At 39.3% G+C, this 142,888-nt stretch overlaps 10 protein-coding genes, 3 long non-coding RNA genes and 2 pseudogenes across 18 annotated transcripts; 9 read left to right on the forward strand and 6 right to left on the reverse strand.

Annotated features, from left to right (window-relative positions):
• Positions 1–6,479: 6,479 nt before the first annotated feature.
• LOC116935411 lies at positions 6,480–7,633 on the reverse strand. Its single transcript, XM_032942721.2, has one exon. It carries the CDS (start codon positions 7,577–7,579, stop codon positions 6,494–6,496), a length of 1,086 nt encoding a protein of 361 aa, XP_032798612.2. The 5' UTR covers positions 7,580–7,633; the 3' UTR covers positions 6,480–6,493.
• A 5,936-nt stretch (positions 7,634–13,569) lies between these two features.
• Positions 13,570–15,795, forward strand: LOC116933213. The gene is made up of 5 exons (XR_004399950.2): positions 13,570–14,454; positions 14,526–14,789; positions 14,843–15,067; positions 15,132–15,288; positions 15,342–15,795. It is a non-coding gene; the product is annotated as an uncharacterized LOC116933213 (long non-coding RNA).
• An 11,703-nt stretch (positions 15,796–27,498) lies between these two features.
• LOC116933217 lies at positions 27,499–28,632 on the reverse strand (annotated as a pseudogene).
• A 993-nt stretch (positions 28,633–29,625) lies between these two features.
• LOC123475754 lies at positions 29,626–30,658 on the reverse strand. Of its 2 annotated transcripts, none has more exons than XM_045178784.1 (4): positions 30,568–30,658; positions 30,356–30,488; positions 30,188–30,276; positions 29,626–30,123 (listed from the first exon to the last, which is right to left on the reverse strand). In XM_045178784.1, exons 2-4 carry the CDS (start codon positions 30,435–30,437, stop codon positions 29,761–29,763), a joined length of 534 nt encoding a protein of 177 aa, XP_045034719.1. In that variant the 5' UTR covers positions 30,438–30,488; positions 30,568–30,658; the 3' UTR covers positions 29,626–29,760. The 2 variants fall into 2 exon arrangements, with proteins under 2 accessions (XP_045034719.1, XP_045034718.1); XM_045178783.1 differs by having other exon boundaries at positions 30,188–30,294.
• A 24,913-nt stretch (positions 30,659–55,571) lies between these two features.
• Positions 55,572–56,288, forward strand: LOC123475748. Its single transcript, XM_045178776.1, has 2 exons — positions 55,572–56,055; positions 56,129–56,288. Exons 1-2 carry the CDS (start codon positions 55,817–55,819, stop codon positions 56,286–56,288), a joined length of 399 nt encoding a protein of 132 aa, XP_045034711.1. The 5' UTR covers positions 55,572–55,816.
• Positions 56,289–58,028: 1,740 nt separating this feature from the next.
• Positions 58,029–59,710, reverse strand: LOC123475652 (salivary glue protein Sgs-3-like; the record flags this gene model as incomplete). Its single annotated transcript, XM_045178648.1, is given in 3 exon segments — positions 58,029–58,072; positions 58,075–58,726; positions 59,114–59,710. Coding segments are annotated over 3 exon segments (1,293 nt in total), but the record flags the coding sequence as incomplete, so codon positions are not given.
• Positions 59,711–69,435: 9,725 nt separating this feature from the next.
• On the reverse strand, positions 69,436–71,135 carry LOC116936258. The gene is made up of 6 exons (XR_004401651.2): positions 70,195–71,135; positions 70,074–70,135; positions 69,926–70,014; positions 69,782–69,866; positions 69,635–69,720; positions 69,436–69,555 (listed from the first exon to the last, which is right to left on the reverse strand). It is a non-coding gene; the product is annotated as an uncharacterized LOC116936258 (long non-coding RNA).
• Positions 71,136–71,202: 67 nt separating this feature from the next.
• Positions 71,203–72,395, forward strand: LOC116936260. 2 transcript variants are annotated; one of them, XR_006651248.1, is made up of 3 exons: positions 71,203–71,270; positions 71,328–72,035; positions 72,099–72,395. It is a non-coding gene; the product is annotated as an uncharacterized LOC116936260 (long non-coding RNA). The 2 variants fall into 2 exon arrangements; XR_004401657.2 differs by having other exon boundaries at positions 71,207–72,035; positions 72,099–72,236; positions 72,307–72,366.
• Positions 72,396–73,276: 881 nt separating this feature from the next.
• Positions 73,277–74,220, forward strand: LOC116936257. The gene has a single exon (XM_032943408.2). It carries the CDS (start codon positions 73,342–73,344, stop codon positions 73,960–73,962), a length of 621 nt encoding a protein of 206 aa, XP_032799299.1. The 5' UTR covers positions 73,277–73,341; the 3' UTR covers positions 73,963–74,220.
• LOC116936256 lies at positions 74,053–75,228 on the forward strand. The gene is made up of 3 exons (XM_032943407.2): positions 74,053–74,235; positions 74,311–74,694; positions 74,753–75,228. Exons 1-3 carry the CDS (start codon positions 74,053–74,055, stop codon positions 75,212–75,214), a joined length of 1,029 nt encoding a protein of 342 aa, XP_032799298.2. The 3' UTR covers positions 75,215–75,228.
• A 3,728-nt stretch (positions 75,229–78,956) lies between these two features.
• Positions 78,957–80,451, forward strand: LOC116936255. Its single transcript, XM_045178927.1, has 2 exons — positions 78,957–79,058; positions 79,584–80,451. The coding sequence occupies exon 2, from the start codon at positions 79,662–79,664 to the stop codon at positions 80,403–80,405; it is 744 nt and encodes a 247-aa protein (XP_045034862.1). The 5' UTR covers positions 78,957–79,058; positions 79,584–79,661; the 3' UTR covers positions 80,406–80,451.
• A 16,328-nt stretch (positions 80,452–96,779) lies between these two features.
• On the forward strand, positions 96,780–98,573 carry LOC123475888. 4 transcript variants are annotated; one of them, XM_045179095.1, is made up of 5 exons: positions 97,284–97,713; positions 97,772–97,940; positions 98,000–98,100; positions 98,159–98,263; positions 98,338–98,573. In XM_045179095.1, the coding sequence occupies exons 2-5, from the start codon at positions 97,793–97,795 to the stop codon at positions 98,338–98,340; spliced, it is 357 nt and encodes a 118-aa protein (XP_045035030.1). In that variant the 5' UTR covers positions 97,284–97,713; positions 97,772–97,792; the 3' UTR covers positions 98,341–98,573. The 4 variants fall into 4 exon arrangements, 2 of the variants coding, with proteins under 2 accessions (XP_045035030.1, XP_045035029.1); XM_045179094.1 differs by having other exon boundaries at positions 98,159–98,573; XR_006651432.1 differs by lacking the exons at positions 97,284–97,713; positions 97,772–97,940 and adding an exon at positions 96,780–96,833 and having other exon boundaries at positions 98,159–98,573.
• A 2,241-nt stretch (positions 98,574–100,814) lies between these two features.
• On the reverse strand, positions 100,815–102,364 carry LOC123475653 (annotated as a pseudogene).
• A 2,411-nt stretch (positions 102,365–104,775) lies between these two features.
• Positions 104,776–105,792, forward strand: LOC123475654. The gene has a single exon (XM_045178649.1). It carries the CDS (start codon positions 104,776–104,778, stop codon positions 105,790–105,792), a length of 1,017 nt encoding a protein of 338 aa, XP_045034584.1.
• A 556-nt stretch (positions 105,793–106,348) lies between these two features.
• Positions 106,349–108,637, forward strand: LOC123475655. The gene has a single exon (XM_045178650.1). The coding sequence runs from the start codon at positions 106,349–106,351 to the stop codon at positions 108,635–108,637; it is 2,289 nt and encodes a 762-aa protein (XP_045034585.1).
• Positions 108,638–142,888: the final 34,251 nt, after the last annotated feature.

The following is a 142,888-nucleotide window of genomic DNA, read 5'->3' on the forward strand; positions in this document are numbered from 1 at the left end:
ATTTTCTATGAAAAATTCTATATAATTTTTTGTACCTGTAACATTTTTTTCTTTTGTTTTGGCATAATATAATTCAGAAATGTGATACAAATCAATTTATTTATATGTTGCATTTAGTTTATTTTATTTCAAATCACAAATTTAGTTACAATACTTATTACCATTCGTGAAATACAGCTGAATTTACTTTTAAAAAACAACAACATCTCGAAATGTTGGTCAGTCAATTTCAAGCGCTTAGGTGAATAAATAAGACCACCCTGACTGAAGAGCCTCTCAACTGCTGCGGAAGAAGGAAGAGTGATGTTATAACACCTGGAAATATTGATATAAGATATCATTATTTGACTATATTCTATATTACTTATTTGACTTTATACTATCTTTAGTATGTTATTTATTGCACTACAAATTACACTATTTATTAGACTTGACTTATATGACCCAATTTACTAGATACTATATGAAACATTTGACTAGATACTACATGACTTATTTGACTAGATACTATATTACTTATTTGACTAGATACTACATGACTTATTTGACTAGATATTACATTACGTTTTTGACTAGATATTACTAGTAACTTACTTGTAAATGACTTTCATTGTGGAGTACTCCTCCAACTGTTCTAAATTACTAAAAAATTTTAAATATTATTAAACTTCATCCTCAGTTTGTTGTTTGTTTAATTTCTTCGTTATAGAAGAGAAGTAGTCCCTCTTTACTCGTTTGGGTGGACTAGGATCAGAACGAGATGACGATGTCCCATCGCTGCTTTCCTCTGGGCTAAAAAACACATTTCAATGTTAATTAGTTTCTCATTATATTTATCTTAAATGACTGGGACGACTTACGAATCTGACATCTCCATGACGCCCTGTAAGTGTTGGTATTCACACTCAAGCAACGATTTTGTGCGCCTTATATCATCCTCACTCTCCAGCCACGACAGCTTGAACATGGGATTCGAAATTGTAGCCAATCGCAGCTCGTTATCTGAGAACATTTTCTCAAACCTAAGAAAGTATAAATAGTTATTACAATGAACAACTATATAAAAATAAACAGAATACAGATAGTTGATGGCATCCAACAGACTGGTGATGAGAGGCTGACAGTAAATAATTGACGAATCATCTTTGAGTAGTTTTAAATTAGTTTTTAAAACGGAAAGAGTGGGCAATAAGAAAACCCATTCCCACATTTTTTTCAGCTTGAAGTATGTTTAGCGCCTCTGCCAGAGATTTCATTACGGAGATAGATTCTTTCAGATATTGTTCTTCATTTGGAGTAATAGGGTTTATGCCGAATTCTTCAAATAATTTTTTCATCCCACGGGCTTTTTTTTCAGAAGTCGAACGAAACAGCAGATAGCTGAGTATTCTGAGTTCCAACGGGTGTCGTTTTTAAAAACTAGGTGATTAAAAATAGTATCGGAATTCAACGAACCTGAATTTTGCTTATTCCAAATTTTTTGAAGTTTTTCCATGGAACTCATCCGTAGTTTCTGAAACGTAAAATCTTGAATTTTCTGCACGTCGACTTTGGAAACCAGGCTTAAAAGGTGACAAGCGCAGCACCGGTGAACTGGCAAGGTAACATTCTCAGTAAACAGTGCACATGTGTTTAACTCAGGGTCATCCAGGATTTCTCTTATTTCGAAGTAGACCATCTCCTCGACGTCAGATTCAATACCGAGATATGCGTCTTCTTCTTCTTGTATCATAGAATCATAGTCCGGAAGTGTGGAAGTAGCACCTTTTTCCCTGAAGCACTTAATGAAATTCGAACCATTATCAGTTGTTGCACCGCGTAACTTATCCTTCACTTCGAACTCCTCATGCACGGATTCCATAGTTTTGCACAAAACGTCAAATGTATGACGTCAAACAATACGCGGAGTTGCAAGGCATGCACTTTTTCTCTTCAAGCTCTCACTGCTCTACCAGTGTATAGTTTCCCCGAGATAAGACCTCCTCCTGCAAGTCCAAGCATCAACAGTTGTAGCTGCATCGGTGGAACGCGACAATGCAGCTTTCAGTCGGAGTTTCCTCTCTTCATATTGTCACGGGTAGAATTGTTTGTGGCAATAAACACTTGTTGATGCGATCAGCCCAAAGCCAAAGTTACATAAATGTTGGCCTCACGACACAAGGCGCAAACATATAGATATAGGTCCCTTTCACCATTGGACTACTCTAAATAATACTAACACTACTTCCAATGGTGCCCTAATGGACTAACACATAGATAGTTTAACCGAAAACACTAGTAAACGCAAACCAAGAAGCATGAGTTGTTTACCAGACAACGTACAGACGCGAACTAACTAGCTCTAGATTAATAAGACCACGCTAGAAAAAGCCATCTAGCGGTCATTTATAAAAACAACTACACAATACTACATAAAAAGACATACGTCACAATATCGCCACCTAAAAAAAAAAAGGATCGTCCTCGATCATACAATTAATCATACAAGCAAACAATCAAAAAATCATTATGAAGAAAAACGCACAGGAGCCCGTATTTTGTTTCTTGATCTTAACCTGTGTGAACCAATTACATCATTAACATTATCGACATTTTTGGAACAATTCTCTTCAGTTCTTGGAGCTCGAAGTATACTTCTTGGACGTGATGCCGTCTCTGTACCTGTAATAGAAGAGTTCGAAACAACCAAATTCTTTCCTCTGTCCCCGTCGGAACAAGAGGAATGCTCATCACCCTTAAAGGTGGTACACTCATCACCCTCAAAGGTGGTACTCTCATCACCCTCAAAGGTGGTACTCTCATCACTTCCGTTTCTACCAAAACGCGAAGCGGAACTCTCATCACCACCATCTCTGCTGAGATGCGAGGCGGTACACTCATCACTTTGGTCTCTGCCAAGACGCGAAGAAAACTCACTTACACTTCTATTCTGGCAGGAACTAGAAGTGTTCACACGAGAGGTGTTCACATTAACACGGAGACGGAAAGGTTTTAAATGGGAAACATGAACACAATCTGTTGTCTTCTTTCTTCCATATAGTAGTTGAACAATATAGTCAAGATCGCTCACTTGACGCACTATTTTGTATGGACCGAAATATCGATGAAGTAATTTAGTCGCACGTCCTTTCTTTTTAATAGGACGATACACTAACACTAAGTCTCCAACGGCAAAAGATGCATCACGACGACGATGATCAAATCGTTTCTTCTGACGACTTTGAACATGAAATAGACGCTTCTTCACAGCTTCGCGTATAACATTAAGCTGAGTTGCTAACTGACGCACTCGATCGCTTGGATCAGTATCACTACACTCAGAATTGGGATTATTGCCTAACGCAACATCAATCGGTAAAACAGCTTCTCGACCGTACAAAAGAAAAAAAAGGAGTGACTCCCGTCGATTCTTGTTTACTCGTATTATAAGCAAACGTAACGAAATCAACATAATCATCCCAATCATTGTGACAAGAGTTTACATACATTGACAACATTTCCGCAAATGTATGATTGTAGCGTTCTACCAAACCATTACATTGTGGATGATACGCAGCAGTAACCAAATGATTAGTCTGCATAGCTTTAAAAAGTTCTTCAGAAAAAGAGGAGGTTAAACAATTTCCCCTATCGGATATCAGAAAAAATGGCGCACCATGTTGTAATACAACACGTTTTACAAAAAAATCGACCAATTCTTTTGACGAAGCAGAAGGAACAGCTTTACAAATGGCTCATTTGGTCAGATAATCCACAGCAACTATCGAATACCGATTTCCCGAGGTAGTTTGAGGAAAAGGTCCAACAAGATCAATGCCAACCTTCTCAAAAGGTTGCTGCACTTGAATGGGACGCAATAAACCAGCAGGTCGCTCCTGAGACCGCTTCTTAGACTGACATTCACCACAAGAAAGAACAAAACGAATAATGTCACGTCGCATCTTAGGCCAAAAATATCGTTGCTTAATCTTATACAAAGTTCGAGTGACACCTAAGTGTCCAGCAGTAGCATCATCATGACAGGCATGTAAAACTTGATCTACAAACAATTGAGGGAGACACAGTTGATAAAAAAGTCTCCCATGTTGAATCCAACGACGAAATAAAATTCCGTTTTTTAATTCAAATTGCCTAACAAGCTGCCGTATACGTCGAGAAGACGTCCCTTCCGTAATGCCAGCAAGAATACCTCTCCACCATTCCGACTGATGCTGTGCCAAGATAATGTCTTCATTTTCACACCAGTTAGAAGAGTGAACAACCAAGACTGGCATGTCCTCAAGTTCTGTAGGAGGATCTATCGGAGCACGAGACAAACCATCCGCATCCAAATGTAAACGACCACTTCGATAAACAATTTCTATATCCAGATCCTGCAATTGAAGACTCCACCGCGCCAACCTACCCACTAAATCATTTTTCTTTAAAAGCCAGCAAAGAGAATGATGATCCGTCACCACTTTTATCTTAAGTCCCCAAATGAACATCCGGAACTTCTGAACCGCCCAAACGAGAGCGAGGCATTCCTTTTCGGTCACAGAATAATTGATTTCGGCCTTACTCAATAAGCGACTTGCATACGCCAACACATGTTCCTTCCCATCCTGATGCTGACTCAAAACAGCACCCACACCAAAACCGCTAGCATCGCAATGAATCTCCATTGGAAGATTATACTTGGGATGAGCCAGCACAGGAGGGTTTGTTAACGCAGTCTTTAAAGATTCAAAGCTGCGTTGATGTTCTTCTGTCCAGATAAAACGACTACTTTTCTTAGTCAAATTTGAGAGAGGACGGGCCAAAACAGCGAATCCTTGAACGAATTTCCTATAATAGGAACATAGGCCTAAAAAGCTTTGAAGCTCCCTGACATTCCGCGGTATAGGAAAATCCTGAACAGCAGAGACTTTTGCGGGATCTGGCGATAAACCCGAAGCACTCACAATGTATCCAAGCACTTTAAGCGACTGCTCTAAAAAGGAGCATTTGGACAACTTCAACTTGAGTCCCGCCTTCAAAATTCGTTGTAAAACAGCCTCAAGACGAAACAAATGCTGTGAAACCGTAGAAGAAAAAATAACAATGTCGTCTAAATAGACCAGACAAGAATTCCATTTAAGACCAGCCAAAACCACATCCATCGTCCGCTGGAAAGTGGCAGGAGCATTGGTTAGCCCAAAAGGCATCACCTTGAACTGATATAAACCATCAGCCGTAATAAAAGCAGTTTTGACTCTATCTTCCTGATTCATCTCAATTTGCCAATATCCTGCCTGCATATCCAGAATCGAGAAATACTGCGACCCCTCCAGACGGCTAAGGGCATCGTCAATCCTGGGTAGCGGATAAACATCCTTGACAGTAACCGCATTCAACTTACGATAATCTACACAAAAGCGCCACCCTCCATCCTTTTTCTTGATTAAAACAACAGGTGCAGCCCACGGACTGTTTGACGGCTCAGCAACCCCATCCCTAATCATATCTTGAACCTGATCCTGAATTAAATCACGCTCGCGCCAAGCACTGCCATATGGGGGTTGGTGAACAGGCAGATGGAATCCCGTGCTAATTTGATGTTGAAACACATTGGATCGACCCAGATCACTTGGTGTTCGAGCAAAACAAGACGAAAAACGCATTAAGAGAGATACAACCTGCTCACAATCCTCAGCATTCAAATCTTTACTGACTCGATCGGCAAAATTTAGAGACGTTAGATCAGAGTCATTGAAAGTCTGAACAGGAAGGTCATCAATAACCTCTTGAACAGGAAAAACCTTCCCGAGAACCATACCCACGGAAACAAATTGAGAAGAAGCAGAAAAATTCGTTACAGGAAAAGAATGTGGTTCTTTACAAGACACACTAGTAGGAAGTAAAATACGACCCATTGATAGGCCTTTATCAACAAACACCTTTGAGGACGGTTCAATAAGTAAAAACGGCTCTTCAATTTCCTTCCCACCTGAACATCTTATATCCGTAGCCAAGGTAATCAAGGAGTAGGCTGGAATGGAATGAGATTCCCGACAAACAATCCACCCATAGTCATCTTTTCTTTCTTCGACAACATCGAACCCATTTACCGCAAATGAACCTATTCCATCGTCATCATATCGAACTGAGAATGATTTGATCTCTGCGAGAGAATCATTACCCAATAAGAGAGAAAAACCATTAAGGGGAACAATGGCTGCCGTCACCCAGATTAAACATTTATCAAGGAAAAGTTTGAATTTAACTGCCCCTTTTGGATAAATTCGTGTGCCATCCACTAGAATTAAACGAGGACCTTCCCAAATCCAATGATTTTCCAGTAAACCCAATTCCTGACAAAATTCTGGCGAAATCAAAGTTGCTCCCGCCCCTGTATCAATAACAGCTTTTACAGTTTTCCCAAAACAGGTCACCTCTTTCAAAACTACATTCTTTGACGTCGGATGGGGAAGATGCAAGACCTCGGTGATGGATTCCCCTTCAATCACCGCATTCAGTTTGATGAGCGAGACGAAGTGCCTGAATTATTCCCATTAGCTTGATTTGAAGAGGAGCCCCCCGAAAAACCCGCATTCGATAAACCCTGCCTTGAACTACTCTCAAGCCTAGAAGGGCACTGACGTGAAATATGACCAACCTGCCCACAAATAAAACACGCAAGTGGTGGACGCGTTGAATTAGACCTACAGGCACGAGCAATATGGCCTGGGTGGCCACAAGAATTACAAATGGGGCGACCATCAGCCGTCCTTTTCATAACCCGATTGCCCAATCCGACACCATCATTCCGAACACCCACCCCGACATTCTTCCTGCTAGCTTTAAGTTCTGACCGGATGGTTTCTTTAATGGTGGAGGTGAAAGAGGTTAAGGTAGAAGCCACATCTTCCTTAATCTCTTTTCTCAATAACGCAATCGAAGTGTTCAACTCCTCCTTCGTAACAAACCCAGCAGAGGGAGGATTCAAGATGGTAGTCTGCATTACTGGGGTAGACAAAGAATCATTCAAAGCTCGATTGGCCATGGCAATTGTCTGACAATGAACTTGAATCCGAGCAAAAAGTTGATCAACGGTAAATGGCTGCGTTAGATCAGGCATCACCTTTTCCATAAGAGAAGAACTTAATCCACGCAAAATATGCTGAACTCTCTCTTGTTCAGGCATATCTGCATTAATTTTTGAACAAAGATGAACAACATCATAACAATAAGTCATGACGGGTTCACCAGGGCCTTGCCTTCGGGCACGAAGCTGCGAATTTAGTTCCATTTCGTAGTTTTGATGACGAAATGCCCTCAAAACTCGATCACTAAGAGCGGGAAAAGTGTCAGGTCGTGGATTCAAACTAGAAAACCACCTCTCAGCAACTCCTTCTAAACATAGGGGCAACTGTCGTAGTTGCTGATTCCCATCCCACAAATTGAAATCGCTAACCCGTTGAAATTGACGCAACCACTCAACTACATCTTCATGAGGCTCTCCACGAAAGATCGGTGGATCACGCGCTCGCAAGCGAGGAGCCTGTTCATTTACGACTACAGCAACCGAAGGACCCTCTCGACCTAACCGACGAGCCATGATTCAAAAGAAAAAATCAAAATAAAAGATTCGCTAAAGAATCACAACAAGAAGCCACTATCACAAGTCAAGTGGAAAAAGGACTATAAAATCAAAAATCGGTAAGGCAAACCCTACCTAACCCACAACAAAATCTTACCCACTAAGAGGGGAACCCAAATATCGGAACCAATACTTTTATAAGCTGAGTATTACAGCACTGACCGACGGAGGCTATGATCCTCACCTAAATTTAAAAGGTAATTGGTTAGGGGACGCAACTTTCGAGCTCTCGAGTCTTGGCTAAAGAGTGATATCCAACCACTCAAATGATAACGGGTAGTAATCCAATTAAAGACCCGAAAGCAATCAAATCTTCGAGTCAAATCTAGACTGGAAGGATAAAAAGAGAGAATTAATTGTTCACTAGCAAGATGATAAAAATAGAGATGCCCAAACACGAAGTCGATTCATCCACAATTCGATAATAAAATTCCACAATCCGTTCAAAATTTCCTAATTGACAAATAAAAGAGAAGAAACAGATTAACTTGTCTACAAACAACGATGAAACGATACTTGACCAGTAGCGTCACCAAAGGAAACAAGATGGCGGCAATGGGAACAATAAAAAATGGCGACGACGCTAACACACGAAAACGTTTTGGATCACTAACACAAATGGACACTGCGTTCTCACAAATCAAAATTCACTTTGAAAAATTCACCATCAACAAGTGTAGCCAATACCCTGCATCTCCACCAAATTGTCACGGGTAGAATTGTTTGTGGCAATAAACACTTGTTGATGCGATAAGCCCAAAGCCAAAGTTACATAAATGTTGGCCTCACGACACAAGGCGCAAACATATAGGTCCCTTTCACCATTGGACTACTCTAAATAATACTAACACTACTTCCAATGGTGCCCTAATGGACTAAAACATAGATAGTTTAACCGAAAACACTAGTAAACGCAAACCGAGAAGCATGAGTTGTTTACCAGACAACGTACAGACGCGAACTAACTAGCTCTAGATTAATAAGACCACGCTAGAAAAAGCCATCTAGCGGTCATTTATAAAAACAACTACACAATACTACATAAAAAGACATACGTCACAATATTTAGTTTGCAGCATGTTTGTGAAGGAGGTTCTTCCACACAATTGCAAATGTGGTGCTAAACTTGAAACCAGTGTTTTCAAACCAGCCTTTTCGACAACATGCATAGGCAAAACGTCCACGATCAGAAAAAAGTCAGGGAAAGGCTTACCTCTGAATTGTTACCTTTCCCCCACCCCGACTTTTTTATCAATTTTTCCGTTTTCCATATTTTCTCGCGACATGAAAACTTATTGGAAACCATGGCAACCATTTGAAGCTGTGTGATTTCGACGGACGCAAAATATTCCCGAAACAAAGGAGAAGATTTTGCCCATATACAGACCGCTTGGCAAAATCTTACTGAAAAAGACGCTTATCGTAAAAAATTAGCGAATGACAAAAAGACTTCAATTATGCTTTGAAGCTAACGGCTGGTGGAAGAAATATTAAACATATTTCATTTGTCAGTTTGTTTAAATTAAATAAATCCTCTTTAAAAAAAATTTTTTTTAAATGTTTTCTTATATCTATTTTCTAAATGCTATAATTTTATCCGTCTTTTAAAATCGTCTGTAACCAATCTGTTCACAATAAACAAGAGTGTTTCCTTTTCCGATTTTTTTAGTAATCAATGGAAACGTTAGCAAAAAAAATCATTTGACCCATACTGTTGTAAATATAATACCCGGATGCAAAAAAAAAATCACACCCATACGCACCATTGAACTGCATTGTGTTTAGAAGGATTGGTCGGGCAATTGAGTCCACATTCACAATCACTGGGCGGATTATGAATGCTGTTTCATAGCATTCATGAGCAAAAATTTGAAATTGTACCAAAATTGGATTAGTATATGGATATATAAATATCGTTTAAACTTGGGTTTCTGACTTTGGGGTACTATTGGCATTTCGCTATCGAACAAGAGAAAAAATTTGAAATTGTACCAACATCGGATTTGTACATGGATATATATATCGTTTAAACTTGGGATTCTGACTTTGGGGTACTATTGGCATTTCGATATCGAACAAGAGCAAAATTTTGAAATTCTACTAACATTGGATTAGTAGATAGATATATATATAGTTTGAACTTGGGTTTTTGACTTTGGGGTACTATTGGCATTTCGATATCGAACAGCAGCTAAAATTTGGAATTGTATTGACATTGGATAAATATTGATTATATTGGATAAATATTGAAAAATACATATGTGTATATGTACATATGTATATATGTATATGAATATGTATATATATATGTATATATGTATATGTATATACACTACCCACACAAAGTTTGGAAACACGACGAGTTTTTCCGCGCTTTTAACACGGCGGCTTACGGGCCAAAGTGTCTGCCTTTTTTACGCGATAACTCACGTTTGAGTTATTGCAAAGCAAATCCAAAAAAATCCTCTTGTTGAGGAAAGAATTTCCTTTCACCATGAATTTTTTGAAATGTTTGTGAATAGAAGTTTAGCCCCAAAGTCATAGGTATAAAGTTTGGAAACATCGGCGCGCTCGCCATATGTTTCCATGCTAAAGTGTATGTTACTGAAAAATTTATTAAAAATTCCAATTTACGAATTTTTACTTGAAACTTTTACAAACGGTAGACGACATAGTCGTCTACATTTTGACAAAGTTTCAATTTTTTTTGATGAAAGGCTAATTTTGCCGATTTTTAAAATAAACAATGCCGATCAATCTTTCGTGGCGAGGGGACGAAATCCTAGCCCGGGGGAAGAATGGAAGGGAAAAGCAAAAGGGGAAGAAAGGGGGAACAGAATTTCCGACGTACGTTTTATTTAAAAAATCGGCCAAACTCAGCCTTTCTTAAAAAAAAATTTAAACTTTGTCAAAATGTAGACGACTATGTCGTCTACCGTTTGTAAAAGTTTCAAGTAAAAATTCGTAAATTGGAATTTTTGATAATTTTTTCAGTAACATACACTTTAGCATGGAAACATATGGCGAGCGCGCCGATGTTTCCAAACTTTATACCTATGACTTTGGGGCTAAACTTCTATTCACAAACATTTCAAAAAATTCATGGTGAAAGGAAATTCTTTCCTCAACAAGAGGATTTTTTTGGATTTGCTTTGCGATAACTCAAACGTGAGTTATCGCGTAAAAAAGGCAGACACTTTGGCCCGTAAGCCGCCGTGTTAAAAGCGCGGAAACACTCGTCGTGTTTCCAAACTTTGTGTGGGTACTGTATGTACATATGTGAACCGACCTAAAATCAACATCGGATGAAGAAAACAGTATGGTCAGTATTGTTTCCTACCCGGGTGTGCTTTTTAAATTTGTTATTTTTAATTACATTTTTGTTGTAGTTTTGAAATGTTTGGTCTAAATTAACGATTAAACATGAAAATGAAATGATTGTTGTGTAAATTAGGATCTATAAACAGTAAAAATAATAGAACTGTAACCACGTACTAAATTTAAACTAACTTTCGTTTTCTCTGGGAAATTTTTAACCAAATTCCGGGATTACTGCGGAAAACATATTACTTGATATGCATAGAAATAGCTAAGTGGATAAAGCGTCTGAAAGATGAAGTTGTTGAACAGTGGTATAGAGTTCAAATCATGCAAATCTGGCTAGGTTTGTCTTTACTTTATATTACGATGAATAAAGCTATTTTTTTGTTTTAGGCTACTATTTAATTTTTGATGTTGGAATGATGAATGTTGGTCCAATGTTGTTTTGCGCCATTATTGGCTGCATATCGAAATCGCACATTGGCCCGGGTCATTTCCAACTTGAGTCGCCAAACCTTGTCCATTTCTGTTATGCCACTACTGATAAAATTATTTCGGAACTTGAGTCGCCAAACCTTGTCCATTTCTGTTATGCCAATATTGATAAATTAATCCCGGATCAACACTGCTTGCCGATGTTCTACCAAAATACATGTGTAATACATGCAACATGCGCCACCAGTGGTCGAAAAATACAGCTATAGTCGTTCTACTATAATAAGTTTTCTATAGAAAGGAAAAAAAAAATTGGGTCGCAGAAAACAACAAAATTTAGGGAATAAAAGTCGGGTAAAAAATAATTTGATTATACAAAAATGAGCTTGAGCTTATTCTTTTAACGGGGGAAAAAATTACAAGTTCGTGCGACTTCTTGTTTCAAAGATATGCACGAAAGAAAAAAGGGACATTTTTGGGGGGTACACCAACAAAAGTAATGGCGGCGCGAAACTGGGAAAAGGGGGAAATTTTGTACACCTGAACGCACATATACCGTTCAGGATATAACACACTCATAGAAGCGCCACACATCAAATAATAGCAAACTCATCGATGAGTATGCTGATTTTTTTATATTTTCGTATCTTTTACGCCTGATCCTACACAGCAGCGGTAGCCTACTTTAATGTAAGTATTTCAGTAGGAAATTTCCTACTGATTGATTAAGTAGGTCGAAAATCTACTTAATTTGCAATTTTCTTACTTAAAACGAGTTTCCCAAGTCACTTACTGTAAATTGCAAATACTTATGTGTAGTTATGCTACTTACACTTACCATCCCACTTATAAATAAGATGGAAAATGGCATTTTAAGTATGAAACGTTCGAAATAAGTATGCTTTAATTTAAGTATCTTTATTCAAGTTTTGCGAAACATACTTTACCCATTTTTAATACTTACATTTAAAAGCTGTATCAAAATTAAGTATCGTTTCCCCAAATTTTAGTACTTTTTATACCATATAAGTTCTTTAGTTAAGTACCTTGCACAGTAAAGCAGGTTGACTAAATCAAAGTCGTTAAAATTGCAAGTATCTTGTAACTCTGACGAATTTTGATGATCAAACACTACTCATGAACTGTCAATTGAAAATCCCAACAACTTTTTTTGAACACATCAAATTCCATCACAGGAATACCGGGAAGTTTATAATGTTGCACTGTAGGTAGGGGAGAGTGGGGCTAGTTGGCAGGAGGGCAAGTTTACAATTCTTAATTTAGACGAATTATGTGAAAGAGGTTTTATTGAAATAATTCATAGTCAAAGATGTTTATCGTGCGCACATTTGTGCAAAGTTTTATGAATTTATCCCAAATAGTTTAGGAAATAGAAAATAACGAAATTTTTTGCGTCAAATCCACAATAGTTGCGTGCTTGGTATTCATCAATTTTATCTTTTCTTGGTATGCATATAATTTTTAAAAAATATTAGTTTTATAGAAAATTGTGTCCTCTATCGAACTGTAACAATGGATTTGTTTTAATCAATTACAAAGGAGTAATTAAAATTTTTATTTTAATAAACCCCGGGTTGGGGCAAGTTGATACATTGCAACATGGGGCATGTCGGCATAGGCATTATACATGCATATGTATAGTACATGGCCTGTCAAAATGTCAGGGAATTGTTAGTCGAATTTTTGCTAGATATGACTTATGGTGAACAGTGGTATGCATTAAGGGCCAAAATTTGGCAAATTTTAAGTGTTTCTCTTTATACGATGTTCACCTGTGAAATGTTTGCCTGAATTATGTATATTATTTTTTATTTTTTGCATTTAAGGCTATTAATCCTTATGTAAGTTATCACAACTTATTTCTAAGTTTCCCACTCTAAAATAACTATAGGATTTTTGTTTATTGTAATGTTATTCTAGTTTGTTTACAACATCAACATTTCACTGAAATCCGTATTTAAAATACATGGGGCCAACTTACCCCACTACCACTGCCAACTTACCCCGTTAGTGGGGCATGTAGGCAAATTTTTTTTAGCTTTTTGAACGTTGATTTCGATAAGAATTCTTCAACGTAGATCAAATTAAAAAATAGCACGAGAAAGCTGGTTATCTGAGCTTTCTTTTACAATTTTTTAGGTGTCAAAATATGAAAAATTAAAGAAACCAGAGAAGAAATTAAAAAAATTGTCCAACTAGCCCCACCCTCCCCTAATGATTTTCGGTAGATAATTGAACATTATTGTTTCTATCTTTTTCTATTTCAACTAAGAAAACGATATTTAATTTAATCAAATTAATATTAGTATAAATTTATTCAAATTATAACTATAAACTTCAAAAATTTTATCAATCGGTGGTGTTTGATTACAGAATTTCAGCACGTAAAATCAAATGATACCATTTCTTAAAAGATTTTCCAAAAATTTTTCTATCACCCAACAGACCTTTATAGTATTTGTCGCTATGTTTGCAACTTATATACCATCGAAAGTAGCTCAGTGGTAATGCATCGGATTACGATTCAAAAGGTCTGGTGTTCGAATACCTTGGTTTACGGCATTTTTTTTTCATTTCTGAACCCCATTTATGGATATACCTTAATTAGCACAACAAATTTTGATATGATAGAAGTCATTTGCTGAATTTTGACTAAAGATTATATAATTGCCCTATAGAAAAAAAAGTGTGCGAATGAATTTTAAGTAGGCTAGACCCTTTATTGAGCCTACTTAACTACTTACAACATTCTTACATGAAAAAGGTTTTTTTAGTAGGAAATCTCGTGTAAGTATGGGCGGAATTTAAGTATCCAAAGCCATGTAAGAGATCCTGGCCCCTCTTAAGTAGGAAACAATAAGTAGGGAGCCGCTGCTGTGTAAAGTTAAAAAAAAAGGGGGGACGTAGTGCCATAAGAGGCAATGTAAAAAGGGACGAAAAACGACAAAGTGCACAATAATTTGGGTGGGTACTGTATGCTGTTTAACTTATTTCAGAGTAGAGAACGTCTAACGGGAACAGACAAGTCCTTGTGGCAACAATCCATGAATTTTCAAGTAAGTAATCTCTGATCCATGTTGTTCGATATTATTTTTATTATAACCATCTTTTCTCTTTCGAAATGTAGAGTAACCGACGGGGTGGTGGCAAATTGAAAAACTTCGACAAAAAATTAAGACTGATGAAGTATTCAAGAAAAATGCCGAAGCAGTGGCAAAAGAAAAGGCTGAAAAAGCATCAAAGAAAAAGGTTAAAGCAGGAAAAAATAATTGCCAGCATGCGAAAAAGACGCTAACCTATCCAGAAGAAGTCGAACTATCTTCTTTCTCATCACAGCCTAATGACGGAGATGATTGTGATACACAGAATGATATGTTCTTAGAGTAATTAGGTGATCCATTTGTTTAATTTTGTGTCTACAGTTTTTCTAATGTGTGGTTTTAGATGAAAGTGATGACGAAGACTCAACGGATGGTTCAAACGTCGCTTATCGTTAGAACATTGATAACGACGAAGATAGTTTATTTCATAAACCGTCTTCTGGTCTTTCTTCAAGCAACGCCCTTACTTTATCTGTTATTCCTATACCTGAGGCAAATACGACAAAAGAATTTCACTTTGATTCGTTGTTCCATTCATCAGAAAACAACTCAACACCGTCCTATCTTCGTAAGCAGTTGAATCTCTGAAAAATCTTTAATTCTTATGAATTGACAATACCATTTTATTTTAGATGTTCGATATGAAGATCCGGATCGCTGATCTTGAAAATGAAAATTGATTTCTTTACCACATGGTGGATAAAATAGATGAGGAAATCAAATCCCTCGAAACTGAAATTCTTCAACTAAAGAGCAGAAATCCCGATAACTTGGTTGAAAATAAATAAGGTAACGTCCTAATTTAGAACGAAATATTAATTATAACACCTTTTTATCTATAGGAGTTACTGCTTCCGGTAGTTAATGGGACGACAACTAGAGGTTTCACAAACGAAAACAACTGATCGACTGTCGTTAACAGTCGACCAAAACTTGGGCCATTCTCGCTGCAGTCAACACTCTGCCATCGGAAGCTGCGATAACATAGCCGAAGACGATACTGCAAATTAGATGCTCCTAAATTTAAGATCCCTCCACCTAAGTGAATAGTAATTGCTAAGTGGTTTTAAATTTTTTACTTAGTTTCAACATTCGAATTACGTTATATTGTAATTTTATCTCGTATGGATAGCGTTTTCTATTAAAAATTTTTTGAAATTGTCGATCAAAGTTTCGACCGCATTTTTGTAACCCATGTCAATCTTCCAGACTCAGGAAGTGTTACCAATTAAAACAAACGGTAGCATAAATTAAAATTTATTGTATTTTATTTACGGGGGAACAGGGAGGAGAGGAAATAAATATAGACGAAAAAATTTTATAAAAAACTTAGCGGATCACACAAATCTAAAAGTCACTAGTGTATGTTCGCTATTTACTCATCATATCATAACTACCTACGCCTTAACTGCACACATAAGTGGATACCTAATAAGCGCATAGCAATGATCTGCTGGCAAGTTTCAGAGAAAACCCCTGCTAGGAGAAACCATCTATGCAACAGTATGCATGACAGCAGACAACTAGCTAGCTCCTCATAGGGAACTAGATTTCATTTTCTACGGGGATTCTTGTAGTACGGGGTATAAAGGGGGTACTTGTTAATTTACAATATTGGTAAACAGAGCGTCTATTTGAAAGTAGTCTCTTGTACAGGAGAAATAAACGACAACGCTTATCTTCATGGTGTACCTATGTCTGTTGTTTGAAGACTTGGTGGGAGCGTAGAAAACCTATAACTGAAAAAAGCACGGGTAGGAAACTTTCTTTTTAACCACATTTTAGTCTCGTTGGTATCTCTAATTGTAAAATTCACAGCATCATGAATTTTAGTAAATGTGGGAATCTCTCATAACACTGAGATAACTCTGAATACACTGTTACCATTACATGTACCCAGCACGTTGCAGTAAGGAGGAAGAAGACGCGAGAAAATAAGAGATCTCGACAACTATAAACGCCGTTTGGGGAGTAACAGGGAACAATGGAAGCTGTGTGACGAAATGAATCGACAGCGAGTAAACAGAGAAATCATGCGGAAACAACTAGACAAACTTACGGTCGATGACCAGAATTAGCGAGATCAAACACAAGCAGCGTCTATGCAAACATCAGAGGTGTCTACCACAAACTCTAGGGTTCATATTTCAGCGATTCCAGTCGTTCCGGATACCGCTACGATGTCTGCTTCTGGGTAAGCTTCTGCGATGATCTATGATGATTGGATTTCTGGGAAGGATGCGCATCTCTTTACTTCTACTAGCTCTTTACCACGCTCAATATCAGTATGGTACATTCCAACGAGCGCTGGAAGCGTGAACACAGCTAGCACAACGAACCCGACGTTTTCTATGCCGCCGTCCACCAGTGCTGCGAACACATTTTTTCAACGAGACGTGTCACCCAACCGGTTTCACACAACGTCATGACTGTTCAAACGTCGTCCATCCTTCAGCCTGGGACATTAACGACTGCTAAACCCGAGTTCTCTTGGAGGAATTCCAACCAACATAATTCCTTTGGGTTGGGGGCATCTGCTCAACCTCACCCATCAGCTAACCCACTGATTCAACCGATAACATCAAGGGATAGCGGATGGACTGGGTACGTGCCACTCAACTGCACGAACCATGGGTCGGTCAATCTATGTTTTTCATACGGTCCGGGATTGTTCACAACCGCTCCGACTGTGACTACACTTCCGCCTGGCTCCGTTCGTCTTACGGGCCGACAGTGACAGCTACCATATCTTGTTCATCGTTTTCTACTCCGTAGATCAATATTGGACAGCGACAAGCTTCGATGTCTTTTCCAGGAAACATTACGACACCACCTTTAGTGCAGACGAGGTCCTCGTACTAAACAGGCTTTCCAGGTCCATCCACTCCTCCGGAAACGGTTCACAACCCGCCTGCTGCTTAAATCCAAGATGCTTGGATCCATAACCTCGACACTTCACAAAACATGACGGGTTGTTCCGGTATTAAACCACGCCGTATGAAGGCGCTCAGCTTCGATGGAGATCCTCGCAATTGGTCTATGTTCATACAAATGTTAAAAGTTTTGGTTCACGATGCAGTAAGTTCCGACGTAGAACGCATGGCCCATCTTTATGGCACGCTTATACCGGAGAAAAGAAATCGGAGGAGCGCTACTGAATCCTGGAATTTACCAACATACCCTCAACGAACTCCAGAGAAGAAACGGAAACCCGCAGTTCGTCTCCTACGTGTACCTAATCTTCTCTTAAACTCCAGCCGTTTTGAGACAATGATTTTAGTGCCCTTTGTGCTGTAGACGAATGCTAAGCGATGCAAATGTGTGATGACAATGGACTTTGCCAATCTGGCCGGATGTCAGAGGGCCGGCCAGAGGAGCAGTCTAATGTAGTGATTCAGACTAGTTGTTAGGGCTGTTAGTGCTATCACTGTGTAATGCTGTGTGTGAGTGTCGTGTAAGCTGTCTATGACTGAATGCATCCCTTAACCCAGTGAATCGGTAACATGGTGGAGATTCTCCTGCGTTGTTTACTGATCAGGTACACGTTGTAACTCGGGTAGGCGTTCGCTTTGAGGGGTCTCTGGAAAACAAAATTGGCAATTTACTGCCGGGCACGAGGCCACAGTAACGGTCTGGGAGAGCGTGTATTTGACAGTGTGATCTCAGCGGATCCTCGTGGGAATTTCACACGGGAGAGGTGTGATAATAGACGCTGGGGAAAGGAGCCGTAGACAAGCAGCAGAGGAGCCTACCAAGGAGATTCGGACCTATTACTCGGGTTTGAGGGCGGCGACACCTCTAGCACGATCTTCAACAGGATTGCAGGCAGCAAACGCAGCTTCAGCTCGATCAAAGTGCCGTTTAAGAGGCCCTCCTGGAAAAGTGAGCGACCTCACTTTGGGACAAAAAGGTACATGGTTGGCCAGGGAAGTGTTCCTACCGCAAGAGGTTCCAGATCCGTCACAATTTCAGTCTGATTCCGAACCACAAAACGAGGAATTCAAGGGCACACAGAGCTACCAGAATGCTCGGAATCCGGAAGCAGGGAGTGATGTGACGGAAGGGGCTTACGAGCCGGTAGCTGCACGTAAGCGGGCTCGTGAGGTAGGGAACGAAGGAGGGGTGAACGCACGTGAACGCCCCGCACGCAAGTGCGGGTCGTCGATCGTGATCAGGGTTTGCGCACGCATCAGGCAGAGTTCGACGACCGAGAGTCGCTTATCCCGCAGGTGTAAGCCTCCATTGTCCAGGAAAGGATCGACGCAAGGGATATCTTAGCGGAAGCTAAGACGGTCAGAGGAGATCGGGTATCGCAGTCGCAGTGGAGGAAGTCGTAAGACCCAATTTCGCTTGGAACGCAGGGGTTGGTGAATGGAAACCGAGAGGTGTGGCAGAGGTCAGTGCGGGCAAAAGGCGTTGCCGAAAGAAGACGCACAGTTAGCGTGGAAGCCGATACCACTGGGGTCATAAAACGATCGTCGGGTGCCGACAGCGGACCGTCGTCGGAAGCAAGAAGCGACGAGGAGTGAGGGGTGGGCTTGGAAAGAAGAAGCCTGCACGAAGGCTTACGGTCTAAAGCGTTTTAATTCCTCAGAAAGAATCATCGGTGAGACGGGGACGCGGCGGATTCAGCGTCAGAGGATCGCCAAGCCGACAGTCTTTGGAGGATCCTGAACTCGAGTGGGACCAGGTTTTCAAATAAGAGGAAGATATGGCGGAACGCCCAATGCTCCACTACAAGAAGCCGGAAAAGTTCCGGGGCACGCTAAAGGAAAACGCAATTGAGTGGATAGGAAGGATTGGTCGCCATAATCGTTGGTCCAATAACGGTCTTGCAAGGGCTATTGATGTGTCAGTCGAGGGTGCTGCCTACAAATGCATTGTAGGCCTTGAGGCGAAAAACGCCCGCCCAGAGCACTGGGAGGACCAGACGGTCCAAGTAGCCGAGACGGACGACGAGCCAGCGCAATACAAAGAGTGCGTGGAATCAAGACGCTGTTCCTGAAGCAGTTCATGGCGGTAAACCTGAAGCGGAAGACGGAAAGGAAGCTGTGAATGCGGGTCCAAGGGAAGGAGGAAGACATCACGGAATACTACCATGATGTAATGGATATGTGTCGCATAGTTCAGCCAGACATGGCTGAGGAGGTGCGCATAGATCACCTTTTCAAGGGGCTGGGCCCGGCTCTCTACGAGAGGCTTTACGTGTTATGCATCAAATAGTGTGATGAATTCCTGGAGGAGGCGAGACTTCAGGCGGATTCCGTAAAAACCGCCTATGAAAGGGGGTTCGAGGATGCGCGTAGAGAGTGCGAGAAGCCCGCAGTCGGGGCAGTAGGCAGTAGGCAGTAGACAAGGTGCAAGAAAACGCTAGCAACAATGTTAGCGATGTACCTGGATGAGATCCACGAAGACTGGAATGAATTACTCGGATTTTTTACATTTGCCTACAATACCGTGCGGCAAGAGAGTACTAACCACACAACTTTCATGATGGTGTATAAAAGGGAAGCAGTGATTCCTGCGGATCTGCTGGCGGCAACGGGGCCAACCCAGCCAAAGCTCGTCGGTGCAGAAAACCTAATGAAGGCAATAATAGAGCTTAGAGAAGACGTAAAGGACCAGCTGGCCATGGTACAGCAACGTCAGAAGACGCAGTACGATGCCAGAGTCAGTGCAACACCAGTGTACGAACCCGGGGACCTAGTGTTAATCTTTCGCCCGGAGTGGAAGAAGGGGCTCGCGGAAAAATTACTACATCAATACGTGGGGCCCTACAAAGTGATCAGGCAGGTCACTGAGTTGAACTACGAACTTCGAAAACCTAGTGGAAAAAAAACTCTTGTGGTGCATGTGTCGCAAATGAAGAAGTTTATTGTGGAATCGGACGAGGAGCCCGAAAGCGACGAAGAAGTTGAGAAGCTAGAGCATGCCGACACCGACTTCGATGTCGAGCGTGCCGACACCGACTTCGATGTCGAGCGTGCCGACACCGACTTCGATGTCGAGCGTGCCGACACCGACTTCGATGTCGAGCGTGCCGACACCGACTTCGATGTCGAGCGTGCCGACACCGACTTCCTTGTCGAGCGTGCCGACACCGACTCGGGTGTCACGCGTGCAGACAACGGCTTAGAAGAAGCACGTGCCGAAACTGAAGAGGGTATGGCGTGTGTCGAAACCGACACGGGTGAGATGACTGAAGAAGACACTGGGGTGAACACCGACACCAGCACTACTGCAGCAGCTGCGGAGCCGCCAGCCAGGAGAGAAAAGGGGAGAATGAGGCGCCGGCAATTGGAGCCGATTGCCGAAATGTACGAAGGCCTACAAGACGAAAAGGACTCCGCGATCCCAGCAGCAACGGAATCACCGACGGGTCGTTCGACCAGGAAGAAACGGGCACCCGGTTGGATAAAGAATATGCTGTTCTTCACATTGGTCTGTGTCGTAGGCCAAATGGTTCAAGCACCTTGTCCATGTTCCTTTTGTAACATGCCGGTTCAAGAATAAATACAGTAAGTAGGTCAACAAAGAATGTCAGACCTTCAACATCCCCTTGTGCAGATTATCGCCAAGCAAAGTGAAAGTGATTATAATCCATACTCTTTTGCCTTCCAACTTTCGCTATTAAGGCTTAATACTTTATGAAAGGGAATTTTTTTAAGTGAAGAGGGTACTAAAATTTTTCCCGTCGGACATAATATACCTCATTTCCACTTGAGGCGCTGATTCACGCCTTGAAAGGCGAAAGGCGATTCTTTGTTTTTCATTTTGAAAATGTCCCTCGTAAAAAAAGAAAACACGGATCCAGCGCCTCAAATGGAAACGGTGCAAACTATGTTTTACGGATAAAACTTAGTACCCACTTCACGTAAAAAAATTCCTTTTCTTAAACTATTTAAGTTTTAGTATAATAACAGATACGGGGATATAGCATAATGAATATACAATTTAACTGCATAATTTGAAAATCAGAAAATATGTGTTTGTGTAAAACAAAAAAATTATAAAACGTGTCATTTGGCCCCCCATAGGGCGAAGCGGTGTTCGGATATTTGATGACTAACATACTAGTCAACAAATCTTGTAGGACTGTAGGTAAAAAATAAAAAAAAATTATACTGGATAGCTTATTGTTTATTTGACACTAGAAATTTTTTGTAGCTTTATTTTAATTTTTACTTACCCATTTCCATATCCGCGCTACACACCATGTGCGATAAGACGCTGGGTTTAATGGCCCTAGCGTTCGGATACTAAGGGCGGGTACTGTATTTCAAAATATTTTGATTCAGTAACACAATATAGTTGAAATGATTGTGAAAGGGATGGCAGAATGGTCAGAGACTTCAACTACGAAGTGGGAGAACGGGGTTCGAATTCTGACTCGGCCATGTTAATTTTGCTTATAATGTCTTATTTATAGCCAAAAGAAGTCCTGTCGGATGTTCTTAGAATGTCCGACGGCATCTTCCCGGCAGGTCCTGTAATATTAAGTTGATACCCGAGGGACATTCAGTTCGGATATCGGGCAGTTTCACGGATGTCTGTAGGATATCACCCTTATCCGTGTTGGATAAACTGTGGATGTCCGTAGGACCGACCTGTGCTATGTGGGGAAAACTATAATTTAAATTCTTTAAAATAGAAGATTTAAACAACATTCAAAATGACTGAAAATGATGAGTCTAGACTGTGGGTAAAAGCAGTGGCAAAAGTCATGATGGTTGTATTGAATACACAAACATGAGGTTAACAATACGAAAAAAGGGAGTGACAGCTGGGGACTGCCCACCATCACGATAACAAATTAACGATCCTGACTGCCTTCGTTGCTTCTTCTCCATCAATCTTCGACTAAGGATGGAAGTTCATAAGGGGAATAAAACAAAAGAAGAATGCCACCGCGAAATTAGTCCTAGAGGTGTAAAAGGGGTAATTGAGGTGATGAATTAATTTCGTATTGGCCAAACTCGCAAACAAAGGTGGTCTTGTTTTTGTCGCTTTCTTCTATCTCGATTTGACAGTAGCCGCTTAGTAAGTCCAAAGTTGGAAAAAAAAAAACTAATCCACACAATGCGTCGACCGTGTCATCTATTCTAGGTAAAGTGTATTTTTCCTTGGGCATAGATGCATGATATTTATAGATGCGCATGCACATCTACTCCATTTTTGTTGGTACCATTACTATTGCTGCAGCAAAAGGACTGTATCCCTTTCTTATAATTTTATGACTTAACATTACCTCTCTCTTGGTTTTGACAACAATTAATTAAGCTTCAGGTTTTATTCGTAGTCGTTGATTAATGTGAGATTTGTGTCCTGTGTTAATACGAGGTTTCACATCTGTTGCTAAGCACTCTTTAGTAGTATTTCAAATTTTTCTGCGTATCTCTTCTAGGACGTCGATTAGTTGTTCCTCATGTCCTTTCGTCGCCTGTTCTTATCCGTTGTTGAAGTCTTTTTGGCTAAAATGATTCTAAATTTCGATAATCTTGTTCTGCAAGATTGTCGTTTTCTCTAGTAGCTGGTATTAGCGTGATATGAATACCTGCTTTACTAAACGTTATACAATACATCGATAGTGTGTTATTTCCAAAATTGTGTTCTATTTCAAAATGATATTAACCTATATGTCTCTTGCTAGTGATAATTTTCACATTATTGTTTGCTAAAACATCTAATGCTAAAATTCAATTTTCGTTTAGGTTCTCCATAAAGTAAAAGTAATAATTTACAGTAGGGGAGACCGGACCCATGTGGGACACCGGTCCATGTTGGACAACGCGATTTAAAATAGAAGAATAATGTCTAAAAATCAGATTTTTTAATATGATATATTACTAGAGGTTACGTTGTTTCAGGTGTAATTTTGTTCCTTTCGGTCAGCTAATTGCTGAGTTTCTGCGCGAAGAAAATAACAGAGAAATATATTGCAAAATTTTTCCTCATGTCACTTACAGTGCTACCCTCACGGGCAGGATTGTAGGTGGCAAGGGCCTTCTTTTTTGTCTTTACGTTGGATGTTGCCCTTGCCCCTTTTCAGTGCAGTATAGTGTGTATTGTGTAACAGTCGTGAACGAGGACATCTCGTTTACCTCCCCCGTAATCAAGTAAAAATCAAGTCCCCAGTTCTCTCTCTCTCTCGTTTGTTCCCCCCTTTTTTCAACGGAGAATAAAGCCGTACGTTTTTCCCTTAAAGTCATTTTCTTCATCGTCATTATTTCACCCTCCATCCCAAATCTCTGTTATCACGTGCCATTGCACGTGGACGTGAGTAACAAATTGTGCCGAAACCACGGATTTAACGAACACGTGTATTTCTCTTGTCATCCCTAGTAAAACGTGTTAAGATTCAGTAAAATTGTCGGGTATTCCCTGTTGAAAGACTTTGGTATACGTTTACGCCAGCCTGAAGGCAGAGCCCGGTCTACCACGCGTTGCGTATCTGACTGTATCGTCGCTGTATCTACGTGAATCATCGACATCCGTTTACGTGTGACTATTTCCTTGTCTTTGAACGTTTCTACGTCATGAGTGAAGCCGTAGCAAAAGCCGAGAGTATTGAGTCGTGCGGCAATATCTCTATAGAAGACGAAATGAAGCCAGAAGCAGTGAGAATGAAGGCCCCCTCCTCCCAGACAACGATCTCAAGCAGAAACGTGGGAGAAGAAAGGCGGGCCACACGAAGTTAACGAATCAGCTCAGAAAAGCAGTGGCAAATCACAAGATGGGAGTAATCAGACTCAAGAAGTTGCAAGTTGCAGCATGGCGAGACGAGTTAATTCGTATCTACGAAGACGTCAAAGATCTTCATCACAAGTATATGGAAAGTTTGGCCGATATTACTGATCCACAACGTCAAGCCTGTGAAAAATGGTAGGTTCAATTTGACACCGACCACGTGGAAATTCTCAATTTCGCCATTAGGTATGCCACGTCGTCTTGTCACTCAGTCAGTTCTATTGGGACGTCAGCTTCAGACGTCACGATTAGCACAACGTTATCGCAGAACAGGTCTACTTGGTCGGCGCCAACCGATCTTCACAGACAAACCAGCCAGCTAGACCTGTATATCCAGAAGCAAATGTTGGAGCTGGAAGCCAAGTTGGAACAGTCAAAGTCCCAGATTGAAGCCAACGCAACGTCAGTCACGGAAACGTTGAGTAAGGCTTTTAAAGGTATGGGTGAGCAACTAGGCAAGCTCATAGACAGCTCCCAAGTCACGTCCACTGAAATTGCCGCCAACACTCAGTTGGTTAAAGACTCACGTAAGACGTTGCAAGACATGGATCAGAAGATCAAAACGGTTAAGTTAGCTGCCGTTGTGGATTTCTCCCTCTCGTCCGTCGACGGAACAAGCCGGTTTGAACTTAAACACGCCTACGCCGTCGACCATTTGAAGGTGACGCCGAACCCCCCAATCAACCCTCGTCAAATGAAGTCCTGGACACACCTACGTGGTCTTGATGTCTCGAACGAACAACCCGAAGACGTTGGTGTATTGATTGGAATCAACGTAGCAGAAGCCCACGACCACATGGATTCCGTAAATAGTAAATTCTTGTATAAAGGGTAAAATTCTCTGAATAAAATGTGAATTGAGGTATAAGTTGTCAAAAATTTTCGAATGTCGGAATTGTAAAATGTAAAATTAGTATAAAGTCATATGTAAAACTGTAAAAAATATGTAGTCCAACTGTAAACATCGTAGAGGTCACTGCAAGAAAAGTGTAAAATTTTCCGACAGCAACTTCATCTGTATCCAGTTCAAAGGGCAAAGGCAAAAATCAGGTCGCCTACTGTTTAGCCCTTGACCGCTTAGGGAAGCTGTTTAGTAGACGACAGTTACCCTTTGACTCTTGTGCTAACGACAGGTTTAAGTGACCTCCCTTTCTCAACGTGCATCATGGCCGAGTATTCACCTCCATCTGCTGCATGGGTGAAAGAAAAGCTGAAGAAGTCCCGTGAACGTGAAGTTGAGTGTGCCAGTAACCTTCAGCTACTTCATCAGGATTTTTTGAAGGCCCGAACGGCGGCCATCGACGTGGTTCTAACCCACCAAAAGGCCGTTGTCAATCTCGACCAGGAGCTGGAGGAAAACGAAAAGGATGTGAAAAAAATGCACGTTCACTTCCTTTCTGAGCGTAAAACCCTGCTTAGCAGTTACGTTGGTTCCCTCTTACGTAAGGAACGTGAGAAGGCAGCTTCCAAACCCGTTTCCCAGCCGGACGCCCCGCGGTTCGTCGCGCCCCGGCATACCCCGACCATCTTCTGTCTTCTGAGGACCCACCTTAGAAAACCTGGTATGTGGGCGTGCGGCCGTAAAATCTCAGAATGTGATGATTTTATGTTGAGGACCAACCGGGAGCGATTGGAGTTGCTGTTTGCCCAACACCGCTGCTTCGGATGCTTCCTGCCGTTGTCGGTGGCTGGGCACTTAAAACTTTCTGATTGCCCCCATCCGCGGCATTGTGCAATCTGCGACTCCCCGGATCACCACCAGATCCTATGTGCACCCCGACGGGCCTATCAAGAAGTCATCCCGGAGTAGAAGTGGACGTGGGCCTTTGCCAGTGGCGATAATAGAGTTTGCCTTCTTTTCTGTTTTGTGTTTTGCCTTTTCGGTATTGTTTTTGTCTGTTTCCTTTTTGAGTTTGGTTTGTTGTTTTAGTACATGTGGACAGGTAGGCCTGCTGTCACTTACAGTGCTGCCCTCACGGGCAGGATTGTAGGTGGCAAGGGCCTTCTTTTTTGTGTTTACGTTGGATGTGGCCCTTGCCCCTTTTCAGTGCAGTATAGTGTGTATTGTGTAACAGTCGTGAACGAGGACATCTCGTTTACCTCCCCCGTAATCAAGTCAAAATCAAGTCCCCAGTTCTCTCTCTCTCTCTCGTTTGTTCCCCCCTTTTTTCAACGAAGAATAAAACCGTACGTTTTTCCCTTAAAGTCATTTTCGTCATCGTCATTATTTCACCCTCCATCCCTCATCTCTGTTATCGCGTTCCATTGCACGTGAACGTGAGTAACACCTCACTTTTCTTTTGTTTGTGCCTAATGAAGCTTAATTAATAAACTTCTAAAAACTAAATTTTTTTAGACAATTTAAATTATTACATTGCATAAAAAAATGTATAATTTTCCGTTATACAGTTGCTTTGTAAAATTAATTTTAGCGTAGGGTAGTCGTTGTAGATGATTTTGGACAAACCCGATGGGTAACCTTGGACAAGAAAGGGGCGTGAAGGGGAGGGGCCTGGGCGGAGCCACTAGTAGCGCGCAATTCAAATGAAATTCGCAAGAATAGTAACATAATGTTGCATGGTTGATATTTTTCTCGAATTATTCCCAATTTCCCATAGAAAACAAGAAAAGGCATCCTTGTATCACATTATTTCTTATTTATTTAATCAGACGGGAAATATTACAACTGATTACACGAGATATAATTTCCCTACATTTGTCATGTAATTTTTAGAAACAGTTCTTGTGTCTTATATTATTGAACAAGTAATTATGAGAAGAAATTCAACATGTTTAAATTTGGTTAAAATCTAGATTTTTAAAACGAGGCATTGAGAAATCGAGACGAAATGAGAACATTACAAGTCAATTAATTTTGTTTGTTTAAAGACACGACCAGTTCTCGTTACTTGAGGAATATGAGGGGGACAGTGTACCTCAACATCTGAATCAGGGTCAACATTCTCCTTATTCGACTTTCTTTTCTTACCATTTTTGTTTCCTTGAGGTAGTAATCAACGGCTAGTTTTTTTCTTCCTTCCGTTAGTTTTGTTCGCCATTTTTTGGTTTCTGAATTTTCTTCAATTCTTTTTCTTCTTTCTTGTTGTATTCTTGTTCAATGAGATTTTTTTCGGGAGTATCTGTGAGAATTCTGGTTCTTCCAAGCCTATTATTTGATTTTGATCGTGGAACAATTAGAGTTGCCTGAATTACTTGTGATAGAGGTCTTAGTTGCTTTGGAGTTACATGACACTATGGATAAACCACTTGGTTTGAAGAAGGCACTGATATCGAAGTGATCGTCTCTGACGACTGACATTTATGACTATTCTGTTCATGGTTACATCGCACTTGATGAGGGACATGAGTCAATGGACATGTCACTTGGCTTGGATATGGTAGTTGTGTTAAGGTGATCGACTGTGACGATTGAGATTCAGGAGTGTCTTTCTCAATATACTGAATGCATGGAATTAGACTTTGGACATGAGTCACTGGAGAGATCACTGGGATTGGAAATAGTTCTGGTGTTAAAGTGATAGTCTCTGACGACTGAGAACCAGGAGTGTCCTTCTCAATATACTGAATGCATTTTGGACATGTGTCACTGGAGAGATCACTGGGATTCGAGATGTTTCTGACGTATGAGAATCAGGAGTGTTCTTCTCAATTGATCGACACGCTGGAATGGGAACTTCTACGACAGTGTTTTGGGCTATAAAAGATAAAGAAGGATAATTAATATTTTCATACAATGCAGGTATTATGAAAGATTTTGTTACCTGTTCTGTCAGTAACAAAGGACGGTGCGTAGCGAAACTCTGGAATGGCATATCGGTTGAATGGGTAGATATCCGTAATTTCAAATCCCTTTATGATCTTCTGAGGCGTAAAAGAACTTTCAAATGGAGAACGCGATAACTGTGCCATTTCTTTAATTGAAATTCTGCCTCCTGGGATTTTGTTAATTTAATCATTTTGAGCTGAACCAATAGCTTTTTTAAATGGCCCAAACAAAGTAACGTCGAGTGGCTGACGAAAATGAGAGCAATGGGGTGGTAGTGTAAGCATGATAATTCCGTTTTCTTTGGCGAATGTGACGGTTTGAAAGTCCAAATGACTACTGTGGTTGTCCATAACCATATCTGGTTTTTCTTTGGCGCATTTGACAAAAGAGTGGAAATGTTGCAGAGATTTGAAGAAGTTCTGTCCCGTCATCCAACCAGATTCGTGAGGTAATCTGATACAACCTAATGGTCCATTTTGAAACATGGTTGGGGCAACTTTTTTCCTCGGAAAAATAAATACTGGTGGTACGAAACCACCACCAGCATTGATGAAGGCAAGCATGGTGACATTTACACCCCGTTCCGCTGATACAGTCTGTTACACCTATTTACTACAAATTGAACTTTATTATTAATTGTTAATTATGAAAAAAAATAAAAAAATTGCTTGCTTTGTTCCTTTTGTTGCAATTATTTTTGGTGGTGGGTTGACAGTCGGGTCGTTTGTCTCGTCACAGTTCCATAGTTCAGGTGCTTTGAATTGGGGTTTCGTCATTAACATCCCCAAATTATCCCACCCAAATTATTAAAAAACTTCATAACCACAGGTTTATTACAACCTGCGGCCCTGGCTTGACTCGTTGGCTCAGGCTTTCGAACTGAAATTGTTTTGTTCCGTTTGATGAAACCAGAGCACCAATCTTCAGAGGCTCTCTCGTTTTTTATCCAACTTATTGGGATTTTGATGTTATTTGCAACTGAAAATGAATAAGCAAATCTCTCTTGTTTTTTTGTGTGTGCTTAATCCATGGTTAATTATGGAAAATTATTTTAGGTAGTCAGCTAATTCAGTCTCAATTAATGCTGTTAATATTTGAGTTGGATGTTCCAAACGTTTAATTTTGCCTGGTGCCACAAACCACAGTCTTGATGTCTTTTTTAATAGAATGAAATTGTTGATTTGGGTAAACCAGTTTTCTCAGCTGCTTGTCTGATCGTACATCTTCCTAACAACACTTCATTCAATGCAAATCTTAATTTGGCTTCTTGGATTGGACCTTTTAACGTTTTCCTACACAGTAAAAATTTTTTTGTACACTTAAGCTCACTAGCTAGTGGGCTTCGTGAAAGTCTCCACCTATAAGTGTGTGTGTACACTAATAAGTGTACTGGTACACCTATGAGTACACTAAAAATTAATTGTGTATATCCACTTAGGTATTTAGTGGGCTTAAGTGTACAGAAATACGTACACTTATTTATGGTAATAAGTGGGCAAATAGGTGTGTTATAAGTGTGCTAACTATAAGTGTACACATTCATTGAAATGAAATTTTTTTTTTAGTGACAAAAAATCATTGTTACACAAGAGTGAGCTTGAAAATTTTTATTACAAACAAGAAGCACACAAAATCTCCATCGAGAATTACATAACATTATGAAATACTTTAAGTAAAACTCGGGTAAAGTTTGATGAATGTTTCAAACGTCCTCAAAAGCAACTATGCTAAACATCACCAACAGCACCAGACATATTTTTTGAAGCGATATCGTCAAGCACATTGGCGAAATCTTGATTTGAAGAAGAAATGGTATAACAGTCTTCTCCTAAAAATACCTGATACACAAATTGCTCAAAAAAAAGAAAAAATTTATCCAGGTATGTTGGATATTCAAGCCTGAAAATCCAAAAGGATGCGAACAAAATGTTAAAAGCCCTCCGGCAGTCTGGGCCAAGTGGAATAACAGTTTGGTCCACAACTAAGTTAAAGAACAAAGGATGCTCAAAAGATCCTAGAACAATAAGGTAGGGCTGTTTGTGGTGGACAGCATCCTTTCCTTTCACAGCCTCTACAATCGAAGCGTTTTGCTGCAAAAGAAAGCAAAAACCATTAATTACAAAGAATCGTTAAGTAAACCAGTTTTCACTTTACCTTCACGAAGTGAAACATCCGATCTAGTTTTGATTCAAATGATGCTTTTTTTATTTTGTAGACGGACGGCATCAACTTCAAACACAAAGCTAGTGATTTCAGACAATCTGAAAAAAAAAACGTAATGTATAGGTTAACTAATTGCGAAAATTCTTTTTATTTCATTACCATCAGCTGAATTGGGAACATCTATTTTTTGCCTTTTAGCCAACAACGTCAGGGAAGTAGAAAAACGTTTAAGGAAGCGCATTTGTAATGAATAATGCGTGTCCGGATATTTACGATGAAAGTCAAGAAGAATCTGTTGACTGAAAAAGAATATGCGATTATGTTGTACGTACAATGACATCATTAACTAGAATATTTATAAAGATAATTACCAGCGATCCTTCTTCAACATCAATAAACCGGGGATATTCCAAAAGAATTTCACTTGCTGACGTAAATCTAAACTTTTACCACCACCGATACTTCCAGTTTCGTTATCCTTATTTACAACTTGTTTGTTTACACTTTCGTCGTCACGTAAAGTCTCCAACAACTTTCTTAATTTGGCAGCTGGGCCAATTTTGAAGCCCATGCTAGCAACTTCTGCGTTATTGAGCAAAAGTAATGATTCTCCATCGATTTCATTCCCTAGTAATAAAAAAAAATGAAAAAAGGATTTGAATAATTATTTTCATTTGAAAAGATTTTATAATTTATACCTTTCAATATCCCAGTAACGTTCTCGTCAAACCCTTTCGTTTTTAAAAATTCTTCTACCTCCGTTACACTCCACAGTTTAATTTCTTCACAACGTCGAGACATTTTTTTAGCAATTGGAATTAGTATGGTTTTAGTATTTCGGAGATTCGATGTTGCAGGGATTTGGCGGAATAATGAAAATCTTTGTACAATTAACAAAAATATAGAGTTAGAAACTAAATTATTGCTAGGCAGACACAAGCTGGGCAGCCGGGCAGCTGGGCAGACACAGGCCGGGAAGCTGAGCAGACACAGACCGGGCAGCTTGGCAGGAACGGCTAACCAAGTACAAGTTAAACTTAAAAAACAAAAACAAGTTAAACCGAAAAAAAAAAAAAAAAATACCTCACAGGCATCAACCGGACATAAAATGCCCGCCGAAATTATAAAACAAAAAAATGGTCTCACAGGCATCAGCCGGGCAAAAATGGCCCGCCGAAAAACAAAAACATAATGCCTCACAAGCATCAATTGCCGGGCATAAATGGGTCGCCGAAAAAAACAAAAAAATAATGCCTCACAGGCATCAGTTGCCGGGCATAAATGGCTCGCCGAAAACAAAAAACAAAGAAATGCCTCACAGGCATCAGGCATGAAAAACGAAAGCAAAAAAAAACGTTGCAATAGCGAATAATAGCAGTTATTGCAACGACATATTTCGTCCGTCCGTCGTAAAAAAAAACGGCCACAAAGAATGGGCAACCGGGAAAAAAATAACCAGTTGCAAAGAAAAAACAAACTAAATGCATGCTACTAATTAAATTAAAATTAACTAACCTTAACAACAATCACCTTCACCAGCACACAAAAACAGTACCACACCGAACAGCATTAGCACACAGAACAGAAACCTACTTCGCAGAACCACGCGACTATGCTAATTGCGGCTGGCACTGGCTGGCAGATGAGTTTCCTGTCACGTGGTGTGATTGCCAGATAAATTTTAATAACAACTTTCCGGCTATGTTATGTATTTAAAAAAATTATGCCTCAGGACTTGAAGGGGTTAAGTAAGAAAAACTAGGGTAGGGAGATGATTCCCCTGTGGGTTATATTGGGGAGGGTTGCACAGGGAGGAGGCGCGAGGAATAACAAAGGATATTGACAAGTGTGCTGCACACGTATAAAAGGGTACACGAAAAATGTTTTTTTTGTGGGCTAGCCAACTTGTTAAAAGTGCGGTCGATGCCCACATAACCTACACTTAATGTCGGTACACTTGATAAGTGTAGGTAAGTGGGCAAGCCATTTTAACTGTGTAACATAGTCTTGAGGTATCTGAAATAAAAGATAATAAAAATGATAAGAATCACAAATGAAATGTATGAAGTGAATAGAAATTATATTTTACTATGTATCGTGAAGGTGAAATGAAATGTTCTGTCCTGCAAAAGACAAGAATCTTAGTAGTACACTCCAAATATAAAATATCGGCCAGGGATTAAGCTAACATATTAAAAATTTCTTAATAACTTTTCAACTGTAGCAATTATCTCAAAACTTACATCTCAATATGTTTAATTCCGAATGAAATCGGTATCACGAGGATGAAGCAAATCAAAATTTGCTGGAACTGGACAAAAAAAAAAGAATTCGGCAGTTTCACTGTTGAAAAACTTTCACTAGAATCGTCAAAGATCCAAATAATTAATTTTTCAGAGCTTTCATCAAGCGTAACAAAATGAATGTCGCCGAAAAACGAATTTTCGGCAAGCTCGTCAGCAGCCATTACTCAGCAAGTCAAAATCACACAATGACCGCAGACGAAGGGCGTGACGATAGAAGAATCGACTAAAGACAAGCTCCGCCTTCGCTATCTTAAGCCTATCTTAACTTCATCATTTTTTTCAAGCTAAAAAACTTCTCTTATCATTTAGCTATGAATGCCAAAATTTATAAATGATCGGATCACATAAATATCTACATTTAGGATTTTTTTCAATTTTTCAATTATTATTTTTGCCCACAAAGACCCTGTCTAACATGGTAAGTTATCTCAGTGTTCTGAGAGACTCCCATCTTTACTGAAATACATGGTGTTGGGAACTTTACCATTGGAGGTTCCAACGAGACCATTATTTGTTACAAAAAAGAAATTTTCGTGCTTTATTTCAGTTATAGGTGCTCTACGTTCCCAACAACAAGTCTTCAAACAACAGACATAGCAACACCGTCGAGGTAAGCGAACACCGTTTGATCCTACTGTAAAAGAGACTACTCTCAAAGAGAACGACCAATATTGTGAGAAATTTGAATTTAAACAAGACCTAGAAAAAAAACAAACATATCAAACGACTTCAACAAGGTTCAATATACAACATTTAGAAGTACAGAAACAAGAAGCTAACCAAGAAACGCAAAATGTATTGCAACTCGACACTTATTCCCTATTAGAACAAACCTTAAAAGTACTGTTAAATGGTGGTCTGACAACGATGCCCCCTCCCCGCTTGTCCGTTCTTTGTCTTGCCGTTGTATCGCCCTTGTCCTGAGGAAAGGAAATGCAGTCGGGGCTCGCAAACAGTCAAGTGAAAAGCCAACGTGTTGGAATCGGCTAAAACTACAGACTCATGAAACCAGACTTTTCGAGTTTATTTGTATTTCACAGCAGTACCAGACAGTATAACAGCAGAAACTATTGCAAACGCCACAAAAACACTTAAAAACAAAATAGTAGCTCAAGGAGAAAACACTAAAAAACTTGATAATTTACTCCAACGTGCATGGGAAGGAAAAATAATTGTATGCGGTTCCATATGTATATTGCAAAAAGAGACGATACTCAAATTGATCGAATAGAAGAGACAGTTATCTACCTTAATTTTGAACTTTCAAACTAGGCAAAATCTTCTTAATATACGATAAGCAGTTCATTAGAGCAACTCCAAGAGAGCAACGAATCCCTAACCGGTCGAACATCCGTTAGATGTCCATCTACTCTATGGGTAGTTTCAGGGATGTCCGTCGACTAGTCACATTGGAAGTGCAATGGATGTTCAAAAAATAAATTCTACGGACAACTTTTCAACATTAAAGAAGATTTCCCATTTGCTACAGTTAGGGATTGGCCCCGAGCCAATCGGGACGATTTTGTGCAAATCGGTTTTCGCATTTCAGGCCTTCAGGGCGTGGCTTGGAATGAAAAATTTTTCTCCTCGAAACCAATCGGGGTTCAATCAGGGTACGTAATCGGGGCAGCAATTCCGATTGCAATCAATCGATTCATGCGAAATATTCGATAGGCTTTTTTACCCGATTACCCCGTTAAAAACCACGATTATATCACGTTCTACCCGCCTGCCCGAGTGTACCCTGAAACCGTAAAACAGAAATTTTTAAAATGGGGCCATTGATATCGGGGTAACCTCGATTTTTTCCCTGCCCGCTCCGGTTGAAAAAATGGCACCCAAATTCAGCCACGAATGCCCTTTTCGGTGCGGGGTGGTTAACTCGATTAGAGCTAATCGGGGCCGATCACCGAATCAAAGTTTCATTTTTAATTGTCAAAATTAATTTTGTTCCAAAAACGGGGAAACTTAACCTATTTTTGATTCTAGTCTAGCATGTCTTACGAAAGATATTAAAAAATACTGTTGTCATGTATTTGCCCAGATGGTTAAATTTCAACTTTATTACAAAAGAATGAATAAAAATATATATGTATAAGTTGTGAGTTTGTTTGCGCAGGCTTGCCGTTTAGCTTACGGTAACCAAAGTATTGGAAATTAACTTGAAATTTAAAATAATAGAGTAATGAAAATATATATTATTCGACATTTCATAAAATTCGAAGCAAGCATAATAATGATAGGATTTTAATTTCAAATCATAATAACTTTTAACTTAATAAATTGTGCTGAATTTTGTCATTTAAAAAATGTTTAGCTTAACTTGTTTAATTGCATTTTCTAGACTTATGGTTTAACCTTAAGATCGACATTATCTTGCCTTCAAAAAAATCTTGTTGATGATTGGTTACCGAAAGGAAGTGGTTTACAATAATTCGATTTTAGTGACATAAAATTACACATGTTATATATTTAGATAGGCATAGTGGAAGAAGATCCGGTTATTAATCGGGACACCCGAGCTCGAATACAGCTACAATCCCATATAGCATATTTCTGCCGTCGGATGTCCGAATCATGGCCGAACATCCGTTAGATATCTATGTACTCAATGGGTAGTTCCAGGGATGTCCGTCAGCTAGTCACCTTGGAAGTGCAATGGATGTGCGAAAATTATATTCTACGGACCTCCTTTCAACAGCCAAGAAGAGTTTCAATTGTTTCATTTAAGGATCGGCCTCGAGCCAATCGGGGCGCTTTTTTGCAAATCGGGTTTCTCATTTCGGGCCATCGAGGCGTGGCTCAGGGTGGAAAATTCTTCTCCCCGAATTCAATTGAGTTTGCAATCAATTGGATTGCAATCAATCGATTCATGAATGCAAAAAACATTATCGATTGACTGTTTCACCCGATCTATCCGATAACAACTCCGATAATAGCTCGTTCTACCCGCTTGCCCCGATTTTTACTCTGAAACCGAAAGAACGGCATTTTTTAAAAAATTGCTTCGGGGCAACGGGTTAACCTCAACTTTTCCCCGCACCGCCCCGGTTGAAAAAGTGGCACCTCAATTCAACCCCGAATGCACTTTATCGGTGCGGGGTGGTTAACTCGATTAGAACTAATTGGGGCCGATCACTAAGTTTCATTATTAATTGTCAAAATTTCTTTGTTTCCAAAAGGGGAAAACTTAACCGTGTTCAAATTTTTCCCTTGAACATATTTTTATTTTAAGTCCAGCATTTAATACGAAAAATTGAAAAAATAAAGGAGTAATTATCTATTTACCGGATGGTTTATTTTTAAATTTATTACAAAAAATGAATGAAATATATGTAAGTCGTGAGTTTGTTTGCACAGGCTTTCTGTTTAGCTTACGGGAACCAAGCCATTGGAAATTATCTTACAGAAAATAAATATTATTCGGCATCTAATATTATTCAAAGCATGTATACTTATGATAGCATTTTAATTTCAAATAATAAAAAACTACTTTAAACTTAATAAATCATGCTGAAGTTTAAAATTCAAAAAATATTTAGCCTAAATTGTTTAATTTCAATTTATACACTTCTTGTTTAACCTAAGTTCGACATCATCTTGACTTCTTAAAAATCCTGTATGTGATTTGTTATCGAAAAAGCTCAAGTGTTTTACAACGATTCGGTTGCATTGTTCGAAAATGGAACATAACATATTTAAAGATTGGCACAGTGGAATTATTATTAGGGTGCGGGAGACCCGAGTTCGAATCCTGATATAGCCTAATATTTTTTCTAGACTAGAGGTCCAATACATGTCATATTTATAGCCAAATGAAAGCCCGTTCGGATATCCTTGGAATATCCGAGGGCGCTGTTTAGGGCGGTCAAAACCAGTTAAAATCCAATCCATCGAACATCCGAATCGGATGTCGGGCTGTTCGACGGATATCGATAATCAATAAGCTGATCGGGAAATTAGACATTGCTAAAAAACAAAGAAAACAAACTTCAGAAACAGATAAACAACTTAAGCAAGAGGTAAAAGAGATTAAAGGAGAGGTCGAACAGACCATTTCAGAAAAAAACTCGGCTAAAGAGATGTCAGACGTAGTTGCAAGGAACAAAAACCTCGAAAAACAGCTACAAGAACTACAAACATGAACGGGAGAACGGGAGAACGGGAGGAACAAACAAGGTAGGGGAGACTGGAGTAAGCCGGGACGGTTTTCGTTTCCCCCCTATATCTCCCAAACTAATCATTAAATTAATTTATTATTTTGTTTTTATATATTTCATACGGTAATGTACCCCCCATATTTTTTATATAATTTAATAATAAACCACTTTCCCCTATAAGACCTTTAAAGTTTTCTTAGATTTGTGGGAGGAGCCTATTTTGAGGGGTAAGTGAGGACACTAGGGTGGGTAGTGAGGGACGTCCTCCGTTTACGCCTTAAAATTCATTAAAAAAAATTGTAAAAATTGAAATAGCGTCCCACTGCATAGACTCTATAAATTAATAAATGTTTCAATTTGATTATTGTGTTAATAAAAATTTTTTCTTATATGATAAAAAACTCTTATTACAAGATAGGTGGGGTTTGGGCTTATTGTAATCGATTAATATGCTGAATAATCGATTGCTTGTGATCATCGTTGGCGTCATGAGCTAGTGATGATTGATGGGATTGAAGGCCAAACCCGCCCACTAATGTCCCATTTTAGTCAAAAACAGCTGTCCCGATTTCCCGATAAAGAGTATTTTTTTAAAACGTTAATATTATCTACAGTAATTGACCGAAAATTATAATTTTTGTTTTTAACAATTAAGAAATGATTAAGCTTCATTTCCATATTAAATTTACATGCCATTTGCGATTATTTTTTTCTATAAACATTAAATGGCGGAGACAAAATTAACTAAAAAAAAACCGTTTTTTTTGTTTTCTTAATAACTAATACAGTTATTGACAAAACTCAACCAAATTTCATGCCAAAGTAGATTGTATGTATCTAAATAACATACTAAAAATTTTTTTGATTTTATTAAAATCTACTATTTTTCCCCCTACTGTCCCTCTTGACCCGGTGTCCCGGCATACTCCAGTCTCCCCTACAGTATCTTGCACAAAAAGGTGAACACCGATTTATTTTGAAAAAGCTATCTGTGGTTAGAAAATATTAATAGTTTGCCTTTTTAAGTAGAGGTAGGGCGGGTTTTGGCGCAAAATCATTATAAGGGGGGTTGGGTAATGTCAGTTAAGACACCTTTTTTTCTGCCCTAGGTATTCAGTGTCTGGAAAAAATGTAGACTGTATAATCGGTAGACTACCCACCGGCTAAGTAGAACAATTTTTGCAATACAAAATAGAGTCTTTCTGTAAAGGAGTACACGACGTTGTTATGTTGTGTCTAATACGGAAAAGTTAAATTTAATGCGGCGTCTTTACTCACAATGTCTTGTATACTTAGCAAGCATAAAACAACACGCACACAATAAATAAAAAGCCGTGTATTATAAACTGATTTGCAACAGGTCCCCGTAGAATAATTAAACCAGCTCGTAAATTGAGGAAAGATGACTCATGAAACTTAAATGTTACCAATGGGTACTAACTTCAAGGCATAGAAGTAATAAAGTAAGAGTCAAACAGCTACTTAGTGATTACTTAAGGGGTACAAATTCTGCGGCTTGGGAGAGTTACGGTAGCGGGCTCGGCGGGAGAGCAGCAGAGGCCTAAGTTGGCACACGGAACAGGCAGAGTAGATCTGACTGACTTTTGGGAGTTTGCGGTCGCTTTTTATATGTTAGTCATCATCCCGTGGGGGACATACGGGACAATGTTAAGGTAAAGGCGGAAAAAATCGGGTGGTATCGGACGATTTTAGATGTCACGAAGAAGTATAGGCGGACAAATTCGAGCGGTAACCGGCGAATTTTGACGATTGTTAAAAATAGGCCGGGCAGTTTCGGGCCGTTTCGGGCAATTCCCAACAGACAAAAATATATCTATTTTTAGCCACGGCAGGTTAAAACCGTATTGGGCGGCTTTTGACAAATCGTAAAAGTTTCTATTAATAACGGGCGTACCGAGACTTGTTCTCTCCGTTTGTTATATTTTCTAGAAAGTCTAATAACTAGGTCAACTAGTGGGGTATCAAGTTAAGGAGAGTTTAAGAAATAAGGTTTTAGTCTAATTAAGCAAAAAAAAGGGCAAGAAGGGGCTTCGCTTGGCGTTTCGTTACATCGTTCCCCATCATACTAGATTGCGTCCCGCAATCCAAAAGAAAATTCAGGGACCTGTGGATCGGCTGCTTCTTGGCTGGTAAACCGCCGTAGGGGGAGAACGGGGGGGAGCTTACAACAACATTTCCATATCAAACTACAAAATCTGAGGGTGTAACAAGCGCGAGCGATCAGTAGGAAGATAGCGATGAGCAGGATGATGAATGAGTAGACTCTAAAATTCTCGAAACAATTGGCGAAGGTTCCGAGACCTTCTCTTCCGGCGGTGGATAGGACGATAGCCGATGTCCCTGCAATTTGTCTGTGAACATTCATGGAGTGTTCGTTCATGGAGGCTGTGATATCGGCCATTATATCCATCGGGCTAGTGAGGACTTCCGTATAAGCGGGATTGGTTCGATGTTGGTAATCGAAGAAGTTGACGTCTTGATATCGCAAAGCGTCAGTCAAATCGCGCTGTGGGATGACGACGGATGCTCCGACCGGATGCCACGTGTTATTGCGATAGGCGTGAGGTTTGTCGTTAAAATTCACGATACCTCCAGTCCAGTAGCATGGCGTGAAAGCAGTGAGTTCCCAACCGGACCGGCCAATGGTGAAATTGTTGAACCGCGGTTGAGGTCCACAAGTGGTTGTATCCGTCGTGAAATTTACTATCGTAGGGGTGCATTGCAGGGCTGAGACGATGTTTCCGGTGACGATCAGTTTGATGCATTGCCGAAGACCCAGCTGTGCGGCTGCCAGCCATCCATTATATTGGGTGGTTGACCCGGCTTGTGCGTGTTTAGCACGTCGTTGGTCACACTGTATGCTCTTGATAACGCGAATGAGTTCTTTTTCGTGACGGATGGCGGCGTCCTCCAAATACTGGATTCTTGCGTTTTGTCGGGTGTAAATATCTAGGGAGTCATTTCTTTTTGTCACAATATCCTTGATGACGGATGGTACGGTAACTGCGGACGATCCCCATGGGTATTTAATGAAGAACAAATGGCTGTCTCCGATCACAGTCCAACTGTCTATTTTTTGGTCGCAATTTACGGTTTGGCAGCGTGGCGTCAACCGTACGTGAAAGTCCAACTGTTTGGAGTCGTCTTGGCGGATCCAAGTTCCGTTCGTTGAAGATTCGTACCAGTATCCCACGCCTTTTACTAACTGTCGGATTGCGATATTAGTTGGTTTTCCGTATCCGATCCAAAATAATGTTAGATGGTTATGGGATAGGGATCCATGGGATACGTTGGCTTTTCCTAGTGGCGTGTTTATCACGTCTCCTTCATCAAATCGGGAAAGGACGACTTTTTCTAACATACAGTTGACTGTAACCACAGTGGTGGTTCTTGGCCAATATCTTACGTCCTCCGGCTCTTGGTTAAATATCCATTTTTTTTCTGACTTCATCATTGGGCTCTCGTTGCATCGCCTCGACTGTCTCATTATATCACACTCTACCGCCGTCGTTTCCATGGCGATGCGTTCCGGAACGGTAATAACTTGTCATACGAAATTGATCGTGATATGTTTAATTGATTTCCATCTACCACAGATGTATCCCGGGAAGTTAAAAGCTGCCTTTTTGTCGGTCATGACTCGATAGTCGACTTTCGTATTCGAATTCCGTGTGGCAGGTTCGCAGGAGCCATCGGAAAATTGGAGGAGTTCGACTCCGCTTGGCTTGTTGCAGTCGTTTGTCGTGATCTGGAATGCGTTTGTCGAGGAGAGTAGTAGGAGAACGCGGGTCGGCATAATACTTATAGGGTTGGGTTGGACATATACATGGAGAACAATGGGGTAAACAGAGCATATGGGGCCGTATACGTTGCTATGCCGCTGAGTGGTTGAATATTTTTATCTATCTATATCTTAAACATCCTATCTTACATGGGATTATTAGTATTAGGGGTTGATGTTTGGATAAGGGAAGTTACAGGGGGAAACATGGCGTTGTCGAGGGGAGGGAGGGGCAATGGGGGAAAGTGAGTAAGATGAAGATGGAGGGAGAAGTGAGAGATGGCGAAATGGACTGCCGCAACGTACGTTTGCATACGCTGTTTGTATCCGGCTTTATTCCCGACATCCTAAATTGTGGGGGGGGAGGGAGGTGGTTGTGGTGGGAATTCGTTTATCGGGGGGTTTACACGAAGAAAAGCGATTCACTATTGCGGAAGCGTGCAGAGGGGTAAGGAGTGGGGTTGGGTGGGTTATAGTATATGGATGGCTGATAATGTAGCCAATTGAATCGTATGGCTGTTGGAACCTTATCTGTTTTTATCGGAAGCATCCTATGGTATGAAGGGGTTGGGAACAGTCTACGTGACAGTCGTGTCACGCAGGGTTATTATGGAAATATGGCAGGTTGGTTTTTCGTTCACCGTACAAGTGGGAAAAAGGAATACAAGGGGACTGCGATATGGCTGTATGAATAAAAGGGGTGAAAATATCATAGAGGGCGCACCATATTGTTGCCTGGTGCGTTTCCCCGAGATATGTGTACGGCAAAAATTTTACGGGGTGGAAGTTGGGTAAAGGCAGAATGAGCAAGGGTATATAGAGCAAGGAGATGGGAAAGACGGTAGACGAGCTTAGAGTAAGCGTATCAACTATAATTTTATTGCAAGTTTCATCCGCGTTTATCGACCACATCCTATATTATAGCCTATACGGACTTTCGGGAGTTAATGCAGCATTAGTAGGGCGGCCCCTGAAAACAACACACCAGTTATACTTTTACTTTTAGATTGGGTTCCATCGGTTTCTTTTGTAACTATCTATCATGGTATTAGTATTATTATTATTAATGTTATTATTATTATTTTTAATTCTATTTTTTCATGTATTTTTTTTTAGTTTAGTTTAGTTTTTTTTGTTTTTGTTTTCTTGTTTTTTTTGTTTGGCTTTGTTTGTCCTCATTGATTTTGTTTTGTTTCTTTTTTTTGCATTGTTCTGTTGGTTTTGTTTTGATTTGTTTTTTGTTTCGGTTTTAGTTTTATTTATTTTTCCTTATTATTTTTTTTTGTCTTTGCTCTGTCTCATTTTGTGCATGTGTATGATTGTTTCTATTTTATTAAATTATTGAGCTTCCTTTGATTGCTTCGAAGCAAAGCTCTCTGTTTTAACAACTAAATTTGCTATGTCCATCCAGCGGGATCCCATTGCATTTGAATGCAACATTTCTTTTACCCATCGTTTTAATTCTTACTGGCCTTGGCCCGTGTAATAAGGTCAAAGTTGAAAAGATTGTTTCTTTTCGGTGTCGATAGAAGTTTACTTTTTATTTCAATTCGTAATTTTTTTTTTTTTTTTTTTTCTAATTACTTTTTTTTGTTGAATGTCCCAATCTAGATTCTGTCGCAATACTTTAATAGTTTAGTTTGGAAGCGAAGTATTTGTGTTTTTTTTATATTTTATTTTAGCCGTTTAATTTCGTTTCTGTTTAAAAAAATTAATTTTGAAATTTCCTTCAGGGAAACGAATTCTTGACCTGGAGATACTTTGCCTGCCAGTTGACTAGATAATCGGTTTACCTGAGTCAAACTAATTTACACGAGTCCGAGCGATTTCTTTTTTCACAGAAGGCGGTTTTTCCCATACTTTATTTTGTCTTGAATATTGAAAACACATTTCGATGTTGTGGTTTGCAAGGCTGCAATTTGCACACCCTATGGCAGACTGCATAAACCTATTGTTTTGTCTAAAACTGTCTTAACCTGAGTTGTTTCGGTTAGTCTTTCTGAAAGGCTTTACGTCTATCTGACGGTAGCCGTAGGCTTGTTTTTGTCTAGTGAAAGTATTTGAGGAGGCAAGCTTTGAAAAATTGATTTGTTTTGATTGGTTTGACGCATAATTGTGCCTTCCCTTTGGTGGGAGGACCGTCCCGTTTTCTTGCCAGAAATTAGACTGTATCAAGCTGTCTAGATTTTCCATGAGGTCTATTAATCGGTCTATTTTATTGTTCAAATTTGTAAATGGTTTTGTTTCGTGCATAGTACACTCGGTTGTCTCAGAGACAGAATTAGGGGCGTGATAGAAACTGTAGGATTGAAGAGTATTATTAGTCGATTGTAGAATCGGAAAACATTCTATGGTCTGGTCGACAACATCATAAAACGAATCTGACGTTAAAGAGGAATAACTGGTATTCTTTGAAATTACACTTTCCCTTGTGGTTTTGCCAATCTGCCTGCACAGCAGCGACTGAATACTTAATTAAGGGTCTTTCAGTAGGAAAAAGCTACTGAAAAAATTAAGTATCCTTAAAAGATACCTGATTTTGAAAAAAGATACTTAAAATTTCAATTCCCCTACTGAAACCCAATTTCATACCTATCCTATCGATTTTAAGCATTGAAAATTTTTTTTAAGTATGACAAAATGCTTTTTAAGTATTTAAAATATTAAAGTATCCTGCGTAGCATACTGAATTACTGATGTATATATGCTTATTAGAATTAACTAACAATCTTTAAATTAGGATTAATTAATATTTTAAAATGATATTATACAATAATATTAGGACTTTGGCTATTAATACGTATTATTACAATAATTTGGCAAACTGATGTCACCTTGGTTTAACAACTGGCAAATTTTTGAAAGTGCCCAATCGGTCAGGTTTTGATTTCAAGTCAACATATACAATCAGTCATTTTAATCATATGAAATGCATTGACTGCACTGTTAAATAATGGCCTCTATTGTTAGGTAGACTAGGTCTAATATGCAATGACAATTTTACAAAAACCCTAAATTTGGTTACATCACCTTTTCACAAGTATCGGTGACTAAAACTTCTTCGTTCTCAAAACCATGTGTTAATCTTAAGGAACCAAACTTAAATTTAGCAATAAAGCTAACTATTTTTTGGCAAAAACAAGCCCATCTCATGACAGGTTGCCTACTAGTTATAACCACAAATCAGTTATTTAATCTAAGGGATTTCTGGGTTTTTGAACCACGCTTAAAATTTTTTTATGTTAATTTTCTTTAATTTCTGAAATATATGCCACTTAAATTTTATGAAATACATTTTGTACGATCATGACTTTTCAATGTATTAAAAACTTTAGCTGGTTAGCTGCAAAATCACATGTTTGTAAATGTATCAAAAAAATTTCCGAAAATTTTCAATCACTTTTTCTATCTTATGACGATTTTAAGCTAAATTAGTTGTATAATTAATAACTGATGTGGCGCAGCGGTAGAGTATAGGACAGCGAATCTAAAGGTCCATGGTTCAAATCCTAGCACAGGCAACTCTTTTTTCCAAAAATTAACCTCAAGTTACTGAATTTTTCAGTAGTCTTAAAGAATTAAGTATCTTATAGAAATTAAGTACGAAAAAAATCTAGTAGGCTGGCCTTTTTTAAGTATCAAAAATTAAGTATTTTGTCGCTGCTGTGTGTTTGCAATATCTAAATTTTTTATTGTGTTGTCTGTTAGAATATCGTGGGATGTGATAGACAGGTTTCCGTTGTTAATGGGCAAGAAGGAGCTTCGCTTGACGTTTCGTTACATTTCCATTATTCATTATTTTCATGATCGGGTCGGGTAATCGGGAAGCATATGGAAACACCAAATTATGTTAATCATTGTGCTAGCTATCTACTAGTAAACTGTTAGTGGTTTATTGGATGCGTTTACGTCGGTGACGCGGGAGATCCGCGTTCTAGACTTAGGTTAGATAACTGTTTTCAAAATGATTCCGGTCATGAAAAAAGTGTAATTGTTTACGAATTAAATAATCATTAATCATGTGCAGACTTGTGGTGATCGATTTCTGATCGATTTCTGATCGAGATCGATTTGATTGTTCGATTACTTTTTGCTGATCGTGAGCGAGGGATTGATCTACGACCCAGATTGAGATCAAGATCGAGATCGAAAGGGTGTGATCAATTTTGATCAATGATTGCAGCGCCATCTGTGAACCAAAAATATAACTTCTTTAAATTTGTCACTAGAGTGAAAAGATTTTTCGAGAATTCTAGTCAGATTGCTTGCTTAGTTTGCTTGATTTGGGAAAGGCATTGTAAGTCAATTTGGTTTCTGAATAAATAATGGCTGAAGTAATTGAAGTCGATAAAACATATTTTTTTTTTATATTTTTTTATTGTTTACAAATGTACTAAAATTGTTTTCTTATAAGGGAATATAATAGTGCATTGCAATCGTCGCCTGCATGCGAACGTGTCTTCAGAACTATTGGCTTGATTTTCACAGCAAAAAAAAAATCGATTATCGGATCTCAACTTTGAAATACTAGTTTTTTTTTAATTAAACGGGGAATGCTGCCGTTGTTGGATCGATAGTCCCACAAAAACATCGAAAAAATAGTTCATTGCAATTCACTGGATTTTATTTAAACATTCCAACTTTGAAGGACAGTAATACAGAAATAAACTGAAATTTTCTAAATGTTGTGATCGAAAAGTGATCGAATTGAGCGATCGATTGATCACTTTTATTTCAGTGAGCGATGAGCGAGCGATTGATCACTTTTTGGGAATGATCAATGAACGAGCAATTGATCTCTTTTTGGTGATTAAACAACAAGTCTGATCATGTATAAAAAAATTTTATAAAAATTTTAAATATAATATATCTCATCAAATATTTACTTAATTATGTTCGTTAGCTCGATTTGCTCTGAAAACTAGTAACTCAAACAAGCTTTGGACGCGGATCTCCCGCGTCGCCGACGGAAACGTATCCAATGAGCCACTAACAATTTACTAACAAATAGCTAGCATAATGATAAAAATAATTTGGTGTTTCCATATGCTACCCGATTACCCGACCCGGTATCACAAAAACGAGTAATGGAAAGACTCTATTTTGAGGTTGGTTAGGTGATAGAAAAATTTAGGGGGAAATTTTTTAAGATATGGTAACATTCAATTTTATGTGCTGAAATTCTATTTTCGAACATCGCCGATTCATAAAATTTGTGAAGTTGATAAATCTAACTTGACTGAAATTGATGTAATTTTAAAAAATTAAATGAGCAACCCAAAACAATAGTATGTGTTTTAACAGTGTAAATGAAAGCTTGATTTTGGTTCCCATTATTTCACACACCTCAAGAATTTGATATGATTTTAAATATTGCTTCTCACTGCGGAAAATTTTTCTTTATTTGTAAGATTTATCGAACTGTATTATTCTATAACAAAGTCCAGCTTTTCCTAATTGAAAAAAAAACTGATAATTTTCAAATTGCTCAGAATCTCTTAAAACTGAAGAATTTCATGTCTATCAGTTTCATCCTGCCTCTTTTCGTTCCTGTTTGTATGTAGACTACTTTTATAAATAATATACCTCCGACGTTTTTTCGAAAATATTTTTAAAGAGAAAGATATTATGTATAGATATAGGATCTACCTGAAACTATCGATTATCGGTATCAACTTTATACCGAAAATTGTTAGATTTTTAACAGCTAGATTTTTCGCGACGATCTACCTGAAACTATGGATTATTTCTTACGAAAATTAGCACATAACGCTTTAAGATACCAGCTAACGATTATGGGCAATAATCATCTACCAAAAATCGTTACCTTTTCACAGCAGTGACTGAATACTTAATTAAGGGTCTTTCAGTAGGAAAAAGCTACTGAAAAAATTAAGTATCCTTAAATGATACCTGATTTTCAAAAAAGATACTTAAAATTTTGATTCCCCTACTGAAACCCAATTTCATACCTATCCTATCGATTTTAAGCATTGAAAAATTTTTTTAAGTATGACAAAATGCTTTTTAAGTATTTAAAATATTAAAGTTTCCTGGGTAGCATACTGAATTATACTGATGTATATATGCTTATTAGGATTAACTAACAATCTTTAAATTAGGATTAATAAATATTTTAAAATGATATTATACAATAATATTAGGACTTTGGCTATTAATACTTATTATTACAATAATTTGGCAAACTGATGTCACCTTGGTTTAACAACTGGCAAATCTTTGAAAGTGCCCAATCGGTCAGGTTTTGATTTCAAGTCAACATATACATTATACAATCAGTCATTTTAATCATATGAAATGCATCGACTGCACTGTTAAATAATGGTCTCTATTGTTAGGTAGACTAGGTCTAATATGCAATGAAAATTTTACAAAAACCCTATATTTGGTAACATCACCTTTTCACAAGTAGGGGAGAGTGGGGGCAATTGATACACTTTTCGGTTTTTTGTATTTCTTGAAAAAAAAACTAAATAGTTTAATATAAAAATTATATAGAATTGTAGCCTATTATTTCAGCTACTAAAAGATATTTTTTTTAATGAGAAAAGATTAATTTTAATAGTAGTAAATTGTAAAAAACTGATGTCGCTTCGAGTGTTTCAATTGCCATGGTAGCAGGGCAATTGAAACGGTGTGTCGACGCAATTGCAACGTGGGTTTTCCCATAAGGAAGCTTCTTCATACCCACATAAAATTAAAATCACGATATCTCAGCAGCCACAACTGCTAGTGTGATCCAATTTTACCAATAGGTACAATGCGATATACAGATTTTTAAAATTTGCTTAAAGTAGATCGTAATTTAGTTTAAAATATTTAAATAATTAAATTTAAAAAAAACCATTAAGCAACATGCTTTTTTAAATAAATCCCAAACAGCGAATACAAGTATTATAGTTGTGTTAACATGATGATTTACATTTGTTTAAATGAATTACGTCAAATACTTGCAAAAAAAATGCAACCACTCGCAGACAGGGAATATAAACAAAGTGTTCCAATTGCCCTGCAATAGGGTCATCGTTACATTTAATTACTTAAAATTATTTAAGAGTGCAGGGAAAAATTAAATGACATTAAATTGTAGAAAAATGAATTTTAAATCATCTGAAACTAATTTTATTACTAAAACGTAGCGTTTTAGGGATTAAAACAAAAAAATTGAAAACGCAAATTTAACAGACGGAGAACAAAAAACAGTTTTTTCGAGATATCTTAAAAAGTTTTTAATAAAAAAACTCGTAAATTTTTCTAAACTTGTAAACCCCTTCATTCTATTAACCCTAATTTTTTCAAGAAAATTTCTCTTATACGGCGAGAGAAACAATTTTCGTTTCAATTGCCCTGTGTCTCAATTGCCCCCACTCTCCTCTATCGGTGACTAAAACTTCTTCGTTCTCAAAACCATGTGTTAATCTTAAGGAACCAAACTTAAATTTAGCAATAAGGCTAACTATTTTTTGTCAAACACAAGCCCATCTCATGACAGGTTGCCTGAACTAAGTTACTAGTTATAACTACAAATCAGTTATTTAATCTAAGGGATTTCTGGGTTTTTGAACCACGCTTAAAATTTTTTTATGTTAATTTTTTTTAATTTCTGAAATATATGCCACTTAAATTTTATGAAATACATTTTGTATGATCATTGCTTTTCAATGTATTAAAAACTTTAGCTGGTTAGCTGCAAAATCACATGTTTGTAAATGTATCAAAAAAATTTTCGAAAATTTTCAATCACTTTTTCTATCTTATGAGTATTTTTAGCTAAATTAGTTGTATAATTAATAACTGATGTGGCGCAGCGGTAGAGTATAAGACAGCGAATCCAAAGTTCAGTGGTTCAAAACCTAGCACGGTTTACTCTTTTTTCCAAAAATTTAACTCAAGTTACTGAATTTTTCAGTAGCCTATTAGAATTAAGTATCTTATAGAAATTAAGTACGAAAAAAAATTCTAGTAGGCTGGCCTTTTTAAAGTATCAAAAATTAAGTATTTTGTCGCCGCTGTGTTTTAACAGTGTACCGCAACAACTACAATTTGTCAGGACAAAGAGACAGTTATCTTCTCAGACAGAATTCCTAGATATCCAGCTTAACAGCACTCATCATACAGAAGCACATGCCCAAACTTGGACAAACCATCATAACAACCCATATCCAGACAACAGCATAATCATACCATCAACCCGTGACCTACTTGGAATAGAAAAATCATCTGCCATAAATGTAATAAAAGAGGAAATATTGCACGAGAATGTTGGAAAGATATGGCACGTATCAAAAACCCGAATCGATAACAAAAGCAGCAAAAACAATATCCCAACCTGACGCTCCACTATCATACAATTTAGAATATAATATGAAAGTAGAAATCCCCAAACTAATGCGTATATCCATTAAAATCTTTGGAAAAAAATTCATCTTTTAGTAGCTACAGGTGCCGCAGCTAGTTTAGTATCAGATAACATAAGCCTAGAGAATAATGGAGAGATAAAGCAAATAAAAAAACCATAATTCCCCATTTCTTAGAACGGTGTCTAGACCAATACTTAAATCAAAAGGAAAATTTGAATTTGTAATAACTATTAATGATAATCATTGTTATTAATCCAAATTTTTACGTAATGAAGAACTTAAATGAAAAATGCATCTTAGGACCAGAGTTGCCGCGATCGATTTAATGATCGAGATCGATTGATCGAGATTTTTGCGATCGAGATCAATCGATTGATCAAACCGATTTATCAGGATCGAGATCGAAAGGGGTTGAACGAAATTGATCTTGACTGTGGCGACACCTAGTGCCGGATGCAGAAAGTTTTTAAAACATTCATTAATCAGACGACATAAAACTTTTTTAAGAGTTCAGATAGTAGACGAACTTCACGTGTTGTTTTTTTTTCTATTCCTAATTCTTGCTCATTTATTCATTATTATGTATATTTATATTTCCATTAGGAAATATAATAGTGGTCTACCTTCTTCAGCAGCTTGTGAGAGATTATTCAGTACGGCAGGCTTAATTTTCACTTCTAAGAGATGCAAGCTATCTAATTTGAATTTCAATATGTTGCTGTTTTTGAAGTTAAATGGTTCCTGCTGTCGTGAGTGGGAAAAAAATCCCTCAAAAACGTCTGGTAGCCCCACTAAATAATGCTGTTTATTGCTGTGTAATTGCTGGAAAGATTCAAACAGAAACACAACGATAAAAATTTAACGCGATCGATTCGATCGATTTCGATCATCGATCGATCATTTCATTTTTGATCAATCGAAACGATCGAAACGATCAAAAATTTTTTTGATCGAGATCGAGATCAATCGATCGCGAACTAGTGATCGAACGGCAACTCTGCTTAGGACAATATTTTTTATCAAGCAATAACGTAAAATTCACACTAGAAATAGACAAATATGTTGTGAACATTTTGGAATAGATCATAGTTTTGGAAATAACACCATACCCATTAATAGCATAACTTTTAGCAAAGCAGGTATACATATTCCACTTATCCCAGCCGATAGAGAAAACGATGATCTTACAGAAAAAGATTATCGCAATTTAGAATCTTTTACCTAATTAGACTACTCTATTCTTTTAAAATAGTAAAAACTTCATTGAAAAACTTCAGTCAAATCCACTAATAGTTGCGTGCTTGGTATTCATAAATTTTATCTTTTCTTGGTATGCATATAATTTTTAAAAAATATTAGTTTTATAGAAAATTGTGTCCTCTATTGAACTGTAACAATGGATTTGTTTTAATCAATTATAAAGGAGTAATAAAAATTTGTATTTGAATAAACCCCGGGTTGGGACAACTTGATACATTGCAAGATGGGGCATGTCGGCATAGGCATTATACATGCATATGCATAGTACATGGCCTGTCAAAATGTCAGGGAATTTTAAGTCGAATTTTTGCTAGATATGACTTATGGTGAACAGTGGTATGCATTAGAGGCCAAAATTTGGCACATTTTAGGTGTTTCACTTTATACGATGTTCACCTGTGAAATGTTTGCCTGAATTATGTACATTATTTTTTATTTTTTGCATTTAAGGCTATTTAATCTTTATGTAAGTTATCACAACTTATTTCTGAGTTTCCCACTCTAAAATAACTATAGGATTTTTGTTTATTGTAATTTTATTCTAGTTTGTTTACAACGTCAACATTTCACTGAAATCCGTATTTGAAATACATGGGGCCAACTTACCCCACTACCACTGCCAACTTACCCCGTTAGTGGGGCATGTAGGCAATATTTTTTTAGCTTTTTGAACGTTGAATTCGATATGAATTCTTCAACGTAGATCAAATCAAAAAATAGCACGAGAAAGCTTGTGATCTGAGCTTTTCTTTACAATTTTTTGGGTGTCAAAATATGAAAAATTTAAGAAACTAGAGAAGAAATTAAAAAAATTGTACCAACTTGCCCCACCCTCCCCTACATATTAGTCCTTTCAGACTATGGCAGTCTTTTTTTTTTCTTTACAGTTCCAATGAAGAATCAGATTGCAAGGTTTTAGTTAATAAGATATTAACCAAATACGGATCCCCAGAAGTGGTTCTAACAGTCAATCAATCAATCAAGGCACTAACTTTATATCCAGCATAAAACAAGAGATATGTAAGCTATTTAGTATTAAATAATAAATAACTACAACCTATCACCTTCAAACCGACGGATTGTTGAGAGATTCAACAGAATCCTTTATGACATGCTAGCTTGCGTTGTCGCAGACGAAATCGAATCCTGGAACAAAAATCTTCCGTTCGTTACTTTTGCCTACAACAAAGCAAAGCAATCCACAACACAAGAAACTCCATTCTTTCTTCTCCATTGTTTCATTGGACGACAACCAAACCAATACTACCAAACGATATCAAGATAAACAGGCGAAAAGAAACCTAAGAAGACATTAGTGTATGGTATCCACATCAGTGGGAGAAAGCACAAACATTGGCAAGAGAACATCTCTTCAAAGCACAAACAAGACAGAAGAACTATTACGACATAGGTGCGAAAACAACTAAGGTGACTACGTTTTGCTAAAAGCACCACCAACGGTCGAAAAATTCATAAACAGATGGAAATAACTGTTCCAAATCTCCCAGAACTTTTTGGGTATCACTTACGAAATCCAAAACTCCACAAACAAGAAACTAAAAGCTGTGTTACACGCTAACCGTCTAAAACTTTACAAGCCGAGGAGCACACAAAGAAAACAAGAAGAAGAAGTGTTCCAAAAACCAAAAAAAAACCCTAGCAGTGAATGCTGAAGTTCCCCGAAAACTTAAGAACGAAAGATACAAGGAAAACTTACAGGTAATAATAATCGTTTATCCAGACTATCTTAAAACCGAAGTTATGTGACGATGGAGGAGCGAACGGACCGTTCAGAAGAGAAACAAGTAGAAGCTGCACCACTAGTCCCTTGTCTTCAGAATGGAATCTCGTAATAAAACAATAAGGATATGGAAATAATAAAGTTTCCACTAGTTCAAGAACGTCGTCAAAATTTACGCGGTTCCATTTCTTTTGGATGTTAAAAACAAACCAAAAAGGATAGCAAAAACGCAACTCACGCTAGGGATCGTCTAGAATCTATATATCTAGAATATCTCCCCACACTCACTGAGTGTGGGGAGATATAAAATCGATAGGGAAATTTAAATTTTCAGTTATTATTAATGATAACCATATTATTAACCATCACTTTTATGTTATGAACAACTTAAATGAACAATGCATCTTAGGATTAGATTTCTTATCTATGAATAATGTGAAGATTAACACTAGAAATCGTCAAATATGTTATCACTTTGGAGTAGAACATAATTTCGGAAGTAATACCATGCCCATTTATAGCGAAACATTTAGCAAAGCAGGCATCCATATATCACTAATCCCAATTGATAGAGAAGATCTTACACAACAAGATTATCGCAACTTAGAATCCTTCACTCATTTGACTTGAATAATAAAACTAAGCAGATAGCTAAAATTGCTGAAAAAGTAGAACAAGCACTCAACGTATCAGAAGAAATACGAACTAAAATTGAAATTTTACTAAAGAAACACGAAGGTCTTTTCGCAGACCAAGAATTCGACTTGGGTCTAGCTACACAAGTGAAACATCACAAAAACATAAACCATAAGGCTCCCATTAATCAAAGACTACGAAGAACTCCCGAATCCCTAAAACTTGTTGTTAAGACTAAAATAGAGGTAATGCAAAAGTAACAAAATAATAAGAGAGAGCCACAGTCCTTTTGCTGCAGCCATAGTAATGGTACCTAAAAAAGATGGAGAGATGCGAATGTGCATCGACTACAGAGCTTTGAACAAAATTACTGTTAAGGATAAGTACACTCTACCTAGAATAGATGACACAATTGACGCGTTGTGCGGATCTGATTATTTTTCAACATTGGACTTACTCAGCGGCTACTGGCAGATAAAAATAGAAGAAAGTGATCAACACACAACAACTTTCATTTGTGAATTTGGCCAATACGAATTTAATCGAATGCCATTTGGTTTAACAAATGCTCTCAGCACTTTTCAAAGAGCAAAGAATAACATTTTGAAAACGGTATTGTACAAATTCGCATTGGTTTACCTAGATGACATCATAGTGTTCAGTAATTCAATTACTTATCATGTGACACACTTGGAAGCAGTTTTTAGACTCCTTTAACAAGCGGGTTTAAAGTTCAAAAGAAAGAATTGCGAATTTTTAAAGAAGAATTAGATTGTTTAGGTTACATCGTATCCAGGAAAGGAATAACTCCAAGTACAAAGAAATTAGATGCGATTATTAAATATCCCGCTCCCAAAAACGTAAAAGAATTGAGCTCATTTTTAGGTCTAGCTAGCTATTACAGAAACTTTATTCGGGCTTTTGCTGATAAAGCCCACCCACTAACTGCGCTCACTAGAAAGTCAGCGGAAGGGAAATGGGGGGAGGAACAAAGGGACGCCTTTGAATGTATTAAGAGCTGTCTCATCACTAGACCTGTTCTAGGTTATCTTTTCGAGATTTTTCCCGAGAATTTATCATCTACACGGATGCTTCAGGATAAGGAATAGGAGCAGTCTTGGCTCAAATACAACCTCCACCTCAATCAGCGGATTTAGCGGAGTCCAACGGACAGGACCTTCGTTAATCAGACGGCGTAGAAGTTGTCATATCCTATACCTCTAAACATCTGAATGACCGTGAGGCCAAGTGGTCAACCACAGAGAAAGAGGCATACGCAATAATCCACGACATCGACGTGTTTAGGACTATTACAAGAAATGGCAAAGGCCAATCCAAGTAAGGACGTTAAAAATAAATTTAAAATAAACGAAAAAGGGTTATTAGCAGATATCAGAGAAAGAACTGTAACGCCAGTAAGACTGGTGCCACAAATTTTAAAGGAAAATCACGATCACATATTGGCAGGACATTTAGGAGTTGGAAAAACGTTGGCTAGACTTCAAAGACAGTATACATGGCCATGCATGCGTACCGCCGTAATAGAATACGTTAAAAGTTGTTTCATGTGTAATAAAAGAAAAGCAGTAGGTGGAAGTAAAGCACCATTGCACCCTTTGCCTTTAGTTGATGGAGTATGGGAAAGGATTGCAATGGATATAGTGGGCACAATTCAAAAAATCGCTAAGGGATATAGATATATATTAGTTATTTCAGATTATGCCAGTAGGTTTGTTTTTACAGTTCCAATGAGAAATCAAACTGCCCAAACAATTGCAAAGGTTTTAGTTAATAAGATATTTACTAAATATGGATCTCCAGAAGTAGTTATAACAGATCAAGTTACTAACTTTCTATCCAGCTTGATACAAGAGGTGTGTAAACTATTCAAAATCAGATAAATAAGGACTACGGCCTATCATCCACAAACCGATGGATTGGTTGAGAGGTTCAATCGAACTCTCTGTTACATGCTAGCTTGTTATGTCTCAGAATAACCTGCTAACTGGGACACATACTTTCCGTTCGTTACTTTTACTTACAACACAGCAAAACAAGCTTCAACTCAAGAAACACCATTCTTTCTATTCTTCGGACGAGAACCAATAATGCCCAATGATATTGTCACACAAGTTGTATTTGGACAAGAACAAATGAATACAACAAGTGATGACTTAATTCTAAACAATGGTTTAACTCGAACAAAAAGGGATAACCATTACCAAAAGTTGGAGAAGCGTCGGAAGACCTCTAGGAAAACCAGGGAACTCCTCTTACGGAGCCCAGCTCCGGGAGCTCACCCGATGGAGACTCATCTAACGCAGATTTGGGGCATCGTTTTATACCGTCGCGCGAATTACTCCCCTTCCGGACTGCATATCTGCGTATAAATCTTAGAGCGGACTTCTCCCGATAATTTCTTCACCACGATCGCAGCGTTGTCCAAGGAGCGGATGACTCATCTCTGCGAAGAGATAACCAATCTCCCTTTTCACCCGCGACAGGTCCCCCTTCTTCAAGACAGGTGACCCGACTGTACTAATCTTCTGCGATCCACGAAGTTTGATGAGGCTAAAAAAAATCAGCTTGCGTCCTCTTGGCAAATAAGGGACTTTTACTCCTTCGTTTTTATTCCTTCTGTTTGCGCTTACTTGTGTAATAGTTTCTAGACTGTGTATTTGCCAGTAAACTAACTCTACTTAAGACGATACAACCATGTGCTTATATACCAAGAGATTGAAGGTTAAGATGGGAGGGGTTTACAATAACTTTTACTTTTATCATTAACTATTATCCGCAGGGAAGGTTGCTTTCGTGACGACCTTCTTGCTGGGTGGGGCTGTTGTTGCTAGGAGGAGTTGCTGCGGTCAATTACATTCCTTCCCCCCTTCGGCAAGAAGAAATTGGTCCTCCAATTTTCTCTTTGTCTTCTGATTTTCTTCTTCTCCTTACTTCTCTTCGGCATGTGGCGTGGCAATGGTTAGGTGAAAACTTGTTTTTTACCCGTCACCTACTTTCTTTCCTTCACCGTTATTCTTGTTTGTTGGGCTACAGTATGAGGCACAAAATACAAGATATGTTTTTTTTTTTTTTTTTTTTTTTTATACCGTTATTCATTGTCTTTATGCTAATAAAGTGTTAGTCAATAATTGATGATCTACGTTCCTTTTTACTGGAATGCTACTAAAGATTTCAATCAATTTGTTATTTTTTTTTTTCTTGTATGCTTTTCTTCTCTTCTCTTCTTTTAGTTTTTTCTTGCCGTTCTTTCACGTCGGTTCTTGGTTTTCTGTCGTTCGTTGTCGTTTCGTGTCATTTGTTTTGAGTTTTTAAAATGGAGGTTGACTCTTTACAATTTTTGTTGCGCCATCGGGGCAATTTTGATGATGTTTTGCATCTGATGGGGGTGTTGTTGTTTTCTTCGCCGTCTCGTTTCTCTGCTCGATTTCGACCCGAGGACAAGGAATTGGTAGTGCAGTTGCTGCTGTTTTCACTACTCAATAATCCCTGTGCTCCTTCCTCTACTTGCGATTTTGGCTTTCAGCGAGTTTGGATCGGTGATTATTACTACGTGTGAGTTGGTTTTCCTTTTCTTTCTTTTTTATGTTTCCGATTTTGTTAACGTTTTGTTATTATCTGTTTTTAGCCGATATCCTGGATATGCGAGATACCGCGATCTTTATCCTCAACATCTCGCTAGGTTGTTGTGGTGGTTGGAGTCAGGCGAGGATATTTTCTATCCCACTTCTCGATCTGCGGTGTTTTTACCGGAATGCCTGCTGGAGGAATTCGAAGATTCTGTCTAATGAATGCAATTTGTTGTCGTAATGTTTTCATTTTAGTGTTTTTGTTGTAGTAGTGGTAATAAACTGTTGTTGGTTCTTCAATTTTGTTTTGCTTCAATCTTATTCATTGCCAGAAGCCTTTCTCTTGCGGCTTCTTATACATTTCCAGTCTTCAAATATGTTTCTCCTATGTTCATCAAACGCGTAATCCCGCGGGGTGTTTCCATTGATATCAGTTATGTCTGGATCTGCTCCGTGTTCCAATAAGATATTTGTTATGAGATCTTGCCTATACATTGTGGCTAGGTGTAGGGCCGTATAGTTTCCTGGTTTAGTCGTTTGATTGATGTTAATGTGAATTTTCCTTTCACATGCTGCCCTAGCGAGAGTATTGTTTCCATGTTTGGCGGCATAATGTAGGACGGTGCTGTTGTCCTTCGCCATTTGTGCCACGTTGGAACTTATCCACAAATAACTAGCCACTTCTTCATGCCCGTAGGCGATGGCGACCATTAGCGGTGTTTCTCCAAGGCTATTGTACGATGAAAACTTGTATTTGTGATATCGTAATATCCTGATCAAGAGCTTGTTATTTTCTGCTGCCGCTCTATGTGCAATGGTCTGGCCATCCTCTTCTATATCTGGGTCAGCTCCGTAGTCTAACAGTAAATCCGTTATGTCCAGTTTTCCGGCTTTCATGCTTGTATGAAGTAGTGTTTTGTCGTTAAATTTCTGGTTTAGAAATTCTGCCTTCGGATGGTAATCCCATGCAGCGGGGCCCAATTTCTGGATGATACACCTTCTTATTTCTTCCCTTGGAGCGTCTATCATTTCTAAGAAAATTTCTTGCTCACGTAGTCGTGTGATGGCTTGCGTTCGTTTCTGAACGGCATCTGCTCTTGCTGCCGATAAAGTTGGGTGCGTTTTCATCGCACAGTTGCTACATTTAGATAGTGTTGCCTTTTGTGTAGTATTTGGATGAAATTCGAACGTTGGTGGGTAAAAACCATAATCCCCGAAGAGCCCATCTCGTTGTGTTTCACTTTCTGTTTCACTTTCACTTTCGATCACTAAGTAGTTTATTTCTGGTTGACTTTCACTATCACTTGCTTCATTACGTTGCACTGCGTCTTCACTTTTTTTTTTTTTTTTTAGTTCAAACTTCCACTTTTACTTAACACTTGTGTGTTTGGTTGCTGTTTAAACACTAATCGTGTAACAAAGACAATTCACTTGAAGTTTTCATATTTTGAGTTTTTTTAATACATTTACTACTTTCCCCTTTCACCCAAAATAAAAACTTATTAGGTTTGTTTGTTTGTTTTTTTTTTTTTTTTTTTTTAAATGTTAGTTGTTTTTAGATTCAACTTCTGTTGAGCATCTGCAAAGGTCTTCCCATACCATTCCATAACCCACAACGTAAGTGCAAGTCGTGTGTTTTCCTGTGCATTTGCGAGCTTGATCGGATTCCCAGTTTTCTTCCATGACAGGATAAATATTACGTTGTTTCGGTGCGCTTGGTTGAGCCGGGCGTGATTGTGTGGGTCTTTCCATGGTAAGAGGTGTAGGAGCCGTCATCCTAGTGAACGGTTGCTCTATTATTTCTTCCGGTGGTTGAGTGCTTGGATTTGGGTTCATTGAAGTTAATTCGTGCGCTTCTTCCGTATTTATTCCATATCGTCTTAATCTTCTTGCTTGTTGAATTTTTTCCATGATTCTTGTAAAAGGGTTACAAATGATCAATATGCGTAGGGATATGATGAATACAATGAATCCTATGATAGATAGGATAAGAATTTTAATGTGTCGAACCATGAGAACATGGTTCCTATCTGATTATCCTGTTTTTCTGACGTCACTATGTCAGAAACAGATTTTGAATTTGATTCCTGCATTAGGCCTACTAGATCGTTTAGGATATTTAATTGTTCCATTTCCATTGTTTCATGCGCTGGATGGCTCTTCAGACTGTAGTCGAAATCGTTCAAGTGCAACTCTTTGAACTCTGTGATAAGGTCTAAGTTTGGCATGTGAATGCTTGCTTTTTGTTTTACCCACTCTCCGTCTGTTGAATTATGTTCCCAGGTGTGATGGAATCCATTTAAATTTACTAAATGAGTTTTCCAAAAGCAATCGGAATATGGATGTATGGACCATCCATCTACTCCAATTGTGCAGTTTTTATCTTCATAAGTAAAGAATGGTTGAAATCCACATTTGGATTCTTTTGCGGAGATGAAAATTCGTTTGGTTTCACATTGTTGAAGTGTCATCGCTTGTCCGAAGCCTTGCAGTCTCGTACAGATGGGTAATCCGAGCGCTGAAGCAGCAAGAATTCCGTTACTTTGAGCTAAAATCACCGCTTGAGTTTTCTTTATCGTTGATAGTTGACAATATACGTCGCGAATTTCTTTTGCAAGTTTGTTTTCGTGTTCTGTTTCTATACTTATTTTATATTGCTCATGCATTTTTGAAATATCGAATTTAATTTTGTCGCCGAATTCTTCTATATTTTGGGGTAGACCGCTTTCTGTTTCGTTTTTTGTTGGTACCTCCGGTACTTGTTCTAGTGTTAAAGATGCTGCCTCGGGTATTTCTTGCTGAGATGTTTTTTCAGTGTCATCAATAATTTCCATTATTGCATCTTCCATACCGGTGTGATTTTTCGTAACTGGAGGATCTTCTATTTTTTCAGTTGTTGTGTTATTTGTTGTTGAATTGCTTATTACTTCAGTTGTTGTTGTCGTCGCCATAGTTGTCGTTGATGGTAGTGCAGTGGACGTGGTTTCAGTTGTAGTTGATGGCGATGTAGGTTCAGTACTTGGAGTTGTAGGCCTAGTGGTTGTAGTTGTTGGCTCATTAGTTGTAGTTGTAGCTGTGGTAGTTGTAGTTGTAGGCAGGGTGGTTGTAGTTGTAGGCTTATTTGTTGTAGTTGTAGGCGTAGTAGTTGTAGTCGTAGACTTTGTTGTTGTAGTTGTAGGCGTAGTAGTTGTAGTCGTAGGCTGATTTGTTGTAGTTGTAGGCGTAGTAGCTGTAGTCGTAGACTTTGTTGTTGTAGTTGTAGGCGTAGTAGTTGTAGTCGTAGGCTTATTTGTTGTAGTTGTAGGCGTAGTAGTTGTAGTCGTAGACTTTGTTGTTGTAGTTGTAGGCGTAGTAGTTGTAGACTTTGTTGTTGTAGTTGTAGGCGTAGTAGTTGTAGTCGTAGGCTTATTTGTTGTAGTTGTAGGTTTTGTTGTTGTAGTTGTAGGCTTGGTTATCGTAGTCGTAGGCTTAGTTGTGGTAGTCGTTGGCTTAGTAGTTGTTGTAGGCCTAGTTGTCGGTGGTGTGCTTTTAACGGTCGTTTTCATGGCTGTTGTGGCTATTGTTGTTTTCATTGTGGTTGTGCTTAATTTTGTAGTCGGTTTCGCTGTCGTTGTGGTGCTGGAAGTAGATGAGATAGATTTTTGTGTGGTGGGCGTGGTTAAGTTTTCGTTGTTTGCTTTACTTTCTCTTTTGAGAAGAGGAGGTATAAGTGGGAGTTGTGTTCCGTCCAATGATTGTTGAGTGTGAAGCGCTATAATGGCTGCTGCTGAAAGCGTCCGTATTTGGTGCGGGTTTCGATATTCGAAGTTAAACTGTTGTTTTCTACTTGAACCGTGGCAATGTCCTAAACTCAGACGTCCTAGTTTTAGTGTGAGACATTTTCTGTCTGACGCCGGTGAATGTAGGCCAGTTCTGTCTGTTGCCATGAGCTGTCCTGTGTGTTCGAAAGTGCCCCAAATTGAACTGGTGTTGGCGCATTCCTTTAGAATAAGCATCGTTGTGTTTGCCTTGACGCAAGCATTAGTGTTGAACGGTCTGATGGTGAAATCAGACGTATACTCGAAAGCTTGGCCTTTGTTAGTTGCTTTACTGCAGTTTCCTACGGATACTTGTGATTGCACCAGGGGACCGTTACTTGTGATAAATGTTTTTAGTTCTTTTTGACATTTTGTCCAATCTGCGTCACAATCTTCCATGGTTAGTTGTTTTTCAAGCCCATGATGTGTGACACATTTCCCGTTTGCATATTGTCCATTTTTCAACAATCCCCAGGTGATCATGGGAAATTAGATAGCTGTTCTCTTTTTCTAAAATCCACCTCGTTGATTCCTCTGAACAGGCTGCAGCAAATACGTAGTCGTGTGTTGTCTCCGTGATGCAGATATGAGTATTTTGTACGCGTATCGTTTGGTCGACAATGTACTCAAATTTCGATCCTGATGGGAGAGGGTCGTCCTTTGAAATTTGACTGTACGTTGTCAAAGGGTTTCTGCTTCCGGACTCGTAAGTAATGTATATTGTTGCATCCTTTTGTACGATTTTTCCATCTTCCTTGATTATCTTTGGTCTTCTATGTGCCAATCTTAGAGTTCCCCAGGCGTATGAAATACTGTAGAGGCGAATCCCAAGTTTTTCGTCTTCAACTTGGGTGTCGAAAAGAAAGTGCACTTCTTGAAGAAGAGAACGTTGTGGTCTGGATTTGTACAACTCTCTGTAGTCTTCACACACGGGTGTGGCAAGGTTGGTATTTTTAAGGCATGTTGCGATTGTGTTCTTGAACGTTTCATACAAAATTTTTGTTGTTTCTGCAGGAAACGTCAAGTACGTTAGGGGGATTCCAACCACTTTATGTCCTACTGATACGATATCCTTATCTGGTTTGTTAAGAAAAGATATCTCAATCTGCCGACTGGTGTCGTAAAGGCGGCTGGAGTTATCCGACTCCGGTTCTCGAGGAAGTTCCAGGTATCCTTTCCCTTTTAGTAACGTCTGAGTGTATGAACTGTTGGTTGTTCTTTCTCCCCACACGATTGTATTTTGATTTTGGATGAATTGTCCTTCCGGTTGGGTGGTGTTTAGTAATCCGAAAGGGCTTTCGATTGGACTATCTGGTTTCTCCTGACGTAGCGTGATCTGTTCCGCTATACAGTTTAGTGTTTGGTATTCCTTGATGGCGTACCATTTTCCTTCTCCTGTAGGAGTGGCTGTGAAACTGAGTCCCGTCGGTCCGGTTTGCATGTTATTGGCGCCACATTTTTTATCGTTGACCATCCGCCAACACTCCAAAGGGGTGATTAGTATTGTTTCTTGGGAGTAAACTGTATCGAAGGATCCGATCCAGAACGATCCGGTTATTTTTTTTTGTTTTAGTCCACTGTCGACATGTCCATCCTTTCCAAGTGGCTGCTGGTTTTTGCTTGGTTACTAAGGTGTAAGTAGTTGGTATCCTTGGTAAATGTTGTGTTTCTGGTTTTTCATTGTCACAGTAGTAAGGCAATTCGAAGTCTAGGATTCCTCGTATTTTCATGTTGTTGCAATCGCAGACGGATGCGTAGATAGGGTAAGTAGGGTTAAGTGAATGAAGGATGCAAAGAAGGAAGAGTAATGTCTGCATCTGGGAAAAATGAAAATGTTTAGTAATCCGGTCCTTGATATCGTCTTGTTAAGTGGTATTGGTGATTCGTTATAGGATCGTTTCGGTTTTGGTTACGGTAAAGGTTAGGTATTGTATGGTTTTTTGGTTCTCCTTCGTTCCTGCATGGTTTGATGTTCGTCTTCACTGGATGTATCAGCTGCTGCTTCCTTGGTCGGTCTGGTCGGCGTTGGTGAATTGTTGGTTGTCGTTGGGCTTCAACATTTTCTGGTAGGTTTTGTAGTATTTCTTCTTCCTTAGTTGTTTCTTGTTTTCTTGGTGTGTAAAGTTTGAGACGGTTGGTATTTACGATAGATTTAAGTTTTTTGTTTTCAGTGTGCTGGATCTCGTAGTTGATATCCGAGAAGCTTCGTGAAATTTGAAATGGTCCGTTCCATCGATTTATGAATTTTCCTGCTGCTGGTGGCGCCTTCAGTAATACGTAGTCACCTATGTTGTATTTAATAGTTTTCGTGGTTACGTCGTAGTATTTTTTCTGTCTTGTTTGGGATTTGAAGAGATGTTCTCTTGCCAGTTTTTGAGCTTTTTCCCATTGCTGTGAATACACCATACTAGTATCTTCATAGGTCTCGTATCTTCTGTTAATCTTGATATCATTGGGCATTATTGGTTCTCGTCCGAAGAATAGAAAGAATGGTGTTTCTTGAGTTGAAGCTTGTTTTGCTGTGTTGTAAGCAAAAGTAACGAACGGAAGGTATTTGTCCCAGTTAGCAGGTTGGTCTGAGACATAACAAGCTAGCATGTCACAGAGAGTTCGATTGAACCTCTCAACTAATCCATCAGTTTGTGGATGATAGGCCGTAGTCCTTATTTGTTTGACTTTGAATAGTTTACACACCTCTTGTATTAGACTGGATAGAAAGTTAGTACCTTGGTCTGTTAGAACTACTTCTGGAGATCCATATTTAGTAAATATTTTATTAACTAAAATCTTCGCAATTGTTTGGGCAGTTTGATTTCTCATTGGAACTGTAAAAACAAACCTACTGGCATAATCTGATATAACTAATATATATCTGTATCCCTTAGCGCTTTCTTGAATTGGGCCCACTATATCCATAGCGATCCTTTCCCATACTCCTTCAACTAAAGGCAAAGGGTGCAATGGTGCTTTACTTCCACCTACCGCTTTTCTCTTATTGCACATCAAACAACTTTTAACGTATTCTATTACGGAAGTACGCATGCATGGCCATGTGTACTGTCTCTGAAGTCTAGCCAACGTTTTTCCTACTCCTAAATGTCCTGCCAATATGTGATCGCGATTTTCCTTCAAAATTTGTGGTACCAGTCTTACTGGCGTTACAATTCTTCTTCTGGTATCTACTAATAGTCCTTTGTCGTTTATTTTAAATTTATTTTTAACGTCCTTACTTGGATTGGCCATTGCCATTTCTTTTAATATTGTTCTGCAATACTCATCTTTGTGTTGGAGTTCTATCCATTTTTCCGTGTCCTTAGACTGATTACTTTCCGTTTCAAAAATTACTTGTTTTGTTCTACTTTCCTTGGTTTCGTTTTTTACTTCTGGTTTCTCTTTTGTACCTGTTGACCTTGTTTCTACTTTCGCTAGCGGCACTATTGGGGTGCGACTAAGTGTGTCAGCATTTTGATGTGACTTTCCTGGTCGGTACCCAATAATGATATCAAATTCTTGGATCTTAAGAGCCCATCGAGCTAATCTTCCTGCTGGTTCTGTCTTACTCATTAACCATTCTAAAGGTCTATGATCTGTAAATACGGTAAACTTACGCCCGTATAGGTACGTCCTAAACACGTCGATGGCGTGGATTATTGCGTATGCCTCTTTCTCTGTGGTTGACCACTTGGCCTCGCGGTCGTTCAGATGTTTAGAGGTATAGGCTATGACGACTTCTACGTCGTCTGATTTACGAAGGTCCTGTCCGTCGGACTCCGCTAAATCCGCTGATTGAGGTGGAGGTTGTATTTGAGCCAAGACTGCTCCTATTCCATATCCTGAAGCATCCGTGTAGATGATAAATTCTCGGGAAAAATCCGGATAACCTAGAACAGGTCTAGTGATGAGACAGTTCCTAATACATTGAAAGGCGTCCCTTTGTTCCTCCCCCCATTTCCATTCCGCTGACTTTCTAGTGAGCGCAGTTAGTGGATGGGCTTTATCAGCAAAAGCCCAAATAAATTTCCTGTAGTAGCTGGCTAGACCTAAAAATGAGCTCAATTCTTTTACTTTTTTGGGAGCGGGATATTTAATAATCGCGTCTAACTTTTTTGTACTTGGTGTTATTCCTTTCCCGGATACGATGTATCATAAATAATCTAATTTTTCTTTAAAAAATTCGCACTTCTTCCTTTTCAACTTTAAACCCGCTTGTTTAAGGAGTCTAAAAACTGCTTCCAAGTGTGTCACATGATCAGTAATTGAATTACTGAACACTATGATGTCATCTAGGTAAACCAATGCGAATTTGTACAATACCGTTTTCAATATGTTATTCATTGCTCTTTGAAAAGTGCTGGGTGCATTTGTTAAACCAAATGGCATTCGATTAAATTCGTATTGGCCAAATTCACAAATGAAAGCTGTTTTGTGTTTATCACTTTCTTCAATTTCTATTTGCCAGTAGCCGCTTAGTAAGTCCAATGTAGAAAAATAAACCGATCCGCACAACGCGTCAATTGTGTCATCTATCCTAGGTAGAGGGTACTTATCCTTAATCGTAATTTTGTTCAAAGCTCTGTAGTCGATGCACATTCGCATCTCTCCATCTTTTTTAGGTACCATTACTATGGCTGCAGCAAAAGGACTGTGGCTTTCTCTTATTATTTTGTTACTTAGCATTACCTCTATTTTAGTCTTAACAACAAGTTTTAGGGATTCGGGTGTTCTTTGCAGTCTTTGATTAATGGGAGCGTTATGGCCTATGTTGATGTGATGTTTCACTTGTGTAGCTAGACCCAAGTCGGATTCTTGGTCTGCGAAAAGATCTTCATGTTTCTTTAGTAAAATTTCAATTTTAGTTTGTATGTCGTCTGATACATTGAGTGCTTGTTCTTCTTTTTCAACAATCTTAGCTATCTGCTTAGTTTTATTATTAAAGTCTAATTGAGTGAAGGATTCTAAATTACGATAATCTTGTTGTGTAAGATTTTCGTCTTCTCTATCAATCGGGATTAGTGGTATATGGATGCCTGCTTTGCTAAATGTTACGCTATAAATGGGCATGGTATTACTTCCAAAATTATGTTCTACTCCAAAGTGATCATAACATATTTGACGATTTTTAGTGTTAATCTTCACATTATTGTTAGATAAGAAATCTAATCCTAAGATGCATTGTTCATTTAAGTTGCTCATAACATAAAAGTGGTGGTTAATAATATGGTTATCATTGATAATAACTGAAAATTCAAATTTCCCTATCGATTTAAGTTCTTGTCCCGACAGGCCGACACCGTTCTAAAAATAGGAGGATTCGCATTTTCTACTTGTTTTAAGTGCTCATTACATTCTAGAGTATCCAATATTTTACTGGATACTAAGCTAGCGGCTGCGCCAGTGTCCACTAAAGCTATGATTTCCTTATTAAAGATTCTAACGGGAATACGTATCAGTTTTGGAATTTCTACTTCTACATCTGATCCTAAATTGTATGTTAGTTGGGAGTTACTGGTTTTATGGTGTTTATCGGGGACCTTGGTTGTTGGTACGTGCCATATCTGTCCAACATTCTCTTGCAATATGTCCTCTTCGGTTACACTTGTAGCAGGTTATTTCTCTATTTTCAGTAGTTCGAGGGTTGTTGCCAGTTTGTTGTTGTTGCTGTAGATGTTGGTTGCTGTTATAACGTGCTTGTTGTCTGTAGTTGTTTGGTCCGTTGTAGTTTCCTTGTCGGTTGGGGTAGTCGTTCCGATATGAGGGACGTTGGTGAGATGGAAATCTGGTTTGCCTGTATCCTGAAGGATTATAATTTCTTCGTCCTGACGAATTGTAATCTCTGCGGTAAGGGCTGTTGTCTCTGTTTCTACTTAGACTTCTTTCTCGACTTGATTCTCGGCTGTTATGACTGTCAGCAAATCGCACTCGCGAATCACGTGATCTTGAGTAACGTTCACTTGGACGTGGTCTTCTGTTTTCGTATTGGTCAGTTGCAGCTATGGTAACGTCGTTTTCCTCGATGATGTTCCGATGTCGGTTGCTTGAAGACTTGGTGATAGAAGCGTTGAATACTTGTAGCTGGCGAATGAAGCATAGATCAGAAACTTTTCTTCCAGAGTCTCGTTGTTATTCTTGCGGTCTCGTTGGGACCTCCAAATGTAATAGTTTCTAGACTGTGTATTTGCCAGTAAACTAACTCTACTTAAGACGATACAACCATGTGCTTATATACCAAGAGATTGAAGGTTAAGAAGGGAGGGGTTTACAATAACTTTTACTTTTATCATTAACTATTATCCGCAGGGAAGGTTGCATTCGTGACGACCTTCTTGCTGGGTGGGGCTGCTGTTGCTAGGAGGAGTTGCTGCGGTCTATTACACTTGTTCAAATGTTTCTTGTATTTCCCGTATAGTCTTAAGGATTTTTCTTTTTTTTAAACCGCCTGCCTTCGGCCACGGAAGAGTCGCTGCAATCGCATATCTTCCGGCCGTTTGAGATTTACCACCCACTCGTTCGGGAGCCCTGCACAATTGAACCAACTCCTGACGGCGTCATCAAATTACGTTTCAAAATTATTTTTTTTCCAATATCGCCCCATCTGTTGTGGGTAGAATGTTATTCAAAGCTCTCCATCCATTAGTGCGCATCTTCTTCCGAACTTTTTTGGAAGATTGGTGAGCTAATAAATTTTCTGACAACTTTCATAGCTTGTCTTGGCGGCTGCTCAATATGCCTTGATGGCACTTGAAATTGTTGTCCACCAACCAGAAAAACTGAACTCGTCGCCGCTCTCAAATCGATCTCAGTTTCTGGATCCGAGTCTAAGCCTCTTGCAGTCTCCACTGATTCACCCTGACTGTCAGCTTCTTCGGTCAAATGGTCCTTTGGAATAGGACCTTCAAAATTTAGGGCTTCACCAACAAAGTAAGTTCCACTCTCCAACGACGAGGCTGGGGTAGGTGAAGTTTCTACCGGAACGCTTGATAGCTCTCGAAGCAGATGTAATCGTCGGCTGGGGTCTCTTGGGCAACTAGGTAGCCGTGGTTTTGTCCTCTTTGGCATCGGCTAACAATGACTGCAGCACGACTTCGTTTACTCTCAGGCAACGAGCTGCGTTTTCAACAATTGCCGCACCACAGCACAAATTCGCTACTTACTAGTAACGCTCTGCGTCTCAAAAATTAAAACTCTGCAGCGCTAATTCGTCACTTACGGGTAACGAGCTGCGTCTCCAACAATTGTCACACGAGTTGTTTTGGACAAGAACAAATGAATGCAACAAGTGATGACTTAATTCTAAACAATGGTTTAACTCGAACAAAAAGGGATAACCATTACCAAAAGTTGGAAAAGCGTCTGAAGACCTCTAGGGAAACCAGGAAACTCCTCTAACGGAGCCCAGCTCCGGGAGCTCACCCGATGGATACTCATCTAACGCAGATTCGGGGCAGCGTTTTATACCGTCGCGTGAATTACTCCCCTTCCGGACTGCGTATCTGCGTATCTTTCTTAGAGCGGACTTCTCCCGATAATTTCTTCACCATGATCGCAGCGTTGTCCAACGAGCGGATGACTCATCTCTGCGAAGAGATAACCAATCTCCCATTTCACCCGCGACAATATCAAGATTAACAGAAGATACAAAACCCATGAAGATACCAGTATGGTGTATTCACAGCAGTGGGAAAAAGCTCAAAAACTGGCAAGAGAACATCTCTTCAAATCCCAAACAAGACAGAAAAAATACTACGATGTCACCACGAAAATTACTAAAAACAACATAGGTGTATTTAGTAGAATTCATAAATCGATGGAACGGACCATTTCAAATTTCAAGAAGCTTCTCGGATATCAATAACGAGATCCAGCACACTGAAAACAAAAAAAAAATGAAATCTGTGATACATACCAACCGTCTCAAACTCTACATCCCAAGAAAACAAGAAACAACCGAGGAAGAAGAAATACTACAAAATTTACCAGAAAATATTAGAGCCCAACGACGACCAGCAATCCACCAAAGCCGACCAGGCCGACCATAAAAAAACAGCTGATAAATCCAGTGAAGATGAACATCAAACCACGCAGGAACGAAGTAGAACCAATAGAACAAACAAACCACATAATACCCAACCATTACCGTAACCAACTCCAAAACGATCCAATAACGAACCAACGATACAACTTACAGAGACGATATCAAGGACCAGATTACTAAACTCTTTCATTTTTCACAGATGCAGACATTACTCTTCCTTCTTTACCTCCTTCATTCATTTAACCCTACTTACACTATCTACGCATCCGTCTGCTATTGTAACAATATGAAAATACGAGGAATCCTAGACTTCGAATCGCCTTATTACTGTGACAACGAAAAACCTGAAACACAACCCTTAGCAAGGAAACCAACTGCTTACACATTGATAACCAAACAAAAACCAGCAGCCACTTGGAAAGGATGGACATGTCGACAATGGACTAAAACAAAGAAAATAACCGAATCGTTCTGGATCGAACCCTTTGATACAGTATACTCACAAGAAACAATATTAATAACCCCTCTGGAATGCTGGCGGATGGTCAACGATAAAAAATGTCGCAAAAATAACATACAAGTCGGACCGACGGGACTCAGTTTAACAGCCACACCTACAGGAGAAGGTAAATGGTATGCCATCAAGGAATACCAAACCCTCAACTGTATAGCAGAACAGATAACGCTACGTCAGGAGAAACCAGATCGCCCAATTGAAAGCCCTTTCGGATTACTAAACACCACCCAACAGGAAGGGCAATTCATCCAAAATCAAAATACGATCGTGTGGGGAGAAAGAACAACCAACAATTCATACACACAAACATTACTAAAAGGAAAAGGATACCTGGAAATTCCCCGAATACCGGAGGTATCCTGAAAGAAAATCATGGCAGTGGAAATATCATCTGGGACATGATCACCTGGGGGTTGTTGAAAAATGGACAATATCCAAACGGAAAATGTGTCACACATCATGGGCTTGACAAACAACTAACCATGGAAGATTGTGACACAGATTGAGAAAAATGTCAAGATCAACTGAAAACATTGATCACAAGCAACGATCCCCTAGTGCAATCACAAGTATCCGTAGGAAACTGCAGCAAAGTAACTAACAAAGGCCAAGCTTTCGAGTATACGTCTGATTTCACCATAAGACCGTTCAACACTAATGCTTGCGTCAAAGCAAACACAACGATGCTTATTCTACAGCAATGCGCCAACACCAGTTCTATTTGGGGCACTTCGAACACACACCCAGACGGCACAAAACGTGCCTAATGACCTCCAACGGAGTATTTTGTGGGAGGTATGGGATATCCTAGGGAATGCCTATAAGCATTCCAAAAAGGATCTCCTGAAGCTCTTGGTGTCACTCCTCACAAGTTCCAACGGATCTCCCGCTTCCTAAAGATTACCTTATAACCTCCTAGGTGTATCCCATTTGTATCTACCCCTTTTTTTTTTCTTTCCCAGCAAGTTGTATACCCTTATACGAAAATAAAAAAGTACAAAACATACACATTTCAAAACATTTCTGTGTTGCTCGCCTGATGTGGCTTCATTTCTTTATTTTTGACAAAAAGCATGAGCAAATGAGATTCAAGGTGGGCAATTATGTTCGAAGTTGAAACTAGAACAGTGGCTGCTATACCTATAGCACAATTTAAAATATTATTAAAGTCTCAAATTTATATAAGTATAGTATTATATTATATATGTAAGTAGCTAACCTGTAGCTGAAGTTCCACAACTGTGAAGAAGTGATGAGCCCTGTGGACAATGTTGTTCGAAGTCAAAAGAACAGGGACTACTATACCTGTGGCACAATTTAAATTACTATATATAATTATTTCAATTTATATAAGTAAGTTGCAAACCTGTAGCTGAAGTTCCACAACTGCGAAGAAGTGATGAGCCCTGTGGACAATGTTATTCGAAGTCCAAAAACAGGGACTACTATACCTGTGGCACAATTTAAATGACTATTGAACTTTTCCAATTTATATAAGTAAGTTGCAAACCTGTAGCTGAAGTTCCACAACTGCGAAGAAGTGATAAACCCAGTGGACAATGTTGTTCGAAGACCAAAGAAGAACAGTGGATGAAATACCTATGGCACAATTTAACATATTATTCAAGTAAATCAGTTAATATAAGCGGTTAGCTTACCTGTACCTGAACTTCCACAACTGCAAAGAAGTGATGAGCACAGTGTACTCTATGGGCTATACCTACAGCACAATTAAACGTGCAAGTTATGTTATTAAACATATATTAATCATCAATTTACCTGCTGGCAGCTTCAGAAAACAAATTGCAAACAAGACCTCCTAGTAAAGCTACCAGAGCAAATGGATTTTCTAGAGAAAAAAACACAGATCTTACTGAGTCAGAAATGGCGACTTCAAATTACTGACAAACAAGACGCTTGGCTTAAAAGACGTTGACTGTTGAAAAAAAAAACTTCGTTGCCATTTCTATATTTTAGTCTTGAGGAAAAATTACTCATTATTACAACCACAAACAATAACGCATTATTATGTGTCATCCTGTAAGGCTCCAAAGACCACCGAACAACATCCTTTATTTTTATATAAAGCTGGAAGTTTTTTGGAGGACATGGGGAAGAATTATTCCCTTTCAAGCTCCCGTTTCACCTTCCCATGGATATCCTAAAATAATCTCCCACTTATCTATCCGACGGGAAGGCAACTGAAAGTCCACGGCAGTTTTGTGCTGTCTGGGACAGGACAGCTCATGGCAACAGACAGAACTGGTCTACACTCACCGGCGTCAGACAGAAAATGTCTCAAACTAAAATTAGGACGTCTGAGTTTAGGACATTGCCATGGATTACGTAGAAAACAACATTTGAGCTTCGAATATCGAAACCCGCACCAAATACGGACGCTTTCGGCAGCAGCCATTATAGCGCTTCACACTCAACAATCATTGGACGGAACACAACTCCCATCTATACCACCTCTTCTTAAAAGGAAAGTAAAGCAAACAACGAAAACTTAACCACGCCCACCACACAAAAATCTATTTAGTCTACTTCAAGCACCACGACAACAGCAAAGCCGACTACAAAATTAAGCACAACAACAATTAAAACAACAATAGCCACAACGGCCCTAAAAACGACAATTAACAGCACACCACCGACAACTAGGCCTACAACAACTACAACAACTAAGCCTACAACTACTAGGCCTACGACTACCACAACTAAGCTTACAACTACAGCAACTGAGCCTACAACTACAACAAGTAAGCCTACAACTACAACTACTAAGCCTACTACTACAACTACTAAGCCTACAACCACAACAACTAAGCCTGCAACTACAACCACCCATTTTTGTTTGTATTGTTAATGTTATAATGAAGGATTACAAAAAAAATTTAGTTTTCCCTTAGGTTTGGCAAATTTGTTATCCTAACAAATAAGGATTTTTTAACGGGGAGGCACATTTTTTCCATTTTGACCTCAAGATGAAGAGAATGCGTGCTGTTGTTGATTTGAAATTTTCGACAATTCGACAATCGTAAAATTAATTTATATGGAGCGTCAATGGCCAAAAGTCTAATTCATATACATAACCAGTGTGTTGGATTTGGGGCCATCAAATCACTCAAATCCAAATCAAATCCGAAAAATTTGAGGATTTGGATTGGATTTCCCAATGTGGGAAAAGGCAGTGATTTGATTTGGATTTGACGCAAAATGTCATAAAAATCAAATCAATTTCAAATCCAAATCCAAATCATTAAGAGTAACTTAACCAATGGCCCACCAGAGGTCTGACTTCGCTGACGTCTACTGACCTGACTTGACTTCTGGCTTATTTGAGCTCATATTCCTTCACACGTTGAGTATCTGAATTCTGTGTTTTTATTTTAATGTAATTCTGAGTGAATTTTCTGCAGGTATAAATGTTTAATTAATATTTTTACTTTCTGTTCGGTTTTATACATGTTCCCATTTTGGCATTTTCCTTTTTGGTTTGGTCTTTTCAATAGACCACTATTCCACTAAGTTAACGTGACTGTAGGACCTCGTGATTGTGCCAACTTTGCAATCTACATCTATCAATTACATCAAAGATTCAAAGACAATTAATAAAGGTATCAGTGTATAAGTCCGGTTTATACGCCATGTTCCAACACTTAAAAAGTTTTTCTTTGTAGATTAGTTTGGTCTACTACTAGCTTATGTATCTTTCTGTTGTACATGGTGTTACTGCGAGCCAATTGAAATCAGTTGGAATTCTGATTGCGACTAATTAGCCAGGTCTAGTTCTGTTAGTTTAGTTTACCTACATCAAGGTACTACTTTAACAACTAGCTATGTAGAACTGTGAACTCATCAATCCTTTTATTTTAACTGACATTTTAGAATGAGTAGGGGAGAACGGGGTCAACTTGGACACGGGTCATATTGGACAAAGACCCTAAGTGCTACATGTTATGGAAAAAAAAATTTAAAAAAATTTTTGTATAGACTGCAATGTTTAACGTTCTAGAAAAAATATTGATTAAAATCGAATCATTATTGTTCTTGTTATCGCAGAATTTAAAAAATGGCCCTGTTTGATGTAATATTCTTCACTATTACTGTAAGCATTTTTAAAGTGAAAAACACTACAAATAAATAAAATAATGATATGTGAAATAGCCAATTCATTTCTTTAATGATTGATAAAAAACTTAAATTTTAATGCCTTTCCAGTGTTAAGTTATTAACGAAATACTAAATAGCACCGGGTTGGGTCATTTTGGACACACAGTTTTGGGGTCATATCGGACAACTTCGATATTGGAGTGGGAGGTGCTTGGGAACAGCATCGCCCATTTTATTCAACGAAACATTCTGCTAAAAATAAGATATCGATTACAAATCGATACTCGATATTCTGTTAAGCCCTCCCATTTTACTCTACCCGCCTACAAATTGTCCATTTCAGCCCCCTATTTCGTAAAAATGACATAACTCTCTATTTTTCATTTCTATTGCAAATATTTCAATATGAATGAATAAAATATTGAATAAGCAGTCTACCCATATTTTTTTAAAACTTATTTTATGTCTCCTTATGAGGAAAACTGGCAGTGTCCAATCTCACACCGTCCCTGTCCAGTTTCGCCCCGCCGTTTAAATAAAAACTAAAAAAAACCGACTTCATTAAAATCCTTATAACTCCTTTATTTTAAGACTTAAAAATTACAAAAAAATTGTGGAGTTACCCAAGAAGGTGCTGCACCATTAACTAAAAATAAATATTAGAAAAAGAACATAGAAATCTGAATAAAGAGGAAAGAAATTTTTTGTCCAGTTTGACCCCGTTCTCCCCTACAAGAGGAAACAAAAACGAATCACGAGGAGGTGGTTCACGAGGACGTGGTAGCTCACGAGGACGTGGTACCTCAGGCAATGGGCAAACCGTTCGAGCTACAAATCCTACTAATACTCCACTTGCTCAAGACATTTCTCAAGAAAATGAAGACCGGATACTATTTACTAGCCGAAGAAGAAAATCACGGGGGAATTGATGAAAGTATGGAAACTGAAGATGAGCAAGCAGATGAAGATACTGCACAACTACCTTCCACATCTAAGTTACCAGAAGGAGCGCATTCTATCCCGATTTTTGAGCAAAGCAAATGGCCAAAATGGAGGAAGACTTGTTGGACTGATTGGCATGGATCATCGGGAAAAGTACTTGCAAAGTGCAAGTTCTGCAGTTCTGGTATCTATCATTCTGGAAACAAAGACTCGTATTCAAATTTTTTAAGACATATCAAAAGGAATCATGTTGAGGAATATGGCAAAATTCCTAAATCCTATCCTAAATCCAGTCTCAGACAATCTTCGATGACCCCGTTTGTTTGCAATGGAAAGAAAACTTCTAAGGCCAAAAAAGAACAGTTAGATAAATTGGTTACTTTAATGATCTGCAAGGACAACCTTCCCCTTACGATTTTAAAACGAGAGGGGTTTCGGAATTTGATGGCCGTTGCAGTTCCAGATTACCAAATTCCTTCTTACGAATGAATGCGAGAGACACTCATTCCACATCTTTATGAGGAAGTTGCAACAACAGTTAAGAAACGTCTTGCCTCGTCCCCTGTTTGTTCAGTAATGATGGATTTGTGGTCTTCTAAGTCAATGGAAGGATTCTTGGGTGTATCATGTTCTGCGGTGACTTGTGACTATGAACCCTTTACAGCATTTCTCTCCCTCCGTGAGATGCCAAAGAATCATACGGCAGCAGCAATCTTTGCGGAATACGAGTCTACGATTGAGGATTGGGAAATAAATAAAAAGGTAAAGTTTAAGAAATCAATTCGTTTGGCTGATGAATGAATTAATTCTTACTTATTCCGTTTTTGCTCATTTTAGGTGATTCGGTGTGTTACTGACAACGCCCGTAACATGATTGCTGCTTTAAGGGTTAAACTTCCAACATTTGTGGACGAGACGGAAAAAGCCCAAGAGGAAGAGGAGTTAATAGAAATTGAAATTGAGGCGGGAATTGACGTTCCAAACTATCTGCTAATCCCCGAGTTTGCTGAATTAATTGCCGAGGCAGACAGCAACGACTTAGAAAGCAATGCTTCGGAATCCGAAGATCATTTTGTATTAGATCTGGATTTAGAATCGTTACTGAACGACAACACCGAGAAGTGTAATGAGACTGGATACAACGTAACGGCTGCTTATCATGCAAGATGTTTGCCCCACCATGTCCAATTAGCCATCAAAGACGGACTATTAGTCATTGAGGTCAGTTTTTGAAACTTTTTATAAATACTTTCTCTAATTATGATTTTATTTTATTTAGAAAGTTGCCAAAGGTGCATTGAATCTTCTAGGGAAGATTGTTGGTGGTATAAGGAGGAGTGTCGTTGACACGAAGACGTTAATGGATTGTGTTGGTTTCAAAATTCCAATGTTAAACCAAACCCGCTGGAGTTCGCAGTATGGGGTGATAAAAGGATCATTGGAAGCCATGGATAAGGATCCCAACATACAATCGAAACTTAACAGCTGCGCTGTTCATGGTTCTCTTACAGCCATACAAATCAAGAGTTTGCGAGAACTCGTCATTATACTTGGACCATTTAATATAGCAACGGATGCTTTTCAGAAAGAACATGAAATGATTGGACTAGTTATACTGTTCTACCTGGATCTAGTTAACAAATGTAGCCTGCATCCTCAATTAAATCCTGATGCTCGATCCATCAATTCGTGTAAAACGGTGGCTGAAGCTCTCCAAAAGTCCCTCACGACTATGTTCTGAATGATTCGCTCTATTTAATTGGTAAACTTTTTACTGAGATTGTTTTAAATATTTCATTACAATTTGAAAACATTTGAATTTTTATTAAAGGATCGATATTAGACCCTCGCATCAAGAAATCATTCATCGAAGCTGGTGGTCTCGACGAAAAAGCCGTTCTCAGAGCAGTGTCAGACATCATTTTGTCCCGTTATCGAATAACTTGTAAGTAGAAAGTTTCGAACTTCGTTTAAATATTTACATTTCTCTGGAATTGATTAAATGGACTCATTTTTACCCCATTTATTGTTTAGGTGAGAGCGAAATTGAGAGTTCTGCCAATGAAAAACGTCATAATTCACAGGACCCTGATGGCTATGAGACTTCATCGGCTGCAAAAAGAAGTAAATTTAATCGCCCCATTCTGTCCTCAGTTTTACCTAAACCACGAACTGAATCTTATCCCGCTTCAGAGAAAGTATTAGAGGAATTTGAAAAATATCTCTCTGAATTCCCGATTGTCAACGACTCGGAAGAATTCGATTTGTCTTACAGTCCTCTTTTATTCTGGAAACAAAATGAGCATAGATTCCCAGCTCTTGCCCCCCATTGCTAGAGACGTGATGGGCGTTCCAGCGTCATCAAGTAATATTGAGCGTGGCTTTAGCACGGCTGTTGATATTAAATCAGCAAAAAAAAATAGAATTAAAGCTAGTCTTTTTCAAATGCTTTTGTTTATTAAAAAAAAATGCCATTTCCTTTCTTAATCATTTCCTCACTTAATCATCATCATCACTTAATAAGTTAATAGCTGTCGGCCTGTCGCTTATCTAGTTATTTTAATTTAGTTTTTTTATGTTTTCTTCTTAAGTTTTTAGTTAATAAGTTATGTACAGTGACAGTTGACAAGTTGAGTGAAGAACCCAGAATAAACAAGTTTTTTTCTTAATTGGTTTCATTATTTTGAAGAGGATTTGATTTGGATTTGTTTTGGATTTGACAAAAATCAAATCAATTTCGAATTGATTTGGATTTGACTCTTTTTTCATTTGATTTGATTTGAAATTTTCAGATTTAAAAAAAAATGATTTGATTTGGATTTGGAATCTGTTGAAATGATTTTGATTTGTCCAATCCGACCAAATTTTCCAAATCCAATACACTGTACATAACATATAAGATTTTCAATTCTATGAAAATTTCATAGAAAATTTCATCACCCTACACATGTCTCACAATATAGTGCATTCTATGATGCACAAATGACAGTCAATGGGGCACAGTGGTTAAATATCAGACTTCTGTGAAAAGGACGTATGGTGCTATGGTTCGAAACCCCCTAAAACCACCAGCTCAGAGCTAAATGAATAGTAGTAGGTCGAAGAGAGATAATAGTTTAAAACTATCGACAAAAAATTAAATAGCTGGCATAAAATAAAATTATTAGAAATAAAAATTTTTAAGTTAATGTTATTCAATAACAATTAAAATAATGTCTTAACCGTTTATGATATTACAAAGTACTGCATGATGATGAAGGACGTCTGCCCACATTTAGACAGACAAACCTTGAAAATACAAGAATACAGTAGGGGTAAAGGGGGAAACCAGACGTCTGGACCTTGAGAATGAAGGGGGTGGATACACCCCCCAAATTTTGGGAAAATAAAGGTAAATCGACAATAGTATTCGGATTACCACTGTTGATTTGTTGTGTTGATGTTGATTACCGAGTTATTTCTCGGTAAAAACCCCGACATATTTCTTAGAGAGTAAAGATACGGGAGAAGAAAATAAAAAAACGGTACCAACTAGCCCTACTCTCCTCTAATTCAAGTAAAATCTTACATCGTGATACACAGAAAATGGTTTTAATTGCTATTTTTCGAACCGTTAACGATATTATTTCAACGAAACTTTTTGGCTTACTCCAGATAACAGTACACAGCGGTTGAAGAGTACTTATTTTTCGCCACTTAAGTGTTTTCTGTACACTGAACAGTACTTTAAAATTTAGGTAGGGATTTCAGCGTACTGAAATAAGAAAATAACATACTTTTATTCGTTTTTACCATATACTTAAACTAAAAGGATTATACCTATCACATTGAACATACTTCAAAAATAATAAAGTTTTTAGATAAGTGTTTTTAAAGGAATTAAGTACTTTTAAAAAATAAAGTGCCATAAGTCAACGTACTTTATTTTTATTTACACACTTATTTGTAAGAGAAAAACTTTTCATTTAAGTATTTTATGGAAAAGCAAGTGCTTTCGTACTTTTATTTCAATTCCCCGTCGCCTCACACACTCATCTTTCTCAATTACCTCACATTTTTGTGAGAAAACAAAAAAAATTTCTAATTTCTTATTCGAATCCCCAATATGCATAGCAAAATAAGGAATTGCTTATGTTAATACATAGCTGAGTAGTTACAGCGGCTGAATTGTGATAATGTTGTATAGAGGTTCAGAGTTCAAACGTCAGCTAGGACTGAGATTTTTAGTATTTAATTGTATTTACAAACTTAAATACGAAGCTCGAAAATACAGATAAGTAGGAGCAAAATTTAAGTAGGGTAATTAAATAAGTAGAATTGGCCTTTTATTAAGTATGAAAAATAAGTACTCAACCACCGCTGTGTAGTGCGCACGTAGGCGAAAGCTGAAATTTTTGGTTTTTCATGCAATTTGCCTCCCCATATTTCAGGCTTAGGGGTAACCACTCTTCTTGGAAGCATGGGCAAGCAGACGGTTATTTCATGCTTTTTATACAATCCTACCAATTGGCCTGCACTATTCGTGGGATGAAAGCAACATAATAGAGCTGCTGCTAAAAACTACTCGTACACTCTCAATTTTTGATTTCTACCTTTTTCCTACTTTTCGGCCACCATGCATAGTAGAACGAAAAAGGTAGAGAAATGGTAGAAAATTTAGTTTACTTTTAGCTAGTAGGCGAATGGAAGATGACCTACCATATGGTAGACAAATGCGTGTCTACCATAAAGTAAGAATTAGCAGACGAAAACGCAAAATCACAACAAAAATGGAGGGGCGATTCCCAAGTAAATATGCACTTTTCATTGGAATATAACAAAACAAAACTTGGGAAGCAAACAAACTTTCTTCTGATGACTTACAGGTTAATTTTACTTCCCCTTTTTAAATTTGTCATATTTTATTTGATTTTATACAACTATTTCCACTTTGGCTTTTTAAATTTGTTATTGAACATTAACATTTCCTTTGTTATTTTGAAATATTTGGGTTAAATTAGCAATTAAAAATGAAAAAGATAGAAATTATAGTTTAAAATTAATATATAATTATTAAAAGTAGGATTTTATTATTAACAAATCCTCAAATATCTTAAATGTAAACATACTTTAGTTTTCAGTCAGAATTTTTTCTAAGTTCTTAACTGAATCCTTGAAATAGTCAGGAAAATGTTTAAGTCTTAACATGCTAAAATGGCTGAGTGGTTAAGGCGCTTGACTGCGAACATCAGTAATATGTCTTTCCGTGTTCGATCCCCACCGAAGACTTTTCTTTTTTTCCGTTTTTGTCAATGGTAGGCAGATGGTAGAGGATCTACTTTACCCTACTTTTTAAAAATCGACGGTTTTCCGTCCAAATGGTAGCAGTTTCTACCAAAAAGTAGCATGTTTCATTTCGCTACCAAATGGTAGCCAAAAGCAGTGAAAAAGTAGAAATCAGAAATTGAGAGTGTAGTTATTCTGTGCGCTATCCTCCATTCATAAGTATAAAGCACTGAAACATCTAGAGTTTCTGGATTAAACTATAGTAAAATCAGTCCAATATTCGAGCGTTGTATTGCAGTCAATGTATAAAGGTTCAAAAGGTATTTAATATTCCAGGAATTCCAGTAATTTGCAATAAAAATAACAAATTAAAAAAATATTGGGCCCATTAGTAATTCAATTAGTAAAAGTTGAGACGTAACTGCTTTTTTTTTCTATTTTATGTTTCTCATTTACGAAAACCATTTATGAATAAGGAAATTTTTATTGGTTCATTTTCTGCTTTATGATTTCTTCATTCTTTCTTATATTTGATTACTACAAATAGCTAGACTACCATCCTTTAAATACATCCTTCAAATTCGTATTGATATTTTGCATTTTCAGAGGACTGCAAATCGTGTGCCAAAATGAAAAAGATATTCAGAGTAGTCTTGACACTAACTGCATTATTATTATGTTTTAATTTTATTCCACTCAATCTGTCACGATTTTGTAATTTTACTACTCCTAATTGTTCAACTCCCAAATTTAGACGACACCCTGAGATTGCTAAGAACAGTATGGGAATTTCCAACGTAAATTTTTTGTTTAAAACAGTTAACAACAGTGTTTCTTTCAAACAGCCCACTCAAAGCAAGTGCAAGTTTCATACAAAACTCTGCCCTGCTATTCTTACGACAAATGAGAGAAACTTGGAGAATATGACTGTGAAAACGCAAACAGTTTCACATATTGTTGATTATTTTTTATGGGCTAATCAGTCGTCCTGTCAAATTTCTCATTATTTCGGAGGATTAATGGTTTCTTCTGCAGCTGGCATCGTATCTATGGACGGACAGAAAGCGATTTGTCTTGACCCAATAGTAGCTCCAAGACCAGACCGATGTATTGTTTACTCGTTTGGAATCAACTATGAATGGAGTTTCGACGATGCCATGGATCTTTATGGATGCAAAGTTTTCTCATTTGATCCATCAATGAACGTTTCAAACCACGGTCGAAGTGAGAACATAGTTTTTTATCAAATGGCCCTAAACAACGCAGACAAAAATGAATGGAAGAAAAACATTGGAATACCATCGCGGACTCTTTTTTCAATATACAACATGCTGGAGCCTATACATGGGGCAAATGTTTTTATCGACTACCTAAAGATTGACATTGAATCAGCAGAATGGATCGTTTTGCCACAAATTTTGGAATCAGGGATGATGGACAAGGTAAGGCAGTTGTCGGTCGAAATACACATGGACTTTAATGAAGCCCTTAAAGTATGTTGCGAACAAGCTAACATTATACATTCACTTGAAGATTATGGGATGATCCGCTTTGATTCGAAACCCAATGTATACTCTGTAATCAATGTTCCACAGAGAAAATCTTTGGGCTTTGAAACTTATGAAATAGCATGGTATAACAACAGGGTTTTACACCTTAATTCTTGAAGCGATGAGCTGATATTTGACAAATACAAAGGAAGACTCAAAGCAATACGTTGTGTACACTCTTAGTTTTCGCTTCTAATCTTTCCCTAATTCAGGCTACCACACAGCAGCGACAGCATACTTAATTAATCCTATTACCTCATCACTCTAAAATGTAATAAATAGAGAAAAAGTTTTTCTCGTTCAGTCAAAAGACTGAACGTTAAACAGACTGAACTTTAATTTCAATGTCAAAGCAATAAGTCAGAATGTAGCTTAGGGGAGAGTGATGTAACCAATTGAAACACGGAGCAATTGAAAAAAATCTAGATCTTGACGTAGGAGAGGTAAAGATAAAAAAAATATGAGGTAATAAGGAGTAGGGGCTGTTGATTTTAAGAAAATATTTCAAATTTATACACTAGCGGCACAAAGTTTGGAAACGCGTGGTGGTTTTTCGCGCGTTTACCATGGCCCCTTACGGGAAAATGTACACATCGGCGACTGAATACTTATTTTTTCATACTTAAAAAGGCCAGCCTACTAGGTTTTTTTTTCGTACTTAATTGCTTTAAGATGCTTTATTTAAACCGGCTACTAAAAAATTCTGTAGATTTATAAACTACCTAATTTGAGGTAAATTTTTGGCAATAAGATATAGCCGTGGTGGGATATGAACTATGGAGCTATTTATTCGCAGTCTCATACTCTGCCGCTACGCCACATTAGATTTTAAAATATTATAACCTAATTCAGATTAAAATCCGGACAAGATAGGATAGGTGATAGAAAATTTTCTGAAATTTTTTTTTTTTTATTTACAAACATGTGATTTTGAAGCTAAAGTTTTTAATACATTGCTATAATTTGGTTTGGTTTCTTAAGATTAAGACATGGTTCTCAAAACGGAGAAGTTTCAGTAACCGATAGGGGAGAGTGGGGCTAGTTGGCAGAAGGGCAAGTTTGCAATTCCTAATTTAGAAGAATTGTGTGGAAGAGGTTTTATTGAAATAATTCATAGTCAAAGATGTTTATTGTGTGCACATTTGTGCAAAGTTTTATAAATTTATCCCAAATAGTTTAGGAAATAGAAAATAACGAAATTTTTTGCGTCAAATCCACAATAGTTGCGTGCCTGGAATTCATCAATTTTATTTTTTCTTGGTTTGCATATAATTTAAAAAAAAAATTAGTTTGATAGAAAATTGTGTCCTCTATTGAACTGTAACAATGGATTTGTTTTAATCAATTATAAAGGAGTAATAAAAATTTTTATTTGAATAAACCCCGGGTTGTGGCAAGTTGATAGAGGAGAGTGGGGGCAATTGAGACACAGGGCAATTGAAACAAAAATTGTTTCTCTCGCCGTATAAGAGAAATTTTCTTGAAAAAATTAAATTAATAGAATGAGGGGGTTTATAAGTTTAGAAAAATTTACGAGTTTTTTTATTAAAAACTTTTTAAGATATCTCAAAAAAACTGTTTTTTGTTCCCCAACAATTAAATTTGCGTTTTCAATTTTTTTGTTTTAACCCCTAAAACGCTACGTTTTAGTAATAAAATTAGTTTCAGATGATTTGAAATTCATTTTTCTACAATTTAATGTCATTTAATTTTTCCCTGCACTCTTAAATAATTTTAAATAATTAAATGTAACGATGACCCTATTACAGGGCAATTGAAACACTTTGTTTATATTCCCTGTCTGCGAGTGGTTGCATTTTTTTTTGCAAGTATTTGACGTAATTCATTTAAACAAATGTAAATCATCATGTTAACACAACTATAATACTTGTATTCGCTGTTTGGGATTTATTTAAAAAAGCATGTTGCTTAATGGTTTTTTTTAAAATTTAATTATTTAAATATTTTCAACTAAATTACGATCTACTTTAAGCATATTTTAAAAATCTGTATATCGCATTGTACCTAATGGTAAAATTTGATCACACTAGCAGTTGTGGCTGCTGAGATATCGTGATTTTCATTTTATGTGGGTATGAAGAATCTCCCTGATGGGAAAACCCACGTTGCAATTGCGTCGACACACCGTTTCAATTGCCCTGCTACCATGGCAATTGAAACACTCGAAGCGACCTCAGTTTTTTCAATTTAGTACTATTAAAATTAATCTTTTCTCATAAAAAAATATCGTTTAGTATCTGAGATAATAGGCTACAATTCTATATAATTTTTATATTAAACTTTTTAGTTTTTTTTTCAAGAAATACAAAAAACCAAAAAGTGTATCAATTGCCCCCACTCTCCCCTACATTCCAACATGGGGCATGTCGGCATAGGCATTATACATGCATATGTATAGTACATGGCCTGTCAAAATGTCAGGGAATTTTAAGTCGAATTTTTGCTAGATATTACTTATGGTGAACAGTGGTATGCATTACAGGCCAAAATTTGGCACATTTTAGGTGTTTCACTTTATACGATGTTCACCTGGGAAATGTTTGCCTGAATTGTGTATATTATTTTTTCATTTTTTGCATTTAAGGCTTTTAATCTTTATGTAAGTTATCACAACTTATTTCTGAGTTTCCCACTCTAAAATAACTATAGGATTTTTGTTTATTGTAATTTTATTCTAGTTTGTTTACAACATCAACATTTCACTGAAATCCGTATTTGAAATACATGGGTCCAACTTACCCCACTACCACTGCCAACTTACCCCATTAGTGGGGCATGTAGGCAATATTTTTTTAGCTTTTTGAACGTTGATTTTGATATAAATTCTTCAACGTAGTTCAAATTAAAAAATAGCACGAGAAAGCTGGTTATCTGAACTTTCTTTTACAATTTTTTGGGTGTCAAAATATGAACAATTAAAGAAACCAGAGAAGAAATTTAAAAAATTGTACCAACTAGCCCCACCCTCCCCTACTTAAATTTGGGAAAGCGATACTTAATTTTGGTACAGCTTTTAAATGTAAGTATTAAAAATGGGTAAAGTATGTTCGCAAAACTTGAATAAAGATACTTAAATTAATACATACTTATTTCGAATGTTTCATACTTAAAATGCCATTTACCATCTTATTTATAAGTGGGATGGTAAGTGTAAGTAGCATAACCACATATAAGTATTTGCAATTTACAGTAAGTGACTTGAAAAACTCGTTTTAAGTAAGAAAATTGCAAATTTAGTAGATTTCCGACCTACTTAATCAATCAGTAGGAAATTTCCTACTGAAATACTTACATTAAAGTAGGTTACCGCTGCTGTGTGTTAAGCAAAAAAATTAAGTAAATATGGGTGGAAGGGTAGGGGGAGGAAACAAAAGAATGGAACAAATAAGGCATCTCAACCTATGCCATAGGCATATACCATCCGCCAATACACAGTAAAAGGGTGGGTTTTTTAGCTACATGTAAAGAAACTTACAGCCGCGACTGTATTAAAAAAGAATTCTTATTCCTGCAATCAGTATTGAACTATTGACCTGATGCTAAGCAGCACAGTGTCTAGCAACTAAGCTATTACAGAGACCAACTATTGAAAATGTATAGCATGTTATGTTATATGTAGTCTGCTGTCCGGAATTAGCAACGTGGGAGCTTATGTAAAAAAAAGGGAGAATACAATCATGAATTAGAATAAGATTTTCCATCAAATAAGGTGAAAAAATTCAACTGCCTTGTAAAGGCCATTTTAAGGAATCCAACCATATAAATATTAGTAACGATTATATAAATTTAAGACATATTAAGCGACTTAAAATTTTTTCCAAATATACGCAAAAAACGGAAAATTTAAAATATTATTCTTGCATCCTCTGCGAGTTTTGAACCACAGATGTTTTAGTTGGCAGCGCAGCATCTTTCCGCTAAGGTATTACAGATATCTAATACCTGAAAGAAAAAGCATGTCATTTTATGTCGTCTGCTGCTGTTTGCTGTCCGGAATTAGCAACACGGGAGTTTATGTTAAAAAAAAGAGAGAATACAATTACGAATTTGATGAAGATTTTTCATCAAACATAGTAAAGCATTCAGTTGTCTTGTAAAGGACATTCTAGAGTATCTAATGATATGGACATTAGTTAGGATAATATAAGTTTAACACATCAAAAGCGACTTAATAATTTATTCAAAAATTCGCTAAAAAACCATAAATTGCAAAAAAATTTATTCCCTTATTGAGTTTAGAACCATAGTCCTTATTATTGGTAGCCCAACACCTTTCCATTAGACTATATGAGACATATATCAACTATAAGGAAATGTATCTGATTTTGTGTCCTCTGTAGCAGTATACTGTCCGGAATTAGAAACACAGGAGCTTATGTAAAAAATGAAAATGCAATCATGAATTAGATCAACATTATTCATCAAACATAGACAGCAAATTGAACTGTCTTGTAAAGGCAGTTTCAGGGAATGTACCCTATAAATATTAGTTAGGATAATTTAAGTTCAAGACAGATTGAGCGACCATGAGTGTTAAACCAACGAACCCATTGTTGACAGCAATGTACTCTACCGCTGAGCTATTATAGTATTAATTTTTTGTTAATAAATAGCATGTCATTTTGTGTCGTCTGCTGTAGTCTGCTGTCCGAAATTAGCAACACGGTGGCTTAGGTGAAAAAGGAGAAACGCAATCACTCATTTTATAAATATACCAAGACTTTTAACATTACGATTTCCACAATTTAACAGAGGCCATCCTAACGAATGTAGTGATATCAATAATGGTCGATGAAATGTCAATTTAGGAGGAATTTTTATTATTTGTAATATCGGACATTAAGCCAAACTAGCCGTAATTTCAACGCCATTTTCTTGGAATTTTCACCCCTTGAAAATTTTTAAATTTATATCTGTTAATTGTAAAACTATTGGCTACTTATTGAGATAAATTAATTATTGTATTAATTACATGGAATTATGTGTTTTGGAAGAGTGCCGATCTAGTGTAATTTGGGTTTGGGCAGACGACATTTCGTTTTGACAGATCATTGTTATGATTATTTTAATCATTAATATCTCGTTTTTTTTCTCATTGCACCCCCTTTAATGTCTTAAGCAATTCGATTAAGAATAAGAAATTGAATCAAATGAATAAATTAGTTTTTAAAAATATTACTGTCCGAAATTAGCAAAAATGTCCAGTGTTAGAAAATTTGTCCGGAATTAGCAGATCGGCCATACACACATTTCCCATAAGGAAGCCTCTTAGCCAAAACGGTGTCCGAATTCGCATTTTTCCCTACTTAAAATTTTGCTTCCCCTACTGAAACCAAATTTGATACCTATTCTATCGATTTTAAGTATTGACGATTTTTTTAAAGAACGACATATGAATTTTTTAGTATGACAAAATGCTTTTTAAGTATTTAAAATATTAAAGTATCCTACGTAGCATACTTATATACAGTCGCGGCTGTAAGTTTCTTTACATGTAGCTCAAAAACCCACCATTTTACTGTGTATTGGCGGATGGTATATGCCTATGGCATAGGTTGAGATACCTTATTTGTTCCATTCTTTTGTTTCCTCCCCCTACCCTTCCACCCATATTTACTTAATTTTTCTGCTTAACACACAGCAGCGGTAACCTACTTTAATGTAAGTATTTCAGTAGGAAATTTCCTATTGATTGATTAAGTAGGTCGGAAATCTACTAAATTTGCAATTTTCTTACTTAAAACGAGTTTTTCAAGTCACTTACTGTAAATTGCAAATACTTATATGTGGTTATGCTACTTACACTTACCATCCCACTTATAAATAAGATGGTAAATGGCATTTTAAGTATGAAACATTCGAAATAAGTATGTATTAATTTAAGTATCTTTATTCAAGTTTTGCGAACATACTTTACCCATTTTTAATACTTACATTTAAAAGCTGTACCAAAATTAAGTATCGCTTTCCCAAATTTAAGTAGGGGAGGGTGGGGCTAGTTGGTACAATTTTTTAAATTTCTTCTCTGGTTTCTTTAATTGTTCATATTTTGACACCCAAAAAATTGTAAAAGAAAGTTCAGATAACCAGCTTTCTCGTGCTATTTTTTAATTTGAACTACGTTGAAGAATTTATATCAAAATCAACGTTCAAAAAGCTAAAAAAATATTGCCTACATGCCCCACTAACGGGGTAAGTTGGCAGTGGTAGTGGGGTAAGTTGGCCCCATGTATTTCAAATACGGATTTCAGTGAAATGTTGATGTTGTAAACAAACTAGAATAAAATTACAATAAACAAAAATCCTATAGTTATTTTAGAGTGGGAAACTCAGAAATAAGTTGTGATAACTTACATAAAGATTAAATAGCCTTAAATGCAAAAAATAAAAAATAATGTACATAATTCAGGCAAACATTTCACAGGTGAACATCGTATAAAGTGAAACACCTAAAATGTGCCAAATTTTGGCCTCTAATGCATACCACTGTTCACCATAAGTCATATCTAGCAAAAATTCGACTTAAAATTCCCTGACATTTTGACAGGCCATGTACTATGCATATGCATGTATAATGCCTATGCCGACATGCCCCATCTTGCAATGTATCAACTTGCCCCAAACCCGGGGTTTATTCAAATACAAATTTTTATTACTCCTTTATAATTGATTAAAACAAATCCATTGTTACAGTTCAATAAAGGACACAATTTTCTATAAAACTAATATTTTTAAAAAATTATATGCATACCAAGAAAAGATAAAATTGATGAATTCCAAGCACGCAACTATTGTGGATTTGACGCAAAAAATTTCGTTATTTTCTATTTCCTAAACTATTTGGGATAAATTTATAAAACTTTGCACAAATGTGCGCACGATTAACATCTTTGACTATGAATTATTTCAATAAAACCTCTTTCACACAATTCTTCTAAATAAGGAATTGCAAACTTGCCCTCCTGCCAACTAGCCCCACTCTCCCCTACCTTGCACAGTGAAGCAGGTTGACTAAATCAAAGTCGTTAAAATTGCAAGTACCTTGTAACTCTGACGAATTTTGATGATCAAACACTACTCATGAACTGTCAATTGAAAATCCAACAATTTTTTTGAACACATCAAATTCCATCACAGGAATACCGGGAAGTTTATAATGTTGCACTGTTAAAAAAGGTAATGATTTTCGGTAGATAATTCAACATTATTCTTTCTATCTTTTTCTATTTCAACTAAGAAAACGATATTTAATTTAATCAAATTAATATTAGTATAAATTTATTCAAATTATAACTATGAACTTCAAAAATTTTATCAATCGGTGGTGTTTGATTACAGAATTTCAGCACGTAAAATCAAATGATACCATTTCTTAAACATTTTTCCTAAAATTTTTCTATCACCCAACAGACCTTTATAGTATATAATGCTATGTTTGCATATTATTTATCATCGAATGTAGCTCAGTGGTAAAGCATCGGATTATGACTCAGAAGGTCTGATGTTCGAATCCCGCGGTGTGCGACATCTTTTTTTCATTTCTGAACCCCATTTATGGATATATCTTTATAATTACAACAAATTTCGATATGATAGAAGTCATTTGCTGAATTTTTGACTAAGGATTATATAATTGCCCTACAGAAAAAAAAGTATGCGAATGAATTTTAAGTAGGCTAGACCCTTTATTGAGCCTACTTAACTACTTACAACATTCTTACATGAAACAGGTTTTTTTAGTAGGAAATCTCGTGTTAGTATGGGCGGAATTTAAGTATCCAAAGCCATGTAAGAGACCCTGGCACCTCTTAAGTAGGAAACAATAAGTAGGGAGCCGCTGCTGTGCATCAATTACTATTTTATCACGATGTGGCATATGGTAAGCAACCCTATTTAACGTGTTAACAATAACGACTTAATATTAAGCTACACTCTGACTTACTTGGGCATGGAAATTAACATTAAGTCCCATCGTTTGACTGAATCATAAAACGTCTTCTTTATTCATTTCTTTAGAGTGTGAGATAATAGGGCTGCGTAATCGTATGACACATCGTGGTAAAATAGTAATTTTCGATAAAAGAAGAGTTAAGTAAATATGAGCGGAGGGGTAGGGTGTAAGAAAAAAAAAATAGAACAAATAAGGTATCTCAACCTCTGCCATAGGCACATACCATCCGCCAATACACAGTAAAATGGCGGGTTTTTGAGCTACACGTAAAGAAACTTACAGCCGCGACTGTATATTTTTTTCGCCTTTTTGAAAAAATTTTCAAGTCGCTTTATGTGTCTAATATTTATATTATCCCTACCAATATTTATACAATTCGATTCCGTGACGTGTACCTTATCAGACTGTTAAAATCATAACTATAGCAGGTGGAAAGTATTCGTCTAATTCATCATCGAGTTTTTCTGGTTTTTGGCATAGGCTTTTTGTTTGTGTTTGGCATAGGTTTTTGGCATAGGCTTAAGCTACCGTGACGCTAATTCCGGACAGCAGAAATAGACTAAATGACATGTTATACAATACAGACAAAAGTTTGTCTTACATGGTTCTAGCGTAAGACGTTGCTCTACCATTTCAAGGGTTGAGTGTTCGGTTTTGTCTAGCAACGAAGTAATTTTATTTATTTATTTATTTTTTTATTTTTTATTTATTTTTTATGTACGTGGTTTGCTGTCCGGAATTAGAAACATGGGAGCTTATGTAAAAAAATGAGAATGCAATAACGAATTAGATGAATTTTATGCAACAAATGTACTATCGAATGGAAAAGTTTTATAAAAGACACTTCAGGTAATATAACCGTATCAATATTGGCTAGGGTAATTTAAGTTTAAGACATATTGAGCGACTTAAAAATTTAACAAAAAATACGCATAAAAAGGAAATAAAAAAATAATTTTTGCGTCTCAATGAGTATTAAACCATTGAACTTAGTGTTATGAAACCAACATTTTACCCCTGAGCTATCACAGATATCTATCAATAACAATAAAAGCATGTCATTTTGTGTCATCTGCTGTAGTCTACTGTCCGGAATTAGCAACACGGGAGCTTATGTAAAAAAATGAAAATGCAATAACGAAATTGATGAATTTTATACAATAAATGTACTACCGAATGGAATAGTTTTGTAAAATACACTTCTGGGAATCTAACCATATCAATATTGGCTAGGATAATGTAAGTTTAAGACCTATAAAGCGACTTTAAAAAATTTTCCAAAAATTAGAAAAACAATGACAATTGAAGAAAAAATATTTTATTTCCGCATGGGTATTGAACCATTAAACTTAATGTTCCCAGCGCAACACCTTACCACTACGCTGTTATTGACATAATACGACTTGTATGAAAAGCAGCGTAATTTTACATCATCTGCAGCAGTATAGGGGAGGGTGGGGCTAGTTGGTACAATTTTTTTAATTTCTTCTCTGGTTTCTCTTATTTTCCATATTTTGACACCCAAAAAATTGTAAAAGAAAGCTCAGATAACCAGCTTTCTCGTTCTATTTTTTAATTTGATCTACGTTGAAGAATTTATATCGAAATCAACGTTCAAAAAGCTAAAAAAAAATTGCCTACATGCCCCACTAACGGGGTAAGTTGGCAGTGGTAGTGAGGTAAGTTGGCCCCATGTATTTCAAATACGGATTTCAGTGAAATGTTGATGTTGTAAACAAACTAGAATAAAATTACAATAAACAAAAATCCCATAGTTATTTTAGAGTGGGAAACTCAGAGATAAGTTGAGATAACTTACATAAAGATTAAATAGCCTTAAATGCAAAAAATAAAAAATAATATATGTACATAATTCAGGCAAACATTTCACAGGTGAACATCGTATAAAGTGAAACACCTAAAATGTGCCAAATTTTGGCCTCTAATGCATACCACTGTTCACCATAAGTCATATCTAGCAAAAATTCGACTTACAATTCCCTGACATTTGGACAGGCCATGTACTATACATATGCATGTATAATGCCTATGCCGACATGCCCCATCTTGCAATGTATCAACTTGCCCCAACCCGGGGTTTATTCAAATACAAATTTTTATTACTCCTTTATAATTGATTAAAACAAATCCATTGTTACAGTTCAATAGAGGACACAATTTTCTATAAAACTAATATTTTTTAAAAATTATATGCATACCAAGAAAAGATAAAATTGATGAATACCAAGCACGTAACTATTGTGGATTTGACGCAAAAAATTTCGTTATTTTCTATTTCCTAAACTATTTGGGATAAATTTATAGAACTTTGCACAAATGTGCGCACAATAAACATCTTTGACTACGAATTATTTCAATAAAACCTCTTTCACACAATTCTTCTAAATTAGGAATTGCAAACTTGCCCTCCTGCCAACTAGCCCCACTCTCCCCTACTGTCCGGAATTAGCAACACGGGGACTTATGTAAAAAAAATGAGAATGTAATCGTAAATCAGATGAAGATTTTTCCTCAAAAATAGACAACAAATTGAATTGTCTTGTAAAAGCAATTTCAGGGAATGTAACCATATAAATATTAGTTAGGATAGTTTAAGTTTAAAACATACTAAGCGACTTAAAAATTTTACAAAATATACGCATAAAAAGGAAAAAACTAAATAAATTTTGTGTTTCAATCAGTATTGGTCCATTGATGTTGTTGATATGAGCCCAACACCTTACCACTGAGCTATCACACATATTACATATTAACAATTAAAGCATGTCATTTTGTGTCATCTGCTGTTGTCTACTATCCGGAATTAGCAACACGGGAGCTTATGTAAAAAAAATGAGAATGCAATAACGAATTAGATGAATTTTATGCAACAAATGTACTACCGAATGGAATAGTTTTATAAAAGACACTTCAGGGAAGGTAACCGTATCAATATTGGCTAGGGTAATTTAAGTTTAAGACATATTGAGCGACTTAAAAATTTAACAAAAAATAAGCTAAAAAAGAAAATTAGAAAAAGTAATATATTGGTCTCAATCAATATTGAACCATCGAACTTATTGTTACGATCCCAACACCGTACCACTGAGCTATCACAGATATCTGTCAACAATAATAAAAGCTGTTCATTTTGTGTAGTCTGCTGCAGTCTGCTGTCCGAAATTAGCATCATGGGAGCTTATGCAAAAATTAAAAGGAAACTCAATTACAGAAATGTAAGGGATTTCAATAAAATCCCTCTTACACCTGGGCAAAGGGGTAAAACAAAAGTTAAATAGTTAAATCTATTGGTATTTTGTTAAAATTTCTACGAAAATATATGTGTCCGAATAAGAGAGAACATTTTCGAAAGGGTTAGCCGTTTCGTAGTTAACAGGGCATAGTAAAATTAGGGAATTGTCTTCTAAAAAACAAAAACCCTATTGGCTTTAAGATAATTTAATTGTTTATGAATCAATGAAAATTTATTTTATAAAAGAGTTTTATGGATGTGCTCAGGCTAGATCCAGAGTCATTAATGTATTTTTCTGTGAATTGCGTCAAAAGGACACAAAAAAACATAAAAACATTGTATATTAATCGATTCGTCTTAAAATTCTGCGTCGATTGATGTAAAAATATCAGCAAAAACTTTTTTTCCAAAAAAAAAAAATAATGTGTCCGACATTAGCATTGTCTGTCCGAAATTAGCAAAACTGGGGTTCTCTTTATATTGCTGAAATTATGATTAATTTTGCACTTTATTAGCCAGACTTGGACGCATTTTAAAGAGCTTTTTATATTCTACAATTTGGTATAATTATTTTAAGGATTCATACATTTTTTTCTTTGATATTCTTTGTGCCATCGGAGAGTTAGCTAGTAGCTAGGACACAATCTAGACAGGTCGCCCGTAAGCAAAACGACTAGATTTTATTTAGAATTTTCTCGGGTATTACAAGGATTTATAAGTTGTTTTTTAGTTGAATAACGCATTTCCCCTTTTACTTTTAATTTTTCCCATTAGATTTTGTATTAAATCTTCTTTGCGACTGCAATAACAGTATGGAAAAAAATGAATTTTTGTGTCCGAAATTAGAAAGAGCCTGCCCTGTGTCCGAATTCGCGTTTTTAACCCTATCTTTTTTCAAAATTAAGTGTCGATTTAAGATACTTTATTTTTTTTTAAATTTAAAAATATAAGGTTAATATGCCCCACCAGTGGGGCATGTTGCCTTGTAACATGCCTTGTAACATGCCTAGTGATAGCACTTAACTCAGAATGTAAAAAAAAGAAAAAAAGAAACACTTTCAATTGTTTATTCTTGGTAAGAAATGCTAACGATGAGAAGAGAAAATTAAAAAACCAAAACAAATGTACAGTATCCTGCACAAAAATCCGAACACCGATTTAATTTTTTAAAGCCATCTATTGGCGGGGTAGCGGGTTTTTTGTTTTTTTTTAAAGGGGGAGGGTAGACGGGGTGATAGACACGACAGGGCAGGGTCGGGTGAGTCTAGACCTAAAAAAAAAATGCCCTAAGGTATTACGCTTTAAGGCAAGTTACAGGTCAGGACATTTTTGCAACCCTTAGGGTGGTGTGTTTTTTTAAACGACAGTTCAAAATTTAGGGCTTGGGCTTGGTGATGTTGCTTACCGAAACAATTTAACTTATGTTCCAGGTGCCTGTGAATGTCTTCGTCGTTGTCAATGGCGTTGGTTTTGCCTTTCTGAATGTAATGCTGGAGATCGGTGTTCGATTCCAGATGAGGTGATGAATTATTATGGTTACCTTTCGAGAAATTATCGTTCATAATTAAAACAAGTTTTCATCGAGCAATGTGTGCTTTTTTTGTTTATTAAATAATTTTAAAAATAATAATTCTCTTCGTTCTGAAAAAATTAATATTCCCAGCATATTCGAATGAAGAATATTCTATAGATGCGAAATATTTCACAATACCTTATCGGAAATCGAACACTGATCTACGGCGTCGCAATCAGAGGCTCTACACATATGCCATCGGTATCGACGTTATTGTGCACAGGCAGCTCTCTAATTAATTTTGGGTAAGGAATATTACACAGCCTAAATCCAACATTTCCAACTGTCGTTTAAAAAAAACACATCACCCTGGGGGTTGCAAAAATGTCCCGACCTGTTACTTGCCTTAAAGCGTAATACCTTAAGGCATTAATAAAATGTCTAGACTTACCCAACCCTGCCCTATGTGTCCATCACCCCGTCTACCCTCCCTCTTAAAGAAAAACAAACAAAAAACCCTTTACCCCGCCAATAGGTGGCTTTAAAAAATTAAATCGGTGTTCGGATTTTTGTGCAGGATACTGTACATCACAGAAACCAATTTTAGAACATTCTTAACATAAAAACGTGTTTTCTTAGACACACAACTGACGTGGGCCCACAAAAGACTCTTTAAACATTGCACCAAACTTTCACCGGGTCTACTCTCTTTAAAAAATTCTTGGCACATGATCACTGTTAAAACGTATCCCACTTTTTCGTGGTTGTCAACCACAAAAAAAACATGGAACCCACCAAAAGAACGGGCATTGTACGAAAAATTTGTTTGGCAACAAAAATGTTGTACAATGAACCCCGAAAAATTCGAAAACCTACGGAAAATACGGAGAAACTACCAAAAATTGTATTTGAAACAAATTTCCGTAGTTTCCAACCACGAAAAATATGGATACCCTACAAATAATACGGTTAACTGTTGAATAAGAAATAACAAGGGCGTTTCATTAGATAATTTCTTTATTAAGAACTAGCCATCACGAACAGTACGTGGGCTTCTCTCTGCCTTCATTAGTAGGGCCTTTCTTGAATACGCATAGATGCGTTACACAAATAAGCAATGCATGAATATGCAATGTGACACTTAATAATTACCTTTTGTTTTACACATGAAAGAAAGAACACTAATTAAGTTCACTTGATAACGAAGTTAATCTCTGAGGGAGACTATATCTTCGAACATTGCTTCTACGACTACGACGTTAGAACGTTGCTATAGAGACGAGCACAGACGTCACACACATGGACGTATATGTGTACGAGAGCCACCTAGTGGTGTGTGTTTTGATTATCTTGTCGAACAACGTTAACCTACGAAATTGTGTTAGGCAATAAATTTGTCGTAGTCAGTAAACTACGAAAAATACGGGGCACATACGGAAATGTGGTTGGCCAAAAATATTTCGGGGTTACAAACCGCGAAAAAAACGGAGTACCAACGAAAACAACGGGTACCCTATGAAACTGCGCTTGCCAATTACTTTCTCGTAGTTACTCAACTACGAAAAATACGGTGAACCTACGAAAGTTTTGGTTCGCGCAATATTTTTCGTAGTTACTACAACACTTTTTTCTTTCAACAAAAATCCGTAAAACTCTGATAAGCAAACAAACATAACAAAATCGGGCTTAGTCCAGACTCTAAAAATGAAACATTTGCAGTTGGAATAAATCATATATATTTTCAAAATCCTTGGCATGTCCAACATTTTATGCTTAAATTCGTTGGGTTTTGACCGACCAGTCCAAGTGATATCAGTTCCAAGTCTATTGGTCATTACCTTGGCCATGACACGATACGTCGTGCTGCTTACGACATCTCCACCTACATGTCCAAGCAAGACAACCTAGAAAAAAATCATAAAGGTTCACTCATTGCGTACAAGTACACCTTACATACAGAAGACCAAATTTACCAATCGAGTTTTTACGTCTCCAGTGGAAAGGAGATTTTCCAACTCTTTCATAGTTTCATAGTACTTTTTAATCGAAACGAGGTGATCATCTACTCGTCGTAACTTAAACGGACTAAGTTTGAACTCTCCCCCTTTAATCTATAAATTGCCTAACTTACGATGTACTCCCAGTAAAGTTAAATGCAAGTAATAAAATGGTACATCAAGGACAAGATCAATTGGCAGCTCTTCAAGAATGGTCCATCCTCTGTGATGATCGGGGTCACTTTGTGACCTGAAAGATTCGTCGTCGCGTAATGCTGCACCAGTCTCTACGTAAACAACCCTTCCCCTTGGATTCACTGTTAAAAAGGGTACCACTTATTTGGGGTTGTCAACCACCAAAAATTTGTAAATGTACGAAATTTTGATTTTTTTCGAAAATTCTGGGGTTTTACGTACTACTTTCATTTTTTCAAGTATGTCGCAAATATTTTGGACAACTAACTCCGAAATTTATGGGCTTCAAAGAGAAAGAAGTTTTAGAATAGACAAAAACAGGTTTATTACTCACAGAAGTACAGGGCGATGAATTTCTGTCTTAGTAGGGACATACAATTTCTGGGAACGAGAAGAGGCAGAATGAAAGTGATAGACATCAAAATTCTTCAGTTGTAAGGGATTCAGAGCAATTTGCAAACAATCTGTCCTTTTTTCAATAAGGAAAGACTGATTTTTGTTATCAAATGAACAACACTCAGTGCTGAATAAACAAGGACTTGTAAAGTTTCCATCTTTTTTATGATACACTCTTAGATGACCCAACATTTTTTGACTTGAATTTGTCATTGTGTTACATCCTTCTATTTTGCAAGTATAAGAATCGAGTAAAGTTTCCAGAATTTTTTGTTTGTTGAGAAGTGACTGCATCTCCAAGCAGTAAATTTACGATTTTACAAATAATATTCACTTTTGCAAAAATATGGAAACTAAAGCAAATATGACGTAGCTATGTTGCCAACAATTTACTAAAAAGGTACGCAAACAAGCATAGTCTTAGGTAACAGGGCAAGACGGCAACCTCTAACCCGTGTAAGACTTGTCAGATTTTATTGTATGGGAACGGAAATGGCGTCTCTCGATAACGTGAAGAAACGGTGTGTATTTGTCGAATTAGTTGACGGTAGGGCAAATGCCCCATACGAAATTATTCTAGAAGAAAGCTCAACTGAGCAAAGCGACTTGCAACAAATTGCAAATCGTATGGTTGCTTAAAATAAAGAGTTAGCTAGTGTCTTTGAATCAGGGTATTGTAGTTTTGAAAGACAGAGTGAGTTCCGAGTGAGTAAATGGGTAAAGATATCTGATAATTCGCCCCTAAAACATCTATCTGAAGTGCGCTGTGTCGTGAAAAAAATCCCACAGTTCACTTTTGAAGGTGTGGTTGTCCCTTTCATGCATGAGTCACAATCATCACAAAACTTTGATAACATACTCCAATCAACTACCATTCTTCACCAAAATAGTTCACGAACATCTTTTCAAGATTACACACATTCAGGTATATTATTTAGTCATTTAACACAGAATGTCTAGTAAAATTTTCTATGATTTCTTTTTACAGGCAATTTGGGGAATTTTACTACATCCAAGCTTCTTAATACTATTTCTCCATTTGATTCTGGATTGGATTGTGATGATGTGTCTAGTGGTAAATTGTATACTTAGTGAAAGTAAATTTTATCGTAATCATTTGATTTATTTTGCATAGACAATTTGGTGATCGCTTGTACATCTAAGCAACTTAGTTCTATTGCTTTGGATTCTGAACAAGGTTCTGAGCATGTGCCTAGTGGTATGATTAGTACAGTAGGCTTAATGAAAGTGAATGTTGTCGTAATTATTTTTTTCCACAGACTCCGATGAAGAGCTGAATGCTCAGGGAATTTACAGCCAAATTTTCCCTTTGTCAGAACGTAATGATAAAGGGTATCGTCGACTTGATACTAAAAGATACAAAGTGCCATCATTTTTCGGAACCGCCCTGACCGAGAAGATGAAAAATGCGAAAACTCTATTGTCCGAAAACGAGTATAAGGCTGTATATCGGACATTAGCCGACTCCATTGAGATTCAGACGCTGCATGCACATCCGGATTCTATCCGTTTTTTTGTAGACACCAAGTTGGCGAGATTTCAAAACCTCATCATTGACAAGAAAGACCAAACTGCGACAAACGTTTGTATTTATTTTCGGTAATTCATGCTTGCCATTGTCACTAAATCTCTCCTTATGCAGGCTATCTTTTACTCAAAATTAAAGAGGATTATGGAATACAAACGACGAGTGGCCAAGCAGCAATTCAGTTCGAAAGGTGGTCGTGTGAAAAACGTAAGCAGCTTTGACAAACAAGGTCCAGCTGCCAAAAAAACAAGGCGAGAGGTCGAAAATGATGCCGAACATGCAACAGGTATCAGAGGAATGTTTAAGTATAGAATCATTTCAAATCTGACCTATTTTGTAATATATAGTTGCGGTTATTGATGTGGCATCTTATTCTGAAAATGTCAAAAAATTGTTACAAGTTTGCCGTACTTTTGGTTCAACATAAAGTATAAAGGCTCTGTATCTCTTGACTTTCGAAGGCAGGCAAAGAGAAATTTTTGCCAACAAATTTGCAAATGTAGCTGAGATTCTAAAAACAGCCTGTCCAGTTCTTAACCAAACTACTTATGTAATTATTATCTTTCACCTAACCTTATCCCATGTTAACTGTTAATTTTTGCTTATAGCTTCAGTACGAGTTTGAATTAATGAAAGGTAAGGGTATTTGCAATACCTTTATGAAGAATTGGACAACTATGGTTCCTCGTATTCTACAATTAGCAAAAACGAAGAATACAGTGGAGGTTACCAAAGTTCTTGGATTGTATCCTAAAAATGAACTGGAAGTGTCATTTGGTTAGTTAATTTAGTACTCAGTTCTTTTCTAACATTAAATTTTTTGTTTCTGTTTTTAGACATTTGTGCTTGCGCAGCACTTGAGGTTTTACCCTATCTAATTCCAGTCAGGAAGAAAAAGGGTGTTATCCCTTCTCACTTTCTGTATTATCCTCAAGAAGTATGTTGGTTTTAAAGCTTTGCATTGATTCTTTTTAATTTTCATCCATTTTCTTCAGGATTCAGTTAGCCTGGATGCGGTTTTAAAGGAATCGGTCAATCGTCCCCCGTTCATCATTCAAATTGAAGATTCCTTCCACGTCATCGTAGATAACCAAGTTTTGGTAACTTCTAACTCGGTCTCCGACGCATTGTTGAACGTATTTTCCTCTTACTATGTTTTCTATATCGAATATAGTAAGCAAGTATTGAAATCATTGTTGTTCCTGCAAAGTGAGGTCTTCGGTTTAAAAGATGATTGTTCCATTAATTGCCCTGGTTTACCTCTTTTTGTAAACACTTTTAATGCTGTTAAACTGTAATTGACCTTTTGTTCGTTGTCATTGTCGTCGTCGTCGTTCATTAATGTTTCGTTGAACTGACAACATTCAAACAAAATGCAATTTTGGTCGGCAAAGAGCAATACAAAGTTTAATCGTCTTACATTCCGTCTAATTTCTTTAATTGGCTCATCGTTCCCTAGCTGGATAGGCTACTATAGAATAATTTACCTAGGTAACCTTCTAAATAACCATGAAACTTTAGGGGTAACAACCACAACAAATTCGTATTGCGATACGATAAAAATTTTTCGGGTTTGGTAACCCCAGATCTGGTTTGCCGAGAATTTAGGGCGTTTAACCCCGAAATAGTTGGTAAGTTTTTTAACAGTGTTTACTTGAGTCCTTCCAGCTTTATCATCAACCGCATAACCTATGGTTTCACATTTAGGGCAGCAGCTGTAACCACCATGATCTACAATTTTCAAAATAAAGGCTTTTGCTGGAGCGTCGCAAATGAAAGCGCAATTGCGAAATCGTAAGAGTACACCCCTTACAGTTATACGATACTCAAGGATAACCTTTAACTCGCGACAAGAATGTTCCAACACTTCCAAGTATATATTTGGATCAAATGGTTTTTCTAAACCCCAGTATGTTCCAGCATTAAAAGGGGCTTCGTTGGCTCCTTTTAAGTTTGCCACCCGCAAAAGAACGCTCCAAAATTGATTTCCACCAGATTTTGACAACGGAAGTCCATCAATGTTAATGTTCAAATCAAATTCACCCTTATCAAGTGAGGCATTTTTAAGAGCATTTACAATGCCCTTCTCTAATCCAAAATGAAAGTAAAAACCAGGGAACATTTCAGTTAAAACAACATCGCGAGGGGTTTTTACTAGCGTATGGCAGGTTGAAGGCAAATATTCTAAACCAGGTTGAGTTCGCAAAATTTTCAAAAGAGAATCTGCTTCATGTTGTTTTACGTCACAAACTAAAGCCCAAGAAGCCAATTTTTTTTTAATGATTGATCTCCACCCAAAGCCCCTTCTAGCCAGTCACCGTCGTGGTTTAATTCTTCAAAATCAAATATGGAACTATTTCCACTTACGCTTGCAGATGAAACGCCAGTATTACTATCATTCGTGTCTGAACAATCGTCTTCAAAATTTTCAGTTGATTCGACAGTTTCCAATACAAAAGTATTATGAACAAGCTCTGCTTCAGGGTCCCGATCATACCCTTCTGCGTTTAGCCCGACATCAACGGCTTCGGAAAAAACTTCCTCTTCACTCTCATCCTTCATTATTTAAAAATTTAAATCTCGAACGTTACGCTGAATATCTCTCCTCTTTCTACGTTTAATGCTGGCTGGATTCGCACTAGCCATGTCCTCACACCCACAGTCACTAGAATAATTCCTATGTACAAACAGCCAAACTTGCGAAAAAACGCTGCCCACAACTGCTTTAATATAATTAAACCTTATATACTAAATAAAATGTTTTAAAATGAACCGTCTCAAAGGTTACGATGATCCGCCGAAGTTATTTGCAGAAAATAGCAGTGGAGATCGGCGGAACTCGGTAGGGTTTTTGCGGGCCACACCCCTTTAGAGCAGTGCTTATGCTGGTGGTGTAGCACGACACGCTAATCTGCATAAAATGAAATTGTTAAAAAAATTAGTTGTTACCTGATGCTGATCAGCCATAAAGAAAAACTCAACAGGCCATACAATCGATCCAAAATGGCGTCAACCTAACAGTCGACGATTGCAAGACGATACCGCACAGAAACATAAGCCACTTTTGAAAACCGCTAAACCCCAATTTTGAGAGCCATTAGAAGTAAATACCACACCACCGTGGACAAAAACAATGAACAAAACTATTTACCTTGATATGCAGTGGAAAAAAGCGAGAAAACTGTTGAGAAAGGAGACAAAAAACTGGAGCCTTCAATAATGTGCGACTGAGTAGTGGCTGAGCTGTACTGCAAATGGCGTCGAAGGTTCATGGGTTAAAGCAGTAACGAAGCCTGTTGCCAGTAGTTAAAAAAAAATTATTTTCAATTTCAATTTGAAAATTGCATAACAACAATTTTTGTTTTAGCAAATTATGTATAAATTAAAATTATCGTAAATTTTATTTTAAATTCAAGTGAAATATAACAAATTTGCAACAATGTGGCAGTTTCGAGAAACAAAAGTATCAATCAGCTGGATAATTGCCTCCCCAGGAGGCTCCTACGGCAATCCACAGATGGCTTACCATCATGGGATTGAATATGGAGCGCCTCAGGATTTATTGTGTTGAGTGGGTCCAATAACATGGAAGTATTTAAAACAGATGCCCCTGTTATACCATGTAAACGTTCAAAGTGTTCCCTAACTTCCTCAATTGACTTTTTTTTCCCTTGCAAGAAATAGGTTATCTCGGAATTTACATTTAATGTCTTGGTCAACGGCCAGACATAGTCTGCACTTAAGGAAACCCTTAGAAAATCGTATTTTGAAGCAACCTATCTGGTGACTCCCCAAGTTATCTGCAATCACTGCAGCAAGAGTACCTCGAATAGTGGATCCTTCCCAAGAATATTCATAACAACACCTTGTTCTAGTTTTTTCAAATCCTCAACAAGAGGTCTAAGCAATACATTTAAACCAAACTGCTTCACTGTTGTGTTGCGAAAGATGAAAACTACATTGATGGCTTTAAAAGTGGACCTATCCCTCCTTTCAAGATTCCCCAAGGAAAAATAAACAAAGAGAAGTTTGTTTTTTTTCAAACGATTCCTATTATCCGCTGTTATTGAGGCTTCATCGATATACAATAGGATCTGTAACGCCCCAAGATGAGTCTTAAAAAGGTAATTCGTTTTAATACCTTCCCCACTTTCGAAGGAGGTATATTTGTTGGACTTATTTTTTAACTTTGACTACCTCATGAAACACATCCTTAAAGTTAAGAATTCTTTCTAATTGTTTTAGAATGGGAACGTAAATGTAGGTTTTGGGTTTAAAATGCTGATCTTTACCTGTTTTGTGACGACCAAAATCTGCTGTCTGAATAGGGAGTTTGATGTTGACTGGTTCTATCATGCCTATATGTTAATTTAAAAATTTGTCACACTCACATTACTAACTGTACACACTTGTAATGAATACTAACCAAAGTGTTTAACAAAGTATTGGTTTTGGGAGGACTGGTGCCTTAGTTGAGCAAATGGGGTTTCTTTGCAAAGCAAAATACTAGACAAAGCAGAAAGAGGATCCAAGTTGTTGTTCACTATCAATCGAATAGCTTCCTGTAACTTGTTGTTCACAGCATTGTTGGCTAATTGCGTTCCAGCATCCATCACATATTTAATGTTGACTAGTGGTAGCTTTTGTTCTGCTAGAAGCTTTAGAATGAAATCAGCAGCAAGTGAGCCCAAATCAATTGGGGGAACTTGTAATGCAAAATGTTCAGTGGTTGTTGCAACATCAACAACAACACAGAAAAAATGTCTGGTAAACAACAAAAAAACACACACTTGAAAATTAAGTATTATTTACCAAACATAGCTATAGCATTGTTCCGAATCCTACAACTCCGAAATAGCTAGAAGAGGCTTTGTCGCGATCGGTATTTTTCCATAGGCGAGAACAGAGGCAGGGGAACGCAGACGACGTAACGACAAGGGAAGAACACGTTTGGCGGCGTTAATTACACACGAGAATTCACCAGTTACAGTCGCGTCAATCGTTTTCAATATAACAGGATTGTAATAACTAAATGTCAGTTTGATTTAACGTGCCCGTAAAACAATACAGAGTATCGAAAATTACCTACAGTATAAAGTCAGTGCGTATCGATAACATTTTGGTGCATCGACCGGGAATCGTGAATCCCAACGAACTGATCCGTAAATTGTAGTCGTCTTATCGCTCTGTATCGTGCACATCGTTTACGCCACAGCACGAATATTCATGCCGACATTTGTCTCTCAGTGAGAGGATCTACAATCAAGCGTTACTTTTAGAACAGAACTTAATTAGACGATTTACGTTCACACGTGCTCGCCCTATTAGCACCCTGAGTCGTCTACGCTCGAAGTACTGTCATAATAACTTGATTGTCGAAAACCTAAGCTTGTACCCGTCTCGTCGACAAGCTCGTGTCTTAAATAACGTGTAACGTGTTACATTCGCAAACCAGTCCCGCGTGGCAGATCACGTATCCATTCCGCAAATTGCTCCCTTACGTCATCCGTTGTCATTCAAGCATGGCCAACAACGCCTTTCCCCTTGAAGCTATTCAAGAAGAAGAACCGGAGGAGGAATTGGAAGAATGGCAAACGACCAACGATCCTGCTGAGCTAAAGCATTACCGTACTCAGGCAAAGAGAATTCACATGAAGTCACTCAATCAAGCTCTCCTTGCCGTCCGGATGCTAGAAGATGTTGATACAGTCAACGTATATCGAGTTGGCTTGGTCCGTGCATACGACATAGTTGAAAGAATTCACCATCGCTACGTGGAAGTCTGTATGTTCGACGGTGAAGAGCTGGACAGAGAAACCAGCTGGGGAATTGATATTTCCATCAAACATTCGAAGGCGTTAGCTGACGTGGCCAACTACTTAGATTCCTGTCATGCCCGCGCAAGATCAGTTGCAGGTTCCAGCCGCAGTAGCATTTCTAACCGTTCATCAGCCTCATCGACACGCCGTAAACTTCAAGAGGCAGAGCGGCTAGAAAAGGAAATGCAACTAAAGATTCAACAGGAAAGAGCTGAAGCCTTACAACAAGCCGAAGAGGATGAACGTATGCAGCAGTTGGAAACCGTCAGAAAGGTAGAAGAAAGACGGGTTGAAGCAGCACGTAAGGAACGACAATTGCAAATGGAGCTGGAGAAACAACGCTACACTGGCTCCTTGTTACGCAAACAGCTCGCAAACGAATTAGCAGTTGCCGAAGAGATCGACGAAATGGAAACGTCCCGATTTGACAAAACAGATGTCTGGAAACCTTCTGCCGTCCCATCTCATCCACCTGCTACGCTTATCCCAAATTTCCGTATACCGTGTGGGACAGCAACGTCAACGCAACCATGCTCTGAATACGAGCCGGCTGCGTCTGAACAGCCGTCTACGTCCGACCAGCCGTCCTCGTCGATTCCCAAGCTAAATGCCAACGGCTCCAGCTACGTACCACCAAACGTATTCAACCAGCAAAATCCAAGTATAGCTCAGCAATTCACCTCAAGCACTCGTCCGTCACTGATTCCAACAACCACGACGTCGGCGCTACCCGTCCACAACCGAGTTACGAAACAAACGTTTCCGCCACAAAGACCAGTTCACGCTCCACAACCAACGGTGTATTCTCCTGATGCCTGGATATTCGCCGTAAATCGTCATGACGCACCTCCGACATTTCGTTCATCATCGAGACCGCCGAAAGCTGAACCACCGAAGTTTGACGGCAACCCGATAAACTGGCCTATGTTTATCCAGTCATTCAAGGTTCAAATTCACGAATAATGTTTCAGCGATGCTGAACGTCAACACCATCTACGTGCAAGCTTGACGACCGAAATTCAGAACAATCTTGGCGAAGTTCTACTCACCCCTGGATTATACTCCTTTGCATTGAAAGAGCAGCAACGGAAGTTCGGAAATCCAAGAATCGTTTCAACCGCTTGCTCTTCATCTCTCTTAAAGCTACCTTCGTTTAAAGATAGCGACTACGAATCGTTAAAGCAGTTTTCGTCCACACTCCGTTCAGTCGTCGCAACTTTGCAACTTGGTGGATATGGACTGGAACTACACAGCAGTACAACCTTGGCTCAATTGGTTGGAAAATTGCCGCCCACCTTACGCAGTAAATGGGCCGAAGTGAGCTATCGAATTCAAGATAGATTGCCTACGATACTCGACCTGGACACGTGGCTCGATGACGTTACGATGGCGGAATACTTCGTCCGTGTTGGCGTCAACCCCACACCACAGCAAGGCAGTCATCCGAAAACTCGAGAAAACGTACACAGGTCGTCGAACGAAAAACAGAATAAATCGACCAGGACCCCCATGGTCTTTTCTACGACCGTAAAAATTGCATCCTGCCCACATTGTGACGTTGCTCATCGCCTTCACCTCTGTGACAAGTTCAAAGCCTTAAATCCCACGGAACGATCAGAAATCGTCAAAGAAAAAAGATGCTGTTACCGGTGTCTCGACGACCGCCATCTAAGTTCCGAGTGTACGAAGGAAAAGGAATGTGGAACGGACGAGTGAAAACGTCTTCACCAGATCACCACCCTCTTCTCCACGGAGCACCGCGGATGTACCCGAAAACGCAACGATCGAGCTTGATGTCATCCTCGTCTCAAAAGAGCCGGTTTAATGGCTTGGTCTCCTACGGCTACGAAAGTGAAACGACCTTGCTGCCTATCGTCCCTATGTTAATGGAAGCTAATGGCCGAACCTGGACCGGTTATGGATTGCTGGATCCTGGAAGCCAAATCTCAATGATAACCAACGCGCTTGCAAACGAATTGGGACTTCAAGGCGAGAAGGGAATTTCAAGAATCGGAACGTATCACGGCCGCGACCCAACCGCAAACACAACAAAGGTGTCTTTCAGAATCTCTTCTTTGGACAAAAGCAGTTCCTTCGAAATCCCGAACTGTTACTCCGTTCCCGTCTTAAGAATCAGAAACGAAAACGTTGACCTAAGGAAGTTGGTTAAGGATTGGCCTCATCTAGCCGGATTGAAAGTTCCCACCCAAAATTCCGTGGACGTGAATGTGTTGATCGGCTCGTGTGATATGGCGCCGCAAGAGGTCCTGGAAATCAAAAGAGATCCGTTGAACGAGCGGGCCCCACGAGGACTACGAACAGCCTTTGGATGGTGTATAGCTGGACCGATCTCTCCAGCCGCCGTTGCACAACTGCAGTGCAACTCGCTCTCATTAGCGCCCCCACCCGACCAAGATCTTGTGAATGCAATTGATCGCTTTCTACTCACCGAGACTTACGAAGCCCGAGCAGGTGTCAAGGTGCCGATTAGCGATGAAGAAGTACACGCGAACAAGATCCTAAACGAAACGATGAAATTCTTAGGCGATCGATACGAGTCGGGACTTCTCTGGAAAAACGAAGAGCCGAACCTGCCCGACAACAGCCACTCTACACCAGCGCGCTTCCTCAAGCTAGAACGAAGACTCATCGCCGACGAAAACCTTGATAAAAGGTACTCCGCAGCAATCAACGAGTATATCAGCCTTGGTCACGCCAGAAAACTCTCACCAGAGGAGGTTAACTATCGTCCAGCTGGCCGAACCTGGTTTCTGCCTCACCATCCGGTGATAAATCCGAAGAAACCTTAAAAATGCCGCCCGGTCTTTGATGCCTCCGCGTACTACAAGGGAATGTCGCTAAACTCTGCCCTGCTGAAAGGACCCGACCTGCTAACCAACCTCATTGGTGTGCTGATACGTTTCCGACAACATCCGATAGCGTTGAGCGCGGATATTGTTAAAATGTTCCACCAAGTAAGGGTGCGGCCAAAAGACGGGGCCGGCACTTCGCTTCTTCTATCGTGACCCGGGTATACAGGAACCACCCTCCGTTTACCAAATGAACGTGCAACCCTTTGGCGCAGTTTGCTCTCCGGCAATTTGTGCTCACGTTCTACGTCAAGCAGCCGAAGACGGCGGGACTGATGTAGCAGACGTTACCAACCAAATAATCGACCATTTTTACGTGGATAATTGGTTGACATCATTTCCAACTGCCAAAGAAGCTATTTAGCAAGCAAAAAGGGTGGCAGACGTTCTACTTCGAGGAGGATTCGAGCTCGCCCAATGGGGTTCATCATGTCCAAAAGTTCTATTGTCGTTGCCTGGCAATCCAGTCTCATCCATCGATTTAGCCCTACACGGAATGCCCATAGAGCGGACGCTGTGGCTCTCACTCGACTACGGCAGCGATTCGTTTGTGGTGAGCGCAAGCATAAAACTGGATGGAGCGACGAAACGAGAAATATTTCGAGAAACGTCAAGCGTCTACGACCCATTTGGGTTTCTTTCACCGGTGTTGCTACACGCAAAACTTATCCTGCAAGCTGTATGCAGAAAATCGGTTGGCTGGGACGATCAACTAGACCAGATGACCGTCGATGAGTGGCAACATTGGGCCGTCTCCCTCTCGAAGCTAAAACCGCTCTCCGTCTCACGATGTTTTAACCCAGAGCTACCAAAAGCGCAAGGTGTGGGACTTCATCTGTTTGCTGACGCATCCGAATCAGCATTTGGGGCCATCGCCTATCTCCGATTTGACAATGCCGACGGCGTAAAAGTGTCATTTGTTATGGCCAAGGCAAGAGTGGCACCCATCAAATACGTTTCGATTTCCAGACTTGAGCTGTATGCAGCATTACTCGCCGCCCGTCTAGCATCAGTGATCAAGTCAGAACTCCGACTAAAAATCGACCAAGCCACATTCTGGTCGGACTCCACAACGGTTTTGAGATGGATCAACTCTCCACACTATCGATTTCATGTTTACGTTGGAAACCGAATAGGCGAAATATTGGAGCTGTCCGAAAGTAGTCAATGGTTTTATGTCCCTACAACTCAAAACCCAGCAGATGACGTCAGCCGTGGCGTCACATCCAAAGAATTTTCCATCGAGAATCATTTCTTTACCGGACCATCTTTCCTCTATCAATCACCGCAAAACTGGCCGGCCTTCCCCGATGTAAAACAGGAAATTGACGAAACAGAGGATCCCGAAGTTTGCTTTACGAGATGGGTTGGTGCGACACTTCCCGTAACCGATTTTATTGATCAGCTCACCACGTACAGCTCCCGCTATCCGTTTTTAGTCGGCGTCGACGGCTACGTCAAACGTTTCATTAATAACGCTCGGAAAGAAAAAACCCATCGTGATTTCGGCAAACTATCGGAAACCGAGGTCAAGAATGCGAAAGCGGAATTGTTTAGGCGCGCCCAGATGTCTGCCTTTCCTGAAGATTACAGTAATATAAAGGAGGGAAAGCAGCTCGATCCTGGTTCAAGCCTAATCACGTTAACGCCATTCGTCGACCATCAAGGAGTTTTACGGGTCGGAGGACGTATTGAAAATGCTCCAGTCTCACCGGAAGCTCGTCATCCGATGATACTCCCAGCCGACGAAAAGGTCACCGAATTGCTGATTTATAGTCTCCACCTCGAGTTCGTACACTCCACTACAGAGAGAACCTTTCACGAATTACGTAAACTCTACTGGGTTCAACGCGGACGAAAAACGGTGAGAAGAATTATAAACAAGTGTTTCAAATGCAAGCAACACTACGCAAAGGCACTTTGCCCAATGATGGCCGCTCTTCCCGGTTACCGTCTGAAGCCTTTCTACCCCGCCTTTACACACACCGGAGTAGACTTCTTTGGCCCGTACAACGTAACGATATTCAGACGGAAGGTAAAACGCTGGGCCTGTTTATTTACTTGCATGTCATCAAGAGCCGTGCACCTGGAAAAATCATACTCTCTTGACACTTCCTCCTTCATCAACTGCATCAGTCACTTCGAAGATCGCCGTACAACCCCGAAACATTATCCCAGTGATAATGGCACGAACTTTGTTGGAGCTCTGCGTGAATTTTCCGAGTGTCTCCGTCGGATGGAACAGCTAGCCATTCAAGATGGGCGAAAACGAAGAACGGTGACTTGGAGTTTCAACCCACCTGCCGCGCCATATTTTGATGGAACCTGGGAACGTCTAGTTCAATCGTCAAAACGTGCCTTAAGATTCGTACTAAACGAGCAAACTCTGACTGACGATACTTTAATCACCACGCTAATTCAAGTCGAGAAACTTCTCAACGGCTGCCCGTTAACGTATGTAAGCGTAAACCCGGCGGATCCTGAACCCATTACGCCAAATCATCTTCTCCTTCGACACGAAAATCCGTACATACCTTTTGATTTGTTCAACGAAAACGATATGACGACCAATAGGAAGTACCGCATTGCTCAGTACTTAACTGATTGTTTCTGGAGACGTTGGATGAGAGAGTATCTTCCCAGCCTTACGGAACGACGAAAATGGCTACATGGACAAAAGAATCTCAACGTTGGCGACATCGTGATCGTTATCGAGCCAGATACACCCCGTGGAGAATGGCCAATCGCTCGTGTCGTCAAGGTTTTTCCGGCCCAGATGGCGTAGTCCGTTCCGCAATCCTTCACCTTCGTTCGGCTACCAAAACCTCCGAACTTCACCGCCCGGCTGTGAAACTTTGCTTGTTGGAGTCTTGGGATACGGATGGTGCGTCCGCTTACGAACGCAGAGCCGGCTATGTTCCGAATCCTACAACTCCGAAATAGCTAGAAGAGGCTTTGTCGCGATCGGTATTGTGCCATAGGCGAGAACGGAGGCAGAGGAACGCAGACGACGTAACGACAAGGGAAGAACACGTTTGGCGGCGTTAATTACACACGAGAATTCACCAGTTACAGTCGCGTCAATCGTTTTCAATATAACAGGATTGTAATAACTAAATGTCAGTTTGATTTAACGTGCCCGTAAAACAATACAGAGTATCGAAAATTACCTACAGTGTAAAGTCAGTGCGTATCGATAACAAGCATTATCCTCAACAGTATGTAAGAACCTGATAGTTTCAATGCCTTGTTGCTTGTGTGCAACATTTGACTTTCCTTTAGTCACAGTTGCAGAGAAAAAAGTTGGATGGAATCTCCTTAAATGTTGATTCAGACCACTACATGTTCTAAAGTTTTCCTTGTGAAAGCATCTTGTTGTGTACAAGCAGGGGCTTGTAAAATTTTTGTCTTTTTCGTGAAGGAAATTTAAGTGGCTCAACATCTTTTTGTTACACTTAGCTTCATAATTGCATCCAACAATTTGACAAGTGTAGGAATGTAATGCTATTGGAGCAGTCTTTATCTTCTTCAAATGCGGTTGCATTTCTACAATTGAACAACTGATTTCTGATGTTATGTTTATTTAGGTAGACGTAATTGCCAAATTGTGTCTAAATACTCTCCAAGGACGTAATCAAGCATGGCTGATGAGCAGACGATACCAAGCATTAGCACACACCGGTAGTATGGCTAACGAGTTACGACATTGAAAACAAGTTGAGGCAAAGGTCTGCAAATAGTATGGCTGCTAATTTTCCTTGCGTAGATAAGCAAAAGTCTACTAAACTTGTGTTTGTGGAATTAGTCAATGGTTAACTAAGTTCGTCATTTGACATCCTTTTGGAAAACGATGATAATGAGAGTGGCAAAACTGATCTTGAAAAAATTGCTGCAGCTCTTCAGCAAAAGAGTAAATTCCTAAAAGGTGTGTTTAACTCGAGCGAGAATTTCCTTTTTCAGACATTTAGTGAATATAGACCCAATACCTTAGCAACGATCAGTGAAAATGCGTCCATTAAAGATCAAAGTCACATACGGTGCGTGATAGTGACACCTGATAGTGATAAGTTCAAGTGGAATGGTTGCAAAACAATTTTCCCTGATTCACAGGAATCTGCAGCTTCAAGTGTAAGGAATTCAACTGCAATCTTTGAAGATGTAAGAAGACCACATTTCAGTATATCAACAATTCAAGTTCCTTCCACAAAAAATGGCATTAAAAGTGAACAACTTCGACTAAACCATTCTTATACTACTGACTCAAGTGGTATTTATAGTTAAATTTGCTTTGTTTCTATGAAACATAAATTATTCATTGTTTTTTAGATAATGAAAGCCAAACATTCCATGACGATGAAGGTCAAAGTATGTTTACCCAAGTATTTCCAATTTCGGAAAGGGTAGGCAGTGAGTTGCCACTCTGGCCGGATGTCAGAGGACTCAAAAGCCCGTCTATGACCGGCCAGAGGGGCAATCCAATGTAGTTTTTCAGACTAGTTGTTAGTGCTGTCAGTGCTGTTACTGTGTAATGATGTGTGTGTTTGTCGTGTAAGCTGTCTATGACTAAATACATCCCTTAAACCCAGTGAATCTGTTACAATATATTGGAGCGCTAAACATTATAATTTGATTAGGGAAATGAATAAGTTAATGTAGTTTTGGCGTTATGGCTTTCCAGATTCATCAGGGTTTTTAATTGAGCAAAACATGGTGGATATTATGAATCTAGATATTTTTTCAATTTCCGTCAACTCCTTCTCAGAAAACGAATAGCTTTGCAGTGAAGGTGTTATTTCGAGAAGTAGCAGAAAATTTACATTTCTAGGGTCGCCATTTGATACATATTCAGCCAAAACAACGGCAAGCGCAATCGCTGAGTCTAATAGGGAAACTGAATGTGAAAGTCGAGACAAAGCAATTTGTTCTTACCGTGGTAGTGAGGGCGTACAAGCGTGAGAGGACACTGTTTAAAATGGTTGTGAAAACCAAACCGTTAATTTTAAAGCAAAAACGTTTCGTTTTCCAATACCAGAAGTATCAAACGTTTTATTTTCAAACGTTTGACCCTTTTTTACGTATACCTAAATTTTACAGGTTAAAACCTTTCGTTTCCAAGTTTATTATATCTCTTGTCAAAAATTCAAAATTTTGTAAGTTAAAACCTTAGATTTTCAAGGATTTTTAACCTTCTATTTTGTTAGGTTGCTTTCGCTTTCGGACTCAAACATTTTTCGAATTTTTGAAGAGAACAACATCCATTAAAGTGTGAATTTAGGTAATAAAAGTTCGAAAAATACTTTTAATTACTCAAATAGGGTCCTGTGTGGTAATACCAATAAAAAATCTAAAATAAACGATTCATGGGAATCTGTACATTTTAAGATAGGCATGTAAAAATGTCTTTAAATAATCAATTAAAGTGTGAATTTGGGGAATAAAAGTTCGAAAATTACTTTTATTTTTCATATAAGTACTTTTGTGGTAGTAATACTAGTTAGAAAATATAACAATTAACAAAATAGAGTTAATGGGAATTTGTATCGACTAATTTGATATTGTGTTTAGTATAAAGATAAAATAGTTAGTAACATCGGTCTAGTGGTTAGCACCACCAGCTAGAAACCATAAGTCTGTGGTTAAATACCCCATACCTCCACATCTTTTATTCAAAATTGAGGTTTAATAGTGAAGTTAAAACCTTCAGAAATTGAAGAATTCGTATCCTTTCGAAACCATAACCTGCAAAAATTAAAGCAAAACCAAAGTTTATAACGTTTTAAAACCCTGAATACCGGAATACAACGTGATAACCTTAAAAAACCAAAGAAAATTTTTAACAGTGGACAATATTAAGAAAACGGGAAGCAATACTTTTTCCGACACGTATAGTATTTGGAATACGTGTTGAGAAGATAATTAGAATGTTTGCGATGCACGGAAAGGAAAGAAGAACAAATAAGTTGGGAGGAATAACTATTGAAAAAATAAGAATAAACAAAGGCATCAAGATAAAAAGTCTACTGTTTAAGATTGACAATTCAAGCTAAAGGCGAATGAACGTCTTGCAAGCTGGCACTTGTTTTACTCTTGTCAGAAAGTGGGTTCACCATGAAATGTCGCATCTTCGCGTATGGCGTGGTTTGTGATGACGTATAGTTGCTTAACTCGTGTAGCAAATCACAGATGTCAAGTAATGTTCGTGACGTACAGGTACGTCACACGCGTCATTCAAAACCCGGAAGTTTTATCTAGGTCAACATGATTGCACATGAAGCAACTAGCAACTATGATTATAAAAGTGCTATAGTAATAGGGAGTAACCTACAAGGGATAGGAAAGTTTTCCAAATAAAAAAATTTTAAATAAAATAAATAAATAATGCTATTGTAAAGGGATCATGGATTTACTCATTCTTCCCTTTACGGAATAATTAAATTAAAAGCGGTTTAAATAAATTAAAAGGAGACGGCTGATCCACAATGCAAGTGTATTGGGTACTAAGTGTAGTCTACAGACATAAATAAAAAGAGGTGTGACATACCAACTGGAACATGGATATGCAATTTATTGCATTTGGAGAGACAGTTGTAAACCAGCATCCAATTGTAGATGTATCTGGTGTATAGGTCCATTTGTCATCGGTTAGGTGCATTTTAACGTCGTTGCATCTTTTTGTTTTGGACAATATTTGGGCATTCAGTCAGTGATGTTTCCAAAGCGGCTGTTTCTGGAAGATTATTTGTTGACCGTAGAAATCTGTTGTGATGTGGTTGATTTTCATCCATATTCCGCAAATTGACGCTTGAAAATTAATTCCAGTCCTTCTGTTCGTCCATAGCATGTAATCGAATTCTTTCTGCGTTGGTCTTAGCAATGACGGGAAATTCTCGTCATTCGTACGTAAATGTTGTTTTGCTGATTGATTATCGCAGTGGCAGATTATAGTCTAGAATGTCAATGCTGTGGTGCGTAAAATTGTTAAGAGGAAGAACAATGTTGTTACAGTATGTTGTATTGACGGTTCACAAGACTAAGACTGGGGCCCGATACACGACCACGGGGGACTATATATGGGGGGAACACTGACGTCACATGTCCGGTAGCATTGCATACCGGATCACATAACGTGGTCATTGACCACGTGACATCCCCCCCCCTCTAGCTGCATTCGTCCCCGAATGCATTACTAAAAAAACAAACAACACAAAAAAAAGATATAAACCGAAAGAAAACCGGGAACATTGCTACATGATACATGCCACATGACACCCCCCCAAAAAAAACAACATCCTTATGCCAGATGCTCAATTGACGACTCCAGCTCGCGCAGCGTCGTCAAGCAAGCCTCTTCATGCGCTGCCATACGGTTGTCTATTTCCGTAAGGCAATGCATGGTACTCCACCGCCGCGCACGTCGCTTCTTAGCTTCTTCTTCGACGAACTCCTCCACCACCCGTAGGCGTTCCCGAAGGTCGGCCATATTAACGTCTCCTTTTCTCCTCGGCACCACTAGATGCGGCACACAGCCACACTGGCCATAAAAAACGCTGCTCCCACACCCCATAGCTCGAATGGATATGTATGATGTTCCGCCGCTCGTTTTTCTCTCTCCGAGTCATCTACTTCCAAAGCACGGATAGTTTTACCAAAACTAGCTGCGCTCGTCAGACTGCCACCGATCCGTTTCAAGGACGCTTCTAATGAAGCCTGCAGCGATGAGTTCGTAGATTTCCCGCTCGTCATGCTTCCTTGTTGTTGGGCGTCTGTAGCTACAGCCCAGTTCACCCCTTTCAGACGTGGCACAAAGTCGTTCCCCTCCCTAGTGGATGATAACGAGTGTTGCCTACTGGCCTGCAAAATCCACTCATCAGTTTGAATGGAACAACCGTGCGGGATTTCGACAATACCGACCAACGGCAGCTCTGCTCTCGAAGAATCCCTCGAATCTGTCTGTTGGGGACACTCCATTACCAGAGAGCGTGGATTATTCATTGATACTGCCCATCTCCGGTGGCCCAGGTAAATGGCTTCAGGTCCTCTCCATTCTACTACAACATGATCGCACTCCGTTTTCTTTTTGTCAGTGTCCTGCAGGAACAGCGCCATCACACAAGTCTTCTTAAAATTTTTCCGGTAGATAGCTTTACTGGGCGGGCATACCGAACTCGCCCTTCCCTGGCAAGAGCGTACCTCGGCTTCCGTCAGTTCAATAAATGTTTGCCGATCCCGCCCTACCGCCAGAAATGCGGGAATGGGTGCGTAATGAAGACCCACGTTACGTGCATCACTAAACACTGGCAACACAAATGTTCGATATAACTCAAATGTCTTAGTAATCTCAATTATTGGCAGATGAAGGAATAGCCGAAGCCCGTTTGTTGTGGCCGCTACGACGACCCGGGCTTCCTGGTATGCCCTCCACAGGTCACCATTCTGCAAAGCAGGTGTCAGTGCCCAACCCATCGCCAAAGAAGCTCGAATTTCTTTAAGAACCGATCGCAGTTGAGTAGGTGGGAAAAGTTCCGGGGGTAAGGTGCCGGTTGCCAACAGGGCGAGACCAATGCCGATGTCCTCCAATGTCATGCTGGCCCAGTCTAGAACTCTCTGAGCAGCTCGAAAGGCTTCGTCCATTCTCGCCGTCATAATCACTTGACTTTCTAGGGCGTTCACGGCACTCACCACATTCTGTCTCCATTTGTTGAATTCCTTCTCCAGTGATTGGTGCGCTCTGTCCAGCTGCTGCATGGCCAGTACATGTTCCCCGATTTCTCGTAATGTCTCATAAACTAACGTTGCTTGATGATCCACCGCACTCACTATCCCTGACGTTTCTCCTCCCAAGGCCTGCAGCTGTCCATTAAGTCCTTCTAGATCTTGACTTGTCGCCACCCCAAACAGCCAGTGCAGTGCGGTACCTCCGACGTCGATAATACCTCTCTTGGCCCTCTTGGGCCCTCCTACCACCGCCTCCCGCAGCGTGTCGTACCGTTCACGTACAAGTCCCAATAGATCCAACCCGTCCGTCGCCCTTTCCACCATCTGCGCCCGTAACCGTGCACTCCATTTTGTTTCCTCCGCCTGCGATTCTTTCTTCTTGGCCGAGTCGGTGAACCAAAGGTGCAGTTTGTTCACGGCGTTTTCTATGGGACTGAACGAGACATCGGTCACTACTACCCACTCCGAGTCACTAAAGAAGACCTCCCCTTGTAATTGGAATATTACTCCATCCCTCACAAAAACCTCTTGGGAATGTCCTTGACTGGGTTGTAACCCCATCAGCGGTCCCAGTAGTCCTAGCAGAAGGAGAAGAGCCCCCACTACCGCCTGCGGCATTTGTCCGTATCGTACCGGTGGCATCCGGGATCGTGTCGATCGCCGCACCTGATCGTCAATCCTTTCATTTCGAGCTTCTTGCACCTCCTCGTCCCGGGGTGTAGTCTCTCTAGTTTCAGCCTCTCCGTCACGGATGTCCTTTCCCCCGGCAATTAGGTTGCTGCATTGCGGCTTTATTCTACTCGGTTCTGCTCCCGTACTTTCTTTGTCTACCAATGTCCATTCGGCTCCTCTGACGAATTTTTTCATTTTCACCACGTGCACCAGTTCTGTCTGTCGACCACTTGGTCTCTTTACTTCGTAATTTAATGCCGACGCCCGGTGTACCACCACGTCTGGTCCCAGCCACTGGTGAAGTAAATTTTCGGCTCTCCCCACCATCCGGAACGGCTTGTTCACCAGTACTTCTTCCCCTGGGCTGAATTCCGGTGTAGCTCTTCGAGTCGCGTCATAGTACCGCTTCTGTCGTTCTTGTACCTGTACCAATCGTTCTTTCACCATCTTTCTCGTGGCTTCCAAATTCCGGGCCAGTGCATAAGGATCCTCTGCAAGAGGCGTCGCGCGTACTCCCATCACTACATCCGCCGGCAACCACGCTTCTCTGCCGTAGAGAAGGTAAAAAGGTGTCTTTCCGGTCGATTCCTGAACTCTAGAGTTGTACGCGAATGTAATATAGGGCAGAATGTCGTCCCAGTTAGTGTGTGTGCTGTTTATATACATCGATAGCATGTCCCCCAGCGTGTGGTTTAGTCTTTCTACCAGGCCGTTGGACTGGGGATGATAAGGAGTGGTCGTTCTATGCTCCACCTCCATTAGACGCATGCCTTCCTTCGTGAACTCCGCGACGAAACACTTTCCACAGTCGGTAACCACACCCTCCGGCACCCCATGCCGTAAGACAATCTCCTCGACGAAGAACTCAGCCGCGTCCCGGGCCGTCGCAGTTGGAACGGCCCTCGTCTCTGCCCACTTGGTGAGATAATCCACCGCAACGATGATATTCTTCTTGCCCCTTGTAGGCCACGGCTGTACTCCTCTCCAGTTGCCTGCGTACCTCCACCCATCCCAGGACTGCCCCTTGCATCTCTCTCGTCCAACGACGCTCCTCCTCCCATGCTGTCGTGTATACCGGTAGCAGGTCTTCTTCGTCGTCATTGTCTTCTATCCCATCCATCGGATACCGAGATAGTGCATCAGCGTCCTCATGGAGCCGCCCACTTTTATACACAATTTCGGGCTGATAGTTCTGTATGTACAATGCCCACCGTGCCAATCTGCTCGCCAAATCCTTCTTTGTTGTTAACCAACAAAGGGCGTGGTGGTCCGTCACCACTTTCACCTTTGTCCCCCAGATGTAGCTGTGGAATTTCTTCACCGCCCAAACCAGGGCTAAGCACTCCTTCTCCGTAATGGAATAATTCCGCTCTGTTCGGGATAATAGCCTGCTGGCAAAGGCAACTGGCCTCTTCCCTGTCTCCCCCTTCTTTACTAAGGCCGCCCCGATCCCGTATTCGCAAGCGTCGGGATGGATTTCGAAGGGCTTTGTGTTATCCGGGTACGCCAACTGCGCAGCTCCCATTAGCGCGTTCTTTAGAGCCTCGAAGCTTTCCATGGCCTCCACTCCCCAGGTAACTGTTTTTTTTTTCGCCCACAAGATCGTGTAGCGGTCTGGCGATTTTCGCGAATCCGTCGATAAATCTTCTATAGTACGAACACATACCTAGAAACGCCCTTATGTTCTTCACTTTCGACGCTCTGGAACCATCCACCGGAGGGTGCGGGAAGTCTCTCACTGCCTGCACTTGCTTCGGATCCGGTGACACCCCATTTTTATCCACGATATGTCCCAACGCCCGTAGTTGTGGCTGGGCGAACGTACATTGTTCCAACTTCACTTTTAGATTTTCCCCTCTCAGACGTCCCAGTACCCCGCGCAGTCCTTGCACGTGTTCGTCCAACGACCGAGAGTACACTACAATATCGTCCAGATAAAGTAAACACGTTGTCCATCTGAGACCACTTAATACCACGTCCATCATTCTTTGAAAAGTTCCGGGTGCCGAACACAGCCCCATTGCCATCACCTTAAATTGGTAAAGCCCATCCGCTGTGACGAACGCCGTTTTCGGGCGGTCACTTTCCTTAATGGGCACTTGCCAGTATCCTGACTGCAAATCCATGATTGAAAAGAACGCCGCTAATGATTCTCTCCTTCCATGCCCGAGCATGGGGTGATTGTCGAATTGGTTTTGCTTCCCCGGTATCTAATGTATGCTCTGCTGCCGTACACAGTCCTAGTTGGTCTCCGGGCCACGAAAAACAGTCGCCATATTCCACTAACACTTCTCGGATCTTTTCTCTGTCTGTCGGCGTTACCCCTTCTCCAATCCTGCTTTCAAATTCGTGCTCCCGAAGCGTTTTTTTCTCTGCCCCTGCTGTCGCGACGGCTACTGGCGTGTCTCCCTCCTTGATTTCGGTCACTGGCTCGATTATTCCTAACACCGTCCCCTCTTCGATCCATTGTTGGTGGTCTGATAAGTTGGTTATCGCCATCTGTCTGATTGTTCCCATGCCGCTAACCAGGACCTTTCCCGTCGACACCCTCTTCGTCCTCTGCAATGCTTAGGATGGTTCCACCAGTGCACTTTCGCCAAACCCTTTCAAATCTAGTGGTTGAGTGGTGACCACTTTCATCGATCGGGTTGGGACCCAGCATCATTTCTGGACTACTAGTTTCGGTGCTTCCTCCATCATCTCCTCCCCCAGTGCTCCGAGGGCAATGTCTCCAATGAAGATCTCCGGTAGCGCCCCAATCTTCATCCGCGTTCCAAGTTATTCCAACATGTCCTTCCCCAGAAGTAATTCGATGTCGCCGTCCAGAACCAAAGCCTCCCCCTCGACGGTCATCTTCCCATCCGATACTGACAGCCTTGCGGCTCCTCCCGGTTGAATCTCCTTGCCGACAACTGATACCAGACGATTTGCAACCCATGGTGTCACTGTTATCCCTAGTTCCCTCACTAATTTGGGCGAACACACGGACACTACCGCCCCTGTGTCTATCACGGCAGCCACCCTTTTTCCCCAGCACAACACATCCAGTACTACCATCCTCTGGATGTCGATTTTCAGAATTGGCCATGCTAGCACCTCCGGGTCTCCATGCTCTGTCCCTACTAGACCAATTACTTGCTTACCCTCTCCAGCGAATCGCACCTGTTGATGCTGTTTTTGTTGTGGAGCACCCCCTTCTCGCTGGGAGCTCGGGCAGTCGCGACGTATGTGTCCTATCCCTTCACACCCGTAGCACAAGACCTTCCCGTCCTGCGTCCGACCCCTCAGGCCTCCCTGACCGTTTGCTCTTGTTGGACACTCTCTCCCGATGTGCCCCTCCGTCTTACATCTGCTGCATATAGGTTTACCATCCGAAGTCCATTTCAGTATCGATCGGTTATCCGACCGATACTGTTGACTCTCCGCTCTTTCTCCTTGCTGTGCGGCTGCTCCTGATGCGTTCCTTGATGCAACGGCTCCGATTAGTTCCTTTAGCAATTTTTCTATTTGATCCATTCTCTCACTTCCCGTCGTTGGCGTTTGTTTTCCGACCACGCCCATCGCCCATTCCTCGTGTCTTGCTCGGGACGTCATTTCCTGATACCGCTTAATTTCTTGAAGAAATTCGTCACACGAGTTGGGTTTCAAACTCCAGAGTTTCTCTAGTAAACTTGGCTTGAGTCCTCTCCATAGGTGCGTCAATTTCGTAGCTTCGGTCATATTCGGGTCTACTCTGCGGCATAAATCCAGGATGTCGTAAAAATACTCGATCGTGGATTCCTCGATTCCTTGTTTGCGTTCTCTCAGATTCGCTTCATTGAATCGATTCTGATTGACTGGCTTGAATTGCTCGAACAGCTGTGTTTTAACTCCTGGTTCAATTGGCGGTCCTGCAATATCCTCCCATTCGGCTGCTAGTTGTCCCGTGGCCTCTTTGTATGAGTACCACTTCTGCGCTGCCCCGGACAGCGACAGCTCCACGTGGTCGCGAAGTTCTTCATCTCCCCATCGATTATATCTCCCGATTCTTTCGTATCGATGCATCCACTGCACGACGTCTTCCCCGTCCTTCCCCCCGAAGGTGGGTGGGGATTGGAATTTTATCTGTGCGGCCATCGCGTACCTTGCGCCCACTTGCTGTTGAGCTGCTCTGAATCCCCGGATGTAGCTACTGATATTCGATGATCTTCTTCTCAAATCCGTGAAATCCCACTCATGGATCCGCATATAGTGGAACTCGGCGCCATCCACATGGAAGCGAGCAGTGGGAACGAAACAGTGAGGAAATTGACAGCGATGGTGTTGGTGACGGTGCTGAAAAGAAGTGCGGTGCCAGTAAAAGTGTCAATCCCTGAGTCGGGAGGAAATGACACGATTATGTTACTCAAACCGTCGAAGAAACTGCTGCAGAATAGTGGACTGTCAGCTGGTCACGCGCTGATCGACTGCTCGAAGACGGATGCAGGGGTTCACGTGATGAACGTCGATCATGCGGATCATGTGATCGTAAGGGGAACATCCATCGGTCACCAGTTGCCCATCGACCAGACCAGTAATCTCTCTCTGAAGGTTGATGAGGGAAGGGATGCAGCTGGGGAAGTGAGGGGCCGGTCGGGAGCCAGAGGCATCCGATCAATGTGTGGCGTCGACCTTAGCGGCGCAAGATCGAAATGACCTAATTGAGCTGCTGATAGAGTTCCAGGAGGTGTTTGCTGACAGCGGTGATTGTTTGAAAATGTGCACTGTGCTTGAACATGCAATCCCAACGGGAGGGGTGGCCCCGATTACACAACTGCCAAGGAGACGTGCATGGAGGGAGTGGGAATTGATTAAGGATGAGGTAAACAAGATGCTTAAGCAGAAGGTTATAGAGCCTGCTAAAAGCCCGTGGTCATCGCTTATCGTCCTGGTGAAGAAAAAGGATGGGTAGTGGCGATTATGCATTGACTACAGGCGGCTGAATGAAGTGACAACGAAAGATGTGTACCCACTCCCGCGCATAGACGATGCACTGTCCAAATTGGGAGGAACGGCTCTGTTTAGTGTTGTAGACCTTCAGAGCGGGTACTGGCAGGTGCCAGTCGCGGAAGCTGATGAGTTTAAAACAGCTTTTGTTACACCGGATGGCTTGTACCAGTTCCGGGTAATGCCGTTTGGGCTATGCTCAGCTCCAAGCACATTCCAACGGCTAATGGATATGGTGTTGGCAGGATTGAAGTGGACCAATTGCCTGGTCTACATGGATAACGTGGTCATCTTTGTAAAAGATGCCAAAGAGCATTTGGAGTGGCTAGAAAAAGTCTTGTCGTGCTTTCGAAAGGCTAATTTAAAGCTGAAGATGGAAAAATGTTCCTTCGGGAACGAGCGTGTGTGGATGCTGGGTCACGTGGTAAGCAAAGCCGGAATCGAACCTGATCCGGAGCACTGTAAGGCTATAGAAATATTCCCGGGGCCGAACCTTAATGCCAATGAAAACGCAAAGAGGAAGTGGGTAAAGAGCTTCGGAGGCCTTTGCTCATTTTACCGCAAGTTTGTTCAGATATTCGCCTAGGTGGCGTACCCGCTTACGGTAATGTAAGGTAAGGGGGTTTTTCGTTGAGGAGAGCCGGAACGAAACGGTTATGCCTAGCTCAAGGCTGCGCTAGTGAAAGCAGCGCATCTTGCTCATCCGGATTAATTTAAGAATTTCGAAGTGAATCCTGATACCTGTGATTACGGCATAGGGGCAGCGCCCGGTTGGATGAAGAATATGCTGTTCTTCACACTGGTCTGTGTCGTAGGCCAAAGGTTCAAGCAAATGAAAGGAGAGGGAAGTACGTCACGACCAAAGGAGCGGGGTTTCATCCCGAAGATACTTTGGCCCTTGGTGACTCGGAATTGATAGTCATCTAAGACGTGCCCACTAAGCGAGCTGAACAAGTAATTAAACTTGTCATCGCTTGGGTAGACGATATGGCACGTGCGTTTGACAAAGCAATCACGGGGAATTTCCCTATGGAAGTCACCCCATTTTTGGAAGGTCCGGCACGTGACTTGACGGAAATCAAGGCAAGAGTGGAGCATCGGAGGCTGGAATATCGGAAGTTGGAACTAGCTCTGAAAGGCGACGGAACCAGGCGGAAGCGCGGGCTGTTCGACGGAGGCAGCTATAGAGAGACGGTCACCACTCACCACTCCTCTAAATGTACTGGCTAAAGCGGTGAATTTGGTTCGACAAGCCTTGCCCCAAGGCTGGGAACTGACACCAGCATTGCAAGGAGGAAATAGCTGGTGAGCGTACCAGGAGGCCAGGGTGGAGGCGGCGTTGGCGAACGGCAACGTTCGTTTGTTCATTCTTCTGCCGGTATTTGAGTTTAACTATGCCTTGCAGATTTAAAGTGTGTTTACTATGCCAGTAGCCACCAGCAAAGAGGAGTCGGTATCTCACTCGTACGCCGGATTGGCTCCATACCTGAGGGTATCGCCGGATCGGGAGCTGTTCGTCGAGTTCAACGTGGACGAATTCCGGAAATGAGCTCCATACATGGGCAGTGCGTGCCCATTCTTGAAGCCAATTGACCGAAAAGGAAAGATGAAGAGCTGCGTGGCGGCTGTCTTTCTGCAGGAGCAGGCAGGAATCCAGAGGAACTGTCACCTAGACAGTAAAAAGTGTACCGGCCTTGACCTGTTCTACATTGGAGGAGGGAAGTGGGGTTACGCTGGTGGAGACATATAGTGGAGTTTGTGTAAAAAGGTGGTAGTTTAAATGACCGCTAGATGGGGTATGCGTGTTGTTTTGGGAGAAAATTGTGACATACATATTTCCATTTCGTTATTTTAATTGTTATATGTTGTTTTTCTTGAGGACTTTATTTTTTTGAAATTATATTTATTTATTATTAATACTAGTAACTTTGGGCCCGTACGCTTTTTTCGCCATTTAATTCTGCCAAACTATTAACGGTTAATTTTTGCCCGTCTACTCTTTAAGCTTTCTGCGTTCCCATTTTTTGCCCGCCGACTCATTCACTGTCTCTACCCGCAAAGGTGTCCGCCTAGTTGCCCGTCCTCCTCCTCATAGTCTGCACGTCAACCTATTTTGCTTGCCAAAACGACCGCTGTAGGTGCCCGTCGACCCACTCTTGGCTTCTGCCCGTCGATCCACTTGCTGCCTTTGCCCGTCACATCACTCACAGCCTATGTCCGTCAACACCCTCTCTGCCCGTCGACGCACTCTTTTTCCGCCAAAACGCCCGCTGTAGTTGCCCGTCGACCCTATCGTTGCCTTGCCCGTCCGCCCCCTCATAGTCTGTGCCCGTCAACCCAATCCCTGTACCTGCCCGTCGAATTACTCACAGTCTTTGCCCGTCGACCCAATCCCTGCCGGCCAAAAATTCCGCTGTATTTGCCCGTCGAATCACTCAGTCTCTGCCCGTCGTCCCACTCGCTGCCCACAAAAATGCCCAATGAAGTTGCCCGTCAATTTATATATTGCCTCTGGCTATCTAATCCCTAACAGTCTTTGCCCGACGACCCCCTCTCTGCCCGTCAACCCCCTCTTTGTCCGTCGATCAACAATCGATCAGCAAAAATAACCACTGTAGGGGGCCCGTCGACCATAGCGTTGCCTCTGTTTATCATCCTTCTCACAGTCTCTGCCCGTCAACCCACTTACTGCCCAACAAAATGTCCGTTTTAGTTGGCCGTCAACCTATTTATTGCCCCTGTCCGTCGGCTCACATGCTGTCTCGTCCACCCGTCCTACTAAATGCCCATGGACTGAATTTCCACGATTTCGTCCACCTTTTACGCATCTAGTCTTCCAAAGTCCTATCCCACCAATTCTTCCCAACGCCAGCGGCAACTTACAGCCAATCAGAGGATGCGCTCATCCAAGAGACCCAAAACTCCTCCCACATTTTTCCTTAGATTTTTATAGAGTATAGACTAGTATACGGCGGCCCGTCCCAGGACGGTAATAGGTGAAGTCTAGTATTTAGTGTTGGTGTGGAAGGTCAGACCTGTTCTTAAATCCCTGAATCCACCTAAAGACCCTTAATCCTTTAATAGCCCCTTAATCCATCTAAAGCCCCTTAATACACCTAAATCCTCTTAATCAGCCTAAAGCCGCCTAATCCACTTTAAGCCTCTTAATCCATGTTTAACCGCTGAATCCACGTAAAGCCCTAATCTACTTACAACTTATGATTCCCCCTTTTGTCAAGTTGTACTCATACACGTAAAAAACAATGGATGAAAAACAAATCACGGATAAGCGCACTTTGAAACTGCCCCCAAGGCAATGCCTTGCTCCTTACTTGGTCCTTTACCTGCAGATTTACTTTCTTACCAATGCCAGTCGTTTCCAACCTGTCCGTTGTTTCCACCCTGCCCGCGAATCTCGCCCTACCTGCGGGTCTCGCCCTACCCGTAGGTCTACACCTGCCGGCCGTTTTCCCAAGTCCGTCCTTTTACCCGCCCTGTCCACGAAAATTCGAAAGAAAAAGATTAAGCCTAACCAGCTGCAGTTCGAACCCTTTTCAGGTGGTCGACCTTTTTCCAGGTAGTCAACCTTTTTTCACGCAGAAAAAGTTACGTGAAACCTTTCGAACCAATGGAAGCAAGCGCACTGGAAAAAAGGGAACACTCTCTTAATGGTGTTGGAACGCAGTCAATTGAGCTGTCAAGAAAAAAATGTCAATAGTAGCGTGCGCACAACAATAGTTCCCCGGAAAAACAAACAGACAGATACACAAACAAATCCCTCCCACAAATACCCTTTGCGCATTAATAGAAGTAGTAGACGATGCTTGTCCTCTGCCCGTCGTTTCAAACCTGTTATTTGTTTCCGCCATTCCCGCTGGTCTCGCCCTGCCCGCCGTTTTCCTACGTCCGTCCTTTTACGCACCCTGTCCGCGCTAATTCCAAAGAAGAATGTGAAGCCTAATCGGCGGCAGTTCGAATCCTTTTCAGGTGGTTGACCTTTTTCCAGATAGTCAACATTTTTCCAGGCAGACTAAAGTTACGTGAACCCTATCGAACCGATGGAAGCGCGCGCACTGGAACAAAAGGGAACAATCTCTTAATGGTGTTGGAACGCAGTCAATTGAGCTGTTAAGAAAAAAATGCAATGGTGGTTCTTTGAGGGATCAAAAAAGGAAATGGTATCTAAAGGTTGTTGGAACGAAGTCAATAGACATATTAAGAAAACATGAATTGGTGCTTGTTTGAAGGATGCAAGAGAGAACAATCTCTAAAGGAGTTGTAAGAACTCAATGAATTGGTGGTTGTTTGAGGGATGCAAAAGGGAAAGGTCTCTCAAGTATGTTGGAGTGCAGTAAATGGATCTGTTGAGAACACAAAGAATAGGTGGTTGTTTGAGGGATGCAAAAGGAAACAGTCTCAATGGTGTTGCAATGCAGTCAAAAAGCTGTCCAAATACCATGAATTGGTACTCGTTTAGAACCGCAAAAATGAATGATTTCTTAATTAGTTGTAAGTACTCAATGAATTGGTGGTTGTTTGAGGGATGCAAAAAGGAACAGTCTATGAAAAGTTCTGGAACGCAGTAAATGGAGCTGATGAGAACAAAATGAATTGGTGCTTGTTTTAAGGGATGCAAAAGGGAACGGTCTCTTAATATTAATGAATAGCAGTCAAAAGAGCTGTCGAGAACATAATGTAATAGTGGTTGTTTGAGGACTGAAAAAGGGAATGGTTTCTTCAAAGTGTTGAAACACAGTCAGTGGAGATGTTGAGAACAAAATGCAGTGGTGGTTGTTTGAGGAATGCAAATGGAAACGGTCTCTTAAAAGTGTTGGAACGCAGTCAGTGGAGCTGTTGGGAATAACATGAATTGTTGCTTGGTTTAAGGGATGCAAAAGGGAACTGTCTCTTAATGGTGGTGGAACGCAGTCAATTGAGCTGTTGAGGACAAAGAATAGGTGGTTTTTGAGGGATGCAAAAGGGAATGGTCTCTGAAAAGTGCTGCAATGCAGCAAAAAAGGCTGTTGAGAAGCCAAGGAGTTGGTGGTTGTATGAGGGATGCAAAAGGGAACGGTCTCTTAAGGGTGTTGGATTGCAGCCAGCGGAGCTGTTTAAAAACACGATAATTGGTACTTTTTTATGGGATACAAAAGAGAACGGTCTCTTAATTAGTTGTAAGTACTCAATGAATGGTTGGTTGTTTTAGGGTTGCAGAAGGGAACGGTCTCTGAAAGGTGTTGGAACACAGGCAATGTAGCTGGTGGGAATACAATGAGATGGTGCTTGTTTTAAAGAATGCAAAAGGGAACGGCCTCTTATGGGTATTGGAATACAGTCAAAGGAGCTGTCCAGAACACAAAGTAATAGTGGTTATTTGAGGGAAGCAAAGGTAACGGTCTCTCAAGGTTGGGGGCACACAGTCAATGGAGCTGTCAAGAACACAGAATTGATGGTTGTTTGAGGGATGGAAAAGGGAACGGTCTCTTAATATTTTTGGAACACAGTTAAGGAAGCTGTCCAGAACTCAAAGTTATAGTGGTTGTTTGAGGGCTGCAAAAGGGAACGGTCTCTTAAAAGTTTTGGAAAACAGTCAGGGGAGCTGTTGAGAACAAAATGCAATGGTGGTTGTTTGAGGGGTTCAAAAAGGAACGGTCTCTTAAAAGTGTTGAAATGCACTCAGTTAAGCTGTTGAGAACAGTACACAATAGTGGTTGTTGGAAGGCTGCAAATGGGAACGGTCTCTCAAAAGTGTTGAAACGCAGTCAGGGGAGCTGTTGAGAACAAAATGCAGTGGTGGTTGTTTGAGGGGTGAAAAAGGGAACGGTCTCTTAAAAGTGTTGAAACGCAGTAAGTGGAGCTGTTGGGAATACCATGAATTGTTGCTTGGTTTAAGGGATGCAAAAGGGAACGGTCTCTTAAAGGTGGTGGAACGCAGTCATTTGAGCTGTTGAGGACAAAAAATAGGTGGTTTTTGAGGGATGCAAAAGGGAACGTTTTCAATGGTGTTGGTATGCAATCAAAGAAGCTGTCCAAACACAATGAATGGGTGGTTGTTTGAGGGGTGTAAAAGGGAACACTCTCTTAAAAGTGTTGGAACACAGTCAGGAGAGCTGTTGAGAACAGTATCCAAAAGCTGTTGTTTGAGGGATGAAAAAGGGAACGGTCTCTTAAAAGTGTTGGAACGCAGTCAGTGGAGCTGTTGAATACAGTATGCAGTGGTGACTGTTTTAGGGGTGCAAAAGGGAACGGTCTCTCAAAGGTGATTGATACAGTCAATGGAGCTGGTGAACACATAATAAATTGAGGCTTGTTTGAGGGATGCAAATGGGAACGGTCTCTTGAGGGTGCTGGAAAGCAGTCAAAGGAGCTGTTGAGAACATAAAGAATGGGTGATTGTTGAGTGATGCAAAAGGGAACGGTCCCTCAAAGGTGTTGGAATGCAGTCAAGGAAGCTGTGAACAACACAATGAATTGGTGGCTGTTTGAGTGATGCAAAAGGGAACGGTCTCTGAAGATTGTTGGAACAAAGTCAAGGGAGCTGGTGAAAACAAAATGAATGGGGGCTTGTTTGAGGGATGCAAAAGGGAACGGTCTCTCAAAGGTGATGGAATGCAGTCAATGGAGCTAATCAGAATACAATGAATTGGTGTTTGTGTGAGGGATGCAAAAGGGAACGGTCTTTTAAGAGTGTTGCAAAGCAGTAAATGGAGCTAATGAGAACACAGCGAATAGGAGGTTGTTTGAGGGATGCAAAAGGGAACGGTCTCTGAAGGTTGGTGAAAAGCAGTCAAGGGAGCTGTTAAAATACATGGTAATGTTGGTTGTTTCAGGGAAGCAAAAGAGATCGGTCTCTTAATTTTGTTGGAACACAGTCAAAGGAGCTGTCCAGAATACAAATTAATAGGGGTTGTTTGAGGTGTGCAAAAGGGAACGGTCTCTTAAAGTATTGGATACAGTCAATGGAGCTGGTGAAAACACAAAGAATTGAGGCTTGTTTGAGGGATGCAAAAGGGAACGGTCTCTTAAAATATGTTTGAAAGCAGTCAGGGGAGCTGTTTAGAACAGTAAGCAATAGTGGTTGTTTGAGGGCTGCAAAAGGGAACAGTCTCTGAAGATTGCTTGGACGCAGTCAATGGAGTTCTTGAAAACACAAAGAATTGGGTCTTGTTTGAGGGATGCAAAAGGGAACAGTCTCTGAAGGGTGGTGAAACACAGTCAATTGAGCTGTTGAAAACACAATGAATTGGTACTTGTTTTAGAGATGCAAAAGGGAACGGTCTCTGAAGGGTGTTGAAACGCAGTCAAAGCTGTCAACAACAAAATGAATTGGTGGATGTTTGAGGGATGCAAAAGGGAACGGTCTCTGAAGATTGTTGGAACACAGTCAATGGAGCTGGTGAAAACAAAAGGAAATGGGGGTTGTTTGAGGGATGCAAAAGGGAACGGTCTCTCAATGGTGTTGGATACAGTCAAAGTAGCTGGTGAAAACACAATGAATTGAGGCTTGTTTGAGGGATGCAAATGGGAACGGTCTCTTAAGGGTGCTGGAAAGCAGTCAAAGGAGCTGTTGAGAACATAAAGAATGTGTGATTGTTGAGTGATGCAAAAGGGAACGGTCCCTCAAAGGTGTTGGAATGCAGTCAAGGAAGCTGCGAACAACACAATGAATTAGTGGCTGTTTGAGGGATGCAAAAGGTAACAGTCTCTGAAGATTGTTGGAACACAGTCAAAGGAGCTGGTGAAAACAAAATGAATGGGGGTTATTTGAGGGATGCAAAAGGGAACGGTCTCATAAAAGTGTTGGAACGCAGTCAGTGGAGCTGTTGAGAACAAAATGCAATGGTGGGTGTTTGAGGGGTGCAAAAGGCAACCGTTTATGAAATTAATTGGAATGCAGTCAATGAAGCTGTAAAACAAACAAAGAATATGTGGTTATTTGAGGGATGCAAAAGGGAACGGTCTTTGAAATTTGTTGGTATGCAGTCAATGGAGCTGATAAAAAGACAATGAATTGGTGGTTTGAGTTGAAGGAAGCAAATAAACAATCTAATTCAGTTTGTTATTGCATATTTAATTGCCTGAAATTAGTGAAAATTAATAGTCGACGGCGTAGAAAAATGTACGCATGATGTCGGCCATGTTGGAAAAGACGTGTAAATTAATTTTAGGATTGCAGTGCTGTGATTGGCTGCAGCAAAAAATCACGTGACCCGCATGCAACCAATGGCAGCGTGCGCTCACATGAAATTTCTCGGACAAACAGACAGATACACAAACAAATCCCGCCCACAAATACCCCATTCGCTTTTATAAAGGTAGGAGATTAATTTGAGAATGGTTTTATGTATTTAGTCGGAAAAACTTGTATTAAAGAGCGAGAATGGAGAAATGAAAATAAGGTTTGGCAACGTTGGAGCTGTAAACGTCTGCTTTTGGCTTAGCTTTTAGTCGGTAACAGTTCGTGTTCCTCTTTTGTATAATTCTAACATGAATATCGTCAGTGTCTGGAAAATTAGCAGGGCTCTAGTATTGGGGTTGTTTTCTATTGTGCGTTTGGGATAGTGTTTATTTTTTGAGTGTGGGAATATGTCTTTAAAGTTTATTGGAGTGTTGATGCCAAAACGGTAGTGTCCGTTTGGCTTACATTTATTCCATTTAGTTTTTTATAATTGATTTTCTTTTTCTCTTTGAAATTGTAGTGTGTGTACTGTTTATTTTTGTATAAGTGAAAGAATGTGTTATCAATCAAATTATTTATTTTTTTTATTCAGCTAAATATATTTATATATTTTTTTTCAAGTGTAAAAATTGACCGCTAGATACCGGTTTGCTTTGCTTACTTTCTAGTGTCTTAGGGATTGTTCACAAAATACGTAACGCAAAAGGGGTGGGAGGGATCATTGGTTTTGTTACGCTTTGTTACAAGGGGGGGAAGGGGGTTTCATAAAATGTTACGTACCAGAAAAATTATTTCGTGGAACCAGAGTCATAGAGTGGCTGGTTCGTTCACTGCATCGACTTTGGCCATAAGGCTTGGTCGTCAAAATTCTCCTTAACGATGGTGATGGCACCTATTGGATTTTAACTAAACTACATGTCAATCATAGGCTAGCTTGTACCAATATATTGAAAAAGGAGTTAAAACGTAATATATTCTTTAAATTTTGCAACGCTTTTCATTCATACATTTCCAATTCCAAGCTAAAGTTACCTTCATAAGCTAAATTCTAGCTAGCCAAGCCTTTCTTTTAGCGTTTTTCCTTAACTACTATGCTGCCCTCTGTTGTGTCAGTTAAAAACTGAAAAAAAATGCTTAAAAAACCCTCGAAAATTGACGACCTAGCCTTATGGCCAAAGTCGTCGCAATGAACGAACCATCTCTCTATGACTCTGGTGGAACTTTTAAATTCTGCAGAAAAAGAAAAAAAAAATGCTGTTTAGCTTCTTTTTTTGTTGTTGTCATGACAACTGTTGTCTGCTAAATGGTATTTTCTCCATTGCAATCCTTTTCTCTCAATTATATGAGCCTGGTTTTTATTATGATTTTTCTTAACCAACAATAAATATAAATGAATAAAACCGAACTTTATAATCGGTTGTTTAAAGCGTACAAAGAAGCGTACCCGTTGAAGGCTAAAAACATTGCTTAAAACAAAACTAACGAACTTTGGCTTAAAGTAAAAAATGATCCAAACATTAAAACCAAAGTGGAAGAGATCATCAACGACTTGAAATGTGAAGCAATAAAAGTCCAGAGCAGTCTTTTATCGATATGGTCCAATTATGCATAAAAAAACAAGAAACCTGACGAGCACAATGCACAAGCTGCTCAACAGCCTATTCATTTCCAGCTTCCATCCCAATGTTAGAAGGGGGGTTTGAACATTTGTTACGTATTTTTAGGAGGGGGGGTAGTAAACTTTGTTACGGACCGTTGAAAGGGGGGAGGGAAGGGGTCAAAAATCGACCAAAAACGCATTACGTATTTTGTGAACGGCCCCTTAAAGTTGCTGATTCATTTTTTTATTAATCTTTTATTTACTGATAGGCTAACATAAAATAACATAAAAATTCAGGGGAGAAAAAACTTACCGCGTCATATTGAAAATATTATACTTAAAGGGAAGAAAAAAAACTTTTTGGAAAGTGAAAGGAAAAAGTTATTCCCATGTATACATGTATAAATTCAAATTTTCTTTTCATCTATAACTAGAAAAGCTGTGCGTCCACAGTTGAAGAGGAACAATTTATATATAAATTTTTTATCAATCAATATTGATTTTATGATATGTTGCAAGCATAGCAGTCTGCATATTCGTGTTCGGTATAGTATCTCTATCTTGTAGTCCTTTTCCTGATAATAATACTAATAAAATATTTATCTTATTCGGCACACAGCCTGTGTCTATCAAATCAAATGAATGCTTCTGGCAGGCACGCAGCTATTATGTTCTCAGCACTCAGCTCTATTCTTCACATCAAAAATAAGAAAACAGAATATTATAGAATAGTTCCCGTAATTTATCTGTTCGGCACGAAGACTGAAAAAAAAAGAAAAATAATTGCGAATAGATCTTTTTGTCTAAATTGTTAGGTTTGAATATCGTAAACGTTATTGTATGGGCAATTTCTGGTATAATGGCCTGTTGTGCGGCAATTATAGCAAGACCTGTTTGAAGGGCAATACTTAAATTTTCAACGTTTTCCGGTCAATGATTGTTTATAAGTTTGCCGTCATGTCTGCGCACGTTATTCTTTTTGTAAATCCTGCAAATCTCTTATTAATATTTCCTGAAGGGTCTTTGTGGTGTGGTAACGGTTTTGCTGAGATCTGAGTGTTGATTCTGTCTTTTTCATGATTTTGAATGTTGACGTTGACTTCTATATGAACTCGTTCTTTTTGTCTATCGAGAATTCTAGCTGCTTCCCTGATACGTTCACTGTTACTCGTTTCAGGAGAACTGCGTGCCAGGTCTGTTCTCTAAACTTTCTGTTGGGAATCCCAATGACATTCTTCTTCGGTGTTTCTATTGTGCGAGTAAATATCGGAGTGATGAAGTTCCGAATCCTTTTCTGGAAAAGTGCCGTTAAGCGGAGAGGCGAGTGTGGCGGGTGTGTTAGGAGGAAATAGAGTTCTTAATTGTACAATTGTTCGAACCTTGGTGAGGTACAATTGGGATTGTATGTAAATAAAAGTGAGACATTAACTGTGTGTGTGACCTTGTAATATAGCCTTTAGCAGCAAAACACAACTAGGCCCAAAGGGAAAAAAAAAAACAAAAAAACAAAGAAAGAGTGAGGGAACGGAAGAAAGGGGCGTAATAAGCGCCGTCTAGACAGCTCTTTCTACTTAGCCACCTCAGAGGTTTGAAGCACGGGGCAGCAACAAAATTATAGGGCCAGCACGGGAATAAACCAAAATTGATAAACAGGTGATGGCAACAAAAAAAAAAAAAGAACATCCGCGAATACTGATGAGAAACAAGGAACAATACTAGATTGAAGCGTTGGCCGGGTTGTTGTTTGAGACGCCGTTGGTCTTGCTGTAACTGCGTTTGCGGTATCGGTTGTTACCGCTGAAATTACCAAAAAGGATGAGGAAGAATAACTGCGGTTAAATAAAAGACGTGGTGGGTGGGATTGGGCAAGACAGTTAATGTCTCACTTTTATTTACATACAATCCCAATTGTTCCTCACCAAGGTTCAAACAATTGAACAATTGTATTGTAAAATCGTTCGACATTAACTGTGCATTAAAAGCACAGATTAACGCCATTACATAAGGAACCGATATAAAAAGGCAATGCAGAGAGGCCGGATAAAATCAGACTCGTAGGACCGAACTACCAACCGGGTTTGACGATCCAACGAACGTTTCCCGGTGGTAAAACCGGGCGAAAGTAGACTCTCTGGCCCAATGGCCATGGTCTAAAATCGTCTGGATCGGGAGCCCGCTCCTGGCCGCTTTGGAAGCGGCGGCGCCTCTAGTAGAGTGGGCCGTAAAGGAAGAAGTGTCTATTCCAGCCAGCCCCAGCTGGCCTTTGATCCAGCGACCGACCGTGGAGGGGGAAACAGCACTGTGTGGTTTCGTTGAACTTATGAAAAGGAAGGAAGAATTGCGTGTAGCTCGTAACGCGGCCGTGCGTTCCATGTATGAGTTGACGCAAAATACCGGGCAAATATATTAGCGGGCCAAGAATCGATTGAAAATTGTTTGAGGGGCCCCGAGTGTTGTGCTTTCCTTTGACGTCCGAGCGTGAACGAAAGTTTTGAGTCGGAAATAGAAACGGAATCGAGAAGGATCGAAGCGATTTCACACGTTCTAAGAAGCGAACAGAGAGCGATAAGTGTGACACATTTGCGGCTTAGTTCGAGGAGAGAAAGGTCTGTGGCGGCCTGAACATCAAAAAAGGAGAGAACTGTGTCGGGGTTCCAAGTAGCAATATACTTGGGCGTCGATGGTGAGTTGTTATAAAGCCCTTTTAGTAGATTGACGACCAGTGGGTCCTTGCCGACACTGTTCACACTACCCGGTTTCAAAGAAAAAATAGAGGAGAGCATAGAGCGGGCTACATTGACCGAGCTATAACTCCTCTTAACACTAAAATCAGCTAGAAAGTTGGCTACGACTGTGGGGCTAGCAGACAGGGGATCCTGATTCCTTGGAAAGCACCAACTTCACCAAGCATTCCAGGCGGACTGGTAGGCAGCGACTGTATTCTTACGAGATGACGCGAGGATGAGATTGATAGCGCTTTTTTAAAGTCCGCGCTCTTGAAAAAAACGCCTGATAGTCGCCACGCGATTAGCCGAACCGAATTGTTCTGTTTCAGAGGGTGGCTCTCCCCCAGTGGGGAGGTCAGCAGGTTTGGGTGGGGTTGTAACAGCCGAGGGATGTCGCAAGAGAGTTCCATGGCCGTCGGGAACCAGGGTTGGCTCGGCCAAAATGGAGTTAACAGTACTAGGTCTGCCTCCTCCTTCAACAGCTTCGACAGAACGAAGTGAATTAAATTGAACGGGGGGAAGCAAAATCCGTTCAGGCCTTTCCAGCTGAAGCTGAACGCGTCCACTCTCCATGCTTGTGGTCGGGGAAACCAGCTCACGAAACGAGGGAGCTGGTGGTTCCATTCGGACGTGAAAAGGTCCACTTGGACTTCCCAAATAGATTGGATGCTCTTGAAAGCACGAGGGGACAGCATCCAGTCGCCTGAGGAGGGGACCCGTCTCGATTCTGTGTCTGCTAACGTATTTAATATACTGGGGACAAAAACAGCGCTCAGATATAAGTTTCTTTCTTCGCACCAATGAGCAATACGAAGAGCGATTGAGCACAGAGATTTCGATTTACAACCGCCAAGTTTGTTAATATAACTGACAGCTGTAGTATTGTCAACTTCAATCACTACCGAACAGTCCCTGATAGATGAAGTGAAGCATTCGAGTGCTTTCAAGGCAGCGAGAAGCTCTAGCGAATTGATATGCATATCAAGTTCAGATGAATTCCAGGGCCCACCTGTTCTCCTGTCGAGGCAAACAGCGCCCCATCCGTTGCGGGAGGCATCGGAGGACAAATATACATCGGGGCGGGTAGAAAGCAGGCCCTTGCCCTTTGAAAAATTGGCCTCGGTGACACACCAAGTCAAATCAGATAATGTTTCGCTGTCTAGGGGAACGATTACGTCCAAGTCATCGTTGTAAATTTTGGACGCTGAAATAAGAAGGGCCTGAAGGTGACGATCTTGCGCGGGAGCGAAACGGACCGCATAAGTGGCCCAATTCAAATTCCCTAAAATCTTTGCGAGTGCTCGAAGGGAACATTTCCCCTTTTTGAGAGCTTCTTTACATAACCGAGAAATATCAGCTATTTTCTTGTCGGTTAAGCGGAATGATATGACGAGAGAGTCGGTGATCAACCCAATATATTCTATACATTGCGATGGGGTTGTTACTGATTTCTTGAAGTTGATCAAGAAACCCAGAGATTCGAGGGTGGAAATGACTTTTTTGACCGAAGCTATACATTCTTGAAAAGTAGCTCCAACGACGAGAATATCATCTAAATAAAGACTAATCTAATCCCGAGTCTGCGTAGAAAAGCCACTGGAACCCTGAGGAGCTTGGTAAAGACCCAGGGTGATGAAGAGAGACCGAAAGGGAGGCAGGTATACTCACAGTTCTTGTTCTTCCAACAAAAACGAAGGAACTTACGATGCTCCTTAAAAACTGGGATGGTAAAATAGGCGTCAGTTAAGTCTATTTTGGCCATAAAGTCACCCTGTCGTACTGTGTGACGGACAGTCACAATACCCTCCATCTTGAAATGTCTATATCTGAGGAATTGATTCAGCGGTTTCAGGTTAATTATTGGACGCCACTCATTAGGGCCTTTTTTTGGAACCAAAAAATACCGGCTTATATAACCTGCTTCCTCTCCTGCTTCGACCACTGCGCCTTTCGTGATTAGAGAGTCAACTTCCTCATCACAAAGAGAGGATTGAAACGCGTCCATCGTTGCGTTCGATGGCACCTGGCGTTGAAAAGGGGGGTTGCCGAAAAATTCGAGCTTAAAACCAGAAGAAATTGTCGAGAGGACCCAGGGATCCAGCGAAAGCTGAGTCCAACCGACAACAAAATGTGTTGCCCTACCAGCTATACGGAAGTCAAAAAGGCGGGGGCAGAAAAAACTGTCGAGAGCAAATGGTGTCCAACTCAACAGAAAAAACACATATAAGAAAGACATACCGGTTGCTGTCGTGATACCGTTGAGAAAAATTAGGATTGCTGGGACCTGCTGGTGGCTGGGGCCTGGGTTTGACAGGAGTGGATGTAGCAGAAGGGGCGACGGAGATGTTGACCAGTGCAGCAGTCTGAACTTGGGCCAAAAATTCCCTGATGAAAGCGTCGCCAAAGAGATCTTCACCGCCAATGGGGAGCGTCTCAGCAGAGCGAGAAAGAAGGCCGACGTGGTTAGGGTGAACCTGCGACAAGATGTTGAGCCGTCGGGCGGTGGAGATATCTTTGAAGAGATGACACCATTACATCGTCAGTGATTTTAGGGCCAAAGCGTCGGAAGATTTCTTCTTGAATTTACTCTTGTTAACAAGAAACAAGAGTGGTTTGGCCATGTCTAAAATCAAGTCAGTCTGCCTTCTATACACTTTTTCCTGCGGGTCGATATTAGCGACGGCGGCCAAGGAATTTTTGACCGATTTGAGGGCCGCGTAAAGTGTCTCGTCCAATCTAGGGTTGGTAAAAAGGTTGGAAGCGTCGTATCTCTTGTCCAGCTTCTCGACCGAATGCTTAAATGCTTCTCTAGCCGCTTTCACTTGCTTCTCGGGGATTCCCTTTACAACCCACTTAGCGAGACGGCCAGAACTACGTTTTTTTAAAACGAACTTTTTGGGCTTGGTGTCAAGAAAGTCCGAGGAGCTAGAACTAGAGGTACTGGAAGAACTAGAAGAGTCAGAGTCCGAGCTTGAGTCCAAGCTTGAATCTGAACTCGATTTACGGGATCGTTTAGATCTCTTAGATTTAGCCATGTTTGCTGCGCGAGAGCGAAAAAAGATCTGAGGTGGCTAAGTAGAAAGAGCTGTCTAGACGGCGCTTATTACGCCCCTTTCTTCCGTTCCCTCACTCTTTTTTTGTTTTTTTTTTTTTTTTTTTTTTTGCCCTTTGGGCCTAGTTGTGTTTTGCTGCTAAAGGCTTTAATACAAGGTCACACACACAGCTAATGTCGAACGATTTTACAATACAATTCCTTTATTGAAAAAGGATGGTGTGACAGGTAAATCTTTAGGTAACTCTTTATAGGTCTGGGTTTGCTGAAAATATCTAGAATCCCTGTGCTGACTTCCTGTTTCGTGGAAAGCATAATTTGAAGTGATCGACGTTAATAGACAAACCGAGTTAGGAAAAGTTAGAGAGGTAGCGTTTGGCGAGGGTTGAGGTACTTAACTTTTAACTGTGTATGCCTCAGACCCAGCCAATATATTTTTCCAAATTATGTTATGGACGTCTGATACTTAAAAACTAGGAGGAAGTGTTATTAAACAGCTGTCAATTTGATAGTGAGAAGACAAACTCATCAATTTCGTCAATCATCAATCTCGTCATTTTCAGTTTCAGAAGTATGAGAAGAAGGTCTTATCCAACTTAAAGTACGGGCGAGGAGTGAAGGGCTATTTTAAGAGAAGACCCAACATTTTTCCTCTTTAAAGATTTAAATTTCCTTATGCTTTCGGGAAATTTCACTCCGATATCTAATAACTTAACTGATTTATAATTAACATTAGAGCGTGTAGATCTTTTATTGCGAGGAAAAGGATCAGACAAATTAAATTCTTCTTTTGATACAGGTGTAACGAGCCAACTGCATTATTTACGCTTTACAGAAGATGGCAAATTTGCACGGACATTGAGTGTACGCAAGGTGTACATCAAGGAAACGCCCACATGTCCAAGTGACCACACGCCACAGTAATATAAGCCACACCCAATGTGCCACTTGCAATTCAGTATAAAAAGCAATGTTATTCGCAACAATAGTTTGAGTAGTGTCATGCTTCTTGGTTTGATTGTATTGCTATTGTAGAAGTCAATAAATACACGCCTGGCAAATCTTACAATTGGAGGTCCCAACGAAACTTGAAATTGAAATAAAAGATTTTGTCACCGGTATAAAGAGACTTCGAAACAATAAACAATAAAAATGAATCAGGAGGATAAAGTGCTAATAATTTTTTTTTTCTCTTTCTTTTCCACTTGCATCGGTCAACAAAATCCACCAAGGTAAGCGAATGCATAAATCTTTTTTACCAGAGACTACTCTCAGGACGAACTCCGTTTACCCTGACTTAACAAACGAAACTTCACCACCAGTAAACCCAAATTTGAAAACCCATGATATAACAAATCCTGACTCTGAAATTAAAACGCCAAAGGCCGCGTTTATTCTCAGCTGGAAAGAATTAGTTGAATTAGAATACAAGTATACTAAGAAAAAATCAAAAAGTTATCAAACAACTTCAACAACAGCCACGATAAAACAATTGGAAGATAGAAAAAAGAGGCAAATACAGCGGCGCATAACACCTTATACTTATTTGCATACTCAATATTAAAAGAAACTTTAAATACGCCAGTCAAAATCACTCACCAGACGATAAGTAAAACAACAAAAGCTATAAGAGATCAGATTCAGTCACTCGGAGGAGAATTTAGTAACGTAGACACTCTTTTACAACAGTTAAAAACTGTTACGGTAAAGAGAAAGAATTCTTGATCAAAGTAAACACCGTTCTACAAGAAGAAGCACTTGCGCAACAAGTCGCAGAGAAAAACGAACAGACGAAATCAGCATAGAAAACTTTAACTTACAAAAAAAAATTGCAAAAAAAGGAAAAAACCCAATTCAGTCTACCGAAAAAATAAGAGAAAGTAACGGATTCTCAAAGAATTCACTGGAAAAAACTTATCAGCGAATAAGTGCATTAGAACAAATACTTCGAAAAAACACAGAAAACGAAGAATATCTTAAACAACTAATGAAAAAGAAGGAAAAAACTACAGCACACGTTGAAACCGAAGGTCAAGAAAATATAAACAAACTCCAAAACAAAAACAAATTACTCCTAGAAAGTTATAATACCGTTAAGAAACACGAAAAGGCACAGAAAGAAAGAGGCGACGAATTAGAAAAGGAGGTAATAGAATTTAAAACCTCTCTTGAAACAACTAAAGGAAAAAGAACCTGTCTACACAAAGGGCAACTAAAATTAGCCGCAAGGAATAGAAACCTCGAAAGACAAATAAGAGATAAAGAAACACTCATTTAGGCACAGGAGAGCAAGATACAACGCCTTGAGGACGTCTAGTGGAATATAAGCAAAAAGAAGCTTTTTACATCGAAGCAGAGAGCTCAGACAATTCTAGAATCGAAGAACATACAGGAGAAGTTAAATAAGTGAAATAAACGACAAATCATTACATTTCGAATTAGATACAGAACAAGTTTTAAAGCAACAGCAAATTATTGAAACTCTAAATAAACAAATAGAGTCCCAGAATAAAACAATAGACCTATTGCAGAAACAGAACAAACTTCGTAACAAAGAGAAACCTAATTTTAAAATCATGGGAGTTTACCACGATACTTCCAAGGAAGCTGAGACTTCGAGACACAACCCAAAAGGATAATCAACAGAAAAAACCCGAATGCGAATAATTCGTATCAACCGCAAAGAAATACATACCAACCCAATACATTTAAAAATTTTGGAAACCCTCAATATCAGCCACGGCGTGAATCGACTGGTGATCAGTATCAGCCACGATTTAAACCTTTTCACAACACACAACCAGCGAAAAACAGTGACGTTACATGCTAAAAGTGTAACAAAAAGGAACACATTGCGAGACAATGCTGGACGGATATGGCACGTGTCAACCGTCAACCACGACGTCAAATGTAGGAAACCACTCACTCTATAATTCCAATAGCATTAATCACTATCATGTATAACCTAACTTTACGGCAGAAATACCTAAACTTATACGTATCCCAATTAGAATTTTTGAAAAAGAAACAAAAGCTTTGGTAGACACTGGTGCAGCAGCCAGTTTAATTTCATCTAGCTTTTATTTTAACATAAGTGATAAAAATTTAAAACAAATAAAAAACACAAATCATCCGATATTTAGGACAGTATCAAAACAAGAGCTCAAATCATTAGGGCAATATGAATTTAAAATAACAATAAATAAGAATAATTTAATTTACCACAACTTTTATGTGATGGAAAATCTTAAAGAAAATTGTATCTTAGGATTAGATTTTTTGGCTTGCAATAACGTAAAAATTAATACTAAAAATAAGCAGATCAGTTATGATCACTATGGAGTAGAACATAGTTTTTCCGAAAGTATATTGCCATTGTATAGCATTACTTTTTCCGAAGTGGGAATAAATATTCCACTAAGGCCTTTACCCAATTTAGAAGAAGAGGAACTTCCATTAACTACAAAAGACTACATTAATTTAGAAGCTTTTAGTCAATTAGATTTATCAAATCAGGTTAATGGAAAATTAGAAAAGAAGGACTTTAAAATACCCTATTTTTCTAATGAAGTAAAAACAAAAATTGAATGGTTGCTTGTAAAAAACGAAAGATTGTTTGCAGATAAAGAATCAGACCTTGGGTTGGCTATTAATGTCAAACATTTAATTAATACGGGAGCTAGCGCACCGATTAATCAGCGTCTGCGTAGAACGCCTGAAGCACTAAAAAATACGGTAAAATCGAAGATTGATAGTATGCTACAAAATAAAATAATAAGAGATAGTCATAGCCCATTCTCAGCGGCAATTGTAATGGCTAACAAAAAGGATGGTGAAATGAGAATGGGCATTGACTATTGACAATTAAACAAAATAACGATAAAAGATAGATATCCCTTACCTAGAATAGATGATACAGTAGATGCATTGTGCGGTTCAAAGTATTTTTCAACACTGGATTTATTAAGTGGATACTGGCAAATAGAAATAGAAGAAAGTGATAAATATAAAACAGCCTTTGTATGTGAATTTGGACAATACGAATTCAATCGTATGCCATTTGGATTGACAAATTCACCAAGCACCTTTCAAAGAGCAATGAATAACATCCTGAAAGATCTAGTTTTTAAGTCTGCATTGGTTTATCTAGATGACATTATTGTTTTCAGTAGTTCGATTGATGAACATATAAAACATTTAGAAGAAGTTTTTAAATTGTTGACAAAAGCGGGTTTAGAACTAAAACGAAAAAAATGCGAATTCTTTCAAGAGAAGTTGGACTATTTAGGTTACATAGTATCAGAACAAGGCATAACGCAAAATCTTAAAAAATTTGAATCAATTATTAATTACCCTGCACCTAAAAACACAAAAAAATTGAGTTCATTTTTGGGACTAGCAAGTTACTATCGAAAATTTATCAGAGCTTACGCTGATAAAGCTCATCCATTGACAGCACTGACAAGGAAGTCAGTCGAATGGAAATGGGGGGAAGAACAAAGGGACGCCTTTGATTGTATAAAGAACTGTCTCATATCTAGACCTATTCTGAGCTATCCCAATTTTATGCGCGAATTTATCATCTATACGGATGCATCAGGATACGGAATAGGAGCAGTCTTGGCACAAATACAACCTCCACCCCAATCAGCGGATTCAGCTGCGACCGACGAACAGGATGACAGTGAATCAGACGACCTAGAAGTCGTCATCGCGTATACTTCTAAAAATCTGGACGACCGTGAAGCCAAATGGTCAACAACAGAGAAAGAAGCATATGCAATCATTCATGCTGTAGATGTATTCAGAACGTACTTATAAGGCCGAAAGTTCACAGTATTCACTGATCATCGACCTTAAGAATGGTTGATGAGCAAATCTGAACTGGCAGAACGACTAGCAAGATGGGCATTGAAATTACAAGAATTTGACATCGTAATCGGATATCGACCTGGTAAGTCACACCAAAACGCCGACACTCTTAGTCGTATTCCAATATTACCGATTGCTAAAGTATAATCAAAAGATGAACCCCAGATTAATAATTTGGAGAAAGAATGGACTGAATTGCAGCATGAAGATAACTATTGCCGAAGAATAATAGAGAATCTTAAAAAGATACAGAACGGAAATAAAAAGGGAAATATAAATGGATATAAATTAAATGAGAAACAAGAACTAATTGATAGATATGGAAGGATAGTAGTTCCCATTGTGGAAATAAGAGAAATCATGGAGAAAAATTATGACCACATATTAGCAGAACATTTAGGTATAACAAAGCCTCTAGCAAGACTACAAAGGCAGTACTCTTGGCCTAATATGTGATCTGATGTCACGGCATACGTTAACCGTTGTTTAAAGTGTGCAAGACGAAAAGCATTTGGCACGAGTAAAGCACCATTGCAACCTTTGTCACCAGTAGATAGGGTATGGGAAAGAATTGCAATGGATGTCGTTGGACCAATTCAAGAAAGTGTTAAGGGATATAAATATATTTTAGTATTATCAGACTATGCCAGTAGATTTGTCTTTACATTTCCAATGAAAAATCAAACCGCACAAACAATAGCCAATATTCTAGTAAATAAGTTAATAACAAAATATGGAGCCCTAGAAATCGTGTTGACAGATCAAGGAACACATTTTTTATCAAATATTGTTCAAGAAATATGTAAATTATTTAAGATAAAACAGATTCGTACAACTGCATATCATCCACAAATCGATGGATTAGTAGAAAGGTTTAACAGAACGCTATGTAATATGCTTGCTTGTTATGTGGTAGACGAACCCGAGGAATGGGACAGATATCTGCCATTCGTCACATTCGCATACAACACGTCAAAACAAGCAACTCTTAAAGATAGCCCATTTTACCTTTTCTACGGAAGAGAACCCATTACCAAACGATATTAAAATCAACCATCATTACGAAATGGAAGGAAATCAACATGAAGAATATTCTCGCCAGTGAAAAAAGGCACAAGAATTAGCGAACCAGCATTTGTTCAAAGCTCAAACGAAGCAGAAAAAGTATTATGACGACGGGACAAAAAGTGTCAAGTACAATCCAGGTGATCTGGTACTATTAAAAGCACCACCCCAAGCCGGAAAATTTATAAATAGATGGAATGGTCGATTTAAAATTATACGTGGTTTCTCAGAAATTAGGTACGAAATCCAAAACATTACAAATGAAAAACAAAAATCGATTGTTCACTGCAACCGACTTAATTCTTATGTGGCACGAGATGTTCCGGCCAAACAAGAACAAGAGATAGTTAGAGAGAAAAAAGCAGAAACGACAGCCATTAGAAGAAGACCGGCCCGGGTAGGAATTTTATGTAGGTCCAATATTGTTGCCGATACAGAATCGGCCATTGGTTCAGGATCAGAATCGCACATCGGCCCGGGTCATTTCCAACTTGAGTCGCCAAACCTTGTCCATTTCTGCTATGCCAATATTACACATGAATTTTGGTAGAACACCGGCAAGCAGTGTTGATCCGGGATTAATTTATCAATATTGGCATAACAGAAATGGACAAGGCTTGGCGACTCAAGTTGGAAATTACCCGGGCCGATGTGCGATTTCGATATGCAGCCAATAATGGCGCAAAACAACATTGTATCAATGTTAAAAATTGAACACCTAACCAATGTTATAAATGTATTTTGGTAGAACATTGACGAGCAGTGTTTATCCGGGATAATTTTATCAGTAGTGGCAAAACAGAAATGGACAAGGTTTGGCGACTCAAGTTGGAAATGACCCGGGCCGATGTGCGATTTCGATATGCAGCCAATAATGGCGCAAAACAACATTGGACCAACATTCAACATTCCAACATCAAAAATTAAATAGTAGCCTAAAACAAAACAATTGCTTTATTCATCGTAATATAAAGAAAAGACAAACCTAGGCGAATATGCCGGATTTGAACCTTAGACCACTGTACAACAACTTCATCTTTCAGACGCTTTATCCACTTAGCTATTTCTATACATATCTAATAATATGTTTTCCGGAGTAATTCCGGAATTTGGTTAAAAACTTAGAAAAAATTTCCCAGTGAAAAACCAAAGTTAGTTTAAATTTAGTACGTGGTTACAGTTTTATTATT

The sequence above is a fragment of the Daphnia magna genome, linkage group LG9 (assembly GCF_020631705.1).
Source record: "Daphnia magna isolate NIES linkage group LG9, ASM2063170v1.1, whole genome shotgun sequence".
In the NCBI taxonomy this organism is placed as follows: domain Eukaryota; kingdom Metazoa; phylum Arthropoda; class Branchiopoda; order Diplostraca; family Daphniidae; genus Daphnia; species Daphnia magna.

Excerpts from the sequence above, each read along its gene's own strand:
- LOC123475654 (XM_045178649.1), top strand. The coding sequence starts at position 104,776 with ATGTCATCCTCGTCTCAAAAGAGCCGGTTTAATGGCTTGGTCTCCTAC.
- LOC123475748 (XM_045178776.1), top strand. The coding sequence starts at position 55,817 with ATGGAGGTTGACTCTTTACAATTTTTGTTGCGCCATCGGGGCAATTTT. Across the intron at positions 56,056-56,128 it reads ATCGGTGATTATTACTACGT|CCGATATCCTGGATATGCGA; the intron begins GTGAGTTGGTTT and ends ATCTGTTTTTAG.
- LOC116936257 (XM_032943408.2), top strand. The coding sequence starts at position 73,342 with ATGGGCAAACCGTTCGAGCTACAAATCCTACTAATACTCCACTTGCTC.
- LOC123475888 (XM_045179094.1), top strand. The coding sequence starts at position 97,793 with ATGAAAGGTAAGGGTATTTGCAATACCTTTATGAAGAATTGGACAACT. Across the intron at positions 97,941-97,999 it reads TGAACTGGAAGTGTCATTTG|ACATTTGTGCTTGCGCAGCA; the intron begins GTTAGTTAATTT and ends TTCTGTTTTTAG. Across the intron at positions 98,101-98,158 it reads TTCTGTATTATCCTCAAGAA|GATTCAGTTAGCCTGGATGC; the intron begins GTATGTTGGTTT and ends CATTTTCTTCAG.
- LOC116935411 (XM_032942721.2), bottom strand. The coding sequence starts at position 7,579 with ATGGCTCGTCGGTTAGGTCGAGAGGGTCCTTCGGTTGCTGTAGTCGTA.
- LOC116936256 (XM_032943407.2), top strand. The coding sequence starts at position 74,053 with ATGGATTTGTGGTCTTCTAAGTCAATGGAAGGATTCTTGGGTGTATCA. Across the intron at positions 74,236-74,310 it reads ATTGGGAAATAAATAAAAAG|GTGATTCGGTGTGTTACTGA; the intron begins GTAAAGTTTAAG and ends TGCTCATTTTAG. Across the intron at positions 74,695-74,752 it reads ACGGACTATTAGTCATTGAG|AAAGTTGCCAAAGGTGCATT; the intron begins GTCAGTTTTTGA and ends TATTTTATTTAG.
- LOC116936255 (XM_045178927.1), top strand. The coding sequence starts at position 79,662 with ATGACTGTGAAAACGCAAACAGTTTCACATATTGTTGATTATTTTTTA.
- LOC123475655 (XM_045178650.1), top strand. The coding sequence starts at position 106,349 with ATGCCCATAGAGCGGACGCTGTGGCTCTCACTCGACTACGGCAGCGAT.
- LOC123475754 (XM_045178783.1), bottom strand. The coding sequence starts at position 30,437 with ATGCGCTTCCTTAAACGTTTTTCTACTTCCCTGACGTTGTTGGCTAAA. Across the intron at positions 30,295-30,355 it reads TGTTCCCAATTCAGCTGATG|ATTGTCTGAAATCACTAGCT; the intron begins GTAATGAAATAA and ends TTTTTTTTTCAG. Across the intron at positions 30,124-30,187 it reads GGATGTTTCACTTCGTGAAG|CAAAACGCTTCGATTGTAGA; the intron begins GTAAAGTGAAAA and ends TTTCTTTTGCAG.